The sequence below is a fragment of the Cupressus sempervirens genome, chromosome 11 (genome assembly GCF_028749045.1).
Source record: "Cupressus sempervirens isolate cs-2001-9-10 chromosome 11, ASM2874904v1, whole genome shotgun sequence".
In the NCBI taxonomy this organism is placed as follows: domain Eukaryota; kingdom Viridiplantae; phylum Streptophyta; class Pinopsida; order Cupressales; family Cupressaceae; genus Cupressus; species Cupressus sempervirens.
Window position 1 is genome coordinate 475803386 of NC_143128.1, and position 144179 is coordinate 475947564.

Sequence of the window (144179 nt, forward strand, 5' to 3'; positions counted from 1 at the left end):
TAACATGAGCATGAGGTGGACGTATCCACATTCATTTCATGCTCTCCTAATGCTCATCAAACCTTATAATTAATATCATAAGTCCTATATTGATTCAATTTTTTGAAAACTTGAGGTTCGAGCTTTTTTCTATGTTTGATCTCTATTTTTCCTCCAATAAAATAATTCATCTCATCACCTAGGAATTACATCCCTATTTGTGGCCTTTATAACCTATTATGACATTCACAATCAATCAAAAAATTGGAGTTCAAGATCCTTGCACAAATTGAGCAACCAAGTCTTCAAATCCTTCGAGGCATTATTCCTCTTTTCTATATTGCATTAAGGAAAATAACTATACCGATCATTCAAGGTATTAATTTATGTATACAATTATTTACTTATTTGTTTTGCCTTTGGATTTAAGATACCATTATTGATATATTTTTTAAAAGAACACATTTTATTCACTAACATGATAATAAATTCAATATGTTACTTCCTATAAAGTAAAAAATAATTAGATATGTGTATTGTAAATTTGATCAATAAAATGATTCAATTACTCCCATGGTTTGTACTATACTGTTCTATGCCAACAAATGTTTCTAGATTTCTTGGTGAAATATACTATACTACAACATGGATCCACACATTTCCTATTCAAATCGCAAACAAAATTATAGGGCTTAAATAAGTTTAAATTTTCATGTACATAGAATAATAATTTTTCGCTTTAAGGTTATATAGGTAAAATATTTCAACCCATAGGTGTCAAAATGCTCCACTGAAGACGTGTTTATGTGATTCACACGTTATATCTAAACATGAATAAATAATATTTATATTTATATTAACCAAAAATGAATTATAAGTGTCGTATTTCATGTTACATTTGAAGAATGGAAGTAAACTATTAATAAATACATGATTCACCTACTCAATGCATAATGAAGACATCAAATTACTAGTCAAAGCTTCAAAATCACATGCTATAAATGTTTATTGCTTCATATTTTTTCCTCTTTCATTCAAAATATTTCTTCAATAAAAATATGTTGAAATTCCTCATCTCATAACCAAAAACTTAAAGCTAACAATCATATTTTAAAATAGTATAATGCACTAGTTAACTCATGTATTCCCCATATTATATATTATGTAAATAATGTTATATGATTGGTATTGTAATAAAATGGATTATCAAAGCATTACATTAAACCCTAAATGAAGCAATAAAAATATTATAAAATGAATAAAACCATGTACTTGAAACCAGTGCTATATCTTTCAAAAATGAGCAAATGACAATAAATAAAGCATTCATTTTGGAAATGTACTTGACAATGAATCATTGCATTACTTCTACCATTATACTTTTTTTAAAAAAATCAATACAAATGATAGGCAAGTTGGGATATCCTATGCAATTGGACTAGGGCCCATCTCACTAATATTATTCTTTTGCTTAAATATATGCTCAAACCCATCAACATACTTGTGTAGATAGTCAATTCTCCTAATGCATGAGCTAAATTAGTATTCTCAACACGTCTTGTAACAAATATGTGTACATATATTTTCCAATAAAAGGTAATAATGACAACAGTACATTACAATCATAATACACAAAAAAATCTTGTGATACAATAAGAAAAACTCAATAGGAGAAGAATGAGAATCACAATTAACATGTGCTATAATGTAGAAAGTGAAATAATCAATCAAATTATTGTCATTTACCATTGTCTATATATGTCAACCAAAATAGCACAAAATAAATGGAGTCAAATATGATAATAAGAATAATACAAGGATAAAATTGATTATCATTTAAAATTTTATTTTTATTCTCATTGCCACTAATGGCTCTATTTAAACTATTTCATAACAATAATGCCACACATGTCAAAGATTCATCTACCTCGTCATGAGAAAAATAAGTCCTATTGTCATCACCAAATATAATTTTTTTACACTTTTATGCTATAATTCAAACATTACATGTCATATGTCTCTCAAACTCTCAAAATAGGAACATGAATCCCCATTTTTGGCTTCATCAGATCGCCTCACAAATCTTGGTTAACTCACCTCAACTAAGTAACAATTGTGTTTTTTGGTCTACGAATCAATGCTTGTCACGATTATGTGTATCATAGTTACATTCATTCAATAAGCATTTAACATATGCTCATTGAGTTGTTCACGGTTTTAGGAGACTATATATTTTATTTTCCTTTTAAAATATCAAAATGTTCACTTAAAAGCATTAAAAGATCTCTCTTAAATTGCAATAGAAAATGTGGCAAACAAAACTAGCTATTCAAAAATATGTTGCTTTTGTCTATTTGTCTTCAAGTCTTCTCATTAGAACAAATTTCTATTTCATGTTTCAGATTTTATGCTGATTTTGTGTAATGGTATAAGATTGTTGAACACAATTTCCTTATTTAGCTACCATGCAAATATATTCAATTTTAAAGGAGGCATTGAAAAATTACTAAATAGCTCACTAGATAGTGCAAAATTCATGTTAGTCATAAAAGTAACTCTCAAAATGGAAACTTCTAATCACTATGTTTTCTATGTTCAAGTGACTGCACACTCCAACATGGAACTTGGTTTTGGTCTATTGATCGATACTTGTCAAAGTAGCTTCATAATGCATTTAACACTCTCCATGCTTCTAAACATATTTTGGAGTCTTGTCATCTCCGCTCCTTAGTTGGACTATTAGGGTCATGAGAGTTAGCCTATCATGGGAATCTTCTAGGCTAGTAGTGTTGGATAGAGACTCACATAGGATATTCAGTGGCCGGACATGACATTTCAGGTAGTTTTGGGCCAGTTTGGAGCAATTCCTTGATTTTATGAGATTTCTATAAAATTTAGGAGGATGTGGCAGCTTCCAGATATGTGGCTCATTGGGACCAGTCCATGGTTTCAATTTCAGGACGACTGCATGAGTTCCCTAAGTTTTAGGAGCATCACTAGATTTTAGGGACGAGACTGTTAGTTGACTCATCTTGTTCAGTGTCAATCACAGATAGGTGACATGGTCAATTTTATGATTATCTGGTTGATTTGGGCTTTCAGAGGCATATAGGGAAATATTTTTAATATTTCCTTAGTTGATTATTAAATAAATTATAATAAGGCTATATTTATAGTCATTTTGGAGTAATTAGGGAAAAGTTTAATAGTCTGGGCTTGTATACCTATGTGTGATAGCTCATTGGAAAGGTCTTGAATTATTATAACTTATTTTCTCTACCATGAGGTTATTTGATGCATTGAGTTATGAAAATTTAATAAAATAACATTTTTCCTAAGTCTGGACACCATTTATATGGGAAATGTTATTTTAATTAAAGTGCAAAGTGGGAAATTCCCTTTTAGGGTTTGAACTGCTTTGGAGAGGGGATATAAGGAGATGCAACCCTATTTATTGAGCATCTTTTGAACATTACACTTTTGAAATTTGCCATTGCTCTGGTGGAGCGAATTGGAGGTTTGAGAAGCAAACCCTGGGACTGGAATTGTTGGGATGTAACCCTCAACAAGGATTGGTTGTTGCATTTGTCTAATTAGGCACTTAGATTGTCAGAGCTAGAGATTGATTTCATCATTGCCTGCAGATTTAGTTTGGTAGAGTGGGTTTTAGCTAGGTGGCCAGCTCATTTCAGCTTGCACGAACCTTTGCAGCAGCTCACGTGGGTGTTCTTCGAGGCCTCATTCATCTTGTAGCTGATGCCATTGTTGAGTATTACTAAAAAGAGGTTATAGACAACAAGTTGTATCATCTTGTTTATGGTTGTTAATCTTCCTCAAGTTGGCGTTAATTTAGATTGCGGAAGGCATCAAACTAATGCAAGGATCCATTGTTGAGTTAAAGAAAAATTAGATTGTTTGCCTGTAGGGTATGTACTATTTCAAAATTAAAGTATTAAAGAATTCTTAGCATTTTTCTTATTGTTCTAGCTGGAATTTGTTTACTGTTTTCTATGCAATTATTTGTATTTCCAAAAGACCACAAAAAAAGGTGACTATTAGAGAAAAACAACCAAAAAAAAAAAAAATTGGCACTTATTTGAACAAGGGTTTAAACACTAGTCAAAGATATGTTCTTCAAACAAGATAGTTATTTGCCTTGAGACCGGTTTGAGATCTTTCATTTGCACTCCTACTTTACAACAATATGAACTCAAATGTTTAAAGTCTCTGCCTCGGTTCTTCAATATTTATGTATTGTTCTCGCCCTTCTAAGTACTTAAGCAAAGAACACTAAAGCCAAGAACTTGACACTTTGCATCTTGTTTTAAAACATATTCACTTGGTCTTAGGCTGACCTCTTGCAAATTTGAAAGTCAAATTTTATCCATTTCCCAATGTCATAAGGGAGGACCTACAATGGCGTGTTTAGCAATTAATATAAGAATTTTATTGTTGTGCACTTAAGTAAAATGCAGTAAATACTTTTGCATCCTTCACTTGTTGAGTCTTCTTTTCCTTACAAATATTTACCATGCTGCTTCTACTTTTCTTTTCTTTTATCTCCACAATTTCTCAAAGCTATATATCCATGAAGGGAGGCATCAAACTGTGGGGTTGGTGTACCACTCCCCAACAATTCTATGAACTCCCATGAAAAGCAAATTAGGTTTTACAAAGTTAAATATTGCAATTAGTATCTAATTGCATGTGCTATGTATAAAGCAGCCCAACAAAATTGGCAGAGGTGGTGGGGTTGTGCAGGAACCTTTTATCCCAAGTCACTAACTATAAAAATGTCTCCTTGAAAGGGACAAATGGCTTTTTTTATTTGGAACAATGTACCAAAACAAAAGTCGTTTACTAATTATTCATTCACACAATCACATTTATTGAAACACTTAATTGTATATTTTTAAATTTTGTTGACACAAACTAGAATTTTAGGTGAACTCTAAACATCAATCATAAGAACTCAAAAGGTTTCGTGTCTTGATTTCGTATGAACCTAGGCTCTACAAACAATGGTTTCTAAAATTTGGCAAAGTAATAGAGGGAGACTTGACCTTGTGACCTCATGTTTTACCACAAATTCTCCCAAATCAAGCTAGACCAATCCTTAAGTAATTATATATAAATTATCTTTTAATTTTGTATTTTTTGACAGCTCAAATATTCGGCTAAATAATATTTTAGTTATATTCTGCATGATCATCAAAATCAAATAATATTACGATATGTTAAATGGGAAACATATGTGACAAATGTCTATTTCAAACTTGGCATCTCCCAAGATGACAAACCTCCCCAAAAAATGAGGAGTGAACTATTAGATACACATTGAAAGTACCAATGCACTCGTCTTAGCCCCATCAACATTGCAATTATCAGACTACCATTTCGAGAAAGCTGGTAGTCTCCAAGAATGTCAAAATTCCCAAATGTGTTCGAATTAACAAGAAAAAGGGATATTACATGCATGATGTTTAAACCTCCTCTCCACCTTCACATTTTGCACTCATGTCTACCTTGGAAACCCCCCTTGTTCAAAATTAAAAAATTAATTAAAAAAATTAAAAGGTTCAGCCCAAATTAGACATATCTCAGGATTGGAAGATAATTACCCTCAGTGATTTTGAAACAGATATTTTCATCATTTTCTAGGAATGAATAAATGCATGTAGGTCCGTTTCCTGGACTTCGATCTGTAAAATGGCCAATTTTGTAGCAGAACACGATGATTTGTTTAAATGTCATTTTTGGCAAGCAATGGTACTTATTATTTGCCTTTACTACAGAGCTTCACCTGAGAGATTCAGACTTAGAGCTTTTATGCATCGGGCAGTGCCAAGCCTATTCTTTATTTTGTCATTTCTGCTAAAAATATGATTGCAGGAATTCAAGAAAATGCATATATGACATTTGGAGTTGAATGGTTAAACTTTGAAAAGGGGAACATACTTGTACTATAAATAAAGATTTTTTTAAAACAAAATCAAGTCACTGCCAGTCAAGTCTCTAATTTTAAATTTAGTGTATGAGACCCTTTCTAGAGGCATATGAGAGGAAATTTTTCCACTTACCAGTATACAAATATTAACACAGTACAATAAGGAAAAGTTTTATTTTCCATTTATATGATTAAGAATGGAAAATTATAGCATCAGCCCTTCACATGCTCCATTTCTCTGCATCCATGTAGGTAATTAAAAACACTCAAAATATCTAAATTAATATTTACATTAAATGTGGTGATGTTTTTTCAAATTTTCATTTTTGAAGTGTAGGAATTTCAATTCCTGGTATGATATCAGGTTTCAAGTCAACCATCAGTCGGTAATCTTCCAAGCAAAGAATTTGACCGTTCAGACAATTTGATTACTCTGCCATTCAAATTCACTAGAGACTTCGACCGCTCAGCCAATTTGATTACTGTGCTATTTGAATTCACCTGCAAAAGACAACGGTAGAAATTTCAAGACCTTTTATGAATATTAATGTATCTGGCATTGATAGTCCATTATATACAATATTTATGAGTTTAATCACAGTAGCAGTAATTCTTTACTAGTGATTTTATTTTAAATATTTGAGGAATTTCAATTCCTATTGGTGACACTCGAAAAACCATCATTTGAAACTCTTTCAGGCAAGGACCTCAGACAATTTCATGGATTTGCCATTACAATTCACCCGAAAAAACCAATAGTACAATTTCAAGGCTATAGCATTTCAATTCAACTGCAAAAGACAATAATACAAATTTCATGACCTTTTCTCCAAGTTCCTGATCCCAGTTCTGATACAGGTTTAGGTTTGAGTTCAGGTTCATGGATTTGACAAAAAAACAAATTGCCTGGGATCCAGTTCTGCATATATATTTGGATGGATATTTGGCAGCATTTGAGCTTTTTGCTCCACCTGAAGGACTAGATTGGTGTGGCAAAGAGATTTCGTCAAACAATTGTCTGCCGGAAGTAGGCCTTCAATTGGTTGGCAACCCATTCCCATATCTTGACCTTGGATGAATTGGTGAGAAAAGATTTTCAAGTTCCATTTTTTATGTATTCTTTAAAAAAACATAAGGACAACAGAGAACAACCTACTCCTCTTAGTATGCAAAACATATTTGGTGTTGGTTTCCCCTAGGTTTGTAATGTCCCCAATTTTAGGGTTCTCTTGCAATGCAATTGATTTTGACTTTCTTGATGGGTGCTTGTTTTCAGGTGAGCTCAAATGATGTGGAGGACCCATAAGCATCTTTCAAATGTTATTTCCGGCTTTTGGTTTGGTCTCCAAGAATCTTGGATATGTCGTCTAATTATAGTAGCTGCTTCCATGGTGCTAATCTTTCTAGTTTTTCTCGGTTTGTTCTCTAAGGTCATTGGAGAACACTACTATTTATAGTAAGTGCTTCCATTGGGTTTTCTTGGGCTTGTTCTCTTTGTTTCTCAACGAAGACTGCTATTTATAGTATGAACTCGTGTTTGCATTAGTTGTCACCTTACATAATCAATTTGTTCTAGCAATGTTACTATTTTGGCATAATTAATGATTGCATTAGTGATCTTGATGAACCCTGATAACTGTAGGCTAATGAGTGGGTTACAGAATCATGGAGGTGTTAATGGAGTTAGTTCTTGTTTACACATGTATAAGGAGTGTAACACCCTTTTCTAGGGCATTCAAGACACTTTCTCTTGCACAATTTTTAGCAAGTTGATGATGAGCACCATTAGAGTTAGTTGACATTTTTACAATGTTACACAAGAACACGTCCCTGGAATAATTTCAGCTGTCCCCATCCCGGAAACATCTCAGAGACTTGGGGACTTTGACTTTGATTTCTAGAACAAATTAGACTTTAACTCTCAACGTAACACAAATTTGGCATATGAATTCTGCTGATTCTTATATTTTAAGGTTCTATTATGTACAAGTATATACTTTTTTCATGATTTCATATAAATATTTTAATTTTTCCTTTTGTTATATAGCCATCCCCATTTGCCGCCTCCCCCACGTCCCCAAAATCAGCAAAAAAATTTGTCGTCCCGGAAACTTGGGGGAACATAGCACTTTTAGTATCAATGGAGTTGGTCTGGATGCTCATCTTGGGATTTGATATATCATCTTCTTCATCAGTTCTTAGAGCTGCAGTGCTAGAGATTATTCTGAAAGCTGATTGAGAAGTTGTTGAGAGATCTTTGCAAATATATTAATTTATTTCGTGGTGGTCATACATGCTAGGAGTGTTTTGTTTGGGCAGCAAGGGTTAGAAAACCACATTTGCTGGAATTTTTTGTTGCATATCCATTATTTTCTATTATCAGCAACTAAGTATGTGAGTTTGATGTATGTAATTGGTTTGCACCATTTGGGTATCTCCAGTTTGAATTGTATTGTAATTTTCACACTAATTACATGTCACCAGTGTTAATTTAAGCGGTGATGGTGACAAATCGCCACAACTCTATATGGTTGCAATCTCATGTTGTTTCATATTACTGTATTTATTGAGTTGGCACAAACATCCCCAACACATCCAACAAGTTGTCCATGAGAGCATTTGCATATTGGATTTAATGTGCATGTGTGTAGTCTAAAGCTAACAATTAGCACTAGTTGTATCTTGTTACATTTATTTCAAAGGCCAAAAAAGAGGTAGTAATTCCTTGGGTTCCGGCCTACTCCTTCCCAAGCACATAGGTTCTCTATGTGTTCTGCTCCTATAGAGAATCCAGGCACTTGGGAAGGACCCTGACGAAACCCAAGGAGAACTGGCCCAAAACCAGTAACATGATTGCACTTGTACCAGAATTCAGCAACTTACCCTTTTCTTAATTAGATGGTATCTACCATGATAGTCATAGAATATTTATTAATTTATTTCTTGGTGGTCATACATGCTACAAGCATTTCATTTGGGCAGCAAGGGTTAGGAAACCTCATTTGCTGGAAATTTTTCTTGCATGTCCATTATTTTCTATTATCAGCAACTAGGCATGTGAGTTCCGTGTATGTAATTGGTTTTCACCTAAGTTACCGATGCATCTAGCCTGGAGGGGGATGCAGAGGCAAACTGGTGCACGGATGCGGGAGGATGCGTGGTGGGTGCTGTCAAGAAGCACCATCTTCTCCTGCGGATGTGTGCAGCGTGCTCTGGAAAGCATCCATAGAGCATCTGGGTGCATCCCATAGGCATCCGGTTGTTTTCAGCAAACAGTCACTTAAATGACTTAGAAGAATATGTGTTTTAAATGTTTTTTTAATTTATTTTTTCCTCCTATTTGCCTCACAACCCTAAAACGGCCCTAAAAGAGGCCATTCATTGCCCATTCTTACTAGTTTGTTTGCAGCTGAGCTCTCTTCTCATTTGATCTCCATTATGGCATTCTGAAAGCAAGGTCATTAGTTTTGAAGAGGATCATTCGTAGGGTGTCTATTGAGCTTCCACAAAGGACGATTAAGCATCTAAGGTAAGTATTCGATCCATTTCATGAATTTTTTAGTGATTTTTTTTAGATCTTCATGAATTTTTCAAATTTTAGAAGAAATTTTTCAAATTTTAGAAGAAATTTTTCAAATTTTTTTTTTTAAAGAAATGAAGGAATAAGTGTAGCCATCTTTTTTAAGTATTTTTGTATTTGTATATTTACACTTGTATGTTTCAAATTTTCATGTTCATATTTTTAACTTTTTTTAAACATTTCTAAGTTAATTTTTTCTATTTTCTTATTAGATTCATAGTTTCTATTGCGCAAGAATGGCCACTATTGATAGTCAAAGTTCAACAGCAGGGCAAGAACAAAGTGATAACTTCAATATTGATGTGGCATCTCCATTATGGACACACCACAAGATCATCACAGGTTTCCAAAGGTGGGCCATACATTTGGAGATGCAATATATGTCAAAGTAAACCATTCAACAACTCATATTCTCGGGTCAAAGCTCATTTTATGGGCTCTACTAGTAAAGGAATAGCATTGTGCAAGGGAAGTAAAGATGGAAAAAGGTTGAGTGATGCACAATTAGCCGGATTCATAAAAGAACAAGAGGTTGTTGATCGTTCAGTCAACAAATCAAAAACAAGTTTCTACAAACCTTCACCTACAAAGAGCAAACTGAATGTGCCCATCGATCATGTTGCATCCTCCAAACATCCATTCTTGGAAGTGGGAGAGGAGGAGGATGAAGTAGAAGTTATTACCCACAAAAGAGGTCTGTTGGATCAAGCATTCAAAATAGAGGCAAGAGAGATTGTTGATGAAGCAATTGCACGTTGCCTTTATGCCAATGGTCTTCCTTTCAATTTGGTAAGATTGCCATATTGGAAGAAAATGGTTGTAGCCATCCTTAAAGCACCAGCTGATTACATTAGCCCCGAGCATGAAAAGGTGCGTACTACTCTTTTGGAAAAAGAAAAGATTTCTATGGGCAAAGCTCTTCAACCAATTAGGACATCTTGAAAAACTTCCAGCATAACTATTGTTTTTGATGGATGGAAAGACACAAGAAATCGACTATTGATAAATGTAGTTACAATGTTCCCCAAAGGGGCAATGTTTTTGAGGGCTATTGATCGTGAAGGACAAGTTAAGGATTCACAATTCATTTCTAGAATTCTCGTTGAGGCAATAGAGATGGTGAGTAATGAGAATATGGTCTAAGTGGTCACAGATCATGCCACGAATTGTAGGGGTACAGGTGCTTTGGTTGAGTCGTGATATGACCATATTTTTTAGACACCATGCACCGTACACTCTCTCAACTTGGTCATGCAACAAACTGACACCCAAATAGATTGGGTGAAGCAAATACACCAAGAGGGAGAGGAGATACAAATGTTTGAGACAAACCACATGTCACAATCTATATTCAAAATCATTCTCCAAGTCGGAGTTGTTGAAGGTAGATTTAAAATTGTAATTACTTAGTTTCATTTATTTATTTATTTTGAATAAGTTTTATATTCATGTTCAATATCGAATTTCTTGTTTATAACTTAGTTTTATATTTGATGTCATATTGTCAACTTGCTTATAGGTTGTTGAGACCAGATTTGCATCTCATACTGTTGTTCTGAAACAACTCCTCAAGGTGCAATCAGTATTGGGCCAAATGGTTATTTGGAACCAATGGGCTATATGGAAGGCTTCAAATTCAGAGAGAGTCTTCAAGGTCAGGGGTATGATCTTGGATGGGCATTGGTGGGCTCATGTGCAATTTGTATTGGATTTCACCGAGCCTATCATGACTATGCTACGCTTTGCTGATACAGATGCACCTTGCTTAGGGGATGTGTGTGATGGCATGGACACCATGGTAGAAAAGGTAAAGCTTTCCATGCAAGCACATGAGACTAACCCCATAGAATGTGAAGCCTTGTGCAAAAAGGTGGAGGATATCATTCATCATCGTTGGGAGAGGATGACTACCCATTGCACCTCCATGCATATGCCTTATCTCCAAGGTAGTATAGCCAAGAAATACTTGCTATGTCAGATAGAATTGCACCATATGCGGATGAAGAAGTTGCTACTGGGTGCTATACTACATTTGCAAGACTCTTCCCAAATGATGAAATGCACAAAAAGGTGAGGCAAGAATTTGGCTTATTTGCTTCAGGATCAAAACTTACTCCATATACAATAAAGGACCAATATGACATGGGAGCTATCACATGGTGGTACATGTATGGTCAACCATTCAAGCATCTACAACCTCTTGCAATCAAGATCCTCTCACAAGTTTTCATTTATTTATTTATTTAGCAATTATATTCTACACTTTAGTGTTTAACATTCTCTAATTTTCTTTTCATTTGTATGTTTAATTTAATTTTTTTATGAACACTATTCAAGTTGCAAGTTCTTCTGTTGAACGGAATTGAAGTACATACACCTATATTCATTCAATGAAGCGCAACCGATTGGGCTCAAAGAAAGTTGAGGACTTGGTTTATATAGATACCAACTTGCGTCTTTTGTCACATAAGGAGGATGGATACAAGGAAGGGTCAACCAAGCTTTGGGATGTAGCCCCTGAATCTACAAACTTGGATGCAAAACACTTCAAGATCTTACTGTGATGACGGATGATGATGTTGATAACATCATAGCATGTATATCTAGCACAATTGGAACCATGCATGGTTCAGATGAACTTCCAAGTGTTGCAGAAGGAGGAGATGAAAAGAATGTGGATTTTTTCGAGAATCCTTATGATTCTGAATGACTAGATGTGATTTGTGAATCTTGAGCCTTGACTCTTGATTGATCAACATTGTGATTAAACCATGAACTATGTTTTGATTTTGTAATTCGAATTGCATTTGAATCTTGAACTTGAGTAATTAACTATTTAGACATTACTATTATTTCAATTTGATTATGACAATGATTCAATGAATGGTTTATTTTTGTATATTTAATATTTCTTGTATTTATTTGCATACATTAAATATAGTTGACAACTTTGCATATATATGTACTAATATATATATATATATATATATGGATGCACCCAAAAGCATCCAAAATCCCCCCCCCCTCAAAAAAATTTCCGCACATCCATGCATCAGCACCCCACACGTACATCAGCATTAGAACCAGAATCAGCAACTTAGGTTTTGACCATATGGGTATCTCTAGTTTGACTTGTCTTGTAATTTTCGCACTAATTGCATATAGTGTTTATTTAAGCGGTGATGGTGACAAATTGCCACAAATCTCGATAGTTGCAATCTCATGTTTCATATTACTCTACAAATTGAGTTTTGGCACAAACATCCACAATACATCCAGTTAGTTGTCCATCAGAGCATTTGCATATTGGGTTTAATGTACATTTGTGTAACCTAAAACTAACATTTACCACTCGTTGTATCTTATTTCATTTAATTCAAAGGCAAAAATAAATGGGGTAGTCATTAAAAGGTTCTCCTTGGGTTTTGCCCAAGTCCTTCCCAGGTGCATAGGTTCTCTACGTGCTCATCTCCCATTTAGAATCCGGGCACCTCAGAAGGACCCCAATGAAACCCAAGGAGAACCAACCCAAAACCGGTGTGAAGATCACACTCGTACTAGAATTCAGTAACTTACCCTTTTCTTAATTAGATGGTTTCTAGTATCTACCATGATAGTCATAGAAAATCTATTAATTTATTTCTTGGTGGTCAAACATGCTATGAGCGTTTGGTTTGGGCAGCTAGGGTTACAAAACCTCGTTTGCTGGAATATTTTTTGTTGCATGTCCATTGTTTTCTATTATCAACAATTTGGTATGTGGATTTCATGTATGTAAGTGGTTTTCACCATCTTGGTATCTCTAGTTTGATTTGTATTGTAATTTTCACACTAATTTCATATTATAAGTGTTTATTTAAGCAATGATGGTGACAAATCACCACAAATCTAGATGGCTGCAATTTCATGTTGTTTCATATTACTGTATTGATTGAATTGGCACAAACATCCCCAACACAACTAGTTAGCTGTCCATGAGAGGATTTGCATATCGGGTTTAATGTGCATGCGTGTAGTCTAAAGCTAACATTTAGCACTATGTATCTTGTTTCATTTATTTCAAAGGAAAAAAAATGGGGTAGCCATTACAAGGTTCTCCTTGGGTTCCACCCTGGTCCTTCCTAGGCACATAGGTTCTCTATGTGTTCTGCTCTCATAAAGAATCCAGGCACCTCGGAAGGACCCCGATGAAACCGAAGGAGAACCGGTGGAAAACTGGCACCAAGATTGCACTTGTACCAGAATTTGGCAATTTGATGGTACATATAATGATATTCCATATATATATAAGACAATTAGAAGACACTGATTTCACCATTGTAATTCTCATTCTAAACAAATCTTTGCAAGGGATTTAATATTATTGCACCGGGCCTGCAATACAATTTTACCTCCTACATGTGATTTTTCTATTAATTAGACTTACGACATCATACAACAAACATTTTGTTAAGGAACTCAAATGTCACAAAAATCAAATGCATTTATTTTTCTTCTATGGACAAAATTGGAGGTATGATAATTGTAGTTATATTTTCACCAAATACTTTGCGTTGTAAGTACTGTATGAATTAAGACATTTTGTGGCCTACTTTATGTTGATGATCATTGAATTGTCAATTTAGTAGTCTATTAATTATATTTTGGTTACATTTGGTCTTGACAATTGTCTTCACCAAAGACTCTTTGGTCTAAAAAATAGTCAATCAGAAGTTTGGGGTGGAATATTGATGTGACAAGTCCTTGTACCAAAGAATTGCAAATTACCATAAACTACCCCATTGAATAAAAAGAAGCCCTCTGTATTATCTATGTTTCCTTCATAGTATGCGACTTTATTTCTATAATTAGTATATCATTTTGATTAAAATGTCTTGCAACATTGCCTCTACAAAGTTAGCTAAGGTTAAATGAGCTGTAGAAATCAGTCAAAAATAACTAGTGACAATCCCCAGCAAGCCATGGAAATCCATCTGAATCTTGATTGACATTTTGCATTTACCTACCCATTGATGTTAATTTTGTGACCACTCCAACATGCAAAATAAAATTCTAAGTATCATATCCTCTCTTGTACAAGGAATGTTCAAATGCTAAACAATGTAACAAATGTGTTATCCAATGAAAGTTTACGATGCATGCTAGCAACTTTATGTTAGCTACAACTTTGTTTAATGATGTGAAATGCTGGTTTTTACAAAAGGACTTACACTATTCGTTCAAGGGTGCATCAAATTTTTCTCAAATGACAGATGATTTTGCAGCATGAGACCTAACTATTTCTAGTAAGAGTTTTGAAATAAAATGGAAAAGAGATAGTTAATTTAGGAATCTACTCTACTCCAAACAATGCAAGAGAGTGTTGATGACTAAGTGAAACCAAACCAAACCAAACTTTGTTTTGACAACAAAAAATAGTACATAAAGTTGATGCAATCTTCTAAGGATATGCAAATGATTTTCAATTCACTTCCACACATTAAATCTACAAAACATGTGAAACAGTGAACATGAAGTAATTGAAGTTAAACATTGATTATGGGTTCAAACTACAAACTAACCATGCATTGCAACTTGCAGAAAACAAATTAAAGATGGAATGAACATAAGCATCCAACTATTCAACATAAACAAATTCTAAGTGAGGAATAGAAAATCATTCTAACACCCAAAACAACACAAGTGTTCACCAAGCTTTGATGAAATTCCAATTATTTTGGCAGTATTTCCTCAGCAATTTCACAAAAGTCTCTCCTTACAAATTAAATGAGAAAGGCTTTATATAGGACTCTCAAGTACAACCAACAACTTTGATTGATTCGAGATGAAAGATAGGATTATTCAAAGTAACCCTAATTAGGGTTTTCTAAAACTATAGCCCACAATTATTATATGTTGGCTGATGAAAAATAGAGCATCCTCTATTGATAAATAGGAAAATTCCTTGCCATATGTTTCGCTTATCGTCTTCCTTGATAAAATTTGATACATCTAGACATGGTGATTGATGAAAATGGTTGGATGTCACACCATCTTGCTTGTCTTGAATTTATTCATCACAAAGAAACCTTTACATTTTGAGTAATATCTCTTGATACTCAACATTCCCAAACTTGATTAACTCTTCCGAAACTATCTTTCTTGAACTTCCTTGTAAATTCGATCTTCGTGGTGGTTTCAACCTCTAAGTGATCATCTCACTTGATCCTCATCAAACTACGAGTTGTCTTCACCATGTTTCTTCGTAGGACCCTCACATGATTGTTGGCTTGGACAATTGCACTTGTATTTCCATTTCCACCTTCATTTTCCATGTTTCTTCGTAGGACCCTCACATGATTGTTGGCTTGGACCATTGCACTTATATTTCCATTTCCACTTTTTATCTTAACCTTGACCTTGTTTTGCTTGATAAGTGAAGTTGCCTCTGTTTTGAAACTCCTCATTGAATCCTATGTATTGTACTTGCCTCCATGCTGATTTAGGTTTTGTAATATTCTTTGTGTTAATTCTTGAATTTCCAAAAGGAAATCCAAAGATCATGTAGCATTCTTTGCACGTGAAATGTTTTAGCTCCTTGAAACAATTGATCTTTAGCATCATCCTTCTTCCAAGCCTGATCCTCAAACAGCACCTTTTTATCATCATCTCCACAAATCTAACCTTGCAATGAAAAAGAAGTTACCTATGTTAAGTGCATGAAATGACAAATGGAAGCGAATGAAAGACTTGAGGTCTTTTCATGATTAAACATTCTTTCAAAGAACAAGATTATAATTTTAAATTGAATTTGCACTCGGATGAGAAAATGAATTTTACCCTTCATCTTTATCAAAACTTACACATTTTACCCTTTCTTGCTCAAATGATCTTCTACAAGTTTTAATTTTATTTGAAATTGCTTCAAAACTTTCAGAAAATGCATACCTTGATACTAATTTAATTTACATACCACCCTTTTGTCTGATTGAATTCACTTCTTGCTAGCTAGAGTTGCTAATATTTTCTGATTTTCACAAGGAATTTGCCCAGGTCTGCTACATTTTGCAGTTATTTCTGCTCAAAAATCAGATAATTGACCTCCTCCTTGGGTTTGATTGGCTTAATTATATGCAATTCTTCTTTGGGCTAATATAATCCTTCCTCCTATGTGTGGACAAATTGTCCTAGGTTCTGATTTCTTCTTGTCTGCTCAAATTTTCCCTTATACTGATCTGCTCTGCATATAATTTGTTTTGAATTTTGGTTGAAATGAACACCATCAACTTCTCTATGTAGCCATCATAAGGATTCATGAAGGGGTGTGAACATTTACGACAAGGGGGATGACCTAGCTTATTAATTCATTGATTTTGCATTCTTTAAAAAATCTTTTCTTGGACACCCAAATTGGTTTTGCACCAAGATGGCTTAAGGTAAAAACATGGCCTTCTGCATTTCAATTCCTTCCCAAATGTGTTAATTTCCTCCTTCAGTGGATTGCCTTATATGCATTGGAAATGAGCAAAATTCTACGTGGATTTTTTGCAAATTTAGGTGAAAATCACCTTTATGTTGAGCTCAGAATTCCACATTTAAGGTGGAAATAAAGGTTGAAGTGAACAAAATTTTTGGAAATGCATGATGCAAGGGTGGATTTTGAGAGAGTTTATGTGGAAATCACCCCTGGGATTTCCTGACCTTAAAAATTTTGCATTTTGTTTTCTCAGCTTAGGATTCAAACTTCATTCACTTGAATTTTTATTGATTTTTTATCAGTCAAACCTTATTTTCTTCACCGCTTTTGCCTTTGAATTTCATCCTTATCTCAAAGGTGGATATTCCACTTTTAGGTGGAAATGAAACATTGTCAAGGTCAGAATTTCACCATTTAGGCAGAAATACTAACTTAACGTGGTCAGGGTTTAGCCTTTCTTCTGGAAATTCGTAAGCTTAGGGGCAGAAATTTTTAACTTAGGTGGAAATAGCCTTTGTAGTGTTGGACAGATTTTAGTAGGCATGCTGGAAATGAGAAAAATGCAATCCAACTTCTCGTGTTAAAACTCAAAACTTTCCTTTCACTTACCAATTTGTCAAAAGTCAATTCTTGAAATCCTTTTATTTTCTTCAATTTTAGATTAGAACTTTCTCTCCCTCAAGGCCTCTATCTTCTTGGATTGAGCTTCAACTTAACTCAGCAATTTTTTACCTCTAAGTGTCTTTATCTTCTCAAAGGCGGGATTCCAACAAGGAACTGAAAACTCTCCTAAGAGATTGGAATTCCAGCTAGGATCTCGAAACGAAGTTTTTTCACTCTTCAAAAAAAAACCACTTCCTTGTCCAAAACATCCTCACTTGCATGAAAATTCTCCTTTTCCCCTCTTTGAAATTCAATTTATAAACTAAATTTCATCTCCATTTCAAAGATTTAGTCATTTTAATCCCAAACCACCTTATTCTTGCAACTTTTATTTTCATTTCTTAGACGGGATCTCATTGGGGAGCTGGAAATGGACAACAAAGGGGATGATTGGAATACTGCAAGCAAGCTGAAAGTCGGATGGAAACAGGGGTCAAAATTCCACTTATAAGCTGGCTATGCTGCCCAAGGAGGTCAGATTTCCAGCTAGGAGCTAGAAATCAGAAAAGTTCTCTCCTTTTTACTTGCACTTAGTTGAAAATCTTCCATTTTTCGACTAAGGACTTGGAATTTTTTTCTTGTTCCTCACTTGGCCAATTATATTCGACTTCCACTGGCATTTCAAATTTGAATTTGAAGTTAAATTGCGATGGTTCATTTCCAAATTGCTTCATCTTTCCTGTTCCCTTTCATCTTTACAACCTCTTCATGCTGATTTTCAAAACAAAGCAGCATCCCTCATTCGTAAAACAACTTTCTCTGAAAACTCCTTTGCCAATTCTGACTTCAAAATGGTGATTAGAAGCTCAAGGAATATCATAAAACCCTTTGTATACAACCTCTTTACTAGTTGTTTCTATGTTTCCATCAGATGATGATTGCTTGAAATGATGTTAAATGTGATTTAAATGCTTTCAAATATTTACAAAGATGTCTAGGCAAAGAACCATAATTCAAATGCAAGTGATTTCGTCTTTTGAATGCATATAGATGACGCGCACAACATAAATCTGCACATACAACACCTAGACATTAATACAAACAGTTGGCATGCAAACTAAATATGAGATAGGTAACTCTGATATTTAAAGTCCTTGTGAATGGCAATAGAAATAAGAGACCAAGAATGAAGTAGTAGCTCTATTAATTGATTGCATATCAATTACATGTCAAATCTTCGGCATACAACTCAAATATGAGGTCTGATCCAGAGAGTTCGGGCTATATAAATCTGATCTTCCAGTTGTCTCCAAGGGTCCTCACCCCATATCAGGAACTGCTACTACAAGCATTTCTTTCAGAAAAGATATGGTCTAGAAGTCTGACCAAGGAATTTCAGACTGTAGACAATCTGATCAGCACATTTGATAACCACCAAACCCTATTGCCATTCAACGTGCCACTACTAAGAGCATAAAAGATGGCACGGCTGGGGTTAAACAAAGATTATATGTTGAATTTGACTGATGGTAATCTTTGATCTACTGATGTCACATGAAAAACCTTCCCCAATTCAACACAAATCTTAGATTTGGTCTGATCTGTGTGTGGTCTGCCCTCAGCTGATATATGGATGATTATGCTCCAAAATGAGCCCAGATTTGTTGTATACCCCAAAATATGTCTTTAACTGCCTCTAACCATAGATGTAAAACTCTCACTTGACAAAAAATCACCAAGCCCACAAAAAAAACTCAGGAAAATTTTGGCCAGTTTTTAGAAAACTTGGGAACCTGAATAACAGCTTGTTTAATTAAAAACTATTTTTTTGGCAAAATTTAACTAGAAGATGCATATTATGAGTTAATTAATGAGAACACAAAAGAAAAAAGCAGAGTTTAGATATATATAAATGCGAAGTGGGTATAAGATCACATACTCATGCGGAATGCTAATGGCGAGAACCAAAATAGTAAATAGTTTCTATAAAACTAGAAGTCAGAACATCATAGCCAAATAGACCAAGAGTGAGTTTGAGCAATTTCGACCTGCTGGAAAGTAATGCTTGTCTTAGGAGTCAGCAAGTTCTTGAGCTATGTCTGTCAAGATTCAGGAATATAGAATTGAGACCATGTGATTTCTGAGAAAATGAGTTAGAATCATTAGAAAATCGTTGTTCCAACTTCAAGTTGACCTCAAATAGCTAGGACGGGTTGTGGGAGATAACACTGCCAAAGGCATGCTGAATTCTTAAATTTGGCTAAGCTGAAATTTTTAGAAACCCTCAAAATCTAGAATTTGTATTTTAACTCCTATGAAGCTGAAACATATCTCAAATATCTTGACAGTATTTACACAAATATAACTTAAAGTATAACTTATACATAAATGTTATATTTGTATAAATCCTCTTCCTAGCTCTAGTAAAACTAAGGGCATGGTAGAAGTAGAGGGTCTAGTCCTAGAAGTCTATAATGGACATGACTGTGTGTACTTGCTCAATATGTCTAACTCAGTCTGTGGCTTGTCCTCCATCCTAGATGTAGCCCTGCCTCTAGCTTCTCCTAACACTAGCAATGACTACTAATTCAACTCAATGTTAGTCTTTGTGAAACTGAATTCACTGCCCTCCTCCCTAGCCTGCCTCTCCAAGTCATTGATGTCATCTTCTTCAAAAACCACCTCAAATCCTTAGAGACCAGTTTGCAAGAGTTTGGAGTACAAGGGTATGGAAGACTATTTCCCCCTCTCATCAAAATAGAAGTGAAGATATGAGAAATGAATTTAGTTTGGCCTGTTTTTTGAGTTTAAGTGTCATTATAAAGCTACGACCGAGCTTTTCGCAAGAACTCGGCGAGTACTCAACTAGTTTTACCAAAGACTCAAAGTGTTTTTGGTGCCAGTAAAAGTCTTAAAAACTCGTCAGGCTAGAAAACTTGACCAGTTTTTGCAACTTGGTCAGTACTCTGCCAATAGTACATCTATGTCTCTAACCACTGAAAAATAGCCTCTCAACGGCTTGTATTCAACCTGCCATTAATGCTATGATGAAAATGTGTTGTTATAAGACTTGGTTTCCATCCAATCTCAGATACCCAGGGGATATTGCATTCCCAAGGTCTGATCTGAATAGCCTATGAAAAAATTCTAATTTCTATATCTAAGGTAAGCATTTAAGCCTATTTTTTTCGTCTTCAACAAAAAAATTTCAAGACTTTGATGAATTTTTTGAAGATTTTCTTTTTTGGAAAAAAAAAACAAGTTTAACTGCTCATTATAATTTATTGTATTTTTTGAACTTCTTTTTGCACTTGTGCACATGCATTTATTTATTATTTTCTAATTTAAAATTTGTGTAGCTTCTTATAATAACAAAAAATCAAATTGCAAGAACGAACACTAGTTCAAGTTCAATGGATGTGGAAGCAAACCAAACTTTCAAATTGATAAAGCATCTCCTTTATTGAGACATACCAAAATGATTGAACAACCTCCAAGAGGTGGGGAATATCTTTGGAATAGTAATGAGCGTAGAGCCAACTTTGTGATCTTGTATAATTGAGTGAAAACTTGAAAACTTCACTTTTTGGGCCCTTCTAGGAAAGGGATTAGAATGTGGTGAAGGCCCATAGCTAGATAAGAAGGGGTTGTCAATTGAACAAATCACAAGATACATGAGAGAACAAGAAGTTGATAACATGGTTGAGAGAGAAAAATAGAGCTTATCCTTCTACACAAAAAAAAACAATTACTTTGACCTCAAATTCAAGATTGGCCTCCCAACATCCTTTCTTGTTGTTGGGTGGATATTTTGCAACCAACAGTTTTGTGAAAATCCAGTCACAAAATAGGATGACCAGCCAAAGCACATGAGACAAAGTCTCTTCTACCATAAAGGGAAGGCTCCCCCTTCTCACCATTCCTTGGATCAACTCAAGATAAGCAAGAAGTTGAGAGATTCTGTAAAGGGTGTTACTAATATTCTTTCCTCTTAGCTTTCAGGAAAGAATCCACTTAGCCAAGGAGCGAGTAATCGGCAAGATGAAATATCTAACTACACTTCTATCTAACAGCTAGAAATGGTGATACCAATAAACCAACACCAACTCAAAGGCTGATTGAAAGCATACCAATTTGGCTCTAGGTCCTGTTTTACTCTAAAAAGCCTCTACCATTGGAGCGCAAAGACTTCCAGAAGTAGGGGAATTCTAACTATTTTTCGTGAATTTGAGATGGTAATACAAGCTACAGTCAAAGCTTCTAGTCTATGTATCACCACAATCACTCCCAATCAAAGTTTCGGCACCAATTGCTTCTTAACTCACTATGCTCTATTATTGAACACACAATAATAACATGAATCAAAGACAATAGGCACAAATTATAGTTAAAGCTTCTAATTTGCTCTATCACAATTGCTTCCAGTCAAAGCTTCGAATTCAATTGCTCCTTTTATTCACTTTTCTCCCAAATTCGTACTACATAATCAAAGTTATGCTACACAAGTTTGGCAAAGCTTTCTTGTATACAGAAAAAGATGATTTTTACAATGAGGGGGCACTCCTTTATATAAGCAAAGGAGTTGAGAAAAAGGAGGAAAAAGTCAGAGCAACTCAACCAACTTTGACTCAGTCTAACTACTAAGAGAAATTATTAGATTATACGTCATAAGGACATGTAAATCTTATTACATGTAATTATACATTTTCATGTAATACATCCTCTCCAATCTACAAATATGAAAACTAAATAAGGAAGAAGACAAAAGAGAACTGAAACAATCCTAAGGATTGTTCTGAAGGGCCTTGTACTTGACGATGCAATCTCGGATGATCACATCGGGCATTCTTGTATTTTGTACCACTGCATTCACCTTGATAACTATGGTGTTGCGTCTTTTGATAGCCTCTAACTCTTTTTGATGGTTGTCTATTGTTATTTGAAAACTTGATGTGATCAAGCTTTTTCTCATTCGAGTTGTCATGAATTCTCCTTTGTAGATTGACACATTATGGTGTCTCTGACACTTTGAAGACCTTCTCGACGATGTTCAGATGTAAACTCAGAACAAATTTCCACCAATAGCTTTAACCTTTTTTTTTGAAGCAAAGTGTTTGGTGCATTCTCACACAAACCCAGGTTCCAAAACCGCCATTGGGAAAATGAAGATCAAATGAATTACCACTTCTTTGATTCGAAGCAAGTCTTCTTTATTGGATGTCTTCATTTTTTATAAAAATTCTAGCATATCTTGACTTGCTGCAACATGAAAGTTTCATTGGGATTGAATCCATCATTGGAAGTTATGGATTCTAACTCCATGAGCATATTGGAAAAATGGATCGATCTCTAAAGAATAGTAGATTCAGAGTATTGATTAGATACTCATGGAACATATGCAATGAATTGGATGTGATATGGAAAGTACATGTGGAGGGCTAAAATGGAACCTAGGAAGATGGATGGCATCTAAATGCGTATGGGAAAATGATGAGTTCTTATAAAGATGCCTTGAGAAATGAAGGCTAGGCGCATGGAATGCATGCAAATGATAACTTTTGACTTTAAAAGTGTGGCCTTTAGTCAAAAGTGGGTTCTCTAGATGTTATTACACAGAAAGTGAATTACATGTAAAACGAACATGCATTTAGGTATGGAGAATGAAAATGCGTGTAACTAGAAATGGAGAGTGATATTACATGTAAGTGCAAATGAAGGGTGAGATTACATGTAATTGCAAGTGGAGAATGAGATGCAATATGCCATGTCATGTAATGATGGACATGGAATGAAAAGATGCACTTGCACGAAGAGGTGGAAGGTGGAGTGAAGTGAAACATACTGAAATTATTGGGAAAGAACTTAAATTTCTTCCAAAGAAGAAAAACAAAAAAGAAAACAAACAACCAACGAAAACAAGCACAAAGCAAACACGTGTTGTTGTACAAACTATACTATAGCCAACGGGATTATTTAGTGCTCGAAAAGTTGCGTGACGGTTGAGTCACCCCTTCAGGAGATATATGTACATCGTACAAATTGAACTATGAGGCATCATTGTATTCGTGATTGTGTACTCTTCTTATATGAGTAAAGAAAATTAACAAGAATCGGAATCGTATCGAAATCGGCAAGGCCGAATCAAATCATGAATCAACGATGAATCGCCCATGAATCGGCAAATTTGAAAAAACCCTTTAAATTTAGAGATTTTAACAATTTAAAACTTATTTCATGCACCCTTTATTGAATATAACTTAGACACACTATAACATCATCAAATAGAAGTTAAAACTTAACATACATAGACATAGAAGTTTGTGTTTACTGCATGGGGTAAAGAGTTTTTATAGGACAGCTGCCTTAGTTATTATAAGACAGCTTCACGTCCAACACCTACTCCAAGTGCTTCAAAGCGTATCACCCCTTTTGAAAGGCTTGCTCTGTTGTTCTCTCCACCACAAACACTCCATGCTTGCAGCAACTCCAAGTCTCATCAATTGGTCAGACTTCTCATGACTAATAATCGCAGTGACTGGGGGTGCCCCCAACGGGGTTAAGGGGTTGCGCCCCCGCTACCAAGACCAAATTAGCACTCTGAAACCCACACAAAACTGCATGGAACACAGTATTTTTGTAATTTTCTTTTGATCCCACACTCTTCCTAGCAATCGCTGATGTTTTACTACCTAATTATGACTTTCCCTTCCCTTGGGCATCGTCCATTATGCATTCTGAACATTTTTTATTTGTCGTCATTTTTTTTTTTACTCCTACTTCCTCAATATCTTTCTGCTATACAAATACAACATTTCCTTGTTGAATTACTATGCCACCAAGATGATGCAAGTCAACTTCAAGTCAACTTCCTAGCTGCCGCGACCAATTCACGGCAAAGATTCTGGCGATTAATAATTTTCAAGTCAACTTCCTAGCTGCTACAACCAATTCACGACAAAGATTCTAGCGATTTTTACCTTGAATCGCCTAAATCGGCAATTCACCAAAAAAAACCAGCTCCAACGATTCACGATTCAGGAAAAATCGCCAAGCATAAATCTTATCGCGATTTGGGCGATTTTTAGGTGATTCTGGGAACTATGGAATAAAGTACTATCTCATTATGTGTTATATTCTAGTCTTTGAATGCAATAACTATTCGTTTACCCTATACAGTAAACATTTGGCGACGTTGCCTCTCAAACCTAGTACCAAAGATGTGTTCTGAAGATTAATGTCAAACTTGCCCAATAAAGATCGAAATAAAATAAAATAAAAGGATGATGTGCACACAATACAGGAAGCATTAATTCTCAAGCAACAGGCAAGAGGAAGGCAGAAATTTCAACAACTCACCGATGGGCACCAAAGTGGTGAACGAGCACAGACCAATGGAGTCCATTCACCTAGCCGATTGAGAAGTGTCGAGGATTTGCTCGAAGAGACGCGACAAAGGTTAAATTTGGTTGAAGAGAGAAGGAAGGAGTTCTTAAACTTGTATACACCAAGGGTAGAGAATCCGGATGGAAAAGAAGGAATCCGCACAGCTCGAGGTGTCGAAGGAGCACACGCGTGGGGTGAACTCTTCATCCTCGATACACTAGACGAATGGACACAAGTCGAGGACTGAACAACCTAGCTTATAGAAGAACCCTTCACACCATAGAGTAATACGGTTATCCACAATAACACGGTTGTCCGGAGAAGCAAGGTTGTGCAGAACAGTGCGGGTGTGCAGAACAACACAGGTGCGCAACAAGCAAAGACACAACAAACAAGGCAAAAGTTAACAATGGCATGGCCAAAGGAAAAACTACCAAAATTTAATGGCGAGGGGACGGTCTATCCAATTAGACACTGTAACATGTGAAACGAAATGGACAGCGAATGGTGTAACAAACCAAGATGACAAGATCTGACAGTTTCTAGCTACCATATGAGGTGTAGCAATTGATTTGTTTTCAGACATCGACCAAAAGAAGCTAACTACATGGGCAAACATCAAGAAGGAATTTACAGAAAAATTTGGACTACTCAGAGATGACAATGAGATTGTAGTGGAAATTTACAGTACAAAGCAGGAGAAGAATGAAACAGTCTGTGTATTTGCAAAGAGACTGAAGGAGCTAGTAGGAAAGATGGAAAGCCCACCAACGGACGGGTTGAAGAAAAGATGGTTTGTTGAAGGGCTACAACCAACACTAAGGAAAAACATGAAAATGGTAACTCCAACATCATACATTGATGCATATAACTGTGCAATGAACTTAAAGAGCAAACACAAAACTAGGAAAAAGAAGGACAGATCTTCGGATTCGGAAGACTCATCCTCTGAAAACAGTGATGAGGAATCGAGTAAAAAGGTTCGAGTATTACAGAAAGATATGCTACATATTATGAAAGAATTTTAAAACATGATAAAGTACCTTGGCCAAAACAGAGAAGGGGAACTATGGTGTATAGACTGTACAAGGAGGGCCACACAAAGGGCTCTTGCCCTAAGAACCAATTTTGTGATATCTGCCAAATTACGGGACATTCAACCATACACTCTTTGAGTGTGGTCAGGTGCTTGTCCTCCATGTTGAAAATTGACCAATCGTCCAAGAACAATTTGAAGATTCCTACTAACATCTTGTCGAAGATATTTTTCAAAAAGTGAATGTCAACTTTAAAATATAACATGATATTTTAAATCATGCAGTTGCACCCAAAGAATCCACCTTTGGGCACTAAAATGATCATATCTTTGGATTGCCAACTCCGACTAAGCCCTAAGATAGATCAAATCGAAGGGAAATTTGAAAGCAATAATTTGAGCAAAACCAAATGACCAAAAGATAACAAACACGCACTCAAAAACGAGAAAAATGACATTGAAAGCTTCAAAAATCAAGCATAGGCTCAACAAATAGAAAAACTAAAAAAATTTGACGAGAGCCTTCAATAAAAGGAATCATTATATCAATTGGGGTCTATTGATTGATCAACACTAACCAATTAAATAATGAACTAAACTCAGAGAAATGCGAAACAAAGTTGAAAAGTTTCATACTGTTACCTACATTTTGGTGGTGACAAAATGCAGGACAACATTTGGAAATATCCTTTACACAAGATGAGACAAAAATTCCCACCCACAAACGGAGTCCATTGGACAAGGTACCTAAAATGGTAGAAAATGATATTTCAAAAGAGAAAATTACATGTTGCATCTATGCCAATGGTCTTCCTTTCAATTTGGTGAGATCATCATTTTGGCAGGAAATAGTGTTGACAACCAATAGTGCACCTCCTAGTTTTAAAGTCTTGGGTATGAAATAATGTACACCACCTTATTGGGAAGAGAGAAGAATTTTGTAGAGACATCACTAAAACCAGTTAGAGATTTTTGGGTTGACTCGAGTATTATTTCTGATGGATTGAAAGATTGTGAAAATTGTCCATTAATAAATGTTATTGCAGTACCCCAGGGCAACGTGTTTTTAGGGTGGTTGATTGTGAACGGTGAATCAAAGATGGGGAGTTCATTTGCAAAATCCTCATTGATTGAATCCATAGAGATGGTGGGTCATGAGAATATGGTCCAAGTCATTACAAAATATTGTAGGGCTATAAGTGCTTTGGTTGAGAAAAGATATGAACACATTATTGGATACCATGCATTATACACTCTCTAAACTTGGTGATGTAAACAATTGGCAATAGAGTGGGTGAAAGAAATATACCAAGAAGGTGAGGAGATACAAATGTTAATGACAAACCTGTTTACCGTACTGGCAAAGAAATCAACACATACAGACAATGGAACAGAATAGCCGAATTATATTCGCATATGCCAGACATACATTATGCTTCATAATATCCGTAATCGTAGATGATTGATTTACAATGATCCCAGACGGGATATAAATACTACCACCGAACCTTCCCGAAGGAGTCCGTCGGCCACAACATTACATCCGCTACAAACTATTTACCCGTCGGCTACAAAATACAAAACACCGACGACAATCATTCCGTCGGCTACAGAAACACCGCCGGGACCATCCAGTCGGCTGACAAAACTATCATTCTCATAAGGCATTTTCAAGTCTTTCTTGAGGTTGGAGTTGTCAAAGGTAGATTTAATTTATTTACTTAGTTTTATATGTGCTATGTTCAATATGTATATATTATTCTCTAATATGTTATTTACATATTCTTAATGTGTTATTAACATGATCCTAGGTTGTTGAGACCTGATTCACATCGCCTACATTTGCTATGAGATAACGTTTGAAGGTGCAAAAGGCATTAGTTGCAGTGGATATCAATATCCTAGTGAAGTGTAACAAGTTGGTTGCAAAAAGAGTAAAAGGCTTGGTTTATTTTCAATCTAATTGGTTTACTCTATCACATAAGAAACACCAATACAAGGATGAGAACATGAAGCATTGAGATGTAACACCGAAGCGCACCAACTTCGATGCAACTATTGAAGATCTTGCTAGAATCACTATGGGTGATGATGATAATGAGATACCTACACATGACGTAGCTAGTGCGAGTGTCACTATTTTGGGTTCAAATGAAGTTAACTTGCAGCAGATGCAAATGCAATGGACGATGATTTTTCTCTATATCATTTAGATGATTGATGAAGATAGAAGACACACTATTTTTTATTGTCAATTTGTAATTCTAATAATTTTCATTTGAATCATGAACCTAAACATATATGACATGGCATATGACTTAATTTTTAAATTCTGAACTAACAATTGGTATTTAATATTTATTGTTGGCATTTGACATTGATCAATGAAGTATCATACTATCAAATGATTTAGTTTTACAATTCTGTATATTTCTTCTTTTTTTTGTGTGTATATGGGTGTGTGTGTGTGTGTGTGTCTGTAATATGTACACACACACATACACGTACCCAAACCCATGTACCCAAGGGGGAAAAAAATTGCCCATACCCATGTATCGGGTTCTCGTACACATGGTGACAACTTAGAAAAACATAGATGATACAGCAATGTATTTCTTTTATTGAAAATGATATTCACTAGCAAAAGTACCTAAATGAGTAGATGTGAAGCTACACTAATTTTTTTTATTCAAACAACAAATCTTTCATAGCTGCAAATTTAAAAGTTTAAAATAAAAACTGAAACAATGTGTCTAAGAATTTGTAATCTACGAAACAACTGTCCCATCCAAGATCTAAAGAATGTTTTGCATAATGAAACTCATCAAAACAATTTTGGCGGGAGCGGGGATGGGGGGGGGGTTTGACACTTTTGTATTTGTATTTTTGGGGCTCTTCCAAGATGTTTTCAAGAAATCCAACACTTTTAATGTAGGGGAGTTCCTCAATATAAATCCTAAGCCTTGTAATGCATTATAGTTATGAATATTCTTGTAGTTATGTGTTTCTTATATATTTTTTACTTATTTATTTCATCTGTATTATTTACTTATGCATTTTTAAACCTTATTTTAAGCTTACTTACGTAATGTTTATGTTGAATTTGTCCTTTCAGGAGTGTGGACTTCCACCCTCTTCTATAGAAATTAAATTTTCTTTACTGGGAGAATGAGGTGCTGCTGCCCTCTGTAACAGTTACACTTCTAAGAAGGTGAATTATAATCCTCCCCTCCTTGCATTGCATATGAACGCAACTTCATGGCATTTGTTATGGGGGTGCATTTGTTGAGAGAACTAAAAACATTCTTAATGAATGGAATAGCCATCATTTTGTTCATTTGAATTTATGTCTTTCTTTTAAGCAAGTAGGCAGTTAGAGTTCGTTTAAGTCATTTTGGTCTTGGCTAGATTAGCATAAGCATACTCACAAAAATAAGGATTTCATAGTCCCATAAAAGAGAAATTTCGGAAAAATTGTTCAGATTATTACAATTTTGGATTTTGAGTATCAATGAAGATTTTGAAAGCCCAACATGGTCACCATCTTAAGGGAATTAACTCCAAAATTGCCACTTAGAGGATCAAGCTACATTACTTATTGGTCAAATTTGAATAAGATTAATGCAGTTTGAGTATGTGTCTAAAAGAACAACACCTATTCACAATCTGTAGTATAGAAGAAAAACATGTGTATTTGATTCCTCCAAATCATAGGATCCATACAAGTTTCAAACAAATTATCAAGATATAACATCCCCAATTTTCATAAATTGTCTCAATTAGTTTAGTTAATTAAGTGGTCCAAATTTGTAAATAACATTATTAATGACCTTTAATCTTAGTTACCAATTCGGGATACGAATCCGATTCGGGCACGTGAATCGGATCCGTGGATTCGTGATTTTTTTTTTTCCCCGATTAGGATTCGTGAATATATATATATATATATATATATATATATATATATATATATATATATTACTGATCTTGCCCAAGCCCCAACTAGTAACAGATATATATATATATATATATATATATATATATATATATATATATATATATATATTTATTTATTTCTCTCATTTATTAGTATATATAATGCATAAAAAGGTCATTTTAGCACTAGAAAGCCAAAAAATATATTTAAAAAAGTCATATTAAATAATTTAGACTCACTTGAACCTGTCGATCCTTGAGGATTCACGCTGGATCCTTGAGGATTCGTGTCTGGATTCATGCAGATCTGGGCAGGATCCTTGTTTTACACAGTGGATTCGTCAGGATTCATGGCCCACGAATCCGAACGAATCCACTGTGTAAAACAAGGATCCTGCCCGGATCTGCACGAATCTGGATCCGGATTGGACCCGAATCCGGATCCGGCCTCTAGGGCACGAATCCAGTAACTAAGCCTTTAATTAATCAATAAAGGGGGCCCAGTTAATCAAATAAATAAATAATGTTTGTTGGCCTATTTGTAACTTTCAAGAAACTTCTCGGAAGCCTTTATAAGGCATTGGCTGGCACTATAGGTAGACATGGTGGAGTTTATGTTTCCTTTATATTCCCGAAAGCTAAAGGCTGACGGTGGTTTGTATGAAATTTCAGCGGTGGAAGGTCCTTTGTTTTTAATATTCGTGGTTTCAGTGGTTAGTAGCCACCCTAGTCTGTCGTGGGTGATATCATTCTAATACTTTACAATGAGTCTCAAATCTATGAAGTCTTCATTTGAAGACCAATTTGGTGCAATCTGCAAAATATGTATAAATCTGACATTCACAAATTTGGTTCATGTTTGTGTTTTTTGTCAATATGGTATTCATCTGTATTATACTCCAGCATAATCATACTCGTCATATCAACACATCATCCTGACTACATCATCATCAAACCCATACATACCCTATGCATAAGGTTTGTTCATAGTTCAAAGCTGAAGAATCAATGTATGACTGAGGTATCATTGACCATATGGCCTAGTACGACAATATTGGAGGTCAACCATCGTTTAAAGGTGTTGAGTGTCGGGTGGTAATGTTGGGTGACAGTGTGCCAAGTTAAGGTGGAAGTGTGTTGACTAGTCAAGTGGCAATGTTGATTGGTACAATGGTTGTGCTACTAAGTAGGGTGGAAGATCCATACCGTTGAGGTGTGTTTTTCGGTACATCACAGTGGTATCAATGCTAGTGACTCTACTAACATGTTCGGAGAATCATGGCACCCAGTGATGGACAATGGTAGTCGAATGCAGTACAAAAGATTGGCAAAGAGCTTAGCAATGGTGTTGATATTTCTTTAAGTATATTAAAAGCATGTTTGAGTGAGGTGAACCAGTCACCCTCAGGGATTTATACAGAGGATCCCTGCTCTAATTAAGACCACCTTAAGACAACCCAGTTTGTAGTGACACCATGAAAATGAAATCAATCCATCAACAACATGATGTTTAAATGAGATTTTGAGAATCTCATATCCTCGAGTATTGTTTGATGATGACACTGTGACAAAGATATTGCACTTAATTGTCGACAACTTTCAAAGCGTTGATGACATCAGTTGATCCAAATCTGTGCAAAAATCAAAGTATATAGCCTCCTCTTAGATCTAGGATTGCAAAATTTGATCCACAATATGTTTCATCACTTTTTGGTCACGATAAAGGAGCATTGTGATAATAAGACTTTCTTCGCCATGGAGAGTATTATGATTTCATGTATTGAGGGGATCAAAGTAATATCCCAATGTATTATCTCATCCGGAATATTAAACCCCAAACTCCCAAAATAGTTCCAGAAGTTTAAACAAAGGATTTTATGCAACAAAAACTTCATAATAACCACTAACTAACCAGGAAATACTTAGACTTAAACAACTTAAGATTTGTTATTGCATTATATAATCAGCAAAATAATAACATACCTTATTCTGATCTTTAATACAATAGTAAGTCTAATTGGATAATAAAGATAAGTGAAAGCACAACTGGGACTCCTGGTGTGACGTCTCCAACAGACAATGGGTTTTGGTCCACTGTCTTCAAGCTCAAGGGTTTCTATCTTCAGTCTAGTTGAAAAATGAATGCTTTCCAAATATCTCTCCAAGAGAAAAATGATAAATCACAACCATTAACCAAGCCTACTCAAATCAGCCAAGCTCCTCCCCTTTAATGCTCGACACTGTGATTCTATAATTTCCTTGACTTGTCTCTTCATATTTCTCTCTGCTTGAATCTTTGTATTTCTTCTATGTCTTATTCCATTTTTTATTAATGTCTCCATTTTACAATGAAGTAGCATAATAAATAAACTATTAAATCTGCTGACATTAAAATAAATATCCTATCTAACTCAGAAAGCCATGTGTAATAGCTTGTCGGAATGCTCTTGGTGAGAAGCTCCAAATCCAATACTAAAAACCAGAAATACGAATCCCTTTTGATTTACTATAAATAGTAAGTATCTTGGAACCCTGCTATCATGACTCCAATACACCTGAAGCTGAAAATGTCAATGCCTAAAATCATCTGATCCCTACAAAGTCATAGTTAGCCCCACAAGACCATGGTGAAAAAGCTAGCAATGCATCTAGAAAAAAGGAGACATTATAGTCCTCCCTTCCCAAAGATTTATTTCCCTCAAGCAATTTGCATCTGCTTGTTGTGATCAAAATGTCTGGATCCCATATCACCATCAAGGAAGTTGTTCCACCAAACCGTTGTGCTACTCTAATACAAACCACATGTACAAAATTGTGAAGCCACCCATCAATCCTACATAAGAACATTGCATGAATTAGACTAGTGTAAGGATCCTAAATCACTCCTTGTGCATGATCTGGCAAATCAACCATATTGTTGTCATAAATAGGAAAATCCTCAATCCAACTGAGAACCTCACTCCAACTAAGATCAGAAGCACCACTAGGGTCAAGCAAAGGTAGAAGCTCAACATTATGTTGATCGGCTCTCTGAAATATCAATAACCATTTGACTGATCCTCCTCAGTCCCACAAACAAAAAGGCCATTCACCCCTCTAGTTGTCTACAATGTCCTATTGGTCCATACACAAAATATGTGAAATGTCCAAAATGTCTAACTGCCATAATATTACCCCTCTAGCATGTATCCATGAACAATAATTGCACTGAAGAAGCGAGCTAGCCACACTATTAGATATGGCTTCCTCCTTTAAGGGAAGTGTATCAAACCTATTAAACCTATATAATAACTGGAAGAGAAACTCCTCCACTAGTGGGCTGAATAGAAAACAACATGCATCCCGTACAATGTGACTATAATGTGATGCACTAATTGACTCTTCTGGGAATCTTGAATCAACACTATGATTCCATAACTATATCTCTATACTAGGAGTCATAAAATTCATATCCTTGTGTGAAAAATTCACACCATCGAGTAGATCAAGCTCAACCATCCCATACAAAGTAGACTTTCCCCAAGTGTTATCATCATACCCAACATCTATAATAGTAGAGTAACTATAGAAAATGTATAAATGGGGTTTTGTCCTAGTTGTATGAGAAGAACCAATCAATTGATACTCATTTGCACTGTCCTTTCTCGTTATATGCTCCTTGGCCATGCTATTAGCCAAGTCTCAAATCCAAGGCTGATTTGTAATCATCATTATGTCCCTCTATCAAATGTAACAAGGCCACCACATCTTGATTGCAATCAGTGTTCCATCATCAACTCAAATAGTGGACTCTCAAATATCAAATCAGCATCCAACTCAAAAAGTAAGTTACTATGCTTCATCCAATCAACATTATGTTGGGTCAAAGTATTACCATCATAAAAATAAATATCCTCATGCCTACCCTCAGTTGTTAGTACATGATTAGCTGACCCCAAAGGTGTGTTATCACTCCTGAAGTTATCAACCAAAGGATATGATGGTATAATGCAAGAAGACTCCTTTGAATTCGATCCATAATTGTGTCTTTTTCAGCCTTGTAGCCCCAAAGAATACCATCATCTTCATTCGTGCTAAGCCACCCATATGACCGAGTGTTGTGTTTCTTTTCATGCCCCTGTATAGGCTGAAACAAATTTCCTTTCCTTCCTTCCTCAATCTTGCCCCTTGTTAAGAGAGGTTGCAATTATTGCTCACATTGTTTGATAACATTGTTAACCAAGCTACAAGCATCAGAAGAAGTAACATGTCTTTGTTTCAAATCAGCTAATATGGTAGATAAGAAATCATCATCACTCTCCTCAATGATCAAAGACATAATGGATTCCATGAATGACAAAACATTTCGCTTGTGGTTCCTTTTAATGACCATCAAAAACTAAAAGAACATATGAAGAATTAAGTCTTCACAATCAAGATCTATCATAATCACACAAGCTCTAAGTCTTACCATTGATTCTAAAATTTGGAATACCTTACCAAAAGATAGATTATGGATATCACTCAATCCTTGAAATCTTTCTACGATCAATTGGAATACCTCTCTTCCCTACTGTACAGATCATGTGGCATTCTCATCGTCATAACATGAACTATACACTAAGTAATTGCAAGTCCCACCTCTCTATCATGATGTCTCAACAATATGGTTCAATCAAGGGAATCACAACAAGAAGGATATTCACTGCTTACTTTTAGAACCCAATTGTTCTATCAAGGATAAACAATATTCTATCACTCCCAAATTGCGAAGTAATTCATACTATGATTGAGGCAAACATGCAAGTTTCCTTTCTATGTTGTAGAGTTTTTTTTCAAAAATTCATTCTTTCTTTGTCAATAAATTTTGGTAACTGCCTAAACATGTTTATGAAATTTTGATGCACACTTAAGCAAACTAATACAGATGAAATGGTTACCCTTCTTCTAATGGTTTGATGTTTTTATTCTTCCACAGACTGAATGTTGAGTCCCAAACTTATTAATGCTATCTGATTTAGATCACAACACAAGAGTAGTGCTCAAATTGATTCAATATCAGTTTGAATGATGTGTAGAAACCTCGCTTCAGTCCTAACCCATTAAGAATGCCCCAAACTGTTAAGGGCTTTATGTAATATCCCTTTCCGAATATTTTCACTAAAAACCCTTGATATAAACGTGCAAATTTAAAACCGAATAGAAAGCCAATATTTGATATAAATTCCAGAACTTTAATCGATTTGTAACCAACAGATTTGCACATAAGAAAACTCAAAAAAGTTTGTTTTATTCCTCCAATATTCAAAAGTACATATATAAAACAGGAGTTCACACAAATAACTACCAAATACGTTACTATATTATACAATAATACAATAACACGCAACAATCCAAAACAATCCAATCTTATAAACAGCAATAACAATCAGATTGTCAAATGTAGATAAAACCTGTAAGAAGGCTAGGTTTGCGTCCAACTCCAAAAGCTTCTTCAAGGGTTTGCGTCCTCAAAGAAATAACCAATCACTGTTTCCAACTCCCAAATTAATATTTATTTTTAAATATTATCATCTTCATAACTCCCCATGCAGAGCCTATAGTACCTTTATCACTTTTCCCAATGTGATGCATGCCCTTTTAGGCAATGTGGGATAAAACATCTTTTTTGTCCTTTGGTCACTTAACTGAACATAATACTTTTTAAAATAAAGTGACAAGTTAAAAGAACTTTTAAAGTCACTTAGTCAGTAAACCATATAATCATCAGGCATCAAAATAACTGACCAAATGAACTCAGATAAGCATATGCAATAGATCGTTGGAAAGCTCTCGGCGAGACACTTCCGAACCAACACTGAGACACCAAGAATTCTGAGCTCTGTTTACTTAGTATAAATAGTAAGCATCTAGACAACCTACCAGAAACTGCTTTGATGGGTCTGAAACTAGAAATGCCTAGGCCAAATCTTGAACTTAACCCTATAAAGAGCCCTTTTGCCCCCGAAACCTAGGCGAAATGGGCTGGCAACATAGAATTATAATGTCCCAAAAAAAGGGGAAATTACAAAGCCACCCGTCTCAAAGATTGCTTGCCCTCAAGCAATCCGCTCATACCTACAGAAACTAAATGCCAGGATTCCAGAATCCATACTCGCCTCAAGAAAGAGGTTTTATTCATCAGCCGATGTACCCCAGCATGCATCTTCCCAAACTTAGAATGGTGAAACAATACAATAGGGATCAATGTGCCAAATAACTAAATGTCAGGTACCCAAGTCTCACCATAAAGGGACAGCAACTACCATGTGTTGTTGTCCTGTGTGCCAATACCCTTAGCCAAAATGAATGCCTCATTCCATGAGTGACCCTATGAATTTCTACTGTCAATTGAAGGTGGGAGCTCAAAAATATACCAATATCCACCCCAAGATGATAGCAACCAAACTCTCTACCTAACTCCCTGATAGAAGGCAATACATAGGGATGCAACACGTGGATCCCAAATGAGAACTCGTATGCTGTCTGAGATACCACTGACCCACTCCTGTAATACCTGTACCACTATACCATTGTACCACTTCTATAATATCTGTACCAATGGCAATGACAGATTCGCCCAGTCTGACCCCACCACCATATCACCCTGGTGAAAACAGAATAATCCTTATCTCTGGAACTCTGATGTGTTAGACAGTTGAAACACACTGATCATAATCCTATGACTGTGTAACAACACAGCATAATCTACCAAATGTAAGATACTATTAACACCTGGATCCCCGATCACCTAATCAACATGATCCTGGGTAAAGGAAAGAGTGGTTGGTGAATCACCAACATCATGAATGCTAACACTGTCTTCAATATACTATTGAATAAAAATTGTAGATATCTCATATGAAACGTAGGGTAATGTATGTTCTCCCCACTCATCGCAAATAACTCATTAACCTCTAAAGGCCAAATAGAATCAGTGAATATACTACTAACATACACAAGCAAATCACTAATAGCTGGAATATACCAACAAGAAAAATCACCAATCAACAAGTAGGCTGTGGAAATCTCATCAGAGTTGGGTGATAAATGTCTGGGTAAGCTGAAAAATCCCTCAGAGCATGTTAAGAATAAATTTGAACTTCCTACTCCACCATATGTACCCTCGTTTATGTCAAAGTCTTCATAAAAGGAAGGTTCACCATTAATTGAAATCTTTGAATTATCATCACTTGTTGTATCACTAACCATGTGCTCATGTGAAAATGTACAGCTGCTGTCATAAAAATCTGGATTCCCAGACTCATCAACTTGCTGATCCATAGAATTTTTCTCATCATAGAAAGTCTCAAGCGAGGAACACGTGATTGAATTACAGTGTTCACCTTCACATCTACCCACTTTATGAATTCCTTCAATGATTTGTGTGATTTCTTGTGCCCTTAAACCACGGTTATCTTCTTCATGCATGGCTGCCCCACTCGTTTGATTTTCAGCTTTGTGGATGGAGTGATGTGTTAAGCTTAATTAAAAGCATAGCTCATCTACCTCCCTCTCCTTGTCCTTTCCAAATTTTATTAGTAGATCCCTATCCATTAATAGTTACAAGTAATCATATTTTATCACTTTCAAAGTTCCAAAAATAGTATGTAAAAGAGGACTTGTGACACCACATACGTTTCCATGTCTCTCTTCTATCACAATCTTCCACATGAGATCCTCAATCAATTTGGAAGAATCATCCATCCTCATCAACACTTGGACAAGCTTGTCCTCTTTGACCAAAAACATATCCAATATGTCAAGGAGTGATAATGGTTTTTAACCATCTCCTTCGAACACAAGCGGGTTGTTCTCCATACAATCTTCTGATTTTTCATCACTTAGGGAGACAACATTTTCAGATATGTCCTCTAACTCAACGTGTGCTAGATCATCTATCTTGGCAACATTGTGGTCCATTTGCTCCTCCACAAAATTTGACATAATTTCTAGCCGAGTATCGCCATAAAATTCATCCAAATTAATTTCCATGTCACCAAATAAGATGTTGGTGTTTTCCATGTCTAAATAACATGGGGAGTTGCCAACATTGGCGGTTTGGTCAACTCTTCTTCCTAGGCCATCAATATGCTCATCAGAAGGACTAGTGTAAATAGCTCCATAAGATACTTTTGTCTCCCAATTACCTATTAGTATACTTGTGCCATTATTAGTAATTTGCATATTATCATGCGAAGATTTCTCTTCTTTTTTAGTACTACTATCAAGTTGATTAATGTCTTCCTTTTACAAACTTCTATAACTGTCCTCTGCAAGGAGCTCTTGAGCCAAATCATAGAATTTGTTTCTTATCATATCCGTCTTGTTTTGCAGCTCTAGCTAAAAAGCCACCTAATCAATGAAAGGAAATTCTTTTTGAATCTTTGACAAAAATTTGTTATAATCATCATACAATCTCCTTACTTTAGTTTTACATTCATAAGGATCTTTGACTTGCCCATCATGAGAGTACCTTGCATTCTTATTTTTTTGAAATTATGTTGTAGCCATGTTTTGTGTCTTCAACAACTTCCTGTCTTTCTATACTTGTATTGAAGGACTGATCAAGATCTACTTTGTACTCCTGCTTGTATGAAATAGCTACTGAACTGTCACATGTAGATTTGCACTGAGATATGACCCTATGAAATATAGATGGCACCATTCAACTTCCTGAATCTGCTTCCACCTCAATGCCAATCACTGTAATAAACTTCACAAATTCTGACGAAGAGTTATGATCTGGCTTAAGGTATTTCGCCAAACATTTACCATGAAATCTCAGTCCCTTCAGTAGGTACGCAAACCGTGATGTTGTAGGTAAGTCGAGGCGAGTTTTACCATTGATAAAACCTTCAAACCATCATCAGTCCCTGTACTCCGACCACCTACTACCTTGCTACGTCCTTCTACTGCTATTCCAGCTGAATGAGGAGGCCTTCTCAACCGATAAAGTGAAATAAGATCACTGCCCTATTTACTGCGTATGTAGTGGAGACCATGAACCTTCCTTTGCAAGTGACACGGTGAGAGAGAAATGAAGATTCTTTGTTTGTTGCAGACTGAAAGTCATCTACTTACGTGACCAAGGTGTTTTTACTGTAATTGTTCTTTACTTAAAATAATTAGACTATAAATATTATGACTGTAATATCACTTCTTAACTTCGCAAGGAAATCAGGGTGTGATTAAAGGAATTTTGACAAACTGTTTGCTTTCATCCCAGTCTAGAAAGTCATGTCTTCTCATAATCACAGATATAAAATACTAACAATAAAGGAGGCACCCGATATTTAAGAAATGGTTATGCTAACAATTGATAGTATTAAATCTGTTTGTCACACTATGTTTATTCAATGGCAAAATACGATGAAGGAAACCCGTACACTTCAACTATTATAGCCAACGTTTGCATAAAAAGAATGAGTTGATATCGATGCACCTTTAATGTCCCGCAGTAGTTTTTTGTGCCTCTGCAATAACACCCTACACCTATAGCAGTCGACTGGCAACGTTATGCTGGAATTGAGAAGGGCGGGTGGCTGTGTAGCCACATTCAGACCTTCCTTAATGCCTTCCACGCAATCGCATGCAGTGATTACTTCTTATTATCGGCTAGGAAAGACTCTTGTTATCATTGTGCAAAATAAAACCCAGTCACACGTATTGATATGATATCCCAATGACTGGAACCTTACGGCTAGACTTCCTTCAACTAATCTGCCAATGATCCTGGCGTATCACTTACTGGCAGAGAGACCCGATTCTACTAAACTGCAACAGCTTGTCTTTATCATCAACTTCAAGCTAACTATCATTGGGTTCTGTGAATCCCTTGTCGTGGCTGTATTAAAACATGTCTTCAAAGACCCTTTCAAACTTCTTCAACTGCCTTCACTCTATTGACGATACCTTGCTAGATGCAAGACGTCCTTCACACTAGGTGCAACCCGAGACTCTCTGTGGTCTCATGGCAACTAACACAAGAGGTTCTACTTTGCTACTGAGACAACTATATCTTTTCCGCCTGCACTGGAACTGATACTACTGTCATTCCTTACTCATGTACAGGTGCCAACTAATACTCCTATCACTGAGTCAAAACCTGCTAAGACCAGAACCTATTATATCCTCAAATCAAACTTGGTATTGAATCTGCTATTGGCCGAGTCACTTCAAGCTTCTAGGTATTTTGATTTCACCAAACCATAGTAGCTGAACCAATCATGTGAACACTAGGTTTTCATCTAGCTTCACTCATCTCCAAAAGGTTTGTCATCTTTTGGAGAAACCAGTCAACAAATATTTTGTTTTTCCCACAAGATAGCAAGTCTTGTGGCTCTGATACCATTATAATATCCCTTTCCGGATATTTTCACTAAAAATCCTTGATATAAACGTGCAGATTTAAAACTAAACAGAAAGCCAATATTTGATATAAATTCCAGAACTTTAATCGATTTGTAACCAGCAGATTTGTATACAAGAAAACTCAAAAAAGTTTGTTTTATTCCTCCAATATTCAGAAGTACATATGTAAACGAGGAATTAACACAAATAACCGCCAAATACGTTACTGTATTATACAACAGCAATACAATAACACACAACAATCCAAAACAATCCAATCTTATAAACAGGAATAACAGTCAAATTGGCAAATGTAGAGAAAACCTATAAGAAGGCTAGGTTTGAGTCCGACCTCCAAAAGCTTCTTCAAGGGTTTGCATTCTCAAAGAGATAACCAATCATTGTTTCCAGCTCCCAGATTAATATTTATTTTTAAATATTATCATCTTCATAACTCCCCATGCAGAGCGTGTTGCACCTTTATCAATTTTCCCAATGTGATGCATGCCCTTTTAGGCAATGTGGGATAAAACACTTTTTTTGTCCTTTAGTCACTTAAATTAACATAATACCTTTTTAAAATAAAGTGACAAGTTAAAAGAACTTTTAAAGTCACTTAGTCAGTAAACCATATAATCATCAGGCATCAAAATAATTGACCAAATGAACTCAAATAAGCACGTGCAATAGCTCGTTGGAAAGCTCTCGGCCAGACACTTCCAAACCAACATTGAGATACTAAGAATTCTAAGCTTTGTTTACTTACTAAGAATAGTAAGCATCCAGACAACCTACCAAAACTACTCTGAGGGGTCTGAAACTAGAAATGTCTAGGCCAAATCTCGAACTAAACCCCGTAAAGAGCCTTGTCGCCCCCAAAACCTAGGCGAAATGGGCTGGCAACACAGAATTATAATGTCCCAGAAAAAAGGGGACATTACAGCTTACCAACAATCTTCTGATAGTCTTCTGATGTTATTGAGTATTTCAGCTCATAGGAATTTTGTCAAACTGTTTGCTGACACCTTGTTCACAGTTAGAATGCAGATTTCAGAACTTAAATTACATGTAATATTATCTTAGTATATTTTCCCAAACAACAGATTTTCCAAACTTCTTAAAGAACAGTTGTTTGTGCATAGGTGATTGAACGCATTCAATGATATAGGTTCAAATAATGTCCACATGATTCTTACTACATTTTATATTGATTCCACAATGATCATTCAACAATGTTGGCCACTTCTGCAAGTTTTGTGACTCTTTTAATACCTTCCAAGCCATGTTTAGAATCTGTAATAACATTCTGGGTGCCACTGTAATAAGATGACTTCAACTAGTTTCTTTCTAACTCTTGATTGACAACAATTTTAGCAAACAGCTTGCTTGCAAAGTTTTAGAGAAGTATCTTGTTGACAATTTAATCAATTGCAAGGACAACCATATATTAATTACCAGAAATAAATATTCAAGCATTACAAATCTTTACTAACCAATAACTAACTCGCCCAAACTTCAACTCAAATGCTCAATTTAGTCAACTTCCCAATAACAGATCCATATATCAGACTTTTATTTTCAGAATTTTGTTCTAATACAAAAGCAGTTACAGACTTGGATATATGCATATAGATTTTGAGAATTGTAGTGGCTCCATTCACACTAAAAACACCTCACAGCCTAAGGTGGATGACAAGTTTGGTTGCATGTAGTTATTCCAACGTCCTCTAAAAGCTGCAGGTTCACATCACAAGCACCAACCTCTAAATGTTCCTCACAATTGCAATAACCCTGTAACTTAGTCACTTCCTTCAGGCAAAGCACGGAACAAACCTCGATAATTTTGAAAATCACATCTAGCATATCATTTTTGTATTCAACCCAGATTTAAGAATAATAGTTCCCAAATATTTCAAATTTCACCAATATCAATCTTCTTCTCTGATCCTGACTGTTGTCTCTGACCAAATTCGATTCCTTCAAAGATTCCACTACTTACTACCAAGAAGGTTGTTATGGCATCCAATAGCCAATTCAAAGAAATGGCTCTTGTTCAAACATTGACAACAACTAAATGATCAATTCTATTTGCCCAACAAATGCCAAAGGCGTTTTATGTAATATTCCAAACAAATATTTTCCACACTTCTCCTCTCATAGAAATTGTCAGAATATAAACAGATACTTAATGCAAAATAAACCAGCAAATGAACCAGTAGATACTCACTAAGATACCTCAGAATACGTTATTACATTATACATCAGCAATACAATAACCAGATGTCTAAAACCCAATCTTAAATACAGTTACATAGTCAGATTAGAAAAGTAAGAACGAACTAGTAAGCTCAGTGTTAACTCTGTCTCATTTCTAGTGCAATGATGAATTGAGTCTGTGTCAAATCCACCAGAAATGGTCCAATGGTTTCCATCCTCAAGTTTGAATAGAAAGTTGAAATATCTCTCAATGTTTCTTCAAGAGAAACTCAAAAACCAAATCCAAAATGATAAACCAAGCATAATCCAAGTATGCCCAAAATGAATTAGCTTCATCATTTATGCTCAAAATGGTGACCCTTCAGCATCTCCTATCCTTCTGTCTTTTTCTTCTTTGTCACCTTTAACCCACTTTATAGTATTAAAACTCACCCTTTATAAATTTGGATTAAGCTCCCATAAGCCAAATTTAATATTTTTAATGAATTTGACTTTAAAAAATCCTAATATCCAAAAAGGGGATAGTCGTCCCTCCTCGAGATTGCTTGCCCTCAAGAAATCATAAGTCCATAAACTAATACCAGGATCCCATATCCATCTGCTCGCATTTTTGTGGCTCATACTTGTACCTCTGAAGTCAAGACCTGTCATGTCATGCTACCAAAAATAAGAATGCAACCGATCTACCACTATGATCCCTGGATCCCATGTCTTCTTGAGAGATATTGTTGCTTCTTCTTGTTGTGCTACTCTACACATAAGTATGTTAAGTACCATATAGTGAAGCAACTCAACATAGTCCACATAATACAATGTCCATCCCGTTAACTCCTAGATCCAAAACTAATCTATCAGTTTGATCTTGGGAATAGACTTGCATCCTCCTACAATCTTTTCAATAAATTACCTCACTGTTGTAGCCCTATGATCAAGTCCCAAAACTAGTGCATACACCTGGATCCCAAATCCTACAATCAATCTCATCCTCATCATGTAAATCGGTAGGATCTTCCTAATCCACTTAAAAAGTGGATTATCAAAAGTCAAATCAGCATCCATCTCAAATAAACAATTGTCAACCAACTGAATGTCTTCCATCTCATATTGACATTCTAATGGTGTCATCAATTTCTTGGGGCAGCTATCCAAATCATAAGTTTGTTGAATGCTATCAAGTTCCTTAATTACTTTCTGGAAAAACTCATGCCTTCCTATGATCTCCTATTCCCTAGATTGTTTGGTGGCAAAAATGTGATTTTTTACTTCATGAAGAGTAACCCATGTGACGCAGGCAAAGGGTGAACAACTAGAGCCAAAGGCTCACCCAGCTATCCAAACTACCCTGCAAGAGTTAACACAACGGAAGCAAACACAAGGAACAGCCACCAAAGGAGGAAGAAGAGAGAAATACTTTTAATGATTCATTAAAACATCTTCATACATGCCCAGCTATAAGGCCTTCTCGGTTATGGCCAATTACCAATAGATTCAAATCTAGACAACCAACTTCAAGTTCGCATCTTCTACTCGATCCTCTAAGTTTTGAATACTGACTTCTAACCTCCCACTAAACTCAAACCTAGACCTCTTTAAATACTTGCCAAAATGGCTTACAGAAGATTCTAGAAAGCCACAAGTCGGCTCAAAACAGATATTAACTACCTACTAAAATTAAATGCGAGCCAAGTTGGCCCAAACTGGAACCAGACATAGACAACTCGGCAAATGAAGACCGCGCAGAAAACTGGCACTCAGCACCCACATGAGCTTGGCATCCAAAGGAATCACTTGGCAGCAACTATGAACTTGGCATCCTCCAACGCTTGGCAACCAAAGAAAATCACTTGGTAACCAAAGGCACTCAACAACCAAAGGATTCACTCAACATCCAAAGGAATTCATTCGGCAACCAAAGGAACTCGATAGCAACTAAGAATGACTCGGCATCCAAAGAGTTCACTCGGCAACCACAGGAACTCGGCAATCAAAGGAATGACTCGACATCAACTGAATGCTCAGCATCCACTAAGAACTCAGTAGCAATAGGCAGAAAGAATAAAAGTGCAGGATTACAAGGAAACCCAGGATGCTCCTGCATTAGACAACCAAGGTTGGAGAAAATGATTCTCCTGAATCATGCAAGTGTCACAACCCGAGCTGAATTCAACTCAAATTGACAAATCCATGTAGCATCTTCAATTGGTCTATTCTTCCATTTCACCAAATACTCATAGCAATTTTTTCCTCTTGTACTCTTGCCAACTCTCTAATCCAATATCTATTCAACTTCTTCAAACTGCTTCTTAGGATAATCATCAAGTACAACCATTTCATCATCTGACTCATGATACTTGTATAAATCAGCAACATTGGATATAGGGGATACATCCATGTCATCAGGCAACTAAACTTCATATACATTACCACTGTCAAACTTCTTCAAGATCTTACAAGGTTCAAATTTCTTCCTCTTCAGTTTACTGTATGTACCAACAAGAAATCTAGCTTTCTTCAAATGAACCATTACCTCATCACCAACTTCAAAAATATGGTATCTTCTAGACTAATCAGCATTCTCCTTATACTTTTGATTATTTTGTTCTAGCCTCAACTTCACTTCCTTATGCAAAGACTCCATAAAATCAGCAAATTCTTCTCCTGCAGCACTTCTATTTTCCTCACCAGCAACATCTCTCAAATCTGATACTCTTCTAAGATGCATTCCAGTAACAATCTCAAAAGGTGTCTTCCATGTACTCCTATTCACAGAATTATTATATGCAAATTCAATTGTGCCAATACCATCTCCCAACTACTTGGCTTATTCCCAACTAAACATCTCAGCAAATTAGCCAAGCTTCTATTCACAACCTTTGCCTGTCCATCTGTCTGTGGATGGAATGTAGAACTAAACTTCAGCTCAGTACCCATCTTCTTCCACAAAGTCTTCCAAAAATAACCAACAAACTTACTGTCTCTGTCTGAAATAATACTTCTCGGTAATCCATGCAATCTCACAATCTCTTTAAAGAAAAGTTCAGCAACATTCTCAGCATCTGATGTCTTCTTACATGGTATAAAATGAGCCATCTTAGAAAATCTGTCCACTGCAACAAATATAGAATCATACCCCTTCATTGTCTTAGGCAATCCAAGAACAAAATCCATACTGATGTCAGTCCAAGGTTTCTTAGGAACAATAATAGGTATATACAAACTAGTATTTTGACTCACCCCATTCGCAACTTGACAAACTCCACAACTCTTTACAAATTTCTAAACATCCTTATACATTTGTGGCCAATAATACTTCTCTTTCGGCAAATTCAATGTCTTATTAAGTCCAAAATGTCCAGCTAATCCACCACTATTCTTTTCCTTAATCAGATTCAACCTCATAGAACTTATAGGAGTACATAATTGAATACCTTTGAACAACATACTTTCTTGAATGAAATACTCATCATACTTATGTGATCTGTCAGATTTGATGCTCTGCACTCTGTCCACGCCTCAGAAAAATCAGGATCAGCATCATACAACTCTTTTGTTTCATTAAAACCAAGAAATTCAACCTTCATTTCAGTCAACAAGGAACGTCTTCTACTCAATGCATCAGCAACTTTGTTAGTAACTCCACTCTTATGCTTGATCACAAATGTAAAACTCTGCAAGTACTCAACCCACTTCATATGTCTCTGATTCAATTTATGTTGACTTACCAAGTATTGTAAAGCTTTATGATCAGTATACAGTACAAACTCCTTAGGAATCAAATAATGTCTCCACTTCTTTAATGCTTGAACAATGGTATAAAATTCTTGATCATACACAGAATATTTCCTCTTAGCATCATTCAACTTTTCACTAAAGAAAGCAATGGGTTTATCTTCTTAACTTAATACAGCTCCTAATGCATTACCACTTGCATCACATTCAACTTGAAATACTTTGTTGAAATCAGATAAAGCCAATACAGGTAATTCAGCAACCTTTTGTTTCAAAGTCTCAAAACTCTAATCAGCTCCATGTGTCCACTTGAATTCCTTTTTGTCTCCTCTCATTGTCTCAATCATAGCATTACAGACAGTATTGAAATTCCTTATAAACTTTCTGTAAAAACTAGCCAAACCATGAAATAATCTTACCTCACCCACATTCTCACATGTAGGCCATTCCAAAATTGCTTTAACCTTCTCAGGATCCATCTTCAATCCATCAGCTGAAATCACAAATCCAAAATACACAATCTCCTCTTGCATAAAAGAACACTTTTTCAAATTAATCAGCAACTTTTCCTCTTTCAACCTCTGCAATACTTGTCTAATATGCTCAAGATGTTCTTCCTTAGTTTTACTGAATATCAGAATATCATCCAAATAAACAATCACAAACTTACCCAAAAATCTTTTCAGAACTTCATTCATCAACCTCATGAAAGTACTAGGTGCATTAGTTAAACCAAAAGGCATAACCAACTATTCAAACAAACCATCCTTTGCCTTGAAAGCAGTCTTCCATTCATCACCTTCTCTGATTCTGATCTGATGATAGCCACTCTTCAAATCAATCTTGGTAAAATACTTTGCTCCACTCAAACAATCCATTATGTCATCCATCCTTAATATAGGAAACTTATATTTCACTGTGATTTTGTTAATAGCTCTCGAATTAGTACACATTCTCCATTCTCCATTCTTTTTAGGTGCTAATACAGCAAGTACAGCACATGGACTCAAGCTTTCTCTGATCAAACCTTTCTGCAACAACTCATGCACTTGTCTATTAAGCTCTTCATTCTCTATAGGTGTCAATCTATATGGTGCTTTGTTTGGCAAACTAGCTCCAGGAATCAAATCCATACAATGACTAATGCTTCTTACTGGAGGTAAACCATCAAGAATATCATCAGCAATAATTTCTTTATACTCATTCAGCAATTCAGCAATTTCTTCTAGTACTCGACTTCCAATAGTTTTCGCTATCACTCGGTCACCACTGACTGGTACTCAGTTAATACTGTTTTCTAGCTCACAACTCGGTCCTCTAGGAATTATAGCAAAACAAACTTGGTTCCTTTTCATTTCCTTTTCAAATTGTTTTCCATTCACCATGCAAACTTTCACAGTAGTACAATTCACTTCATCTGGACTTTCAATCAAAGGCAACAATATTTGCTTCTTCCCATTTACCCAAAGAGTATATTGATTCAATCTTCCATCATGTATAGCATATCTATCATATTGCCAAGGTCTACCCAGCAAAATATGACAACAATCCATGGGCATAATATCACACAAAACTTCATCAAAGTAATGTCCAATTTTGAACTTCACAAGGCATTGCTCACTTACCAATATCTTATGCTCATCTTTGATCCATGAACCATGATAAGGTTTCGGATGTTTCAACCTCTACAACTACAACTTGGTAACCAGCTCTTCTGATGCCAGATTTGTAGAACTTCCACTGTCAATGATCACTTTGCAACATTTTCCAGCAATCTTACATCTTGTCTTGAAGAGACTTCTCCTTAAAACAGGTTCCTCGTCACTTCCCTTATTGCATAAGGTTCTTCTCACTATCAGATTTTCTCCAGCCTCAAGTCCACTTGGCGAACCCTCATCATCTCCTTGAATCACAACATTTCTCTTACCTTTCCCACTTTTAGAGGATCTACATTCAAAAGATCTATGTCCCTCTTTACCACATCTAAAACAATTACCATGAAATCCACCTCTAAAATAGGAATTACCTCTTCCTCGGTAAGAATTAGTGCCTCCTCGGTAAGAATTACCATTTTTCCATTCGATCTTGCCTTTGTCATCATTCTTCTATTCAAATTTGCCTTTATCCTACATAGAATTGTCAAATCTGCCACTTTCTCCATAAGATCTACCTCTACCTCTCTGGAATCTACCACCTCTACCTCTTTGTCTTTGTTCATGCTTCTTTGTCGAGATCTCCTCAACTTTCAAGGCATATTGATATGCTTCTTCTACACTTTCCAACTTCACAAAACTTATTTCACCTTGTATTCTAGATCTCAATCCATTAATGTACCTTGCAATTTTCTCAATATCATCATTCACATGTCCAGATCTAATGTTCAATCTATAGAATTCCTAGGTATATTCTTTCACAGTCATGTCCTTTTGTTTCAAATTTTGCATCTTTCTCAACAAGCTAACTTGGTAATCAGCAGGAAGGAATTTGTTTTTAACCTTGTTCAGCATCTTTGGCTAAGTTCTGATCTTCTCCTTTCCTCTTCTTTGTCTATCAGTTTGCAAGTGCTCCCACCATAGTGATGCATGACCTTTCAGCCTAGTGACTACAATTTTCACCTTTCTATTATCAAGAGTGTTTTCATACTCAAAGAATTTCTCCATATCAGAGATCCAATCCAGCAAAGCATTAGTGTCCAATTTTCCATCATAAGAAACAACTTCTACAACAGGCTTTGAATTTTCCCTAGACAACACTCACAACAATATTTCCTCATCTTGATCTTCTTCAGGTTCTGGATTGTGGTTCGATGTTGCTGCTTCATCATCACTTAAATCATCAAGATGTGCTCCTCTTCTCTGGGCTATCTCCACAGCATCTAATCTGGCTGCAATTTGTCTCAACTGATCCAATATAGCATCATCAGCATTTCTTCTACCACGAACCATTTTTACAAATCAGGTTCCTGCAAGATCATAACCCTCTATAAGTTATAGGTCAAATCTGCAGATCTACCACCCCACAACCATATCCAAATCCGTGTTCTACACGATCCAATCTCCACAAGGATGAACCTCAAGCTCTGATACCAACTGACGGCAGGCAAAGGGTGAACAACTAGGGCCAAAGGCTCACCCAACTATCCAAACCACCCTGCAAGAGTTAACACAACGGAAGCAAACACAAGGAACAACCACCAAAGGAGGAAGAAGAGAGAGAAATACTTTTAATGATTCATTAAAACATCTTCATGCATGCCCAGCTATAAGGCCTTCTCGGTTACGGCCAATTACCAATAGATTCAAATCTAGACAACCAACTTCAAGTTTGCATCTTCTACTCGATCCTCTAAGTTCTGACTATTGACGTCTAACCTCCCGCTAAACTCAAACCTAGACCTCTTTAAATACTTGCTAAAATGACTTACAGAAAATTCTAGAAAGCCACAAGTCGGCTCAAAACAGATATTAACTACCTACTAAAATTAAATGTGAGCCAAGTCGGCCCAAATTGGAACCAGACACAGACAACTCGGCAAATGAAGACCACGCAGAAAACTAGCACTCGGCACCCACACAAGCTCGGCATCCAAAGGAATCACTCGGCAGAAACTACGAACTTGGCATCCTCCAACACTCAGCAGCCAAAGAAAATCACTCAGTAGCCAAAGGCACTCGGCAACCATAGGAACTCGGCAATCAAAGGAATGACTCGGCATCAACTGAATACTTGGCATCCACTAAGAACTCGGCAGCAACAAGCAGAAAGAATAAAAGTGCAGGATTACAAGGAAATCCAGGATGCTCCTGCATCACCATGTAGTATACAATGCCTTTTGAGAAACATTAAACTCCCAATTGAACTTATTAGCTACATCTTTTTCCTTCAATTGTTTAGCATATATTTCCACAAACTTCAAGATGTAATCCCTAAATAATTTGATTTAAAAAACTCAAAGGCTACTTTAACCCACTATAATCAGCAACATAAGAATCTCTTCCTATTCCCATTTGCTTCTTTTTCATTCGTACCTTCCTATAAAGATCCTCAATATCATGTGAGTTTCATCATAGCATACTAAGGCTACAACAATCATATCTTTAGTGACTTTCAACTGACTCTTCAAGACATGCTTCTCATCCTTATCATTGTGAGGGACATATTTTGATTGGTTATCCAAAACATCAGCATCCTTGAATACCACCTTTGTTTGGTCCTCTAAATCACTATCATGTATAAGTGAGCTGTTGATATAAGAAGTACATGATTTGTCACACGTCTCAAAGATGTCATCATATGTTTCAAACTCCCTATTTGATTGATTTGCATGCGAAGGCAAGGTTGCTGCAATGTTATTTAACAATTTATGATGACAAAGTTTTATAAACTTCTTTAGAAACATCCATTGTGATTTCACATTGGGTATGACTATCCTTAATGGAATCTTTGTCAAGTTCAATCTCTAAGTCACTAATGTACAGTTTTGAATGTCCCATACCTTTGGTAATAGTTGAATTCATGTCAACACCACTAATTGTGTTACTTTGTGGGGGTAAAATGGTGAAATTCATATCATCTCCATTGCTGATCTGAATTCCTTTTGTTGTCTTGTCATCATCACAATCATCACAAACGTGATTGGGGGACCAAGTTTAAAGGCATGTAAAACAAATATGTTCTATTCTCATCTGATTCTTACCATCATGTAGCTGCCTTAGTTCTTCTTTAGCCTGTTGTTGTTTGTGCTTCTCAATTTTTAGCTCACATTGTTTGAGCACCTTGTTGACCAACTTATAAGCTATTTTTGAAGCATCTTGTTCTTGCCTTGAAATTGCTAACAACATATGCATAATAGGCTGATAATGAGTATCAATCTCATTTACGGTCATAACCATAATCGTCTCCATAACTGCAAAAACATCTACATGGTGCTTTTCCCCAATTATGGCCTAGAAATGTTGAAACATAGACAATAAGATGTACTACCTCCTTCATGATGTCTTCTTCATAAGGTTCTTGTGGTTCTCCTTTATGACCTCCATTAGACAAGAAGCAACTAATAATTTTATCTCTCCATCTGAATGTTTCAGCCACTTGTGTTGATTCAATGTAGTTGTTGCAGGTACAAGAGTAATCTGCAACAAGTCATGGGGTGATTGTCTACAATGGTCAAGCATCCTTCCAATTGGATTAAGGTGATAAGAGAATTTATCTTTGTTTGTGAATCCAAACCCAATTTGCTACCTATTTCATAAAGCACTTTGGCCAAACTGTTATCTGATGCCATTTTTGGAAATTATGAATTTGATGCCACTAAAGTCTGCCCTTTTGACTACAACCCTATCTCACAGGAAATTCATCATGCAGTTCGCATGTAGAATTTCAAGTGTTCCTTCTTATTTCCACTGAATAATGATTCCCCATGTATTAAGACATACAATTTGTATTAACTTCCACAATGTTAGTACTATAATGATTCTCTCAAAACATGAAAGATCATACCTATACTATTGTACAATGGTTCAGAAGTTCCGGAAAGGAATTGGACTTGATTTGCAGATTTCAAATCGAATCATTAATCTCTTGAGGAATTTAGTCGGAGGGACTGACATAATACTTGTTATGCATCAAAGACTTATTCTAATCACCTATATTGAAACTTCACTTATAGGCTACAATACTAACAACATCACTATTACATGCTCTAACTAGTCCTCAACATTGAACAAGGATACCCAACAAGTAGGAAGGTAAAACCCAACAATTCCACTCAAAAAAAATTTGTCTTAGAAATGTGCCTTGACCACAGTCTGAATGATCTCCACAATACAAGGAAATGTTCACAACAGCATAAGGAAAGCCATAAAATGAATCTTGCCCCTATGCCTAACTGAAAGAACCGACATACGTTAATTTTTGTATCTAGATCACTAACAGATACAAGCGATTTATGAGTGTGCAGTATCCTTGCTTCCAAAATAACTATAAGTTGTGACTTGTGTCCTAGTATTAAGAAAAAATATTTGCATTAGGCGTTGTCCTTTAAGAGCTAAGGATGCATTTCCAGTATGATTAAATCACACGACTCACCTTCAATTTGGTAAAGTTTATTCTGAACCTTTAAATGTTTGTTTAGAGCCTTATTAGCATCAACGACAATTTTTCCAGATGTTTTAAAATGAAAGAAAATTTGGTAGTAGATATGACTCTAATTTCACCAATAATATGCTCGGTCATTTGAAATCAAAACTCCCTCCATTAATGCTAGAAATAGAACGTTGCGATTCCCCTTATTTCGGCAAACAAATCTCTGTGTAACTAACACTATTTGTTAATTCATATGTCAGTTATGTATCTCCAACAACCTTATAAACAATGGAAACCTAGAATATTTTATTATTGCTATTTTATCGCAATAGGAGTATTTGTAACAACAGTGACTAATTTCTTTTCTTGTTTCAAAATACCTGTTGATATGAGTTTTTTTCCACTACAACATGCAAAATCAAATACTTAATGTTTCAAGGAGAAACACCAAACACTCAATCCTCTCTTGATATAAGGTCATCTCTCATGCCAATCTTGCATGGTAAGATCATGAAATGACTTCAAGGTTCCTTCTTAATCATGGATCCTCGCTCAATTTTATGTTGTGGAATGTTGGTTATCACAAAGGGACTTACGCTATTCATCCAATGGACATGAACTCTTGCACTTCTAAAGATTTTGCTTCACAACGTGCAATGAAAACATAGTTTGACTTTCCAACTTTTCCACTTCAAATTGAAGTTAACTTCTACTACCAATTCTACCTATAACTAGGAATTAGAAGAATCATTAATGACTTGGACTCTACTAGATGTGATCTCACTAGTGGCTCTACCCACCTAGTGCAAGCTTCTAAGGAATACCAAATGATTTTTACATCAATATCCTCTCTCCAATCCCATCATCAAGATGCAAACCAAAGATTGAACATCAATTGAAGTTAAGTGTTTTCATCAGCTTACCATGCAAGGCTCCTTTACCATCAGCAATAGACTAGTGGTCTGGATTTGTTCAAGTCATACAAGTAAACATTCACAAAAACTTCCATTCAACTAAACTAATTCAACATGAAAAGAAATCTACTCCAAGTGAAAGATTAAGGAAACCATGCAATACTACAAAGAAACATTTAGTAATCCACCATGAAGAACCAAAAATGAATTATCAATTACTTTGACAAGCATTATAGCAATTACTTCATCAAGTCTCTCCCATAGCAAGTCTATTCCAATATCCTACCCTCTACTACCTCCAATCTCTAAGCTAATCCCTAAACTAATAATCCTTTACAAATGTGAAGGTCTTGGCCTTTTATGGTAGTTCAATAAAAAGATCGACAAGATCAAGGGCCAAAATTTCTTTCCACAAACCCTAATTAGGGTTGCCAAATTTACAACCAATTACATGAAGGCACCAATTTTATGGGCCACTAAGAAAATTACAATGATTTGATTGACTGTGCTTGAAACTAAAATGTTTTCCATCCTTCGAAATTTCCTCATGGAGTTGATTTGAGTCGATCGCACCTTCATGAACTTATGAACTTGATCTCTCTCAATTTTCCTTGAATATATCTCATGGAGCTGGATCTTCTTTTCTTTCTTGATTTCCTCTTGATTCCGACTTGAATTTGTGGGTTGATAGCTTGACCACAATTCCTTCCTTCCCACTTGAGTCCTCGAGCTCAAACCATCTTCTTATAGTATCCTCTTGAAGTTTTGAGGCATAAATTATCACCTTGCCCTCTAGCTTGACCATCTTGAATTTAACTTGTAAAACAAAGGGGAAAAGCATTAAGCTTGTGAAGAATTCTGAAAATAGAATCACATCAATAATAAACAAACTTCATCCCAATTTAATGTTAAGAGTATTAACCAGATAACCTACAGGTCTTATAGTACATACCATATGAAGAATTCTGAAAATAGAATCACATCAATAATAAACAAACTTCATCCCAATTTAATGTTAAGAATATTAACCAGATAACCTACAGGTCTTATAGTACATACCATACCTCCTCTTCTTATATTATATCTCTAAACTGGCAATATATTATATATATAACTCTTCCTAGGAGCCAGCGACTTTTTAGGAAGCAATAGTATGATGCTTAACTAAACTAACACATAGTTAGTTAGGTGTTATTAATTTGTCTTCTCTAATCGCCGACTTAGAGGGAGCTTAGTTAGTGCTAGTTTAGGAAGGGTTATGTCCCTTTGAGGGACATACCCTTTAGGAAGGATATATAGGGAGGTTATAGATGTAGATTAAGGACACAGCTACAACAAAGTTTGCCCTCTAAGTATCTATATCTTGCAAATAATATCAGAGATACTTCCTCACAATCAAAAGTCGAATATTCATTATTGGATCTGCATAAAATTAGGAATTAACTCCATCAATATTCAGAATTCTTAAAAGACCATTCTCAGCATTTAAAGACTGAATTAAAAATCTGATTTAGAGATAAGAAATTTGCAGAATCTTTACATCGTATCAAAGCTCTGGTAGTCGAACCTAGGCTCTAAAAAATTCAACCATCAGACTCTATATATATCTAGCAACTATCTTCTATCTTCAATGGCATACACAATCAGACCCGAGGACAAGTTTGATGGGAAAGAGCACTTTGAAGCCTGAAAATTTAGAATCGTGATGATTCTTGAAGAGAATGATGTAAAACAATTCATTGATGGAGCATCCAAACAACCCCTAGTTGAACCTCACAAATCTATCTGGAGCAAAGAAAATAGAAAAGCTATTCAAATCATCTTGGATGGAGTAAAAAATGATATTGTACCTATGCTTACAAAACATCAAACTGCCTTTGATATGATGAATGCATTACGAAATGCCTATGAAGTAAACAATGCAACTAGGGTTCTTGTACTAAAAAGGCAACTGAATCACATTCAAATAAAGAACGAAGAATCGATAAATTCTTACTTCCTAAGAGTTGTTGGCATTAGAGATGAACTATCAAGCATAGGAACCATCATTAGTGACACAGAATTAACACTTATGGCTATAGATGGATTGTCAGATTCATGGGAAACATTTGTACAAGGAATAAGTGTCAGAGATAAGCTTCCGCACTTTAACAGACTCAAGAATGATTGTCTTCAAGAGGAATCTAGAAAACTAAAGAAAGGAAGTGAACCAAAAGTAGAAGATGAAGAACTTCATGTTCTTAATATAAACTCCTATAAGGGCAAGAAGAGGCATTTCAAGAAGAAAAATGAAAATTAAAAGAATGGAAAACTCAAGAAATATCTATCTAAAAGTGTTTCAAATATGAAAAATTTGGACACTCTAGCTCTAATTGTCCTAAAAATTCCAAACAACAAGCAAATTGTACAAATGTCATTAGAGAAGAAAATACTTATGATCCTAAGAACCGTGTGCTGTATTCCTCTCTATCAAATGAAATTTCAAATAAAGCATGGGTAATTGATAGTGGATCTTCTAAACATATAACGGGATACAAAGAAACTCTAGATTCTTTATCAGAGAAGGTTAAAGGTGAAGTTACCATTGGTGATAACTCAGCACACTCCGTTGAAAGGATTGGAAATTGTACTTTGAAACTAAAATCAGGAAATACTCTTCTTCTTAAAGGTGTACTCTATGTACCAGGAATTAAAAGAAACCTAATCTCAATTACAGCACTTGAAGATGATGGGCACAATGTTGCATTCATAGATGGAAAAGTATTAACTTGGGCTAAGAACTTCTCTATCAAGAAAGCAAAGTTAATTAGTCAAAGAAAAGGATATTTGTATGAATTGAGTACAAAACCTAGTCATTCTATTCAAGCCCTACTTCACGAAGCTACAGATACAAATGAAATATGGCACAGAAGATTAGGGCATCTAAATTGCAAAACTTTATCAACTATGGAGAAGATGGTTACTGGATTACCTAAACTAAATAAAGACCACTCAAGTATTTGCAAAAGGTGTGCTCTAGGTAAGAACACCAGAAGTCCCTTTCATGATAGTACTAGGAAAACAAATAATGTACTAGAATTAATTCATTCTTATTTATGTGGACCCATGTTTGTTCCTTCTCTTGGAAGATTCTAGCATTATATCTTGTTCATAGATGACTTCTCTAGGAAAACATGGATTTAAATTTTTAAATGCAAGGAATCAGAAGAAATCCTACAAAGGTTTAAAAAATTCAAAACATTAATTGAAAACTTTTCAGGGCATAAAATTAAAACCCTCAGAACTAATAACGGAGGAGAATATACCTCAAATTTGTTTAAAAGGTTTTGTAAAGAATCAAGGATTAAGAGGGAGTTCACTATTCTTTATAATCCAAAGCAAAATGGGGTAGTAGAGAGAAAGAATAGAACAATTATAGAAGCTTCTAGAGTTATGATTTTTAATCAAAATCTAGAATATTATCTTTGGGCAAAAGCCTCTTGTACTGCTGTATTTATTCAAAACAAAAGTCCTCACTCCTATCTTAAAGATAAAACTCCTGAAGAAGTATTTACTAAAGTAAAACCCAATATAAGTCATCTTAAAATTTTTGGGTGTCCTATATATATCCATGTTCCAAAAGAAAAGAGAACCAAGTTAGAACCCTTTGGGAGGAAAGGTATTTCTGTAGGGTATAGTGAAACATCTAAGGCATATAGAATTTTCATACTTAGACAGAAAAATATTGAACTTAGCAGAGATTTAATTTTTGAAGAAGATTTTGCATTCAAAAGAGCCATAAGTTCTGATGAACCTTCTTCTTTATCTAGTTCTGAAAAAAATAGTGAATCTAAGTCCCAGAGGGAAAACTTAGGAGAAATAGATGATGAAATTCAAAATATTAACCTTGAAGAAAATTCAAAGAAAAGACCACTTTGGGCCATTAAAACAGTTGAAGCAGCTCAAGACTTTGTTGCACATTCCGGAACAGTCAAAGAAAGCAAAAGACCTAAAACATTCTCTGGTTATACAACAAACATGAGTGATTTATCCAAAACAGAGTCAACCAATCTTTCTAATGCTATTAAATATACAGCTTGGAAAGAAGCTATGACAGAAGAATACCAATCTATTATGAAAAATGATGTTTGGGAAATTGTTCCAAGACCTAAAGGAAAATTTGTTGTTTCTTCCAAATGGATATTTAAAATAAAGCATGTTGTTGATAGTAGTATTGAGAAGTATAAAGCCAGATTTGTAGCCAAAGGATTTTCTCGGAAAGAAGGGATTGATTATGAAGAAACCTTTGCTCCTATTGCCAGATATACCTCTGTAAGAGCAACCTTAGCAATTGCCGCATCAAAGGGATGGAAGGTGTATCAGATGGATGTAAAAACAACATTCCTAAATGGAAAGATTTCAAAAAAAGTATATTTGGAGCAACTGGAAGGATTTGAAACTCATGATCCTAACGCATTTGTTTGCAGGCTCAAGAAAGCTCTTTATGGGCTTAAATAGGCTCCCAGGGCCTGGTATGAAAGAATTGATAAGTATCTCACAAACTTAGGATTCTCCAAGAATGAAGTTGATCCAAATTTATATTATAAAAGAAATAAAGATGATATGGTAATTTTAATACTGCATGTCGATGATTTACTAATAACAGGTGATGATCATCTCATAGATCAGTGCAAGAAAGATCTAACTAAAGAGTTCGAAATGAAAGATTTGGGACTCCATTACTTCCTAAGACTGGAAGTACGACAGAATTCTGACAGTATCATACTTAATCAAGGAAAGTATACATCAGACATTTTGAAGAGATTTGGAATGTGGAATTGCAAACCTATGTCTTCTCCAATGAAAAAAACTAATCTACATAAACTTAGGGAAGCCGCAACAGAATCACCTTCCATAGATTCTACTCTCTACAGAGTCACAGACAGATGATTGGGTCCCTTATGTACTCAATAAATATGAGGCCATATATTTGCTATGCAGTTAATGCCTTAAGTCAGTTTATGTGTGAACCGAAGGAGATTCACCTAGTTGCGGTTAAACACATAATGAGATACCTACAAGGCACTCTTAATTTTGGACTCAAAGATGAGAAAGTTGCTTTAGACTTGCACGGATTTACCAACTCAAATTGGGGTGGAAGTGTTGGACAAAAAAAGTACTTCAAGATGTTGTTTCAGTTTAGGATCAACTATGATATCTTGGATTTGCAGAAAGCAGTCTTCAGTAGCTCAGAGCTCCACAGAAGCCGAATACATTGCAGCAGCAATGGCCTCTCGAGAAGCAGTCTGGCTAAGGAAGTTACTTGTGGGATTATTTGGGCAAGCCATGAATCCTACGATTATTCATTGTGATAATCAAAGTTTCATCAAGCTCTCAGTGAATCCAGTTTTCCATGACAAGTCCAAGCATATTGAAATTTCTTACCATTATGTAAGAGATATGGTAGATAGGAATTCTGTAAAATTGGAATACATTTGCACTGCAGATCAGACAGTAGACATACTCACCAAACCTCTATCTAGAGTGAAGATAGAACATTTTAGGAGAAGACTTGGTATGGTTGAGTTGTAATCTATTTGCACTCTTTTGATTATTAATAAAATTATTTTAATTTGTCAGGCTATTGACTGTTATGGGCTCCACCATATGTATTCATTATTTAAAAAGGTGACGATCTCTGAAATAATGAACACTTGTATAATAGGCATTATGAGAGATGACGATCTCTTAGATAATGTTCTAAACAATAGATTTTACTGTAAGATCTAGATGAGTTTTAGATCATATTGTGATATTGACATTGCTATGTTCATGGGTCACAAATTGGATAAAAGAAGAATCTTAGCATTCTTCAAGTTTATCCTGTATTCTAGTAGATCTTAAAACTCAGGATCTTGTTGTGATATAGAAATACCAGTTTCTATGAAATCACACCTTGGATAAATGAAGTGATTACTCTTCAGATGTATCTTGTATAATATCACTAGTAGCAGTGATTTGTCATATCACAGGTTTAGTAATATGTCTTTGTATCATGTGTTCTATCATAACACATACTAAGAAGAAATAGACAGATATAGAGTATTAATTCTTGCTTATTCATCTGTATTGGTGTTGCTAGATATAATATCTCTCTATAGGATTATCAAATTAAGAGGAAGTGTTAAGAATATTAACCAGATAACCTACAGGTCTGATAGTACAGACCGTACTTCCTCTTCTTATTATATATCTCTAAACTGGCAATATATTATACATATAACTCTTCCTAGGATCCAATCACTTTTCAGGAAGCAATAGTATGATGTTTAACTAAACGAACACATAGTTAGTTAGGTGTAATTAATTTGTCTTCTCTAATCGCCGATATAGAGGGAGTTTAGTTAGTGCTAGTTTAGGAAGGAATATGTCCCTTTCAAGGGCATACCCTTTAGGAAGGATATATAGGGAGGTTATAGATGCAGATTAAGGACACACAACTACAATAAAGTCTGCCCTCTAAGTATCTATATCCAACAAATAATATCAGAGATACTTCCTCGCAATCAAAAGTCAAATATTCATTATTGGATCTGCATAGAATTAGGAATTAACTCCATCAATATTTAGAATTCTTAGAAGACCATTCTCACCATTTAAAGACTGGATTAAAAGTCTGATTCAGAGATAAAAGAATTTGTAGAATCTTTACATTTTACGAGTCAAGACCAACCATTTTTCAAAGTCAAGGCAGATTTTAATATCATCATAATCCAAAATCATCTATTATTGTTATTTTTTATATTTTACTTCTAACTTTCATCACTTTCTCTCTCAATTTTTCTTGAAGAGATGTAGCATGGCTTTGGCAATTAAATAAGGATGATAGTTGGCTGGGGGAAAATCCTGAGAGATGGAAAATTTCTACAGGAGTAAAATTTTCGAAGATGGGAAATTTCCCCAAGACATGGTGTTCTTAAAATTTCCACATTTGAACATTCCTTGGCGATTCCTTGCTCTATTCTTGTTCATAGTGTTGCCCTCATGCCATAAATCCATCTTCTACTACCTTAGGGGGTGGTAAAACTTGGGAGAATCGATGTGAGGAAATTTTTCAAGATGGAAAATTTCCTTAGAAGGGAAATTTTCGAGAGATGGAAATTTCCCCAGGAGGTAAATCCTTTAGAAAATTATCAATTTCTTCCTCTCATCATTCTAATATTGCAATGCTTAATTTTCCACTGAATAAAGGCCTCCTAAAGTGCTTGCAATTCATTTTTCCCAAAGGGAGTCTTGAGATTTTTGGGAGAATGAGGAGGTAGCAAAATTTCCAAAGATAGGAAAATTTCCCCAGGAGGGAAATTTCTTCATGACCTAGTTCTCTCACAAACTTCGTCAAACACTCAAACCCTTCTCTCCCAAACTAAAAATCTACTCTCCACTTGGACCTAGGCTACAAAAATTCCTCTAAGTGGCATCAAAATGTTCGCATAAATGTCGGGCACAAATCGCTTCCCAACAAGCCAAAATTGCTGAAACTCGCCCCAGACATAGAGACTTGAAAAATGTTGCCAACCAAAACCGCCTAAGATAAAGACTCCTACTTGCTAAAACGAAAAGAGGGGGTACCCATTTGCAATGGGTCGATGGTGTGAAAACTATACAACAATACCCATAACATTACTTAGCACCAAACAAATGGTTCTCATACAATAAAATTCAACTACTAATTGTTGAGTCTTTCCAATCTTCAGAACTATGTGATGTTAGTAAAGTCTACGACACTTTGGAAATTAAAAAAACCACAAAAACCCAATGTTGGTATCAATATCCATGGAATGTATGAATGAAGAAGTTACAAACTCATAAATTTTGCTTTCTTCCTTTATTGAGATCGATGTTGTGATTCTCGACAGACTCATTGTAATCGCTCTACTTCTAAGAATCAATTTATGCCAACTATTCCTTAGTTACTGACTATGAACTATGCCATTGGAGTTTTGTTTGAGTGAATAATGAAATGTTGACCATAGCAGAGGCATTACTTGTCATCAGTAAATATTGTGTAACCGACAAGGTGTGTGTCAAGATGTATCCCATTGGTATATGCCCTTCGAGAAGGTTCTTGTTATGTAGCCGACATGTTGTATGTAGCCAACGGACCCCTTCGGGAAGGTTCTTCGGAAAGTACATATTCACCCTTCAGGATTATTGTAAATCATCTTATCAAACATAATGTAATGTCTCTAGCATATGCGAATAATACAAGGAGTTCTGTTGTTCTCATATATTGTTAGTATGCATTAATTTCTTTACCGAAAACGGTAAACATTTGGCGTCGTTGCCTAATGGACCTGGAACAAAGGCGGAGGAATGAAGACTAAATGCCGAATCAGCTGAACAAGAATAAGAATAAGCTGAAGGAAAAGGACGAAATATGCATCGCATAGGAAAATTTAATTTTGGCACAACAGGCCGAATGTAGACAGGTTCCAGCAAATTACTGATAGACACTGTAGCACTGAAGAATTGTTGGAGGAAACTCGACAGCGGCTAGATTTGGTGGAAGAAGCAAGGGAGGAGTTTTTGAACCTGCATACGTCGAGGGAAGAGAATCCAAACAGAAGGGGATTGACTCGAACGGCTCAGAGCGTCGAGGGAGCACGAGCATGGAGTGAACTCTTTGTTCGAGATACACTTCCGGAACGGACAGCTTCAGTTGATGAAAACCCTTCTTCACCAAATAGCATGATTGTCCAAAGCAACGTGGGTGTTGAGAACAACACGGGTGTACAGAACAGCGCGGGAGTACAGAGCAGCGCGAGAGTGCAAAACAGTGCAGGTACGCAACAAACCACTCAACCTCGAATAGTGATGGCAGGACCAAAGGAAAAGTTGCCAAAATTTGATGGTGATGGAGCAACTGATCCAGTCTAACATTATAAAACATGCGAAACAATTTGGAGGGCAAATGGCGTAACAGATACAAACGACTGGGTTCAACAATTTTCGGCAACCCTAAGGGGGGTAGCAATCGATTGGTATGCCGATATGGATCCGCAAAAATAAACCAGTTGGGATGATGTTAAAAAAGAATTTACCACTGAATTTCAATTGCTACGTAATGACAATGAGATCGTAGCCGAGATATACAACACAAAATAGGGGAAGAATGAAATAGTCCGAGTATACACTAGGAAATTGAAGGACTTAATAAATAAAATGGAAAATAAACCAGCAGATGGGTTGCAAAAAAAGATGGTTCATTGAAGGCCTACACTCGAAATTGCGGAAGAAGATGAAGATTGTGCCGCCATTGTCATACACTAAAGTATACAATCAAGCAATGAACTTAGAAAATGAACAGAAGACGAAAAAAAAAAATAGAATAGCTCATCGGATTCAGATGATGACACGCCTTCGGAAGAAGATAGCAATGACAATGAAGGCAGCAACAAAAAGGTCTGAGCCCTCCAAAAGGATATGATCTGGGTGATGAAAGAATTTATGAACATGCAGAATGAGACCAAGGGAAATGAGCTATGGTGCACCAAGTCCAAGAAAGAAGGCCATACAAAGGGATCCTGTCCGAAGGACCAATTTTGCAAGATTTGTCAGATCATGGGACATTTCACAAAGGAATTCCTATTCAATCTAAAAACACTAGGTCCTCAGCAAGTGTTCCTAACACAAGAGGCTTCCACGTCAGGAGGGAACGGGAACACTAGTACAGAAGGTGCCACGTCGAGAGGGTACAGAAATAATCGGTGAGGGCAAAACAACAACAATGCAAACAATAACAATAACAATGGTAACCAAAGTCGAATTCAGTACAATGCGAACGGGCGGCCGATCGTTCAATGTCGTGCATGCAATTTGTGGGACCACTTTGCCCGAGACTGTACAACGGCAAGCGGACCAAAATTATTGTGCAGATGGTGCGGACCCGATGATCATGAAGATGCCAAGTGCCCGAAGTTGGGAGTAAATTTGATCACCATCGAGATGGATGAAGAGTAGGTTCTGACCATCACACGGAAGCAAGCAGAAATGTACCCCGACGCAACGGAAGAAAAAAAGAGATTGAAGGAAATGTGGGCCAAACTTCAGAAAGCAACGCAAGCGGAGAAAGCAGACCTAAAGGACACTGTCAGTACCTCAGCAAGGAATTGCGCAGAACAGAACATCGTACGACAGATATTACAAACCGAGATCCCAGTCAAAATCCATGATTTGCTGCTCACTATGCCTCAACTCCGTACAGCACTCACGAACATTGCTCCAACTGCTAAGTTACCAGAGCAAGGAAGGGAGAAAGGTGGCGCAAGTGCAGAAGATCCAATGTTGTTAGCCCTCTCATCTGGACGGCATCCGGCAGTCATCGAAATGGGAATTCTCGAGACTATTTTGACAGACACGATTGTGGACAGAGGGTTCGGTGTCAATGTGTTACCAGAGGACACTTGAAAAAGGTTGGGACAGCCGACACTGTGGCCACCTGCGTTCCAATTATTAATGGCAGACTAGCACGGGATCAAACCGTTGGGAGTCCTGATGGCACATCCGGTGACTATTGGAACACAACCGTTTTTGCTTGACTTTGTCATCATCCCGCTAAAGAGGAGAGGATATGATGCCATTTTGAGTCGAGGATGGCTCATACAAGCGAAGGTTAAGCATGACTGGAAGAAGAATACCCTATCAATGGAGCGCGGAGATAAAAGATTCATAATTGACCTGCACACACAAATGGTAGGTGAGGAGGCAACATCGTCGAATTTCGAAGGCAAAGGTGGAGAGGATAACAAGGGGAAGAAGAGAATGGAACCTAATGAAGAGGGAGTATTGAGACTAGGTGGGTCAAATGAGGATGACCTAGACTCGTTGAACAGCCTTTTCCACTGGCAAATGGAGGATTACAAGCTCTTTCCGAGCTGTAATATGTTAAGGGTCGACGAAGGTAAGAAAGAAAAGAGAAATGAATGTCTGAAGGAATACAGAGAAGCGGAAGAAGGAAAGGCGGTTGGGACTAAAGCTAAAGGGAAGAACATATAGTACGAACCCACAAAAAGGAATAATTCCACCATACGGTGAACAATAAGCAGACCGCGCAAAAAGAAAATGTTACAACAAACCACGAATATGGTAAAAAGGTGCCGACAACAAGGAAAACACATTGTACGGTTTGCACAGGAAACAAAGAGGAAGGGTTTAATAAAAGTTGCAATAGTAGGGAGTGAAGAATCTAAAATCAAGAATACAATTATTGATGGCAAGGGATGGCAGCCGACAAAATTGCACGCACAATGGGCCACGGAGGTGACGCAAAATAGAAGCAAAGTGTGGCAGGATAAACACATGAGACTGACAAGTTTCAACCGGGACAGTTGGTGCTAAAGTATGACAGACAAAATGAAATCAAACCAAGCAAGTTTAAAGTCAAGTGGGTCGGGCCATATCAGATCCAGGAAGTGGGTGATAATAGCGCAATAAAATTATGGATGCTCGACAAGAAGGAATTAGCTGATGCAGTGAATGGGTCGAAAGTCTAATATGAAAGAAATAACGCACCTCCGTGGACGAACAATTGAGAAAAGAACGACTGTAAATACTGTATATATGTAAATACTGCACATATGTAAGATAAGTAAAGGTAGATAAAAGACAGAGTTAAACATAATTTTGGAGTGCCACTGCAAAGTAATAAAGTAATAACGTGTGAAGAAGTATTAAAGTGAAGAAGTATGAAGAAACACAGCCTACTGTACGGCCATTTAGAAAAATGGGAATGATGACCTAAATACCGTACGGCTATTCAAGAGTAATTCACTGAGATATTAAAGCCTCCGTACGACCAGAGGAAGGCAAAAGGATACAACTAGGCAACCATACATTCTAAAGAAAAGAACAACAGGATACTATGGACCATACTGTGACACCGTACGCCCAGTAGGGAGCAGCGTATGGGAAAAACATTTCATAAGTGATGGACTCATATAAAGACCGTACAGATGGAGGTGTATTAAAAGCATATTAAAGACAGCTGTACGGAGTTAAAAAGCTAAGATTGAATGGCGAGATAGGGAAATTGAAGCTAAAAAAGACCATACGGCCTCAAGAAAGTCAAAATAACAAAGTCTGAACACCGTACGCAGAAGCTGGCCACCATACGGAAATTGGAGACAAGAGGACCGCGTGAAAGGAAGGCCATACGGCGCATGATAGGAAAAGGTTTGGAATTGACTGTACGACAAGGGCGTACGGCTAAAGCAAGAGGGAACATGAGCCGTACAGTGCACAAAACAAGGATAAGTTATGAAAAATGAATGTCGTACAATGACTATCGAGGAGAGAATACAAAACCGTACGGTATGAGGAGATAGAATTATTTCATAGTAACAAAGAAAACCATACAGCACATTTGGAAAAGAATTGAAGAAAGGAAAAGTCCATACAACAGTGGAGAAGAAAAACTAGCCATACGGCCACTACAGTAAGCAAACAGGAGACAAATGGAACTCCGTACGGAGTTAGGTTGTGCTATAACAAAAGGGATTAAAGAAGCTGCACTGACAGAGGTACAGTAATAACGGAGGCCATACCAGAGCATTCAAGAGGAAGGAGCCGTATTCTTCAAGAAATAGGAGTCGTAAAAATAAAAATAAAAAAGATGACAGATCGAAACAGTTCGGAATGAGTAACACATGATGTCAAAGGGAGGGAAAACATAAGCAGTTGCCAGAAAGAGTGTGGAATCAAAAGAAAATCACAAAAATGGTGTGTTCCATGCAATTTTCTATGGGTTTCAGAGTGCTAATTTGGCCTTGGTGGCAGGGGCACTACCCCTCGACCCCGCCCTGAGCACGCCTGGGGCGCTGCCCCTCGACCCCGCTAGACCCCCAGTCATTGCGGTTATCAATTGTGGGAAGTATGACCAATTGATGAGACCTAAAGCTATTGGAGGCATGGAGTATCAGAGTGTTGTAGCAGCAGTAGAGAAAGTAGATGGAGGAGTGCAGGTGACAGACCCTCTACCACTAGCAGAGGAGAAGGATAAGGATGTTCATTCGTGCCTTGCTGACATCCCAAAGCGAAGCAAGTCCCTGGCAGAGTTGGTGCTTATAGAGAGAAGTCGAGCAAAGGCTGGGCAGGAAGCTCGGGAGACGGCAGAAAAGGCTCGAGAGGAGATAGCCGACTGACTTGTCACCCAGCAGATTGCATGGGAAGCGGAGCAGACAGCCCTGTTAGCACGACTTGAGGAAAGTGCACGAGGGAAGCAGCAAGCAGAACAGCAACTAGCAGCAGCGGAACAACATTTGACAGCAGCACTACAGGAGGACTCAGTGAAGAAAGCTTATGATCAGAAAGAAGTTGAATGCCAAGAGGTCACTTTGATGCTGAAAGAAGTAGTGGAGAACTCTTAAATCAGAGCTGATTTGAAGGTCCAAACAAATCAAGTGTATCAGCTTCGATGCAACCGGTCTTCACAGTCTAAGACACAGCCTTCTGGTTCATGATGTCTTTTTATAATGTCTATGTTGTTTTTATGAATAAATGTAATTAGTTGTTTGAGTTTTGTTGTGTTGTCGTTCGGAGACGACTTTTCTTTTTGGGGGGGTATTATATTGTCAGTAAATATTGTGTAGCCGACAGGGTGTGTGTCAGGATGCATCCCATTGGTATATGCCCTTCGGGAAGGTTCTTGTTATGTAGCAGACATGTTGTATGTAGCGGACGGACCCCTTTGGGAAGGTTCTTCGGAAAGTATATATTCACCCTTCGAGATCATTATAAATCATCTTATCAAGCATAATGTAATGTCTCTAGCATATGCGAATAATACAAGGAGTTCTGTTGTTCTCATCTATTGTTTGTATGCGTTAATTTCTTTACCTAGCACGGTACACATTACTTTGTCAAAAAAACATTTGTTAGTCACAATACATAGTGGTCATTATTTTATGGGCATTATGTAACTGGATTCTTGCAAAAATATACTCCCGACCCTCCTTTAATACTAATATTTGTTCAACACAGTTGTCAATACTGAGTGAATACACGCCTCAATCTAGAGGAATGGCAATAGGAGATATCTTGAAGAAGAGACCCATCAGTTCGTATACTTTTGCTTATTAGCTACGTAAAAATATTCAAAAACTCCAATAATATTAAAGCCTATCCACCGTCACGAGAAAATCGATGCCACTAGAAACAATATTTTGCAACCATATTCACCTCATACTTGAGCCTCTAACTATATTTCCAAAACTTCCTTCCTTTCACTTCTCAACGTGTTTTTCTAAAGCGACATTAGAAACAATTAAGTTCTTGGAAAATATTTATTCCAATACCCAGTCGATTCAAAATGTTTTTCGTGTATACTTAAAAATTTCAAAGTTGAATGAAATATATTTCATAACCAATGACTTATGGCAATAAGTCTTCTGATGCTCAACAATAATTAGTAGATGGGTTATTTCCAAACTACAAATTGTTACTGATGTCTTCTCTAATGAACTTTTGGTAGCCAAGTCTATCAAAATTTAGCTAAACTTGGATAATATAGACCCTACATAGAGGCTGCACAAATATTCTTGTTGCAATTAGCTGGCTTACTTTCAACTTATGATCACCAAAAGATATGATTTTGTTCATTGTCAATGCCCACAAGAAATTATATGCTCAGCGCAAGCTTGGTCAGAGGAAAATATCTTGTCAACAATATGTGTCCAAATGCAAACTCACGGAACGATTCCACTGCTCCCAACAAACAACATTAACAAGCATCAAATATTTGCCTTGGTTCCAATGTTTCACACAGCTTCACAACCTTAATATGATATTTTCCCAAAGCTTCGTTTAATATTCTTTAGGGTAAATAAACACTTCATTTTTCAACAATGCATTCAAAATAATAATGACTATTTCCTTGGATACCTTCCAATAAAATTGAGAAGCTAGGGAAATCAAATATTTATAGGACTATGATTCCGCCATGGAAAAGTTTAGCATCCGAAAACATTCACGCCACAACTAATTTTTTTTTTAATTCTCAAATCTTCAAATTTGGCTAGTGCACTTTTGTTGCTCATAAAACCTCACAAAACTGAATACATGCTCTGATAAAACCTTTTGATTAAACAACCTGTAAAAAAAATTTATTTTTACACAAACCCCATAGGATGGCAATATCAATGTTCTGATACCACTGTACAGCTTAACTGATATTTAATGCAACCAACAAATGAACCACTAGATGCTCATTAAAATACCTTAGGATACATTATTGCAATATACATCAGCAATACAATAACCAAATATCTAAAATCCAATCTTAAATACAGTTACATAGTCAGATTGGGAAACTCAGAAAGAACCTGTAGGTTCGGCATAAACTCCATCTTGAATCCACTGCAATGATGAATTGGGTCTACATCCAACGCACCAGAAATGGCCTGAAGGTTTTTGCAAGTTCGAATAGAAAGCTGAAAGCTCTCCCATGTTTCTCCAAGAGAAACTCAAAAATCAAATCCAAAATGATAAACCAAGCATAACCCAAGCATACCCAAAATGAATTAGTTTCCTCCTTTATGTTCAAAATAGTGACCCTTCAGTTTCCTTTTCGTCTTTTTCTTTTTATCACCTTTACACCACTTTAATATTTATAGGTTAAAAATTGACCCATTATGAATTTGTATTAATCTCCCATAAGCCGAATTTAGTATTTTATGTATTTGACTTCAGAAAATCCTAATATCCCAAAAAGGGAGCATTCCATTTTATAACTGCAGGAGGATAAGAATGATTTTTTTCCTTTCACAAAGGCAAGGGTAGTGTTGAAGATCAGCAACAGGCTATTGAAAGGACTTTCTCTACACCAAGTACAAATACAAATTGAATCCAATCACCAAACCCAATAAGCTTTAGCTCCATGTTCTCCAAACTCTAGTATGCGCAAATCCTGTACAAAGAAGTATACATGCAACTCCTATAGGTTGTTTACACAAAAGTGAGTCTTTTTCTAGACACCGGATATACCTTCAGACAAGCCTCACAATAGAAAAAATTAATGGTAGAAACCCTTGACTCTTGTGGCCATACGAATAGTCATTTCTTTTGCACACAAATAATAAGTTCTCAGCATTTTGAGATGAGAGTGGCTCAACAAAGGTTGAAGTGCTTCTACAGAATAGAAATATAAAAATAACACTGAGAAAGAATTGTCAGATATATTCAAGCTAAGAAAACAAGATATTTGAGGTTTTGTAACAAATATTTACAGCAATTAATATGTGCAATAAAAAATTTCAATGGCTTGATGAAAACCCTTTTTATTTGGCCAAAAAGAAGTCACGACAAGTATATGTTCACCAAAGCTTGGCTAAAAAAATAGATCTCCTGATAATTATAAGTTGTACCTTTTTTCAAGAATTCACGACATATAAATAAGCTTCTAGATACTTCACAACAAATGTGTTCCTTATATTTTTATATTCATCCTTTTCCATGGCCATTATATTTGGTGAAGATTTAATCTCATCAAACCATTTTAAAAAAATAGAATATCAACCAAGACCCACTAGAAATGTTACTATATGACACAATGACACCAACGCCAACTTAATACATCGCAACTGAGGGCTATGGCACATTAATCTTATTTCTCCCAGTAACACCCAAGAAACATTAATCCAACTGAAAATCCGTGTAACAAATATGTGGGTTTATGCATGTGAGTACCATAGTCTTCAAACACACAAGAAATATTTTATAATAGTTTTAATATATAGCAAACCTTTAATATCTGCATATCTCAACCAAAAATAATTCCCAGTAATAAATTAAATATATCTCTGATAAAACTTCATGTACATATATCTTGAAGAAACTTTATAGGCTGGCGGAAAAAACAACTCTAATGCCACTGTAATTTCTCGTCCGGGATATTAAAACCCAAACTCCCAAAATATTTCCGAAGTTTAAATAGAAGATCTTATGCAACAAAAACTTCAAAATAACCATTTAGTAACTACAAAATACTCATATTTAAACAACTTCAGATTTGTTATTGCATTGTCAATCCAATAATACAATATCATAACTTAATCCAATCTTAAATTCAACAGTAACAATCATATTGGCTAATAAAGATAAGTGAAAGCACAAGTGAGACACCTGGTGTGATGTCTCCAACGGACAATGGGTTTCCATCCACTATCTTTTGCCTCGAGGGTTTCTATCCATAGGCTGGCTGAAAATTGAATGCTTCCCAAATATCTCTCCAAGAGAGAAAATGGTAAACCAAAACCATAAACCAAGCATGCTCAAATGAACCAAGCTCCTCCCCTTTAAGGCCCAACGTTGTGACTTCAATTTCCTTGACTTGTCTCTTCATATTTCTCTCTGCTTGACTTTTTATATTTCTTGTATGTCTTATTCTACTTTTAATTAATGTCTCCACATAATAATAAAGTGAAATATTAAATAGTGTAGATTATTAAACCTTTTGGCATTAAAAAAAATAACCAATTGAATTTAGAAAGCCATGTGTAATAGCTTGTTGGAATGCTCTCGGTGAGAAGCGCCAAGTCTGATACTAAAGAACCAAAAATACGGATCCTTGTTGACTTACCACAAATAGTAACTATCTTGAAACCCTTCTATCATGACTCCAATCTGCCTGAAACTGAAGAAGCCTATGTCTAAATTCACACTAATCCCCACAAAGTCCTGGGTAGCCCCATGGGACCATAGTGAAAAGGATAACAACTCATCATAAAATAATGACCTAGAAAAGAGGGGACATTACACCCAACCTATCATGACTATGCTATGGGCTATTCATAATCAACAATGCATCTCTTTTGTTGTGGCATGTAGATTGGTCAATAATTTATTCAAGCATCGTGAAGAAAAATTTAAGTCTCAATTGCACAAGGCTAAGGAGTTTGGTACAGCAATAAGAGTGATGAGGAAGATGAAGAGTCACATGAGGATATGCAAGACTTTGCTACTACGCCTCCAAGTTGAGGAAACCTAAGCCTACGTGACAACAAAGTTGAAGAAGGTGCTTGAATGGAGCCTGCCAAGCTAACATTGATGAGTCAATTGCATGTAAATGCATACACTATTAACAATCCTTTCCATTGGCAAGCAGTACTGGTTTGTTGAGTACGGAGTTCTTCCTTTTATAGAACATGTGACAGACCTAATCATTTCTTTTCAAAAGAGTGGCATCCATATGGGAAAAACAAGTTGCAGATGAGTTTAGAGATTCCCACCCATCATTTTCGGCATGTGATTGATTGGCATGATGGCATAACAACTTGGGATTCAGGCATCCTCGTATTTGATGATTGGCTTCATTGGGATTTCGACAATTCTGCGCATGACAACGATTATATCAAAGTGGAGGAGCAGATGCTTATGAACATGCAAGAGCTTTAGGGAGGTGGCATTCGTGATCACAGTGGAACATAGAGATTTTTGGTGTTATGGCTTTCAACACCCACACTTGATTTGGGATCCTGGAGCTTTGCAATTGGCAAACTATTTGATGATGGATTGTTAATCAATTAAGTGGTCCAAATTTTAATAAATATTATTAAGGACCTTTAATTCATTAATAAAAGGGAATCAATTCATTAAATAATAAATAAATAATGTTTGTCAGCCTATTTGTAACTTTTGAGAAACTTCTTGGAGGCATTTGTAAGGCATTGGCGAGCACCATAGGTAGGCATTGAGGAGTTTACGTATTCTTCATATTTCTAGAAACTGAAGGCTAAAGGTGATTTTTATGCAGTTTCAGACATGGAAGATCCTCCCTATTTTGTATGCACAATTTCGGAGGTTAGTGACCACCGTAGTTTTTTATTGGAGATATCATTCCAATATTTCACATTGAGCCTCAAATCTATAAAGTCTCCTTTTGAAGACCAATTTGGTGTAAACAGCAATATATATAAAAAATACGACATTCACATCTTTGGTGCATATTTGTGTATTCTGCATCATTTTCGAGTTCATCTGTGTTATACTTCGGCATAATAATACTCACTATATAAAGACACCATCTCGACTACATACTTCCTCGTAAAACCCATACATACCCTATGTGCAAGGTTTTATTCTTTTTCAAAGTTGAAGCATCAACGTACGATTGAGATCTCACTGATTGTAAGGCCTAGTACGGCAATACTAGAGGCCAACCATATCAAAGGGTGTCAAGTGGCAGTATCAAGTGGTGGTGTCAAATGCTAGTGTATGGTGGCAATGTGTCGACTAGAACAGTGGTAGTGTGCTGACTAGTATGGTGGCAGTGTTGACTGGTATGGTGGTAGTGCACTACTAAGTAGGGTGGAAGGTCTGTACCATTGAGGTATGTCATTTGGTACATCACACAAGAGCAATAGGGACATTTAAATTCAGGTTGAACTAGAACTAGTAAAATTAAAATAGCATACAGCCTATACTTCAAATTTTATTATGGCCAAATATGCTTTGGATCTTATGCACATAAACTATTGAAGTCTATAGAAAAGTTTCTCATATTGCAAACACCATCTTTGTCTCTGATTAAGGTTAAAGTAATTATTTCTTTTGACACTATTTTCTCTTTGTTGGCAAGCAGTGATAAAGGCAATAGCTACAACCAAGAAATACAGTCCAAAAAGGAGAAACATGTCAATGTGTGTGAGTTGTACACTGAATATACCCTTCTTATAGGATCAGATACTGATAGATAATAATAAATATAAATTAGAAGAGCTTAGGCTTAAAATGATATGGTTTACCATCTATAAGAGAGATATATCTAAGGGGTAAAATTAGTCACCATCCTAAAATGGCTAAACAAAAGGCAGTTATCAAACCACGAGATCATTCCAATGCTCTAGCCTATTTAAAAGATATTCAATACTCTTATTAATGGAAACTTATTAGCCATATCATGAACCTTGAAACTTGATGCACATCTCTAAATCTGGAAAAAGGTATCATGAGCCCAAATCGATGTAGATACCCTGTTTAGATACTGCCATAAGAATAACAATTTCTCCATTTAATGACTAAGTTCTTATTGTGGTCAATAACATACTAACCAAACCAATAGTTATTAATTAATCAATAATCAATACAATGTGGATGATGTATGTAAATCCAGAACTCCTGTAGGTGAAAGTCTTGAGAGTAAAATATTTGGATTGCCAAGATAATTCTCGCATTCTAACAATTAGGAATCCTCCCAGAGGTTCTGCAATATGGAATTTCATATTGAAATGCAGACCTCTAATCACAAACCATTTTACTTGATGAATTGGGAATGAATAAAAGGACAAGTTTTGGGGGGATGCTTGAGGTGGACATTAGGCTCTAGGGATTGTTGCAGAGCTACAAGAGGTAAAGACCTTTTTTGAGCAACACTGGGGAACCAAAGTGTGTGACTATTTAGAATTGTGTAAGGCCCCTTTGGGAGAAGAGAGCAAATGGAAGAAGTTGGATGGTCTAGAGATCCTGGATCAGCAAAAAAAAACTATGCAAAGGATTTTTAACAACAGAGTTATCATTAAAACTATGAAAGATGATAAGCTTATATAGTGTGCTGCTAAAAGTGCCATCTGCGTAGTCAAAATAGGCTATCAGATACTTGAAATTTAACGACAGAGTATCATTAAAACTATGAAAGATGATAAGCTTATATGGTGTGCTGCTAAAAGTGGCATCTACTTAGTCAAAATAGGATATCAGATACTTGAAATGGATTTAGCAAATGAAAATTGGCCAATTACATTGTTTTGGGAGAAGGAGTGTTTACCAAACGATAGATCCTTTGCTTGGCTTGCAACCAAGGGTAGAATTTTGACTGATGATATGAGAAAGAAATTTGGTGTTCAAGGCCCCTCCAAATGCAGTCTACGTGAAGAGGCTAAGGAAGATGCTAATCATCTCCTCCTTAATTGCCGGGTGGCCATAAAGGCTTGGAAAATTGTGTAAGCCAACTAAGTTGGCAGTGTCCTCTTCCAAGAACCTTGAAGGACCTATTCTACTGTTGGCCTTCTAGAATGCCAAGATCAGTCTTTTCTCGCATTTAGAAAATATGTCTGTCAATTATCATTTGGGAGTTATGGATGGTTGAAACCAAATGATGGCTGGGTCAAAGTGAATTTTGATGGTGCCTTGGTTGTCAATGAAGGCCCATCAGGTATTGGCTTCACTTTTCATGATCAGCAGGGTAACATAGTGGCCTTTGGGCTATGAGATTGACAACTGGCTCTAACAATGTAGCGGAAGGTAGGCTCTATCAACTATAAAGACTGGATTAGCTCTAGGCTTTAAGAAAATTCATTTGGAAGGTGACTCTTTCATGATTAGTAGGAAGAATGAAAATGATAAATTGTAGAATGACACCTCCAACCCATAGTTACTGCAATTAGAGAAGCCTTAAATAATTTAAAAGACTTCAAGGTTTCTCATGTTTGTTGTTAAAGAAAATTTCAAGTGAACAAGCTTTCAAAAAATGGACTTTGTCCTTTGACAAGAAATTTGAAGACTTCAGACCAAATGGTCACCTAATGAATAACAAGCATGTGAGGTTTTAACTCAACCCTAATTCAAGAAATGGTAAAATGTAGTTATAAGGTGGTCAGATGACATCACTCAACCCAAGATGATAGGTGCAATTGAAGTGTGATATCTTTTAAGGATCCTAATTCTATCTTTTTTATTTGTGGTAGAGAAACATTTTAAGCAATCATGGTAATAAGTAGAAGGAATGTCTTGTCAGTGCACAAAGGCGAGAGACAAAATAACATCTCGTTATTAATCTGGACTTTCTTGTGCCAGGCCTTTATTAAGTGGCATCGACATGGCTTTAAAGGAAGTTTTATTCCAAATTGGTGTGACTGGTTTAGTGTGGAGGTTTTAACAAAGGATGGAGGCAATTTTCTCTGAGTCAACTTTGTTGTAACAGAAAGGTTTTCCCAAACTGGTGAAGAAGAAATGGCTGAGGAGTCTTCTAAAGATCAAGTCAAAAGAGCAATTGATGTAGTCATTCGTGTTTTAGAAAGGAAGTTCCAAGAACACTGTTGGTGCTGGAGAATGAACATAAAAATAATGTTAATGGTTTTAGCTTGGCGTTTGCAAGTAGGGAGAGGACATCAACACGGTGAAATGGCTTATCACATCTCTGTTCAAAGTTGAGATTTTACTTGGATTAGAACATATTCTTGAATGGGCGGTCTCAGGTGTAGGCACTGACAGTTTTGAATGTTATGAGAATGAGAGGGATGCAAAAGTGTTTGGCATTGTTCCCTTTGTTAGGTGGGTTGGTTAAAATGATAAGGAAAATTGCATGGATGAACACTGGGCAGCATGGCTGAAGCTGAAAGCAGAGGTTCAGAAGCATAAGGAAGGAATCCCTGGAAACTTCCTGCTGGGTGAGAAGCAGCCTCCAAGTTAGAGCTCCATGCCAGGTTTGTGGACTGCATGTGAAAGGCTAGCGAAGAACCAGGACAACCAAATGTTTTGATCAATAGCAAAGAACCAGGACAACCAAATGTTTTGATCAACATTTTGTGAATGATGGTTTAAATTATCAGTAGGCGTTTCTAAATTTTGATAAAGATGATGTTATTGTTATAGATATGTTTACTTGTATACTGGGTCGAAGGTGTGCAAATGTCCAAATATCAATGTTTTGTTATCAGAAGATATGTATAGGGTCTATTAGGTGAACTTATATGAGACAAATGTTGTAGAAAGTGCTAGTTGTAGAGGAGTTATTCATTACTCCATTTTGTTAACCTTATATAATTAATCCTTTATATATTTATGAAATATACAAATATATTACTAATCAGAAAAAATTAATCAATGCAATTCATTAACAGCATATTATGAACATATATATATGGATCAAAGTTTTGAACAATATTAATCAATATTGTATCAACTAAATCAACAATCGCTATTTATTTAAATTAATAAGTAATATGTGCCTCCTAATATTAATTCCTATTAATATTTTTAAATACCCTATATTAATAATTAATGGCTTCTATATTATTTCCTAAATAATTAATAATTAATACTAAATCTCCCATATTGTTTCCTATTAATATTAATATTAATATTATACTTACAAATTGTCACCCATGAAATGAGGGTAAAAAGAGTAATGCTCAGTCATTTAAGGATATATATGGCTTGGGAAAAAGACATAAGGGCATAGTGTTTTGAAAAAAAAGTACGTAAATAGAAATGAACAAGCAAGAAATAAATACCAACAGAAGAGGTGGAAAGGATATCCATGTCACAATTTTAGGAAGGAACCATATTATAATCAAAGGCTAAATTAAAGGAAAGCCAAAATTACAGGGAGAGTAGCTTTAAGAAAGTTAACTCTTCTTTTAACAAAGGTTAGTAACTTTACTTTTTTTTACGTTATTTTTCTTAAGCTTTATGAATAAGATATAATTAATAAGACACCTATTTTTTGGAAATGTAATGTTTCGTTCCTGTGCTGTATGTTTCGTAGTATCAAAGACTTTAAAGTAAGTCTCAGAAACAATGAAACGCAAACAAAATGATGACCATACGTAGAAGGTGTGTTGGTCGTACGATGATGATGGGATTGACCATACGCTGGAAATCAGGGAGAATGCATGGTCATACAGTGAAGGGTGGAGTTGTTCGTACGGTGAGGAGGGATGTTTGTCGTACATTTACTGGGTATTATGTGTGCGGGTGACACAAGCAACTCACGAATCGGAAATCAATGAGATTGAATATGCTCCATATAACATAAATCATATAGATGCCAAAAATTCACCAATAGAGAGATATGCCAAGGAAAAATAGGGTATGCAAATTATCGCTGAAACATAGAACATATAACAGCAAACCAAGATGGTGCTCCAAATGTGCAAGATCTGAAGAAAAGCAATACACCAACGAAATAGGGTGAGGATTGAATCCCACCAAAACTGGAATAGCCAAGTAGGGAAGATTCTCCACTTCCGAAATGGCGAACAATACGAAATTCCAACACAAATTGCAATACAAAGAAAATAATCCAAATTGCCTGCCAACTACTACCTACATGTCGTGTCTAAATACCTTTCGGAGAAACTCCCGAGGGTTTACAAAGATAGCCGACGGCAACACCTATGGAAACAATTAAAATAAAATGGGTTCGAGATATATTATATCAATTGGAACCACAAATACATATATTATTAACTTGGGCCCCGTATTAATTAATTAAAGTAACTAATTAATAGTCTTTTAATTATATTGTTTAAATTTTGGACCAATTAATTAATTAATTAATTTAATTATTACATTAAAATTTGGAGACATGACAAATCCTCGCTGCCCAAAGTTTGCTTGCCCTCAAGCAATCTATCATCAGATGAAACGCCAACAACTCCAGGGTCCCAAATCAAACACGCAAGCGAGATAAGTGAAATGACATCAATCCTCCACAGCACCACATTGCCATCAAACTTTCCCTGCGCCACTCAAATATAAATATTGTCATGTCCTCAGTCACCAGGATCCCAAAGCAAACACACAAGCGAAATGAGTCAATTGTCATCAAACCTCCCTCGCACCACATTGTCATTAAGCATCCATTGCGCCACTCTAATATAAACATTGTCGTAGCCTTCAACAGGATCCCAATGACACAAATTGATGAAATCTTTCATGTCATTATGTTCAAAAATCTCTTTGGGTATGGTCATGCACACAGACGCCAATGCTGGCACAAACTTAGCCACTAACACAATCACAACGACCACTATTATATTCCTAACAGACAAAACCTTGAGGAAGAGAGCTTTGGTGGTGAGAATGTCGACGAAGGGGGGCTCAGCCTGAGTATCTTAGCGACAGGAGTTTCGGCAAAGGGTGTCGTGATGATGGGAGCCTCAGCAAAGAGTACCTCAATGAAGGGAACCTCGATGGAGAATAATTCAGTGAAGGAAACCCCGACCATGAGCACCTCGGCGAAGGGAGCTTTGGCAGAGAAAGCCCCAACAGAGACTACCTCGCAACCAACAAAATTTTAGTTGCAGATAAAACCTCGGTGGCACAAAGAAACCTCGACTGAAGCCTCGACAGCGAGAAATGTCTCAATGGCGACAAACGTAGCTACTGCGATGGACGCAACCACAATGATGGACACACAATGATGATAGAGATGGCCATGACGGCGTCAACGGACACAACTACGACGATGGATACAAACTCAACAACCAACACAGACTTGACATCAGTGATGGAAATGACGATGCTAACAGACACGATAGTGATGGCCATGATGATGGACTCAACAATAAACAGGCTGGCCGTGACGACAACAAACACAATGAAGATGACGAACATGGCAACAACAACGTGACGAACATGACAATGGACTCAAAAACAGGCATGGCAGTGGTGACGACAATGGACACAATGACGATGATGGATATGGTGACAATGACAACAGACACAATGAGGGTGACAAACACAACGAAGGGCATGGTTACGATGAGAAAAACAAACAACTATGGTGACAAACACGGTGACAATGACAACAAACACAACTATGGTGATGAATACAAGCATAATGACAGACATATATCCTCAACGATGGACATGACCACAATGATGGACATAGCTTCGTGATAGACACATAGCATCGACAACAAACATGACCTCGGCGATGGACAAAGCCTCGGTAACGAACGCAACCTCGATGACAGATTGAGCCTCAGTAACAGACAAAGCTTCTATGACGGACACAACCTCAACAACTGATAGCGCTTCCACAATAGATAGTGCCTCGGTGACAAGAATAACTTCAATGATGGGCACAACTTGATCCGTCCATGTCTTCACAATATCCATGCAAGCAACATCTTCATTTTTTTGGTGTTCTCCCCATGTTGGTGTAGTAGAAAGATTTAGTAAATCCTCCTAGAGCAGCCTTGTAATCATGCACTCATTCTCCTCATGTAATGCATCACCCTTATCATTGTCATCTATTTTCTCCCACTTGTGCAAATGAGATATTAGTTTTTCTTCACAATGCTTGAAAACATTACTGACCAATCTTTACGCTACTATAGAGGGGATACATTCTAGATTACAAACAGCCCATAACATAGATGTAATGGGTTGGGATATTTCATCCATCTCTTCAACACACGAAATCATAAGACTCTCCATAACAACTGAAATCTTTGTATCATGATCTTCCTTGATGGTGACCAAGAAGTGATAAAACATATCATGGACCAAATTTTCCAATTCAAGATCTAAGAGGAGGTTACTTACTTTGACATTTGTACAATTCTCCAATGTTGTAGATCTCCTACCAAAAGGGTCACTACTAAAGTCATCAAGAGTCTGAAAGCTATCAACTATTAAAAGCAATATCTCTATCATGGTGTTATCATCATACGGTGCTTTAGGAATCGAAATTCTCAAGACCTCATTGAGACACGCTGCAACTACCAACCTTTTTTCCTTGTCATGATGTCTCAAAAGCTTGGGTTGACTTAAGGCATCCTTAATCAGCGAGAGGATTCTCTATATAAATCTTGAAAGTAATTGGTCCACCTTACACAAACATACTTCCAATATATCTATATATCTAATGGAAGATCAACACCCTCGCTGAGCTCTTTGCCAATCTTTTGTAGTTCCTCCAACCACCACTCTCCATCATTGTCCAATTCCATAGTGTGATCCAAATACCAAAATCTCTTAATCATCCCAACAGACTGGCAAGATCACTGGCTCTAATACCACTGTAATTTTTCGTTCCTATGTTGTATGTTTCGTAGTATCAAAGACTCGGAAGCAAGTCTCAAAAACCATGAAACACAAACAAAATGATGACTGTACATATGAGGTATGTTGGTTGTACGGTGATGCTAGGGTTAACCGTACAGTGGAAATTAGGGAGAATGTATGGCCGTACGGTGAAGGGTGGAGCTGTCCATACGGTGATGAGGGATGTTTTTCATACAATTACTGGGTATTATGTGCGTGGGCGACACAAGCAACTAACAAATCGGAAATCAATGAGATTGAGTACGCTCCAAATAGCATAAATCATAGAGATGCCAAACATTCAGCAATAGAGAGATACGCCAAGGAAAACTAGTGTATGCAAATTATCACCGAAACATAGAATATATATCGACAGACCAAGAGGACACTCCAAATGTGTCAGATCTGAAGCAAAGTAATACACCAACGGAATAGGGTGAGGGTTGAGTCCCATTGAAACCAGAATAGCCAAGTAGGGAAGATCTTCCACTTTTGAAATAGCGAACAATACAAAATTCCAATAGGAATTGCAGAACAAAAAAAATAATTCAAATTGTCTGACAACTACTACCTACATGCAGTAGTTAAATACCCTTTGGAAGAACTCCCGAGGGTTTACAAAGATAGTCGATTGCAACACCTACAGAAACAATTAAAATAAAAATGGGTCTAAGATATACTAAATCAATCGAAACCACAAATACAAATATTAGTAACTTGGGCCCCATATTAATTAATTAAAGTAACTAATTAAAGGTCCTTTTCGTATATTGTTTAAATTTTGAGACTAATTAATTAATTTAATTCAATTAAATTGCTAAATTAAAATTTGGGGACATGACAAGAAATGCCAACAAAGTTATAAAAGATTTAAGTATTAGTAGGTAATAAAGTTTATCGCATAAGTTGGATAAAATATATAAATATTTATTAGAAAATAAATTTATAAATAGTAGAATATGATGTGGAACTATATATGTGTGTATTTATAATTATAGGTTCCATCATGCATGATCATATATGAAAAACATATACATGGCATTGATATTATATATATATATATAGAGAGAGAGAGAGAGAGAGAGACTTGGAACGTATATCAAGTTCATACTTAGTTTTAGCATCAAGATTAGTACCTATATGGATGAAGGAACAATATATTTTGTGATGATGTCCATACTGATGTCCACTTTTACAAAAAAAATGATTGTTTGAAACTGATTACACGTTAATCAAATATCACATTCATGTGAACATATTCAAATAAAGCTTTTAAGAAACATATAGACCATTCATATGAAAGATATCAAACCATCTAAAGGAAAGACTCGAGAGAGAGATTACACACACACACATTTATGTATATTACAACCTACTACATCTATGAAACATTTATAATTATAATTTACTTATACTTGTTTAAATATTTTATGAATGTATATATTTCATAATGCAAATGAATTAGAATGTGTATGATAATCTTGGGACTTGATAGATGGTGTTTTGTAGGGGAAGGCAGAGTAAATCTAGAGAATGTACTCGTGTCAAGTGCCCCATGACAAGTAAATCCACACTCTCCCTAGGGTTGAGTTTAGTAAAGAAGTAAGAAATTGAAACTTAAACATATTAAATGCTAAATGTATTACGAACTTGGATGCGTACTTAGAAGCATTACATCCAACATATATTTGTGGTTTGAAGATAATAATATATACTAACTAAATTCTTTGATCACTCATTAACACAACCAATGGATAGGGAGTTTACATAGAAGAAGGAATAATTCAATCACTCTGGGGCAAAAGAGTCCCAATACAAGTGAGAAACATGAGGGAGCCTTAGGTAGATTGTTTCCGTACTCGACCAGCAGTAATTCTACCATCTGGAGTAGGGTCAGTGATTCAAAGAGCATCAAAGAATTGGAGCTTAAGCAAGTATTATAATTCAATTATTGTTTCTAAATATGATGATAGAGTTAGAGTTGTCTCAATTTGAAATAAACATAATCCAAACCCTAATTGGGGATTTTGCGAGAAAATTAAGTAAGACCATATCAGGGGTCATTACAAAAGGACATAAACCTTGCGAAAGATGTTATAAGTGATCTGTGTGATCATGTTAGTATACATTTTCAAAAGAAAACAAAAGAGCAAGTATTATCAACATCACAGATTTGACGCAATATCAGCCATGGATCGGAATTTTAGGCACCTCCACTAGAGCTGAGGCTGAATTATTAAGAGTGTGCCTGAAGCTTGGAAACACCCCCTCCTAATTTTTCATCAAGAGAAAAATACAACCATGCATCGATACTTGAGGATAAATGATCAAACTTATACATGGAAAAATAAAACAAAACAGACAATGAAAGAGAAGAAACTCAAGTACACATTGTGAAAGCAAAAAAAGAAGTATGCACATCCAGAAAAAGGTGGCATGCAGGATATATCAAACATCATCAGTCATGAAGCAAAAGAAAATTAAATTTTCAAGTTGTGCAATGCAACCAATTTAAGGTAATGAAAGTTCAGATTAAAAAAGACTCCTGACCTGTGGTACCTGATCTTGCAGGTCACTAATTTTGTCTTCCATGGTGCGGATTTCTTCTTCAAGCATTTTTATTTGATTCTCATAACAGGTTATTGTTTCTCTTGCCTTTTTTAAATCAGACTCCAAATTCTGAAATGATGGTGGAAAGTTTTCCCTACTGCACAAATGAGCAGTATTAGCATTTGAGAATAACAAAGCAGAATTTAAATATACAAATTAAGAAAAACATACTTCAAATTTCTTCCCCACATTGCTATTGTCTCATAGAAAGAATTGGAATGAACAGAAGTAAACGTACATAAGAACTACATCCATAAAGCTCTCATAGAAAAAATAACAGAGAAAAGACAACCAAAATGAAATAATAAGCATGCATAAAACCTAGCCCGTACATCTCACCTCTAGCCAAAGGAATTATTTGCATTTTTGTGAAGTTCTGAATAATAGATGTTGCATACAGAAGAAAGCCATATAGCTAAGAGAATAACAAAATTAAAAATAAATTCCTATATAGGCACATGAATGAAATCTAATACTGATGGATACAGCTAACTATAAGTTATTTGGTTTCCAATGTCCAACTCATACATGAAAAACAACTCTCCAATCTGTTGGCTAAAAATTTTGCAAGTCACTAGAACTACAACTTAGAGAACAGGAACTATTGGCAGCAATGTAGTGAGATAAATTTCTCATCTCAATAATAGGGGAGGTTCCCTTCTTACCATAGATGGCTACAATAGAAACCTAACTGGAATTGATGAATGGGTAGTTCTCTGAATCAATTCCTCTTTTTTTCAAAAAATGATTTTACTCTAAAAATAGTGATTTGTGAATTAACAAAAGGTATCTATTGCTACGATAATACCAGTGGCTTAGAAATTGAAATAAGAACAACTTTAAGACAGCAGTTACAACTTCAATTATGTGATTGAGAATAAGAACTCATAGTCTCTTAAGATCAACCCTTTTTGAATAAAAGCTGAATATCTAATAAGGTACAAAGTATCTTATCAACTATCCAATTTGAAAAGATATACTAAGAATTAAAACCAAAATTCTTTAACTTTTCCTAATTGCAGCCACTACTAAACTAAAATAATCTTGTTTCCTAAAGCTCAAAGTCTTCAAGAACAAAATCAAATGCTTGAATGCTTCACAAAGATGATTTAAAAAATTGAACAAGAATAAATTGATCGATGCCACATACGAAAACAATGATCAACTTCAAGCCTAACAATGCAAAGTTTGGGAAAACTTGCTTCTTTATTCAATTCAGAAATTTGTATCAAGAAACACACATTTTTCAAGTTACAAGCCTAGCCTTCTCGATAAAGAAAAAAATGATTATTTACAATGAGCTTTCTCCTTTATATAGAAAAAAGGAAAGAGAAAGGTGGAGGGAAAAGGAGAAATCCTCAACCACCTTGACTTATTCCCTAACTAAGTAAATTGACTTATTCAAAGTTGCATACCTTATGCGATTGAAACTTGACTACATGAGTTGATTGTTTCGAGACATTTTATCCTATACTTACAACATAATTGCTCTTTACATGTAATCTTTGTCATTCTACTTCAAAGCATATGAAAATTTTGAAATGTTCACAGAGTCTCAACTAGTTTCAAAAACTTTTGCAGTGAATCATGCACAATTTCAGTATCTATTTCACCGGTGTATTCTACAACCATGATGATCTTTCGGTATGTACTTACTGCTTCCGAAATTTCTTTGTTGGAATCTTCCTTTTTGCTCTGCAAATCATCTAGTGAACATTTCCAGCTTGCAAATGCATTCATCACACTAATATTGAAATCATTCGCTTCAAGCTGAAAGCAAATTGCTTCAGTGAACTCTATAAGGATATCTTCTTCTTTCTTGAGTTCATTGTTTTCAGTGATAACTTCACATGACATCTTTTTGTAACATTTTTTGATCATGTCTTCTTGATTATTTATCTTGATCACTGCCTCCTTTGCTTCTTTTACAAGTTGTTGCAAGACTTGTTCTTTGTTAGTCATCGCGTGCATGTAATCATGATATATTTCACCAGATGAGATCACTCCATACTCTCACAAGACCCCCAAATCAATCTCCATCATGGTGTTGCAGGCACCAATGTCTCCATCCAACAACTCTAACTGATGTTTAAGGGATTCTTGAATATCACTTAATTTGGCAATAGTTTCCTTTCCTTTTTTCAGCAAGATCTTGAATGATCTGAACACCTTGTGATCCAATACTGATGGCCCATTCATCTACAATCTGTGCCTTCCTCTTTATTTTCTCTATGCACTTGGAAGAAACATGTTCAACACTTAAAAGAAGATTTATTTATCTTTTCAATGGTTTCCAAAAGATGAGCATTCTCTCTCTTCAGTCTAGTTTTCTTCTCATAACTTGTCATTTATCTAGGCTAACAACTCAAGTGCATCCTGAGCATCTTGTGGACAACTCAAACAAGTTTTCTTCCCAAGCTTGATTCTAGAGAGCTTGTAATCAGCAGCTTGCATTTCTTCCATTGGTTTTTCAACAAGAGGTTCAACAACTTCTGCATACTTGATGTTGTCATCCACTACACCTCGAGAAACCTTTTTAGCTTTCTTGTTCTTTGAAGCCTTTGGTCTAACAACTTACATGACAAACTCCTCTGATGGGATTTCTTCCTTCTTCCTCTCTGCGTAATGGTGCTCAACAATTGGGGAAGGCTAAAATTAGATGTGCTAGCTGAAGTAGTAGTCACCATGGCCCATACTGGATCATCTTGCATAACAGTAGTGACTATGGTAGGAGTCTCAATTTGAATGCCCATAGGTGCAGGACTACTATGTGTAACCTCAGTCATGATTTGATCGAACTGAGATTATGTTACATCAATCAATGTCATGGACTGAGCTGAAGCAGCGGGGATTGACATAGAATATGCATCAAACACATTCTCATAGTTATATAGATCACCTTCTGTTTCTAGTACAGTTGTTATCGAGGACATGGGTTGTGCTAGGGTCACAATTACAAAGTTTTCAAGAGGTGGATGTTCACTGGAGAATAAATCCACTGCCATGCACAAAGGTGAATCAGAAGATTCATCTGATGTAGGTGTTGAGTCTGCAAGAGTTGCAGTTGTGTAAACCTCTATAAAAGGTGGAACTAAGATTGTGAGTTACTTTGCTTGAACTGTATCATCATCACTGGAATCAATCTGGATTGCTCAAGAATCAATTTCTTTTACCTCAAGTATCCTACTAGTGGTCTTTCCTCCTTTGGTTGTGAGCTATGGTAAACACTAAGTAGGAGGCTCGTCTGCTGAAGATGAAGTTCCATCCTTTCCTTTAACCCTTATTTCTATTATCATACCAATCGGACCAGTAAAATCAAAATCTTTTCTAGGTTTGATTTTGATGCACTTGAGGCTTCTCTTCTTCAACCAAATATTGGTATTAGCAAGGATAGGCTGAAAACAATACCAGATAGAGGTGTTCTCCTTGACCATGCTGGAGGAAGGAGAGGAAACTTTTCTATCCAATGCCAAATATAGTCAAGATCTACAATATGATCATCATCTTCAACCCCATCCAGGTTGATGCAAAGTTGAAGTCTACTATTGTTTCAATGTCAACCGACTACAATCCAAGTGTCGAATGTCCACCTCGGTATGCACATTGATCTAGAAATCTTCAAGGCGGTATAATATATGAATTGCTTCCTCATATTATCATTTAGTCCTCTCCAATCAAAACAACTCCTTGCCATGAACTTCTTTAAAGTGAATCTTTGAAGCTCAAACTCCACATTCTTAGCTTTTGGTACAGTGTCTAGAATAACTACCAATCTTCAAAGGATTTCTTGAAGAAATTCCTACTCCTGGCCTATGCAAGTTAGACTAATAAGCTTGTACCTCCATGAGTTTTTTGGCTAGATCCATGAGTACAATCATGTATGTAGGGTATCTAGGTAGAGTGTAAGGCTCTCCTTTGAAACATCCAACTCACAAATATGTGAAGTTAGGAAACTCCAAGAATATGCAACCATACTAATTGATTTTATTCCATGCCTTATCAAAAACACTCTTGTTTGGGAGTTCTTTATATCAAACAAGCACATGTAATGCCCAAAGAAGGCATCTTGTACTATGTGATAATGTATTCAGCTTTGCTTGAGAGGCAATTGATCATAATACTCCCAAACATGCACCAAAGATCTATCACCTTTGGTTGATAGACCTGAAAAAGAACCGAAGGCAGCAGCAATATACACTATGTAAGAATTCATATTGAATACTCTCACACTCACCAATTGTTCGCAGATTGAATCACTTATTAGTTCTGCCCAGAAGACATTCTTTTTTGCTCTTATGGTGAGGTGAATGTACTTGTACATCCAAGGTTCGAAAAAAATTGAATCCTTGAGTCCAGCTAGGCAGTTAAGTGACATGATCAGATCATTAACCTCCTCCTTGATATCACAACAATGCACACCCTTTGGCCATCTAAAAAGATTCGGCCTCTTAGTGATCAACCAATTAACATTAATATACCTAGAATATTCAGCCATGTCACTATTCCATCTTTCCAATACTTTGTGTTTGGTAATGTTGGTTATCACTAGAGTATGAGGAACATGAAATATGCGGTCAATAGTCTCTAGATCAAAACTAATGATCATGATACCATCTTGATCTATGATAGTTCAGGAAGCCACATGAAAGTGTTTGGTGCATGCAAGAATGAAGAGTTCATAAGTTGCCAAAGGAAAAGTAGATAACAAGTGTATATGACTCCTCTTGATCCAAGTCATATTCTCGGTGACTTTAACATTAACCCTTGTGAGGAAATCTTCAAAGTTTGTATGTGATATATCAGTATCTTGAACCTCTTCAATGTAAGAAGTCACTGGAGATGTTTGGATGGAGTTGTCGTATTGATCATACTAATACTTCATCTTCTTTTTGTCTTTGTTTTTCGTTGGTGCAATCTCCTTTGACATCTCAGAATGTTGTGTTTGTGTTTGTGTAACTACATGAAAATCCCATAGTGTAAGAACATAATCATATTAGGGGTCCATATCAAGCTTTGCTGTGCAAAAACATGGATTTTTGGCAGGGTATGGATGGGAAGAATAGATGAAATGGTTGTGAACAACTGACGAACAAATGGGTCAAGCTTACAATGGCTCAAATATGATTAGAAAAGCCAAAAAAGGGTTTTTTTGGGTGCATTACATATGCAGACAGAGAGCTTAATGTGCAAATGAGGAGTAAAGTATAGTGAAATGGAAGTGTAGCATGCTTTAATAGGTGCAAGTCATGCTATTTATCCAACAAGCATGTGGGAAATTCTTTTTCAAACATAGGGAAGCCATATGGAGGTTTGTGGAATGCATATTGGTGGGAGTTACGATTGCATTCTCACGAAGGGAAATGGAGAATGTGTCTTTCCTTCGAATGGGAGTTTACCTCAACTGCATATGGAAGTAATTGAAACCTTGTAGATGCAACTTAGACAAGTAGACAGAAGAAAAAGGAGAAACATATTTTAAAAACAAAACTATGCAAATCTGAAAATGAAAATTGAAAGATTTGCAACAAGTCTTTCAACAAGAACAAAATGCCTTAAGAAAAATAATGGATAAACATACCTCTCTTCACCAACCACAAAAGAAAAAGTCTTTTTTCAAATCTTTGGCAAATCTGAAAATAAATCCCAAGGGATTTTGGATTAAGATTTGTTTATCATCACTGTTAATTCCAAAATTTGCACACAAATGCTAACATCCTGAAACTTCAACAATTTTGGAACAACATGGGGTCAATCAAAGGTTGTGGGTAACCTATAACCTGACTGAAACTTCGGGTTCTAGGTTGGTTCCTATATGATTGACTATGATGATTTCACCTATCTAAAGAAAATTGTAAAACTTGGATGGAAAAGCGGTGAAGAAAGGACATAAAATGAAAAGCTTTAAAATGTAGAAACATAAGGTGATACACCAATTAATATGACTGTAACAAACATCTTTCCAAGCACAAATTGACAACTTGTAGCATCCTAAACAGATACAATTCCTGACAATGCACTTCACACATAAGTATTTCAAAGGAAATTTGGAATCTAAAAATATTAAAAGGAATTAATCACAATTAATATCTTCTAAACACCTTATACAATCCCTGACCTGTGCAAAAGATTTCAAAATATAGAAGATGCAGAATAAGATGTGATTTTAAGGTTTCTAACAAGAAACACAAGAAAATGACATCAATCACTATCAAGGCATATAAGTACAACTCCAAAAATAGATCCAAAATAAGTTGTATAAACTGTCACAGTCTCTGAAAATACATGCTACAAATCTGATATAGTAGGATGATAAACAGAATGCCTGAAAATGACAAAGGCTTCCCTTCCAAAAACTGAACCCCCTCTCCAAATGAAAGAGAAGTATATATCAACATCAAGACTCAATTGCCTCTCCTCCAAAATAGGGACTGAGGGTCGGATATCAGAAAAAACCTCTCCAAAAAGGACTCTAGGAACTAGAGAAACATGCCACATGGCCTCCAAACCATGCCTCTACTAAGTCTCCATGATGACCACTCAATGATAACTCAAAAATCTCCAAAAATAACACAAAAGTCATCCCTAAGACTGAAAGTCTCAAAATGATAACTAGGACACTTGGCAATCATAAAGAACCAGCACTACAAAGTTACAAATTCAAACTAGACTACAAGTCCTCAAATTTAGCATTAAGAACTCCACCTATCCCTTGCAACACTCAGTCAATCAAAAGAGTCATTAACACCTATCAAATTTAAACTCCCTCTTAACCATTATTTATTGCATTTTAATTTATTACTAAATAATTGATTTATAGATCATCAATTACTTAGTAGCTCATGTGTGTCTAATGTGTGTACCCTATTGTAAAGTCGCTAAATCCTTACCAAGGTAGTTAGAGGTCATACTTGGCTATCAAACAAATGGAATAGAATAGTGCCCCATTCCTTAAATCCTGTTAAGCAATGCTTTATCCCCTTCATCTGCTCCTCCAACTACTAGTGCAACATTTCCACAATAATAACAAGTTCTCCCATTTAAATCGATATTAGAACATTTCACAAAATAATTGTAGCAACGGTTAACTACCATTTTCCATAAACATGATAACTAATAACCAATTCCATTATAACAGTCACTTCCACATGAAATAAATGGTTAATTATAACTTCCCTTTTCACATGATCAAGAAAGTGACAGTTTTAACTAATCATCTCAACGGCTATAACTTATTCAAATTAAATCAAAATTTTGGGATGTGACATACCATCCCCCATATGTTTTCATTGTCCCCGACGAATTTGATAATTAAAAATTCAAAGCAGTATTTATGCAAATACATAATGTTTTCATCATCGCAAAAAAAAAAAAAAGATCAGGCTCCAATCTTGGAGAAAAGATGAGGGTATTTCTGAAAATGTCATCATAGTCCTCCCAAGTAGCATTGTGCTCTACATACTGGTCCTACTGGACCATGCATTGAGTTATGTCATGATTTCGTAAGCGAAGCTTACGCACCTCGACTATTCTAAGTGGTTCTATTTCCACCACCCCTGGGTCTTGTACCTACAATAGGTTCCAATCAGTTATATGCTCATGATGAGTGATGCATTTCTTAAGGTATGACACATGAAAGACATCATGCATCCTGGCAAGAGCTGGAGGTAGAGCGGTTCTGTAGGCTACCTGGTTCACAACTTCCAACACCTTAAAAGGTCCCACATATCTTGAGGCCAACTTGGCATTCTAACTGAACTTGATGGTACTCTTTTGGGGTTTTACTTTTAATAGCACCTTTTCTCCTACTGAGAATTCCCTAGGTATCCTTTTTGCATGTACATAACTTTTTTTGTCTATCATTTGCTTCTTTCAATATTTGATGAATTTGAATTACCTGTTCTTCCATTTCTTTCAGCATTTCTGGTCCAATGACAATTCTATCCTCGACACAGTTCCAACTTATGGGGGTTCTGCATTTGCGATCATATAGGGCCTCAAAGGGTGTCATCTCAATGATGGATTGATAGGAATTATTATAAGCAAATTCCACCAAGGGTAGATACATTTCTCACCGGTATTGTCAATCCATACAATAAACTCTTAGATCTTCCAAAACCTGATTTACCCTCTTAGAAGATCTTCCAAAACCTGATTTACCCTCTCTGTCTGGCCATCAGTCTTGGGATGATAAGCCGAACTAATATTTAACTTAGTCCCTAAAGCCAAGAATAGTGTTTGCCAAAATCTGGAGGTTATTCTGGCATCCCTGTCTAAGATAATCTTCTATAGGACCCCATGAAGTCTGAAAATCTCTCATGAATTTGTGAGCAATTTCTGGTGCTCCATCGGTTAGGTTATTAAGTATGAAGTGAGCCACCTTGGTTAGTTTGTCTACCACTACTAAAATGGTATTGTGTTTGCTTCGAGTCATGGGTAGTCCTTGTATGAAATCCATGGCAATTATCTGTCACTTTCATTCTGGTACTTCATTTGGCTATAAGAGGCTAGCCAGATTAGCGGTGTTCTACCTTGACTCTGGTATTCTAGACATCCTACCACATAATTTGTTATTTCTCCTTTCATCCCTTTCCAAAAATATAGTGGTTTTATATCTGCCATCATTTTGGTCACTTCGAGGTGTCCTGAATAGGGGGCTAAGTGGAATTATTCTAAAATCATTCTTCGGATTTCCAATGCTTTGGGAATGTACATCTTACCACCATACCTCAATAATCCATCTTCCATTCTGAAGTCCTTGTATCTGGGGTCCTGTCAATCCCTGAGAAGTGCATGATTGATCTCTACATAGAATTCATCCTACTTTAAATGTTGTAGTACTTGATCCCTTAATCTAATATTTATGACAGCCATACGAAAATATGCCTCCGTCAGCTCAAGGCATGTGCTACCTTATTCTCTTTACCTTTAATGTAACTAATGTCAAAGTTGTAATCTGATAGAAATTTTAACCATCTCCTCTGTCTGGCCTTAAGGTTGGGTTGAGTAAAGATGTACTTTAGGCCATGGTGATCTAATCGAAGTTCAGAAGGCTTCCCTATCAAGTAGTGCCTCCACATTTGGAGGGCATGCACAATGGCAACTAGTTCCAGATCATGAGAAGCATAGTTTTGTTCATAGTTCTTTACCTTTCTTGACTCATATGCAACAACTTTCTCTTCTTGCATCAGTACACCTCATAATCCCTCCTTGGATGCATCGGTTATAACCACAAACTCCTCTTGGGGGTCCGGTACTCTTTGTATAGGTGCAGTAGTTAACTTCTCCTTCAAGTACTCAAAGGTTGTCTGACGTTTCTTGGTCCAAACAAACTTTTTCCCCTTCTTCTACAGTAAAGTGATCGAGTAAGCTATCTTGGAAAAATCTCTAATAAACTTCCTACAGAATCCTACTAACCCCATGAAGCTTTTGACTTCTGTCACATTCTTAGGTATGGGTCATTCCCTGATTGCTTTGATTTTTGAAAGATCTACAACTATCCCTTTAGCTGATATAATATGTCCTAGATACTGGATCTCCTTTTGATAAAAGGCACACTTAGACAACTTACCGTATAGCTTATGTTCTCTCAACCTCTACAGAAATTTTTCTAGATGTTCTTGATGTTCTTTTTCGTTTCTTGAGTAGATCAAAATATCATCTATAAAGACCAATACAAACTTATCCGAACACTCTTGAAAAATACTATTCATCGGGTTCATGACGATTGTCGGGGCGATAGTTAACCCGAAGGGTAATACCGTAAACTCATAATGCCCGTATCTAGTCCTAAACACAATCTTGTGGATATCTTCATCCTTGATGCAAAGTTGATGGTATCCTAACCTTAAGTCAAGTTTTCAGAATACTATAGCACCTTTCATTTGATCAAACATATCATCGATTCTAGGAAGTGGGTATCAATTCTTGATGGTGATCTTATTAAGCATCCTATAGTCTATACACAGTCTCATAGTTTCATCCTTCCTGACGAACAATATAGGGGCTCCCCAAGGTGAAACACTAGGTCGAATAAGTTTTTTATCTAACATATCCTACAACCGCAATTGTAATTCCATCAATTCAATGGTGGTCATCCGACAAGGAGCTCGAGATATAGGTTCTGCCCCAGGTACTAAATCAATTGCAAAATCAAAACCTCTAGATGGAGGTAGTCCTGGAAGTTCTTCTAGAAACACATCCTAAAACTTCTTGAGGTATGGATACTTCTCCTCGAAGGATTCCCTCAATTTTTCTCTAATTTCTCCATCTTCAAAGATGTAGTCATCACCATAAGTGGCATCTATAGGTTCTCTCAAGTCTTCAATCTTAATTGCAAAAATCTCACAGCCTTTTCTTCCACATTTCTTCTTGAGTTGCATGGCAAATATCTGGCGTGGTTTGATTTCATGCAAAACTTCCTTGATGCTTACAAGGTTGCCTTGGTCATCCAAACATTCTACAGTTTTGGCAAGACAATCAACCTTGGCCTTGTGCTCACTAAGCCAATTAATGCCTATGATGATGTCATAGGAGCCAAGAGGTGCTACATACAGGTCTAGTTCTGTAGAAAATCTTGGAAAGTCAACCCGTGCCTCAAACAGACACTGGTTTGCATACTCGATCGTCCATGGTTTTGCCATGTAACTAGACCTCTTTGGAAATCTACTCAATAGTTTTGGAGATATAAAACTTTTTGAGGCTCCGATATCAATTAATATAGAAACAAGGTTTTCGTAGATCTTACCAAGAATTTCAATTGGCCTAGTTGTTGTTCTGTCTACCGATTGTCTAGAGCTGCGTGAACCCTATGCTAGTAGACAGGTTGTTGTGGTGGTACTGGTGGTCGAGGTGATTGGTTGATGTTTGTCTTACTAGAACATTTGTTAGGATAGTGATCCCCTCCACAATTGTAGCATCATATTGTTGGCCCCTTCCATTTCCCTTGCCATTCTTATTTGTATTGGGGTTACTTTTGAAATCCTTGTCACCATTTCCTCTTGCTTCTAGTTTGTTTGGCTTGTAGTCCTTAAATTGTTTCTTGTGGGATCAAGTATTTACCCCTTCTAAATTCCAACTCATTTTCCTTTTGTTATCTTGAATAGAATCATCTCTTTTGATTTTATGTTCCTATCAAACAGCCTTTTCTAGGCCTTCTTCCATGGTTCAAAAAGTGAGAACATCAACTACCCCATCGATCGTATTATTTAGTCCCATGATAAATTTTCTCACTTTCATATTTCGATCTTGCTAATACAGAGGTACATACTTCAGCAGACGGGTGAATTTCTCCCAATACTTTGTACAGACATATCCCCTTGCCTAAGGTTTCGGAAGTCTAATAGCTTTTGGTTGTAGAAAGTTTGGGGTAACCAACGATTTTTAAAGATGGTCACAAACTTCCCCCAGGTAATTTCAATTGTTTTAATATTCAATTCAACCTTGTTGTTTCCCCACCAAGTAGCAGCTTCTCGTGAAAAATGGTATATTCCCCAAACTGCCTTTGAGGAATCTGAGAAATTTCTAATCTCAAAATATTGTTCTATTTCCGTTAACCAGGCCTCTGCATCCTCTCTGGATTCGGAACTAGAGAAATGGGGTGGTTTGATCTTTTTAATGTTTGCGGATAAGTCCCTAACTATTTCAAGTTTCTTTTGTTTCTCATTTTGGGTGAGGCTTGAGTGTTTCATTGTGCTCAAACATTTCAAGTTCTATTTTGGGAGGGGCGAGGATCGCATTTCCTCTTGACTTTGCCCAATTTGGGCTACCAATTCGTTCATCCTCTTCTCCATATTGTCTAACTTCGTTTGTGTGTCATGCAAAACATGAAGTAGTAGATCAATGGGAGGGAGTGAATTGTTCCCATGGACCACTTCGTGGTCTGCGACATTCCCGTTGTTGTTCATGTTTCTTAATTATTTTGTCCTGAAAGTAATTACAAGTTCTTTACGTCAAATTTTCTAGTTTATACACATTTATACAAAAACAAAAATAATTGAGAAGAGAAGGAGGAATAGCACAAGAATAGACAAAATTTTGACTACTTTATTTATTCAACACTAAACTTTTCAGCTAAATTTACAAAAGCCTTTATTTACAAAATTCCCTCTACTAAGGGTGTTACATTAGATTATAGATTCAATTACTCTGAAATTTTATTTTTGACTTCTTCATTTTCAATTTCGATTTTATACATATCTTGCACCATCCAAAATCTATGGAAGGCGTAAGAGGGTTAGCCTGGCAGGCATTCCAAACTTGAATTAGTTTGTTTCTACAAGTTGCCTTCCTAGCAGGAGTCCATCTGACCCTTTCCTTTCTCATTCGTTGCAGAGCCTGTTTTAAAGTTTCGTTGTCCTGAGGCATGAAAGAATAAGAATAATCATAGTTTGACATATTCTTAATCAAGAATGGAAAGATGGGATGTCCCACCTTCTAGCGAGGAGTTTTTCGTGTATACATCCTGTTACATTTAAATCTAAGAAAATCTCAGGTTTACTAATCTTGCTAGGTGATGCGCTCAAGGTTCAGTGTTGAGCCCTATGCTCTGATACCATATGTAACATATCGAATTTCTAGACTGAAAGATGGATGCTTAATTCTGAAATTCGTAACTAGAACCAAATAACCAAAATAATGTAAAACACTTAGCAAAAGAAAAACACATAACCATGTCAGCAAAGTAAACATCTTTTACACCTTACAATCCATTTCATGTGAAAATAACTGAATTAATATTCCAAACTGAAACAACTAATTAACTTATTTCTATAACAATTCAAGAGAAACTAAATCATTTCCATATATTCCATGAATTATGTAATAATTACAAGAAATGAACTTGCAAGATAGAATTCAGAAAGAAACATACAGAATCTAGAGCAGAGGTATCTGAAGACGTTGTGCAAGCCTCGACTTTCTGGTAAGAAAAGAAGCATTGACATAGGCTTAACCTCCCAACCACGGACCTTATTAATCCCCACACAATTTAATGACAAGAAAGGCCCTCCCTACCCCAGGGGTTAGGCTTGGGGCACTATCAATCCAACCATCCGAGCATACCAATTTTTTGAATGTTTGCTCAGTAATAGGCGGACATGCCTGATTAACTGGCACCATAGTTCCAAGAATCACGGCGATTCATGCGATTCACGCGATTCGGCGATTCGATTCAAGCCAAACGACTTTTTGTGAATCGGTGAATCGAATCAGCGATAAAGGGTTTATGAAATAAGTTACTCACTAAATTTCAAGGGTTTTTTAAATTTTCCGATTCATGGCCGATTCGATTCCGATTCATGGCCGATTCACGATTTGATTCGGCCTTGCTGATTTCGATCCGATTCCGATTCTTGTTACTTTGACTGGCACCACTGACATCATGTGATCAAATAGAAGGCAAGCATGCCTCTAAATGACCTTGGCCAAAGATTTAGATGGGTTTATAATACTCGATCACCACCACTTGACTTGACAACAAGGTATATAAATTGGACAAACATGAGCTTACTTGGGAAATCTATAGAAGTTTATTATAAAACTATCATGTTATCACCTCTTCACCCACTTTCATTGGCCTTTCCAGCCAGGGTGAGTCCTTGGTGTTGTTCAACTTTGTTAATCATGGAATTCTCTCTATTGGCGGGCACAATGCTAGTAACAACTAATGTAAAGATGTACTTCAAATCAAGCATCGTGTCGTTTTTATGATTTAGAACCATACTTTTTCAAACGAAAGACAAAATCACAAATGTATCACAAAAAGGCAAAGAATTGTTCTTTAAGAAAATCTCTCATACAGTATATCGGCCCCAATACGTTATAGACAGTTGCATTGATCTTGAATAAAAATAAAAAGGGTCAACAGAACATAAGCCGAGTGTATAGACAATGAACATACAGCTAATGCATAATTAATAAGAGTCGAATGCATGATTTATCCATCAAGAAATATTTGCATCAATTAAGAGATATGAAGAAAAGAAAGTATAAACACCAACATATCCTGAACAAATGTTTTGTGGGATTAAAGGAGCCTCTGCCAAGCGGCTCAAGCCGACTTGACTGTGAATGAAGTGTGATTACTATTTGGAGAAGCCAGTGTTGAATCAAAGATATTATGCTCGGTGCATAGATAGAACAATGAGAGCAGAGATAAAGAGAAACGTGTCGTCTCCATCAGACATGAAATGTTTTAAATATTCTTTAGGCTCAAGTGAGTCGTGGCTCAAGGTGGCAGTTTCAATCAAGACCATCGGTTTCAAGTTCATCAATTAAAAAGAAAAGGTGGCGCCAACTATACATGGTCGCCTCTCATGGAGAATTATAAGTTGATTTAATAAAGAATTCCATTGAAAAACATACACGCACACACATATATATTATTTTTAAATGATTCCATCATGCTATTATTTTATCTAAAGTCGCACTCATTAAAATACATATAACTACATACATGTGTAGTTCGGAGAATATGGTTTATTATAACATCATATCCTCTTGATGTATGCATGTATATATGTATATAAATATATTAATATGTAAGAACTATAGATATTACTTTAATATCCTGGTGGTATCATATAATATATATAGGTGATGATTAAAGAAACATCAGAAAACAACAAAGGTAATGGTTCTGAGCATGAATTTTGATTATGATTAGATATATATTTTATATGTTTGTCCAAGTAGCTCATGTGTGTCCAATGTGTGTACCCTATTGTTAAGTCACTAGATCCTTACCAAGGTAGTTCGTGGTCATACCTAGCGATCAAACAAATGGACTAGAATAGTGCCCCATTCCTTAAATCCCATTTAGCTAGATGAGTGGGAACCACACCTACTACAATATATTCCATATGAGATGTTTATCTTCCTAGTTCAGCAACATAGTCTGAGATTGTTGACCACACCTGTTGCAATATACTCCATATGAGATGTTTATGTTCCTAGATGAGTGGGAACCACACCTGTTGCAATATATTCCAATGATCATCTTAACATGCTTCATCTGTGCTCTTAGGTTCAACTTGAGAAATCAGACATAAATCCTAATTAACTCTGTTTCTTGTCATCACACCTTTGTCTTTGCTTCCAATTATCTTCTTTGGAGGGTGATTCTTTGTCATGTTTTTGTTAGAGGTACAAGTTGCTAAATCAACTCTTATCTCATCTCTTGGTTCACATCTTTGTTCTCCTCTTTGCTCAACAGTGTGTACATCATTTTGCAAATCATTGTTAGTCTCAAAGAAAACTTCTACATTCTGTCTAACAATTCCAGTATTATCTTCTTCTTCATCTGAATTGTAATCTTACATCTTTTCCTTAGTTTCGAACTTTTCATCAATCTTTACATTTGCACATTCAACTATTGTCTTAGTTCTATGATTAAAACATTTGCATGGCTTGTTTTTCAATGAATAGCCAAGAAACATACCTTCATCACTTTTTGGATCAAACTTACCAATATCATCATCTCTCTTAATGTAAAACTTGCTCCCAAATATTCTGAAATACTTAATTAATGGTGAATGACCAAAACATAATTCATAAGGTGTCTTGTTCATACCTTTTCTGATCTGTACTCTGTTAATAGTGTATACTGTTGTATTGACTGCTTCTCTCCAAAATATCTTAGAAACATCATTCCCAAACAACATTGTTCTTGCTGCCCCTGCTACTGATCTATTTATTCTTTCTGCAATCCCATTCTGTTCAGGTGTCCTAGGTGAAGATAACTCTCTTGATTCCATTCTCTTTATAAAACATGTTAAACTCTCTAGAGGTGAATTCTTCTCCTCTTCCTAATCTCAAATATTTTATCTTTACACCAAATTCATTCTCAACTCTATTCTTAAATATCTTAAACTTCTCAAATGCTTCAGACTTCTCTTTAAGAAATAGTACCCACGTCATTCTAGTGAAATCATCAACAAAAATCATGAAATACCTTTCACCATAGAATCCTCTTATTCTAGAGGGACCACTCAGATCTATGTGAACGATCTCCAACTTCTCTGTGGTTGTGAACTTCTTGCTAGGAAATGATACCTTCTTCTACTTAGCTATAATACATTCTTTGCAAACAACATTAGTAGGCTTTATTATCTTAGGCAAGTCTCTAAATACAAACGTGCTACTAACTTTCACAATATTATACAAGTCTATATGACAAAATCTCCTATTCCATAAGCAACTATTATCCACTTTTCCAACCAAACATGTCATTTCAATGGGATTCAACTGAAATACATTATTGTTGTGAGGTTTTCACACCATCACCCCAAACAAAAATTTGGGGACCCCCTTTTTTTGGTTACCTTGGCAAATTTTTCGGAGTTGTCTAGAGGTTTTCGATTTGAAAATTTTACACCTTGGGCGCCTTCGAGCCAGGAGGGATTTGATGTGATTTGCTTTTTCACCTGGTGTTAACTTGATAATCCGGAACATGTAATTTTATACTTAGGCCAAACAAATTTCAAAAACAACATTTTTCGATGGTTAGAACAATATTTGGTAGGATTAATTTGCAAATTTTTGGACTTAGACGGATTTTTAAAAATTTGAAATAATTGTATAAACTTGAACATTTTCAAAATGAATTTTAGATTTAATTGTTTTGGAAAATCTTCAATTTTTTGGTGAAAAGGGACATTTTTTGATAGTGAAATTGAAATTGGAAAATCGATTTTGACTACCAGAAAAATGATTTATTTTGGTTAAAAATTTGAAATTGTATTGCAAAATCAAAATTGAATTAAATTGCAAAATCGCATTAATTTGGTTGAAATATTGCCTAGAAGATTTATTTTTAAATGTTAAAGGAAATTGGTAAATTGAAATTGAAAATCGATTTTAGCTTTGCTAAATTCAATTTTAATAATATTTTAATTGCCAAAACGTTATTAAATGAAAATTTTGACATCTCCTAGGCTTACCTTGTTTTTATTTTGCAATTTTTGATCAAAACTGGCAATTAAATGGGCTAATTTCACTATGGGCTAAGTAATTTTAACATGGCATTTAAATCTGGGCCATTAATAAAGGAGCTAATTTAATTTTGCTTTCCTCCAAGCAAGTCGGCCTAGTTGGAGAGACAACAAAGTTTGGTATAAGAAAGGCTCCCCCCCCTCCTATTTCCTCATTCTTTCTTCCTCCTCCTCCTTGGGTGAGTGATTTTCTTCTAAAGGCAATTTCTAGCTTGGGCGATTTCTTCTTGGAGCAGATATTCTCTTTTTTTGGCGGCATTTTCTCCTTCTTGCTTGGGCAAATTTCTGCCCTAAGCTAGAGCGATTTTGTTAAGGCAGATTTTTCCATTTTCTTGGTAGCAAATTTCAGAACTAAGTGATTTTATAAGGTGAAGAGGCTATATGGTCCAAGGTCTGATTTTTTTTGGCATGTGTGAGCGATTTCAAAGAAGTCAAAATTCTGATTTTTTTGCTAGGGCATCATTATTTGCAAGGAAGGTTGAAATTTTCGAAATCTGATCCAAACTTGAAGAGGATCCGATTATTGGTAAAGGCAGATTTAAGGTAAAATTCTATTCATTTTTAGAGGTGAAGATTGGTTTTAAAGGCGGATTCTATTCCTTCTTCTTACTTGGTTCGTTTCCCTTATTTTCTTCTTGCACTCATCATCCACTACTTCGTCATTCTATTGATAGGCTGAAGTTGGGAGATATAAGTGTAAAATTCATGATAGGACACTTGGAGAGGCAGAAATAAGCTAGACCAACCTAAGATTGAAGTTGGGAAATATAAGTGTAGTCCATCCTAAGGTAACGAAGAGGCAGAAATAAGTGGTAGTCCCACCCCTAGGTTGAAGGTTGGAAATTGATAAGTGTAGAGATAGGACTTGGAGAAGTAGAAATAAGCTAGATTCCATCAATAGAAAGAAGGTTGAAGATTGATATGTCTAGTCCATATCATTTAGAATGAAGGGGCAGAAATAGGTGTTTAGGATGGTAGATGTTAGTGTAAGCAAGAACCTAAAGGGAACAAATACCAAAAAAGACAAAGAAGACATGATGCCTAAGAACACCTTCTTCTCAAAAGTAAGGCGCATAAGTGACACCGATATCGGTACAGTGAACATGATATAGTTGAAAGACAGATTGAAGAAAGGACAATCCCCCATAGCAAAGAAGATCTACAAGAGCGGAATTGTACATGCGGCAGCTTTCCCTCCTATCTTGCCTTGTCCAGAATTGGTAATGGAGTGTGCATCCCGGTTTGATATTGTTACTAAGTCCATCATTTTTTATTAAGGGAAGAGAATGTTGGCCAACATCGGCAGACAAGTGGTCGAAGAAGCATTTAATATTCCACAGTATAAAAGCATGACAATAGTAATGATGGACCAAGCAGCTAAGTTATTTCAAGATAATCAAGAGGCTTACTTCATTCACCTAAAGCAAAATTGGTTACACAAAGGCAAGAAGGGAGTTACCGAGTCGTCAAGGCTCATCAAGTCAGATTTCAAATCAGAGTACAGCAATCTCATTGTGCTTCTCAGTCGAATCATGGGTGTGGCTTAAGGTATGCAATTCGAGAACTGGATGTATTTCTTTATTGATGAAATTGAAAATGGGAAGAGAAGCTCTGATTGGGCTAGAATCATAAGTGAAAATTTAGAGTTGCAACTGAGGACAGTACAAAATCAAAAACAATTCTATATGGGGTCCTATCTTTTCTATCTGATTGCAAGACTATATGAAAATCTTGGACTTAAGGCCTTAGGAGTGACTGGCAATGGGTCGGGGCAATGTTTGGTGCATGAGTGCTATCTACAGCTTCATTTGCACAACACCAAAGATTATAAGATGTTTTATGACGCCTTTGCCATGAAGACAGTAAGGATATTACAAGGGAAACCTGCTAATAGGCTCTCATTAGAAGCGGAAGCAAAAGTTAAATGGAAGTTGGTTCATCGAATTTCCGCAATTCACATATATTAGAGTAGCAGGAAGTATAGTTTGTCCCAAAAGACTTCCAAGGTACCCACCCGACAAGGTAGTTTTGATGGGGTTGGCTAGGCAACTTGAGCATTACGACAAAATGATGAAACTTAAAGGTAAGATAGGGATTACCTTCTCATTTGGAATAGCCAATGATACTTACCCCAATCTTGTCGCCTTTGCAGCTATGGAGAAAGAGTTAAAATGGTATCATCTAGGATGGTATAGAGCAAGACAAGGATTTGATCCTAATGGTCTTATCAAGGCATCTCACGGAAATACATTCAAACATATTCCTACTATACAAGATTTTTGGGCCAATGCACAAGATGACTACTTTAGTCTCGTGGACGTCATTAAAATCTATCATATCATATCATATCATATCATATCATGTGAGGAAGCTAGCTTTCTCAAGGTTGTCAGTGAGCATGATAAGGGCAATCAGATGGAGAAGCCTTGGTATTCCCAATCAACTGGAAGATGATGAAAATGTGTTGAGGAGAGATTATGATACAGTGGATGGAATGGAGTTGAATCCAGTGGATTGGGATGATCATCAGGATCCTTCCTTAGAGGCAGTTACAAGGACAGTTGATCTACACACTGAGTCATGGTACAATGGGAAGTTAAGGCAATTACGAAATCATAAGGTATGCCTTACTTATGAGAAGATGAAACCAGAGGAAGGTCCAACGGAGTCAGTCAGACAAAAAGGTGAAGGCAGTAGCCAGCAACAAAGAGTAGCTAAGAGCAAAAAGAGAAGTTTGGAGGTTGAGAAAATTAAAGAACATTAGGAACCTCCAATAAAGAGACGAAATGCAGCACCGTCAAGGGAGAGCATAATTGAGGCTAGAGACCAAACGGATAATTTAAGTGGACAAGAGGAGAACGTCAATGAGACAGAATTTGGATCAAGATTGGATGAGTTCGGGAAGGTTGACATCAAGAAGAAACATTTAGACACCCCTACCTCCCTCAATGCCTTTATCAGATATGCGAAAGAATATGAGAAGGATCATGAGAAAACACTGCAAGCAGTAAGCAACATGATGAATTCAATTGAGCTCAAGATGAAGCACACACTTTGCCCTCCCATGAAGGAAGTCAATGACAAGTTAGCCAAGTTCATCACTTTGGCTAAAACAATGAAAGAAAAGGGTAGAACTATATTAGAAGATCATTTGATGTAAGCCCGAGTGGCAAATTCACCTTCTTCTTGGGTAGGACAAGTGTCTGATTTTGATTGGCTACTATTTTGGTGTCTTCTCATTGGTTGCCACTTTTCCTTTTTTTCATTGGTCCATTGATGAGGTGGCATCTTCTCATTGGTCAATGGGGTGGTAACCCTAATTAAAGTTTCTAAGATCCAATCTATATCGTTGATTTTGCCTCTTAATCTCTACTATTGGTTGTAATTTTGACCTCTATATAAGGCCATTTGCTCTCATTTGTAAAGGGTTGAAGAAAATTGTTGCTAAGATAATACCAAAATCACTTCTTTTTATCATTGTTGTGACTTGCATGGTGATTTAAGAACATTTGGTGTTATTGCATGGTTTCTACTTCCAATAGTTAAAATTAGATTCTTTTGAAGTTGCTAAAGTAGATTTCATTTCAAGAAGTTGTTAAGTAAGAGTAAGAGTAGACGGACAATTGCATGGTGATATTAGTGGATGTTTGATAGGGATCTATAAACTAGGCCACTAGCATCCTAGCAGCTTGTTAGGAAGCCTTGCATGGTAAACTAGTCTTTTCCCTTGAATCATTGCATCTATGGAGGTAAAGCCGCTGGTAAACTTTCATCAGATTTAATCCCCGTCCATTTTCTCATCTTTCCATTCATAGGAGTAGGAATAGAGCAGCAAGTAGTTTAATAATTGGAGTTCATTCTTAAAAAGTTAGAAAAGGAGAAGCATCATTGGCAAACACACCCTCCATCATCACCACCATCAACATCATTTGGCGCTCATATTTTACAAAGCTAGATTCATCACCATCACACCAAAAGTCCAAGTTATCCTTGAATGAACAACATAAGGCCGCCTACCTGATTACCAACAAATTACATTGATATAACCGAGTTAGTATCCACAAGTGTAAGCAACATTGGAGTTTTTCTCATGTCTTCATGAGTATTAACTTTTCACGAGGAATTGAGTGTTTGATATTCTATATCAAGTATTCAATTGCTATATGTTATGTAGAGGTACAAAACTGACATCAACAATTACCTCTGGACCTAGTCCGGTTCCAATCATCTTACCATCTTTATCCTTGATTGTGCAAGTCTTTTCTGTGAATTGCAATTGATACCCTTTGTCCACCAATTGTCCAACACTCAACAAATTATGCTTTAATCCATCAACAAAATAAACATCATCAATATTAGTCTTTCCATCTAAAGTAATGGATCCTATTCTTGCAATGTGACAAGTTGCATTATTACCAACTCTAACAATACCTCCATCATAGTTCCTGAGTTTAACAAGAATAGGATCCATTAGCATACCAACTCTGACTTTTTTCATCAGATTCCTCTTCTTCATTAGCATACAAACAATTCCTAGGTCTTCTAGGATTAAACTTTCCCTTATACTTTTCCTCTCTTTTAGGACATTTAGATGCATAATGATCAAACTCATTACAAGTCCAACATTTAAAGATATTCTTACCATCTTTTTCTCTTTGCACAAGAAGGGCTTCGAGACAAACTTGGTTGAACATTTAAGGCACTGAAAGCTGTCTCCACTCTTGTTAGTTCTCCCGATTGTCTTAGACCTACTTTTGTTGCTTCCTATCTTCCAAGCAACTTTTCCCTGGTAAACTCCTTAGTACAGGGTATAACTAGTTGAATCATCTGAGCTACTTGCTTGAATGGTGGTGTCAAAGTCTTCATGATCTTCCACACAACTTCATCTTCTTCCTTGGTTCCACCATATGACCTGATTCCTGCAACAATCTCTAATATCCTACCAGTATAGCTTCTTATAGATTCATCTTCCATCGTGTTAGCGTCTTGAAATGCACATATCCAATTCTGCAATCTTACTCTTTTTGTATGTTTATCACCTTCAAAAATAGATTCCAATGTTTTCTAAATCTTATGAGATGTTTCTAGTGATTTTACCTGACTGTATTCATTCTCCGGAAGAGCTGATGGTAAAGCTTCTCTGGCTCTCATGTTACACATGAATAGATCTCTCTACTTCATTGCATTCTTCAAGTTTCTCTTCTTTGACAATTTTCTTATTGCTTTTAGTCAAAAGCCATAGCTCGGGCCCATACATAGCAGATGAGTCTTCATCTTCTCCTTCCAATTGTCACAGTTGGCCCCATCAAATCTAGGACCACTCCCTTCTAAAAAGATTTGCCATTGATCTCCCAAAGTTTTTAAGCTTTCCTTCAAGGACATGAAGCTCTGATACCAATTGTTAGAATATATAGTCCACCAATATAATTGAGAGTGGGGGGTGAATCAGTTATCCAACTAATATCACAATTATCAACCTTATTAAACTTTAACCACATGAGCAACATAATCAGAAACCACAACAAGATATTCATGAACAATAACACCAAATATGTTAATTAGGGAAAACCTTTGATCAGAGGGAAAACCTTGGTGGGGATGATACCCACAAGATGATATACTAATATAAATATCCCTTGTTAGAGGATGGACCTTGTTAGGAGTCTATAACAACATTTTGTGCATATCAGTCCCTGTTAAGAGACTTTGAATCCCTGTTAGGAGATTTCAACCCTGTTAGGAGTTGTAGAAGACAGATGGACTCACTGTCCAAACAGCTTCAGTGCAAGACCAATGAACCCACTATCCAAATGAACTTTGTATTATTCCATGCAAAATAATATAAATGAATAGTATTTCTCCTTCCTCTTTCTGTCCTGTCAACCGGACTTCTATTCCTTTTGATCTTGTAACCAGATCACAAATCTCGAGTCCAATAATCCCTTGGATCACTTAGACGCATTCACCAAACACTCTGCTTCTTTTCGCAATTCGCATAGAAGATACACACAATATTCCTTTTCAAGCAAGGAAAACATCTTTCCTTTATACTGTATCTTCAAAATAATTCCTTGAGTCTACCTTGAGGCTTTCCCAATTAATTATAATAAGATAATTAATTGATTCATCATTACAATAACACTGTCGGCTCACAGTCTATGCAACTTCTCACACGTGCGATACTAGGGCTTGCGCATTCTCTGATGTCATCATCAGATTGTCTTATGTCACTGGCTGACCGTGCATCTCCAAATTATATTTTTGTTAGAAGATATAATACAAATATTAGTAACCGCTTCTCACGTACTCTCTGTACTACTTTCTATAGATCAAACATATCTTCCATACATCTTCAACTCAAGTACTGCGCATTAAACCTTAACATCAAGACAATGTACCAAACATGTCCATGAACATGCATCACCAGACAATCAAAACATTGTCCGTACAACTAAGATCTCTAACTGCTGCTCTGTTAGTCTTCACAGACATTGCTATGTTGACATCAATGACAAACACAGTTATGAATGCAACATATTAATACTCTCCAATGCTTAGGATACTCCTCCAAAGGAATACCATCAGCATTCATGCTAACAAGGTTGACTTAGGATCCAAGAATTTCATTGCTTAAAGAGTTGCGGTTGGCCATTTTGTTTCACCATGTTATAGGATATGATTTTAGGATGGGCTACAAAGCTACTTGCAGATTCATATGGGCTCCTAGTACTGATTGCTTGAGGACAAGAAATCTCGGGGAGGGAGGACTTGTAATGTCCCCTTTTAAGGACATTAGAAATACTAAAATCCAATTCATAAAATAAGAATTTTGGCTTAAGGCAGCTTAATGCAGACTTATAAAATGGTCAAATTAATATTATAAAAGGGGTTAAAGGTGACACAAAAGTTTAAGACGAAAAGACAAAACACAGTTGAAGAGTCGTTGTTGAGCATTAAAAGAGGGAGTCTCATTCATTATCAGCATGCTTGGTTTATGATTCAGATTTCAGTTTTCCTCTTGGAGAGTTATTTTGAAAGCTTCAACTTTCATCCATCCTGAGGATGAAAACCCTTATGTCGGGAGTCAGTGGATGCAACCCCATTGTCTGTGGAGACGTCACATCAGGTGTCTCATGTGTGCTTATAGGTTCTTTTCTATATTTCCAATATGACTATATTTCTAAATTTAAGATTGGAATTGATATTTAGTTATTGTATTGCTGATGTATAATACAATAATATATTTTGAGGCATTTTATGAGAATCTACTAACTTATATTGTTGGTTTACATTGCATTATTCATCTGTTTATGTTCTGAAAATTATTTTGAGATACAAATCTGGCAAAATATCCATTAGGGATATTACAAAGTGAAAACAATTTTGAGGTTTAACTTGGCGATGACCTTTTTCATTAATGTGGATAGTGATATGACTGATGGTATTCATAGAGAATTAGAAGATGGAGGTCCCTACAACTCATCTATTGTTTTGTCATCGAGTTCTTATGATATGGCAGTTGCCTACTTACTGATCTTATTGATTGGTGATTTTATCTTTTGCATGCTCTAGCTATCCATGGTTTCTACTCTTGGTCTGTTGTTATATTTTTAGATTCGGCTCTGCTTTTGAAAGATAGTGAATTACAAATTGATTTCCTCTTGAGGCACATACCTCATGAGATGATTTCCCTTCCACTACAAAGGTAAAATGATAACATGTGTATCATTTCTATTCCTGATTCATGCACTTTCATGGTTTTGGTCAGGTGATCTGTTTGTTCAATTGGTCGATCCATGATAGGTTGTTGGACACCCCTTACTCCCATATGATTGTTTTGATAGGATGGTTTGGGATCCAAGTATTAATCAGATGTATGCATAGCATTTCGAGGATTTTATTGTGATACTACATAGTTTGAGATTTGATGCAATTTTGATTAAAGTCGCACAACCTACTGACACATTGGGACTTTATGAATTGACATGGTATAAAGGGATTATAGTGATAGATGGGGTGCATTCCTATTTATGGTACTACAGCATGACAAGTCATGAATTCAAAGTTACTAGTATGAGCCACAGTGATGCTAGAAAATAGATGAGGAGTCCTGGTGTTGGTTATGGACTCATGATTACTTGAGGACAAGCAATCTCGAGGAGGGGGGACTATAATGTCCCCTTTTATGGGACATTGAGAAAAGTAAGACCAAACACATATAACATTAAATTTGGTTTTTGAGAGCTTAATGTAGAACTAAAAGGGGGTTAATTTCATATTATTAAAGGCAATTAAAAGGTGACAAAGGGGGCATAAGATGAAAGAGAGGAGAAGGGAGTTGAAGAGTTACTATTTGAGCATTGAAAGAGAAAGTTTCATTCATTTTCATCTATGCTTAGAGTTGGAGTTGTTTTCATATCTCTCTTTGAGAAAACGAAAGCTTGGGTTTCAGTTCTCATTCATTTCACCTATGCTTAGATTTGGAGTTGTTTTCATATCTATCTTTGAGAAAAGGAAAGCTTGGGTTTCAGTTCTCAAAACCTGAGGACAAAAACCTTCACGGTCTTCTCACCGGATCAAACGCCAACCTGGTTCAACACTGGTGGTGATTCACATTGGAGTTACAAGTTCTTCTCAATGTATTGCCGATTTGACTGTGTTTTTTTTGTAAGATTGGATTTCTTTGCATGTTATTGTATTGCTGGTTTATAATACAATAACAAATCTAAAGTTGTATTAAACTAACTATTTTAATGAGCATCTACTAGTTTGTAATGCAATGACAAACTCCAAGATATTTTCCATGAGTATTTTACAAGTTCATTGCTGGTTTATTCTGTTGGTTTTATTTATAAAAGATATATGTTATTTTCTGAAAATTATTTGCGAGTAAATTTGGTACAATATCCATCTGGGATATTACAGGACATCAATTCGTGTAAAGTTCTCATTTGTATCAAGTTGGATCGGAGAAGGAATAGTTTCTGATTACATATCAAAGCATAAAATTGTAATTTTCATCAATCGTTGGCTTCCTAGAGCTGGCCATACAACCTAGACTTTCACCAACAAAATATAGTTTGGGCATGGGAGATTGTTACAACAGAGATTAGACACTAAGCCATCATTTGGAAGCAGAATTTTCTATTCCGAGGTAAGTACAACAACATGTCTTGAAGATAAGTACAATGTTATATATAAGAGTGTCGATTGTTTGAGTGCGAAAGCTTAACAACTATTGGCCAACTGCCAACCCCTCAACAACAACTAACTACTAATTATCTCAACAGCAAAGAGAAACACAAAATCAACCTTATCAATGACAATTTTTTCGCTACATTATCAAATTCCTTGTTGAAGACCAGATACTAACTCTGGTACAATTTTGATACGAATTCCACCTAGATATTGCTTGAATTCTGACAAGATTCCATACAAAGATCTAGATTCCCTATGGATTCTGTAGTGAATCCAAATTCCTATCTAGAATCCGAACGGAATCTGAGGGAATTCAGGGATGTGGGTGCCCAAAATAGGCCCCATATTGCAACCTTTTCTTTTTCTTTAAGTTAAGAGGCCCCTATCCCCTAATTCGACCCATAAGGCACGCCTAAAAGGCATTTGATGCTCATTCATTCATCTCTAAAGAAATTTTTACCATTTTGGTTTTCTCCTACAGCTGTAGCTTTTTCTTCGAAAGTGAATGCTAAAGAGGACAAGGACCTGCATCAAAGGTTGGAATCATTCAGGAAGGCTGATTTAGTAGACAAAGTTAAATGAATCTTCATTTTATGTTTTTAATGAAGCTATCAAGATTTTCGGGATTTTTCAAAAAGGATTCAAGTTTTATATAAAGTTTTTTAACTTTAAATGCTTTTTAATGTGTTGTACGCATATTAAGGGATTATAATACTGATTTTTTCCTAAGTTACCGATTCGGTTGCAGATTTCAAAGCGGATGCAGATGTAGGATTTTTGTTTTGTAATTTCAGTCTTGTATTCTTACCTTCAAGATCAAAAGATGATCTACACTGTTTCTTTCAAGTATTTTGTTTAGATGCAAAACCCCTAGAAAGTTATTTGTACAAGGTACATTACCTACAATCTATTTACTTGTTTCAAATTTTAGGCATAGATTAATTTTTTTTAAATCCTACCCTATAATTTGAAGAGAGAATTTCCTTTCACTATTCGTCACAAAAATGGCAACTTAAAATGCTCTCAAACTTGAAAAGGTTTGCAAAATGCATTTCCATATAAGCTCAACTAGGAAGCATGTGGATGCTCCTAGGTGCCTAGTTGGTGTCATCCGAATGCCATTCACAAGCACCCAAATGCGTATGGATGCCTGAAACAGGCATCTATCTGCATTCAAGTGCCTGTGAGTGGCACCCACAGTGCACCCATCCACCTCCAGCACCAATTTGTATCCGCTTCCGCATCCAGCCTCTAAGAGGTCGAATTGGTAACTTAGATTTTTTCCAATTAATTTTTTTCCATTTTATATTCATTATTCAGAGTTTGATAGAATAGGTGGAAGTGGAAGTGGAAGCTCTAGTTCAATTGTCCGGGTAAACCCTTTTAAAATTGATGCAGGTTGACCAATTTGGCATTACCCAACAATGATTAAAGCAATGTATGGTGGTAGGTGTTATCTTTGGCAATGTAACCATTGCAATATAGAGTGTTCTAGCTCATACTATCAAGTGAAACCTCACTTCATTCCCAACACTGGAAAAGGAATGAAAGCTTGTAAGGGAAAAGATGGGAATGGGCTGCCAACTCATTTGATACTGCAATATGCAAGAGAACAAGACGAAGCTAATAGTACAAACAACAAAGGAAAGATAGTGATTGCTCCAACCCATTCCAAATAAGCTCAAGGAGACCTCTTGGTGGCTTGGTAAAATCTATTGGCTCCTTTCTTGCCATCACCACCACCTTCTAAGCCAGAAAATGTCTATGGAAAAAAGACCATTGGATGTGGCCTTCAAAAATGAAATGAGTGTTGTTTCAAATCAAAGTATTGCTCATTGTTTATATGCAAATGGGCTTCCATTCAAACTTGTTTAATCACCTTATTGGCGGGAAATGGTGGGTAACCTTTACAAGGCATCTGCTCATTGCGATATATGAAAAGGTGATGGTGGAGACACAACCAAAGACCAAAATGGACACACAGGAAAAGGGAAAATATTATTATCAATGAAAAATGCCCTATGGGCTTACAACAATATGATTCTGGAGAAAGAAATCCTCCACACAGTACCTTCTCTCTAACTCCACTAAGTGTTGCCTTTACAATGCCAGAAATGTTCTTAAATAAGCCCCAAATGGTTTAGGGTTAGGAATACATTCTAGAGTATGCCAATTGGCATCCACCACCAAAATGGAAGGTTCTAGAAATCACGTTAGAAGTCAATGTAAAATTAGAAGAATCCAAAAACGGTAGTGGAACTTCCGAGAGGCATAAATTTTGAACCGTAGCTCCGATTGACGAACCGTTTACATTTTCGAAAAGCGCTCTACAGCCCTATGGACTAGCTTCACTCGTCCCCCATATTTCGGCCCTGTATGAGGCCGTTTAGTGCCCCATATCTGACTTTGAAGCGCTCTTAGGAGGTCTCTAGGAATCGAAAAATTGCAATAACTTTCTAACCGTGAAGCCTTTTGACTTGATTCTTTTTCTGGAGTGTTCTAAATTACAAATATAACCATCCCTCCAATTTACACCCTCTAACTCACCATAATTATGGCTCAATTACATAGTCCTATTTTTTCGATATTTACACGTATCCCGAGGTGCTTAAAAACTCTAACCCAGAACACTAATAGTGAAACTGTGAGAGTTGGAACCTTTATTTGACCCAAATGGGTATCCAGAAATGAAAACACATTAAACAAAAACTACTTCTAAGCATATTTTTGGGTGATACACGATTGCCCTTACACCACTGGATGCTCTTGCATCAGGTGAGTACCACCATATTGTCAAAGGAGAGAGCCTCGAAAGAGACACAATTGGAAGTGATCAATGATGCATGGGTAGAAATAAGTTTGTGCATGGTCTCCAATGAATGGAAAGATTGCAATAATAAACCTTCAATCAATGTTATAGCAATATTACCTAAAGGGGCAATGTTCTTGAAGGCAATATATTGCGAGGGGCAAGTGAAAGATGGAAGGGGGTTACAAATGTTGTCCAAGTCATAACAAACAATGCTAAAAAGTTTAGGGCAGTCGGGATTATAGAGGAGGCCACATATAATCACATTTTGTGGACACTATGTACAATAAACTCACTCATTTTGATCACGTAAAAGATTGGCAGTCAAATTTAATGGGTTTATACATCTTACATGGAGGCTGAGAAGATACAAATGTTTGTGACTAATCATCACATGACACAAGCCATATTCAAGACCTTCTCTTCATTGGAGTTGTTGAAGGTAATTTAAGTTTGTTTTAATCTTTTAGTTTCTAGTTTTAAATTTTATAGATGAACTTGATAGATGACATGTATGTTTTATGCCATCATAGATTGTCGAAACACAATTTGCATCTCACACAATCATCTTAAGATGACTTGTGAAGGTACAAGAGTCCTTGAGTGCTATGGCTATCAAGACTTTGTGGAGTGTACGAAGGCAATCAAACAAAGAAAAAGCCCAAAAAGTAAAAGCATTTCACCCTTGATTATGAATGATGGGAACATGCGAAATATGTTTTAGAATTTGCTAAGCCCATCATGACCATTATTAGATATTTTCACATTGATTGCTCATGTTTCCGTGAAATTTTATGATAACATGGACACCATGATGGAGGCAAATAAAAACAATAATAGTGGGCAAGGAACATACAGATGTTTTCAAATAAGCAAAAAACAAATTGTTGACCGTTGGAACAAGATGACCACCCCCTTACATCTCTTGGTGTATGCTTTGTCACCAAGGTTTTTTAGCCAAGAGATGGTGTCATAATGAAACAAGGTAGCATCATCTAGAGATGCAGAGGTTACTGCTGGTAACAAGGCTGCATTTTCAAAGATGTATCATGATGATGATGATGAAACTCAAAACATTGGCTTCACCGAGTTTTGTCAATTTGCATCTACCAAATATCATGACATATTGAAAATAAATAATCAATGTAAATGTTGTTTGCTAACTCAAAAGGTTGCAAGTTTTCCTTCAGCTAAGCATAATTGAAGTACATACTCCTTCATCCACTCAGTCAAGCGCAATTGCATGGGTACCAAAAAAGCAAAGGATATGGTCTTCATACATTGCAACCTTTACCTATTGTCACATAAGAAAAAGGCCTACAGTGAGGGTGCGACAAAGAATTGGGATCTAGTCCCTGAGTGTTCTGATTTAGAGGCCACAATTGCACACTCCTTGAGTGTTCTGAATCCTGATCTAGAGGCTACAGTTGCAAAAGTTACCTAGGTCTATGTAGATGAACAAGAGGCAACTGTTTCACATGACATGGACATGGTGAGTGCCATAACTGTTGGTTCAAATGAGGTTGAAGGAGAACCAAATGTTGACCTTGATTCCTATGAACATGGAATTGGATATTATGTTTTAGATATGAAATATGGCTTGTGATTTAAATTTTCAGCATCCAATGACATTTAGAGACTTTTGCGAAGTATGAATATGATATAATCTTATATTGACAATATGGATTTGTCATTTTATGAGAATCGCACTTCTAACTGCTTCTTATTCTTGAACATGGAATTGGATATTATGTTTTAGATATGAACATGGAATTGGATATTATGTTTTAGATATGAAATATGGCTTGTGATTTAAATTTTCAGCATCCAATGACATTTAGAGACTTTTGCAAAGTATGAATATGATATAATCTTATATTGACAATATGGATTTGTCATTTTATGAGAATCGCACTTCTAACTGCTTCTTATTCTTGTTCTTATTAGAGACATGATGAACATGGAATTGGATATTATGTTTTAGATATGAAATATGGCTTGTGATTTAAATTTTCAGCATCCAATGACATTTAGAGACTTTTGCAAAGTATGAATATGATATAATCTTATATTGACAATATGGATTTGTCATTTTATGAGAATCGCACTTCTAACTGCTTCTTATTCTTGTTCTTATTATTATTATTATTATTATATGTTAGAACTTTGAAGTTTTGAACCAATGATGAATGAAAATTGACATGTTACATGTATGAATCTATAAATATACATATATACATATATATTTTTCGAAAATGTCTGTATATATACCCACGGTACCAGAATCTAGCCCAAATATATTTTTGCCGAATCCAAGTCCAAACCAGAATCAAGATCAGCTACTTAGATTTTTAGAAACCACATCAGTAAAGATAAACATAACATGAAAGTTGTAAGAGTTGAAAAAATCTAAATTGATCTCTTACCAAATTTGAAATGGATTGAGCATTTCTTCGAGTTATATCTAAAAGAGATCCTTTCAAGCTTGGAAGAAATAGTAAATTAGTTCCTCATTATTACGGTACTCTTGAAAACTAATTTAGCATACAAAATTATTTCAACTCCTCAATGATATAAATTCCATAATGTTTTTCATGTCAGAAGTATGTCTATTTATAATTCTGAATGTATAATTGGTTCAAATTGTATAATCTTTGAGCCTAACTGTGAATTTTATTGAATGCAAGGAAACTCAATTGTGAAATTACATAATAAAGTGACCGATACAAAATCAAATATATTTTTTGTGAATATATATATATATATATATATATATATATATATGCTTGCTTTGACTAAGCATTATTGGTTGTAAACGAAAAGACAGAAACAACCCATGCTACTGGGGCCAACAGCATATTTATAGGGAGAGAAATATTGTGAAGAGTGAATTAATATCCCTTTTTATTTTGTCATGGGAAGAGTGGAACTATTAAATCAAAAAAACATTTGTAGTTGAAATATGCAAATTAAAATATTTGAAAATATGTTTGTTGTTCTGGATCAACTCATATGGAGACTTAAATATAACCTAGTAAACCAAGATATTTGGCATTAAAGAAATTTCTTGGTTGACAGGAAGACAGGCAGTGGGTATCAAGATAGACATATTGTTTTACTCTTGGAATCTGGCCATAGCCTTTGATCACCAAAACAAATGAAGACCCAAAATCCAAGGAATAATCAGATATGTACTCATCCTTTTGTAACAATTTAATGTTTTGAATAAAAAGACCAAATATTGCTTTGTTATTCTGGAACTGTAACATATATTAACTCATAGTTGATTTACTGCCTTTTATTCATGTTGTAATAATCGATAATAAAAGTAATTTTTATTCTTGTAAATGGGTCCATCACAATACTCCCAGATTCAAGTTCCTTAAATTGATGTCTGGGTTGGTAATCCTTATGATGACAGTTGTAAATATATATTATCTGATGGTGAGCATTATATATATCACAAGTTTCATCTTCACTAGATGTTACGTGTAGTCCCAATCAAAATGAAAGAGGAATATGTAAATAAATAGAGAATAACCAACATTATATACAAACGTTTAACAGAAAATAGGATGCAAGTGCCAAAGCATCTTGCTTAAGGAATTAAGCCATATAGTAAGTCAGGAAGTTTAGTATGAGGAACAGCCTTATGCCAACACCAAGATATCCAGATTGTATCTTTTTTTACATCTGTCATAGGTAAACTCTGCATCCTGGCTAAAAAGTTCATAAGCATATTTGGTCAGATGCTCCTGCAAACATGCCCAATAGGTGGGAAGGTTTCCTTATAGCTAAAACCACCCCAGGGCCTAAACCCAACCCCAATAGCAGTTTAATAATGGACTAAGAGTGACAAAAAGCAAATATTGTTTTTGCTAAACCCAGTCCATGTAAGCTCTTTATGCAAGTCCTATACCAAAAGAAAATCATTGATCATATCCTTAAAAAAATGAGAAAATAATTTATCACATTAAATTCATTATATCATCAGTATAAATGTCCTTTTGCCATATGAAATGGCATTCAAGACTTTCACAACCATGGTCTACAAATTTTGAATCTTGATCCCTTGCATGCATACAAAAGAGTCAGGGACCCACTGGGTGGAGTTGAAACTGAATTTTATACCATCATTGTTGAATTAACACCAAAACTCAAATCAATCAATTTAAGTAGATGCCTCAGCAAATTACTATATTTAAAAAGCTTAGAAATTTCAATTTTCATTTTATATAGAATTTACCTGTCCCGCTCACTTGGACAGCGGTTCATTTCATCATTGAACTTCCGTTCATATTCCACTTTGTTAAAGATAACATTATAAATAACTTTTCCATTCCGAGCCCAAAAATAATAAAAGACAGCTGAAGCTACCGATAGAGACAAAAAGCTTCGGCCAATCACTAGTTTGTAGGCATCAGTTTGCATTGTGACTAGAGATAAAAGCAAAAGAAACAATGACATAACACCACCATTTCTTATCAACCTGCATTACAAGACAAGTTTAAAATCAACACAGAACTAAGATAACATTTGTCTGAAATTAACTACAAATGTTAACAATCTTTAATCCCCATACATTTACAGGAAGATGAAAACAAAATGCAATTTCTTCATATTATATCTCTTCTAGAAAAAATGCAAGTAACAACCAACCTGAACTCATTGTACTGTGCCATGGCTCTCCGCAGCATGAAAGAGAGTACAAGAAAGATCAGGAAGTAGAGAACTAGCAATGACAACAAGGCAATTGACCAAGATCTATGAGTAAAACTGCAATTTCCTTTGACTTCATGAAGGAGATGCCTTTCTGGGGGATCTGGTTGCTTTTCTGCTGAAAATAACCTGCAACAAGTTTTATGTTCAGAAATTTCCAACATTTTTCCTTAAATAACAACTTAAATTCCTTTTAAGGGCTGAAAACGACAGATTCAACAGAGAAAGACAACAGAATTCTTCAAACAAAAGAATATGTTTATCTCTTGTATTTTATCTGCAAGTATGCATATGAGACCCAAATGTGCAGGAAATGTTTGTTTAATCAATTGGATGGACTCTCTCCCATACTTGTCAGGCATTAGTTATGCATAACTATTAATAGCATATATCTCTGTTCGTGTATGAAGTATCAAAGGCTTGCGAATGTTTGTGAGTTTCAAACATATCACAAAACTGAAAACTACAGCAGAAACATCATAATTCTTTAATGTGAGCAAACTGTCTGACAAATTATATTGCTAAGTGTTAAAGTAGAAGTGTTAAAAAATTGGTTGTGATTTGGGGTAGCATATTACAAGACATTTCAACTTCAGTGTGAAAGATCTCACACAATGCATAGGGGTCACACTCTCACTATATTGGAGGGAAATTGGTCAAGAGTATTTGGCATGTCACTCAACCGACAGGATGGGAGCTTTTCTTTTTAAATAACCGTTAGACAACTTGCATTGAGGTGCCAATTGTTGGATGACAAATACTGAAAACATAATCAACTTGTATCTTAAATATTATCCACATGTTTAAAATTTAAAAATTTATAGAAGAAATATCATAACCACATAAACCTTTGCACAAATTTGAGTAAGTATTTGGCAACTCACTTTATCGGCTGCTTCACAGATGCACATATGCAAACGATGATTGTTGGCAAAAGTAGGCATACAAGTTTCACCAGATTAGACTTTACACTTTTTGTGCGCTTTTTCAAGTTGAAGATAGTATATAGAACAATCAGTCGCACATTCAAGCAATTGAGCCATAAAGAGAATCCAAAGCAGGCTTGAAGCCAAAAAGTCCATAGAGTACAAAGTCCCCAGATCGAACCATGTTTTCGCTCTGGATTATTGACAACAATTGTCGCTGCCACCCATATCAATCCTCCCACAGAACTCAGCACAGTTAAGTACACACTCTTGGTCTTGATGGGTCTATAATGCCTGTAGCAGAGCAACACAATGTTCCCCAAAATGAATGGAATGCAAGCTGTGACTATCACAGCAGTTACAAAGTAGTCCCAAAAATCCCATTGCTGTTTGTTTTTCATTCTTGGAATTGCATGAATAAAATTAACTTGAATCATCTTCCCCATTTAGTGAACAAGTATGGTCTTCCATGTAGGTATGCCTCAATGGGGTAAAAGCCCTTGTACGAGAATTATGTATTTTGTCCTGAGCACAAATGAGAGGGGGGCTATAATAAGATCAGCCTAACTATTTGCTGGTTCGGAAACCACATCCTGCCTTCTGGCTTTAGCCAGTCTCGCAGATAAATTTGACGTCATTATAAAAAAGATTCGTGTCCATCTCATGAATTAGGCAAATTTCCCTAACACCAAGCCTAAGTATATTATCTCCACAGATCAATTGAGATTACAGAAAACAGAAGATAGTAATCTTTAATATCGGAATCAGATTCCAAGCTCAAAAGATGCTTTCTAGATTTGTCCAGTCTCACTTACGAGTACATCATTCTTATCAAAACTGTAGTATGTCGAGCAAAGACCTCGGTATCAAATTTAAGCATGTCTGACCTAAGCAGTGATAGATGGACATCAGAAATGATTCTGATAAGGAACCCAAACACTGCCTTCTAGCTTTATTTGGCCTCCTTAATGTATGCACCGGCGTTACAAAACTGTTACCCTCACCACATGTAGACCTGCACACTCACCGTCAGAATCTGAAGTGAGTTACTAAAGGTATCAAATTTGGGAAGATTGAAGAAAGTGTGTTTCTATAAGAGTTGAATCGCAAACGTTTGTGCAGAAATAAAACTTGCAGCTCAACAATGTGCTAATTGCACTTGTCTACTTAAAGTTCATTGAAATAAAATTGATTTTCAAGAAATAGGTGGTGCATTGAAGTAGGTTTCTGTAACAATCATACGAAAATAGAACGTATGTCTCTAATTGGCCGATAAACCATCACCGCAACTCATTTTTACCTCCAATTTCTCTAAGGAAAAAATACAAATGCCCAAAAAACAAATAGTCAGTCAGTCCGCTTATCTCATACCTCTCGCCTTCTCAGTTGTGGGTGTTCTCCAAACAATCTTTACATTGCTTCACCAAGTCCTTCTGCAATATCTACCAGGCCATAATCATCAACAGGGTCTTCTTGCAAATGAATTTTGAAATCTTGACTGTGCTTGGAACAATAAGAGACGGTTGGATGGAGTAGGCTTTCAACAACCCTGACTTTGACTTGAATTTATGCAGGGTATTGAGTCAGCAGCAGCGCGTTTTCACCCTTCTAATTTGAATCTACATAGAAGGTTCTCACAATTTTTCATTTACAAGACATTATATGAAGTACTTGAGACATTCAATGACATGAGTTGGTGCAGTCTGTCAGCAATTTTACGTCTCCCTATTCATGTCGTGTTTGACTGAGTCGAATTCGATTCAGTCTTGTGTGTGAGGGGTTAATATTGTCAAGTTGACAATGCCAATTCTCATTGATATGATATGATATGATAGATTTTAATGACGTCTACGAGACTAAAGTAGTCTATGGGACTCATGCAATCACCCTCCCGAGTCACGAGCCAAACTAGTCAGTTGCAAAGTTTTGGTTAACTTGTCTCTTCTTCTCTGAATTTTGATAATCAAATCCACTATTCTCTTCACTTGATCTTCCTCGAATAAATAGTTGAAGTCCTTGTTCTGCAGAATTTTTGTATAATCAGATTTGATGTCGTTGTAAGCCAGGCATTTCTTGACAAAGTGTTGCTCTGTCTCAACTGTTCCCGTATTGCGGAATAAACATGTTCTGTCTACCCACTCTTCCTTTGGAACTTGCCATCTACCAGTTTCACATCGCAGCTGATGTGAACTAGTTCTAATTTGTGCCATCAACATTTTTGCTTTCCAGTTAATATGTGCCCTTATATAGGCCTTTTCATCATGACTAGAAGTGGGATTAAATTCTTTAATGTAATAAGATTTTTTCCGCCCTGTGTGTCTTGTCCACAGAATATTGCGAAATTTTTCATTGACAAACTTCTTTATTTCTTTAATATTATCCGGGCAAGTTTGGATGTTGATATCTCATTTTTGCATCTATTTGTCATTTTGTTTCATCCATGTGCTTTTCCGCCTCACAAGTTTTTCCTCTATTACCAACTTGGGCCAACGATGTGTTTCCAGACCTTGGGTTTTCTTTAAATAGCTTAGCATTCGGATCAATGCGACGACTTCTAATGGAAAGGAACCCACCTCCACCAAAAGGATTTCATACGGAACTGTGGTCTTGACTTTAAGATTGCATGTGATGAAGTGTTTTTGAATTCTTTCTACTTGCCGCCATTTCTGTTTGAACATACTACCGCCCCACACTTCACATCCGTATAGAATAATCGGAGTGACCAGCAAACCAAACAGAATTTTCATGGTCGTCCAATCCCATAATTCTGCGTTCCTGCACTTGTTTTGTAAAGAGTATAACGCCTTCCAGCCCCCTTGGATCCTTTTCAATCTGCAAGTATCCCAGTTGAGTTTGTTATGAAAATCGATGCCCAAGTATTTGTACTCTTCCACAATCTCAAGGGGGTTATTTTCAAACAGAAACTTGTCTTGTATGCCCCTATTCTTCTTTAGTGAGAAGATCATAATTTTGGTTTTGCTAGTGTTAACTTGCATTCCTACCTCATGACAAAAAATCTCTAGTGCTTTCAAGTGCTCTTTCAAACCTTTAGCTGTTCTAGCAAGAATTATGAGATCATCTGCATATAAGAGCAATCTTATCACGAAGTGGGTCAGCTGCACCCCCTCACCATTGGTCTTGTTTATCCACTCTTCTAACTTGTCAATATAGAGCCCGAATAATGTTGGAGAAAGCGGACACCCTTGCTTAACCTCGATGTTGCTGTCAAAATCTTCTGATATCCCTTATGTCATTCTGATTTTAGCTTTGACCTACTCATATAATCTGTAAACCGCTGACCTAAGTTCTTTAGGGACTTCCAGCTCTACCATTCTATCCCATAGTTTATTACGTGGCACTGTGTCGAAAGCTTTTTTAAAGTCCACGAAACAACAAAAAGCCTCATTCTCCGGAGTGTCCCAAAATTTCTCTATCAAATGTCTGAGAGTGATGTCGTGATCTGTAGTAGAGTGTTTCGGTCTAAAGCCTGCTTGCCCTTTTGCACGTTTGCCTTCTGTTTCAGCCCAGTTGCTGATTTTTTGTTCTACCAAGCTGTCAAATAACTTGCCAAATAGTGGATTGATCATGATGGTTCGGTAATTAGAAGGATTGTTTATATCTCCACTTTTGTGGAGTGGGATCACCACACTTGTAGTCCATTTTACAGGGAAACCTTCTCTATTGACACTGTTGAAAATCTTAGTGATGTGTGGTGTGAGGATTTCAGCACCCCATTTTAAGTATTCCGCTTGTAGCCCATCTATATCTTGCGATTTACCAGCAGCTAACCTCCTTATGCCTTGAATAATATCATTTTCGCTGAATAACTCCCTTGTAGTCTCTGTTTCCATGGTACTACGTTCTCTTAGATCACATTCGTAGAGAGTCTTGGCATATTCCAACCATTTGGTTCCTGTTATGTTATTCTCTATCTGAGTTTTTCTCTGCTGAAGCTCTTTCCAAAATTTTATGGGGTTGTTTTTACCAAGATTAATCAATTCTATTCTTCTCTTGTTCACATACTCTTCTTTCTTCTTTTTAATCAATTGATCATACTCTTTTCTACTTTCTTTGTTCATGTTCTTTTTCCAATTCCTTTTTGCCATTTTGCACTCCTCATCAAACCAAGGATTGGCCGGAAAAGTGTTCTTGGCTTCTTTTGTGGCCCTAGATCTTTTACACTCCTCCAATGCTTTAATGATAGTAAGAACAAGATTATCCTTGTCCATGAAATGTTATTTTTCAGACTCAAGATGGTTTCCCAGAACCCTAGACTGCCGAAAAAGAGAGTCTTGAAAAGTATCATGGTTTTCTTGTGTCATTAAAACTTTGCCAGTTGGAATCATCTTCCTCTTCTGTAAAGGTTTTGGGACAATATGTTGATCTTTAAAGTGAGTGGCCACCCTTATCAAGATGGGGTTATGATCAGATTTTAACTCTATGGGGCAATCTTCTATCTCAAAGTTAATTATCTTTGCGACATAGTCTTGCGAGCATATAACATAATCAACAACACTTTGTCCATTGTATCTTTTGCATGTGATTCCACCTGATTTAGGCCACTTTTCCATACCATTGCATATAACCATGTTGTATAGGCAGCATAAGCATAGTAATTCAACACCAAAATGATTAATCTTTCCCATGCTATCCTGTGAAGATCTTTCCCATTTTTGTGTCCCTTCTTCTTCGAGCCAAATTGGATCTCTGCTTTCATTGTAACTCTCTTTAAGATTGAGAGTTTGGTTGTTTGTTGTTCTAGCATTGAAATCCCCTATTATCATTATTTCCCCTAAAGAGCTAAAGGCTACTATGTCTTTTTTTAGTGCAACGAACGAGTCTTCTCGATCCAATCTATGTTTTTTATATATTTTTGAGCCTTTTGGAGCGAAGTAACATATAACCACCCTTGTAGAAATCTGATTCTCTGTTATTTTTATCCAAATATACTACTTGTTTACATCTTCTTTCTCTAAGTTTACAAATCTGCTCCAAGTTTCTTTTATTAGAATGGTGATGCCTCCATGCCCCTTACCATTATCTATCTTTTCATTCCACAGCGATACCTTCTTATACCCTTCAAAATCTGGAACCCTACATCCATCATGTTCATGAGTCTCGGTAAGCATAATGATGTCATTATCTTTAGCTATCGGCCCTAACCCAGGTCCTCTTCTCCAAGGATAACCTCTACAGTTCCAGCTAACTATAGTTAAATGTTCCTGGGTGGGCCCGAGTTCCTATTTATTGCGTGTGATTTTGTTGCTGATTTGGGCTTTGCCATTTTGTAGCCACACCCACTTGCCTTTTCCTCTTGATGTTTTCACTTTTTCCCATTCCTTCCTCCTTTCTTCTTGTTGAGTTACGGTGAGGTCATCATCAAAATATATGTGTGTGCCTCTAAGAAACTTCCTCTTGCTGAAAATGTTATTTTTATCTCCTATATTCCTCATTGTCACTCTAACATGTCTATCTTTCCCTCCTCTAATCCATTTTTCGATTCTTTGAGCTTGTATGGTTGTTCCATGCCAGTCTAATTGGTCTTTAAAGAAGTCTTTAACTAAATCCATTGTTTTCTCATGTTCTCCATAGTCTCGTAGCCCTTTGACAACGATATTTGTTGCTTTCTCATTTCTTTCTTTTTCCTCTATAATCTGTCTCTGAACTTGTTTTTCTATGTTGTCAATAGGAGTGTTTGCTAGCCCCTTTACTATGTTAGCCCATGATCTAACTTCTTCGATCTGTTCTCTAAGTTGATTCTCTTTTATTTTCATATTGGCCATGGCATCTTGTATATTTTTCATTTGCGAGTTTTTGTCTGCTTCCGTAGCCTCTCCTTCTCCCGTAGTACTTGCTGCTGTCCTCTTTTCCCCTACTTCTTTCTTTAACAATATTAATTCATACTCTCCTTTTTCCATATTAAATTGCAATTTTTGAATTTGTTCTCTAAGTGACTTGACCTCCGCTGCCAGCTTCTAGTTATCCTCAGTAACTCTTTTCATTGTGATACTTTCTATTTGGCTCCTCTCTTCAAGTGCCCACACCCTTTCCTTCATAGCTACTAAATCGTTCACAAAGATGTCCGGGTAACACGTCATAGGTGTCCTTGTGGGGCTGTAATTATTCGGTAGCCCATCCTCCACTGTGTCTATCACCTGAGAATTATTTGGCTTCCCTTTACCGTTAATATCTCTGATATTATCAAACTGCTTAATTGTTTTAGAGATTTCAGTCGGCCTCAGACTTTGTTCTCCCTCCCTTGCGTTGTCTGGGGTTTGTGGAATTGGTTTCAGAAGTAAAGCTGCTAACTTCCCTCTTTTTGCATTTTTAAAATTTCTTATCTTTCTCTGCCTAATTATTCTTTTATATTGTTTGGCATTCACATAGATGTAGTTTCCTCCTGTGGGTGGTCCGCTGGCTTGTGATAAGCTCAGAGTGTTTGTGGGTAAATTATCATTTGTCCCTCCAAGATTGAATGAACTCGTGTGTCCGGCTGAGGGTCCTGGAAGAATGAGGAAGCTCCCTTGATTCCACTTGATGATGCTGTTGTGCATTAAACTATCCATGTATGTCAGGACCAAGCCACTATTTCCAAAGATGTCATTGTGTTTCGTAGCTTCTTCCAAACTAGTTTGTTGTTCTGCTATTACGGGTGCCCTGACTATCCGATTCTCTACCACCCTGTTACTATCAGATCCTGTGTTATGCAAGGTGGACCCATCAAGTTCTAACTGTTCCTCTCTTATCTTAGATTGATCAGTCAATGATACTTTTACAAGTATCTTCTCTGCAGATGTTTCTGTGATTTTTCCGTTTGTTCCATCCATGAGGACCATATCGTTCCCACTGGTGCCTTGTTTATATTTTTTTAATGGTGTTTTACCGTTGTAAATTTACCAATGCTAGGAGAAGTAACAAAGGAAGCCTGAACAGGTGCAAAATTATATGCAAGAAAAAGGGAAAAGGCGTACCTGGGATCTGCCTGTCCGCCTATTGGAGGCACATAATGTTGTCTTCAAATGGAACTGAGCTGGAGCCCACTGAAAGAGAGGGACACCATATCAAGAAAAATCATCATCTGGAAGCCCGCCAATATCAAAGCCTTTAGTACTAGATGGTCCCACCGGTTGCTAAGACTGCCAACCAAACCCTTAAATCTGCCCCTGCACTGAACCCATGCCTTGTGGACCCCGTACTGATTCTGGTCTACTATTGGGTAAGATCAATATCATCGAGTCGTCCTCCAACCAACCGCATGGGAAGGGGGAATTTGACGTTTTGATCAATAAGCCAAAACCAACATTGACCCGTAATTTGTCGCAGTTATGGGTTCATTTTGTTAGGAAAACTACATGTCAATGCCAATGTCATTTGGTTGTCGATTCATTTCGACTCTGTTTATTGGTACATTTGTGGAATAGTACATTTGCGAAGATTAGTTAAAATGATTCAATATAATTTTATATTTTATATTTGTAAGTGGTATTAAATTTGTTTTATGATTTATTTGTAAGTTGTATATTGTGCTTAATAATTTATTTGTTTATGTTTTTGATAAATAATTTATTTATTTATGTTTTTGATATATAAATTTTGCATTTGGTTTAGTAGTATTTCTATATCAATGTTTTGGATCACACTGCATGATTTATTATCATGATGCAAGAGAGCAACAAGGAATATATCATGTAGTGCAATCTAGAACGTTGATGTAAAAAATACTACACAATCAAATTCAAAACTATATATCAAATTTAGATGGATTGTGGAAATCTGATAGCTTTGTTTGTTTACTTTTATTTTTTATTGCATTTAACCTTATTTTATTTATATTTATATCATTTCGAATGTATTAATTATTATGTGACATTTATGTTTATATATGCAATCTCTATCTTAACATTAGTATTTGTTATATTGTGGCAACCTTCAAATTAATACTTTCTTATCTTGAGTTAATTTTGAGTGTCTTTGGATTGGTCTCGAGTAATGCATTGTAATACCTCTCAACATGTTTTGATATGTTGGCTTAAAGTTTGGGGATCTTATAGGAACTTTTACGTTCTAGTTTTGTATATAAAAATATGACTATGCCTAAGGTGTTTGCCTAATTCATTCTATTTCAACCATAATAACTTTTCATTCTAGTTTTGGCGATGATAAATGTTTTCGAGTATGTTCCTTCAAGTATATTTATCTCTTCTTGTGTGCTTGTGATATTTTAGGTCCTTGATGTTATGTGGTTACACGATAGATCTATATGTTTACTATATGAAGTGCTCCTTATCAATATTTAGGATTACCTAGATAAATTAGTTATAATGACTTAAGGGTTGATTATGATACCTTGATGTTTATGCCTTAATTAATATATGAATGTTGTTTGATATGGTTTCATAATCTCCTTGATGGTTAGGTTCTTTAAACGTAATGATTCTAATTTATCTTGCCATGACTATTGTTTTGTAATTCCATGTGTGATTAACATTATCTATACATTCAGTTATGAGACTAGCCCTATTTATGTGACAAACTATGATCTAATATTTGTTCTATATCTAATTTACAAATGTTTATGCATAAATGATGTTATATGCACACATGTTTGCTTATTATGTCTTTGCATGACTAGGGATGAAGTTGTAGTCACTCACCTGGTGAGATCTAAATAATATCTTGATCCTAACATATGTTTGAACATATCTTCCTTATGTCTATGTGTATATGCTCATGTATACTTATTCGATGATGTTGTCTTGTAGGTAAGGGGCATCGACTTCACCTAGCCTCACAAATCTGAGTGTACCCTCAAATCCTTAATGTTTTTTGTTGCGAGGATATTACCAAAGTCCTCACAAACATCTCCCTTTGTCGTAGGATTTATGAGTAGTTGGTTTAGCTCACTTGATTGGGGTGTAACTACGATATTGCCTTTGGTGTCTTGTTCTAATAAGTCAAGTTATGTGGTTTTATGTTGACATTCTTCGTTGATGAATTCCATGATACTTGACTGACTTGTGTTGACTTTTTTCATTCATTTACTATCCTCTTAACTTTTTCTACCTTAGGGTGAAGATGTGTATGATATATTATTGGCTTTGATTTAAGACCCTTGTATGTTTGTTAAATAAGGATATGATATAAACTTTGTGTGGTGATTAATAGTTATATAAGCATTAATGTTTGTTAATACACTTGGTTGTTATTTAAATAAATATGAATACTTAAATAAATGTGATGTAGGTAAATATATGTAATATAAATTTGGATTACCTAAGTATACATATTATATGGGTGCACACATGTAACGCCCTTCCTAGGAACCTATGAGAGAATAACCTAGCCAGACTAAAAGCTGACATGATAATTTTTTTCTAAACCTTAGACATAATTAATATTATATGAATACAAAATCAAGATATATTATAACTTTATTAACTCATTATTAAATAAGATTCTTGCAATCCATCTAGCTTCTTAAAGGTTCCCAAGATGACGATACATCAAGAACCCTAATTATGTTACTAAGTTTTCAAACCAAAATCAACACCTTAAGATTTAATTTTATTTATATCATATAAGATGAGAGGGTAAGAGAATATATAACTTAACATACACAACAAATCACTCCATTCTTGAGTATCACTTACTTTGTATTTTGACCACTATGTCCAACACTTGTACCTATACACAAATCTCAACAACTAGGTAAAAATATTAGATACATGAATATAAATAGACACTTTATTGATATCTTAGCTATATGAATCATTATTGAAATTATGTAAGACATGTACATTCATATAAAGGACAAACCCTAAGAGACTAGACCTAAGCCTTGAGGGCTCATCATTGATGGCCTTGCCTAGTTCATGTTCAGATACTTTATAGTTTGACCATTGACTTTTGGACCATTTTGACATGCTAGTTCTTAATAAAGATGGTACAAGTAAATCATATAATATTAATTCCTAAGAAGGTACTATGCAACCCTTTCTAGGCTAGAGTCCCTAACTAGTCTCCTCATTAAGTGCCACCCACTTAGGTCACATAAGGATGATACCAAGAAAATTTTTTTAAAAAAAAAAATAAATAAATAAATAAATAAATAAATATATATATATATATATATATATATATATATATATATATATATATATATATATATATATATATATAGCTAATACCTACCTAAATAAGTAATGAATGACTTTATTTATTTATATATATATCAATTGTCGGTAGCTAATACCTACCTAAATAAGTAATGACTTTATTTATTTTTAACATTTTTATTTATGTGAAAGGCCAACCCTTTTAAATAGGTTAAAAATAAATAAATAAATGTTGTGTATTAGCATATACACAATAACCAATACTAAGTGATGCCTATCACATTCCATTAGTGATTGTACAAAGTAGGGATGAGAGCATAGAAGGTTCCTTTTTTTGAGATAACACAATAAAAAAACCTTGTCTTCATATAATGTATTTGGTTTCACATGTTCCTACTTGGTGGTCAGGGCCTAGAGAGGTGATCATGAGGAGTGATGGGAATAGATGGTCTTTTACTATTTTACCCTTGTTTATATGCCTTCACCAATACAACCTCAACAAATCAATCCTTCTACCTTTCATAGTAGGGTGTTAAACTCACTCATGCTACCTTATGATCCTTCATCAAGTGCTCAAAGTCTCAAGACTAGGAAGATCACAAGTTGATCACATGCCTTGTTTGCACATACATCTTTTGGTCTCTTCTAGGTTGGTTAGCAACATGAGGTTTGAGTTCCAACCCTTGAATTATGGTTCTAATCTCCCTGGTACTCTATCTTAGGGTCAAAAAATTCCATATTATGCAAGAATCAAATATCCAATCTTGCTTTTACACATAGTTTCATTATTATGTACAATTAGGTTGTCCTAATAGGAAAATCGATTGTCATTTTGTCTCCAAAGTACCTGACAGTATTAATACCATTTTTGGATATTTAAATGATATCCCAAAATTAGACTCTAACTCTCTAATTGGACCATACTTCCTTTATAATCTCCTATTGGGCCTAAAGACCTAATTCACTTGCATCCCTTGCAACTTTGCACAAAACTTTACCTGGACAATATAGTGATGTTATCAACATGCTAGAATAGATATAATATGTCATTTATCATCTTCTCGATTCACCCAAACATCAGTCTTAATAATTAGGATATCCTCCTAAAGCTCAATGCCTAATATCTTAAATTGGTCTACCACATTCAGGATGTCAGGCCTAAGGTTTGATCCCTAAAAACATTGCTTAATGAGACCACTCTACAAATCATAAATTCTTAAAGAAAATTAATACACCTATCATTCCCCTAAGTTTAAGGATTTTCCACCCATGGGTGATAGCTTGAAATCCATGCCCCTTCTCAAACCTTTAGAGAGTTAGGTTTATAAGCACTCGAGAAAGATATAATTGCCAAATTTGCCTATGAATAGTTACAAACTTAAACTCAAAAGAATTGTAAATATTATTTAGTCTAGTTTATTACTAGTCTAATTGTACACATTTTCAACTAGAAACGCATGGGAATAGTAGAGTAAAATCCATGTTTTCAACTGATTCAGTCACCAAAAAATATTACATACAACACCTCATCTTATAGGTCATATAACATCATATTACAACCATCCCCAATGGTCTCAACTACCATTTGAATCAAAATTCCAATGGTGTGTTAATGTGCAAGAAATGTGGCAAAAGTTACAAAGTTGCTTGACAACTTCTTAGCAAGTTTTGCAAGTTTTTGCATGTGTACCTAAACATTGACCTACGATTCTTGTTGATATAAAATTGTTTTGAAGTAAAGAACCTATAATGGAATAATCAATATTTGGTCAATGATGTCAAACCTACTACTTGTTGGTGAGACAATTGCTTTTTGGTCTAAAAGCTATCATTTAGTTGATCAATGAAGAGGATTTGAAACGAGGAGATAATAACAACACCTAGAGAAAGGTTGAGTTATTTGGTATGCAAAATAAGTACTAAGACTAAGTAATACATTGATACTATACTGTATTGTTTATCTACTTAAATTCTAAAATGAACGATTACACAAGTTGAGACTGGAAGAAAATCAAGTAACAAAAGTGTCTGCCAAGCAATTACTGCAAGCCGAGCAAAAATTAGTAGAAGTCAAGTGAAAAACAAGAGGTGTCAAGCAAAGATGAAAAATAGTGCAAGCCGAGTAACTGTTAGTACATGTAGACTAAATTTTAGTTGGTTTCAAGCATCAATAACCTTTAGTGTTTGCCGAGTGAAGTAGAGTTGGTCAAGTGACATAATAGTATAGATGTCGAGTGATAGCAAATAGTGTTAAATAAAAGATTTGACAAATCTAAGCTAACTATTCTGTTTTCTTGAATTATGTGAAGCACGTGGAAAATAACTATGATGAACTAGTGGCATAGAATTCAAGGTAAATCATTTTGTGGTGAATACAAGGAAGATTGTAGAGGACGTTTCTAGAGGAACCAAATCTAATAATGGGTAGATTCATTGAATCCTACCAACCCTAAAATGGATGATTGCAGTTAAGTGACAAAAGATCTAAATTCTCTATTTATAGAGATAGTTGGTCAGAAGCAAAAGGTTTCCATGTGCAAGAACCTAAGGAAGACAAGGAATCTAGGGTATTGCTTTATTCAGTGGTCAAATAGAGGTGACTTCAATTGGCATGCAAAGCAAGAAGGCTTAAGAGAATAAATGCTTGAAGGGTGAACAATCTATCAAAGATGAAGGATATGAATGCCAAGTAGAATGGAGGACTAAAATAGATATCTATAATATGCAAGTTAGTTGTGATTTGTTAGCAGATCAAGCCTTATTGTTACTTTCTAATCATTATATTAGTCTAGGGTAAATCCTTTGGATTAAGGTTGACCTAAAAATTATTTGTAAATCCTTTAACCAATTGACATTCTAATGGAATGGTCTAAAGTCCTTTAACAAGGCTCACTCCTAATAGGGTGATTGAAATCCTTTAACCGAGTCATATTTAACAGTGTGTATTGTAACCTTTAAAAAGGTTGGCCTTTCACATGACATCACTTTAGAAGAGTGAGAATTGGAAGCATGTTACTGGTGGTTTTTCCCAAATTGGGTTTCCATGTAAAATCCTTGTGTCAAATTGTGTGAATGTTCTTATGTTGTTTCATGCTTACATTTCTACAAAGTTTTTTTGACATAAGATAGTAACCTACAAAGTTTAAGTATTGTACGATCTAATGAATGCATGCATATTGAAGTTTTTATGGATATGGATCTACTAAGCATTAAGAAAAGTTATTTATGCATCTGAACCTTGGATAACCGATTCATCCCCCTCTCAATTATTCTAAAGAATTCTAACAATTGGTATCAAATCCATAGTGCTTGAGAGGATCAGTTTGAAAGTACGAAAAGCAAAAGATCAGAGATGTCTAAAAGAGAGGTATCGAAGCTTAAAAAGGAAAACTTTCCTACATGGAAAATTCTAATGAAGCTACACCTATGAGGTCTTGGTGATCATGCATAATCTACCATCACCATGGAGCATGTTGATCCTATTAGAGCCATAACTACTGATGATCTGAAAAAAGAAGAAAGAACACAATTAGACAATGTTGGAGATTTCCTTTGCCCTAAGATACTCTAAGTTTGATGACATCAAGGATTGTGACAGTGCAAAGAAGATGTGGGATGCTTTACACACAATTTATGGAGAAGATAAAAATGTTTTGAGAGCCAAATCTAAAAGTCTAAGAGGTAAGTTCGATGACATGAGCATGTAAGAAGGCGAGAACATTGTTCAATATTGATCTACAATAAAATATGTTGTTAATGCTATTAGAGGAGCTAATGGTATCATTGATGATACTACTATAATGAGAAAAGTATTGAGAACACTTATGTCCATCTATTCTATTAAAGTTTCTGCCATATAAGAACTACGATATATACCTAGTACTAATTCGTCCCTTGCAGGTTTGGTAGGTTGGTTCATTGCCTTTGAACTCTCTAATTTTGATAATTTCAAAATTGAAAATGTTGAATCTACTTTCAAAGATAAATTATCATTAAAGGAATGTAAAGAGAAAAAGAAAAAGGTGAAATATGTTTCTAGTGATAGTGATATAGATGAGGAGGATGTAGAACAACTTGAAGCATTGCTGACAAGGAAATTTCAAAGAGGCGAAGGAAAATTCAAAGGTAAGCTACCTAACATGTGTTAATTGCAATGAGGTTGGTCATATTGTTGCTAGATGTCCAAAGAAGAAGAACAATAGAAGTGGAGAAAAATACAAGAGAAAAAGAGATGAGGACGAAAAAGATTATAAAGATAAAGGAAATAAGTCTTACTACATTACTAAGGAGGAAACCAAACATGGATCTGACGACCATGACGATGAAGTGGTGAATGTTGCAATGAATGATGATTCTGATGAGGATGAGGCAAATGAACTAGTATCTTATGTGAACAAGAGTGATAGATGGATCTTAACAGTGGGTGTTCACATCACATGACTAGAGATAAAACTAAGTTCATTACCCTTGATTATTATGATTGAAATCATGTAAGGTTTGGTAATGATACACCCTATTTGATAACAGGAAAATGGATCAATCAAATTCATAGAAAAGATCATGTGTGATGTATAAGGACTTAACTATAACTTGTTGAGTGTGTCGCCACTAAATAGTTTAGGTTGCAAAGTTGAGTTTGAAAACAAGATAGCAAAGATCTATGACATTTATGGGAAACTAATTGGGAAAGGTGACTAGACTAAAGGTAATCTATTTTATCTTGATATGAATCATGCTACTTGTCTTGTTGTAGAATTTGATGATGTGTGGCTGTGGTACAATAGATTATGTAATGTTAACTTTGATACCTTAGTCAGTATCAATAACATGAAAATAGTCAGACATTTGCCTAAATTGAAGAAACCTAGCAATATGATTTGCAAACAATGTCACTTAGGCAAGATGACAAAATCTAGTTTTAAAAGTAAGACTCACACCTCAAAAGAAAATATGGAGTTAGTTCGTATTGATTTGTGTGGATCAATTGATGTGGAAAGCTACAAAGATGACAAGTACATTATCGTATTTGTTGATGATTATTCTAGGATGATGACAGTTATGTTTATAAAATAAAAATATGATGCTTTTAACATGTAAGTGATACTTAGCTAGAGTTAAAAAGGAGATAGGCAAAAGCTTGAAATGTCTGAGATCTAATATAGGTGGAGAATTCACATCAAATGAGTTTGAGATGTTCTATAATGATAGAGGAATCAAGAGACAACCTTCTACACCCAAAAACCCTCCACAAAATGAGATTGCTAAAAGGAGGAACAAATTTGTAATGGACTGTGCTAGAACACTCATGATGAAGAAGAATGTTTCTTTGAAATACTAGAGAGAAGTTGTAAGTACATCTGTCTATACCATGAACTATGTACAAGTCAATAATGGTACTCATTCAACACCTTTTGAATTATGGTATGGATACTCACCCAATGTAAAATATTTTAAAGTATTTGGAAGCAAGTGCTACATTCTTAAGGATTTCAAGAATTATAAATTAGATGTTAAAAGTGAAGAAGGTATATTCCTTGGTTATTCCACAAGAATTAAAGCTCACAAGTCTTTGAATACTAACACTAACAAAGTTGTGGAAAGTGCAAATGTGTAGTTTAATGAATATACAGAGGTACATGAAGTTAAACCTATGAAGGAACCTTAAGCGCACAAATCCTTGATATACTTTTATGAAGGTATGCATGCTGATGAAGATTTTGTAAACTGAGTTGAAAATCAATAGCAAGTTTTAGTGATTGTCAAGTCACATAAAATGAATGTCGAGTTGCACTCAGAACTGAGTTGCCTTCAAGAGCCAAGTTGCATACAAAAGCTGAGATACATTCTGATTCTGAGATAAGAGTACATGAAAGGAATGTAGATCTACCTGATATAGAAGTACATAGTGATTTTGAAGTTGACAAACCTATTGAAGAAAGAAGAGCATAACCAAGATTGTCAAAGTATATCAAAAGATATCACCCTACTACATAAATTATTGGAGATAAAGAAGCTAGACCAATGACAAGGAATAGGCTGAGAAGCGATACATTTTTGTTGAGCATGCATGAGCCTAAGAGAGTGAAAGATGCAATGAAGAGTAAAGTAAAGCCATGAAAGAAGATATTGATCAGATTGAGAAGAACAAAATATAAACTCTAGTACCCAAACCAGAGGACAAGAATGTGATTGGAACCAAGTGGATGTACAGAAACAAGTTAGACAAAAATGGTGAAGTCATAAGAAATAAGGCAAGATTATTTTGCAAGGGGTATGCACAAGAAAAAGGAATAGACTATGGAGAAACATTTGCCCCAGTTGTAAGATTGGAAGGAGTAAGAACTCTGCTTCCTTCCTTTGCGTACAAAGGTTTCAAAGTTTATCAAATGGATGTGAAGTCAACATTTACGAATGGTATATTAGAAGAAGAGTTTATATAGAACAACTTGAAGCATTTGTTGATCTAAACAACAAGAACATGGTATGTAGACTACACAAAGATTTGTATGGTTTAAAGCAAGCCCCAAGAGCATGGTATGAAAGTCTTCACAATTATCCTGTGAAGATTTTTTTTGAGAAGACTGATGATAACAACAATTTGTACTTGAAGACATAAGGAGGTAAAGGTATTTTAGTTGCTGAAATTTTTGTTGATGATATCATATTTGCAGGTCAAGATGCATTATGCAAGGCATTTGCAAATGAAATGAATGAAGAATTTGAGATGTCTATGTTTGGAGAGATCAAAGTTCTTTGTTGGTTTGCAAGTATATCATAAGAAATATGGTATATACATCACTCAGTCTAAATATGTGAAGGAAATATTGAATTTTTTTGGTTTAAAGGATTCAAGTTTAGTTAGCACACCTATGGTGACATGACATAAATTGTCAAAGAATGATGATTCTGCTAATATGAATCAAACATTGTATAGGTCTATGATTGGGAAGTTGAAATATGTAGTACATGGAAGACCTGACATTGCATTAGCTATTGGGATTGTTACAAGATTTTCTGCAAATCCTAAGGAGAATCATTTGATGGTTGTTAAGAGAATTATGAGGTATCTTAAAGGAATGGAAGACTATGGTCTATACTACAAGAAAAATGAAAAATTTGAGTTAAGAGCCTATACAGATGTTGATTGGGCTAGAAACATTGATGACAGAAAGAGTACAAGTAGTGGAGCATTTTTCTTAGGGAAGAGATTGCTCAGCTGGACTAGTAAGAAACAAAATTGTATATTTCAATCTATTGTTGAAGCGAAATATGTGGTTGTTGTAGTAAATTATACAAATGCGGCATGGATCAAATAGCTACTCAAAGGTATGAAGGAGGAAATCACCAAACTTGTGGTACTTTATTGTGATAATACAAGTGCTATAAACATATCAAAGAACCTTGTGATGCACACAAGACTATGCACATTGCAATCAAGTATCACTAATTGAGAGAGTTAGTTCAAGACAAAGAAGTGAGGATGGAATATGTGAATACAAAAGGACAGATAGATTATATATTCACAAAATCTTTACCTAAGGATACACATGAATGTCTTAGAGGTAAACTAAGGGTGATGCCCCTTTCCAAAGCTACTTAAGAAGCATAAGTAGTTTCCTACATCAATTGAGTTGAATGTTGTATCTTAAAACTTGATGCAGTGGATATTACTTTAGGAGCTACCTAAAGTAATAAAGGAGTTGAATTAGAGGACTTACAATCACGTACAAGGTGAAAGAGGGAGAATCTGGAATTGATTATATTTGCATGTACAAAAATGACAAGTCTTTGGCATTATTGTCAAAGAGGGAGATATAAGTACACAGGGATACAAGTATTGAGGGAGATAAGTGGAGATAAGTACTTAAATATCAAAAAGAGGGAGAGATACTCCAAAGAGGGAGATAAAGAATTGAAGGAGATTGAGAAAGCTTACATTACCTTATATAGAGGAAGGACATATACTGATAGAGGGAGAAATTTCAAAGATATTAGTTTCTTTTTGGTATTGTTGTTGGTATTGATTTGTCATCAATGCCAAAGAGGGAGATCATTGATATAAGATTGTTTTGAAGTGAAGAACCTATAATGGAACAATCATTATTTTGTCAATGATGTCAAACCTGCTACCTACTGGTGAGACAATTGATTTTTAGTTTGAAAGCTATCATTTAGGGTTTGTTTGGTTGTTGGAATATGATTTTAGAATTGGCATCCAGAATCCTTGATTTGGGATTCTAGAACTTGAAATCCAGGTTTCGATTTTGGGAATTTGATTTGGGCCTGTTTGGTTCACCAAGAATTTAATATGAGAATACACATTTCCTCCGTTTGGTTGCACATTTATGGAATTGGAATACCGACATGAACAAGTTTTTTTTAAAAGATGAATGAAATGTATTTTTACTACATCATTTTAGCGTAATTAAAATATACCTTACACATTATATGATTTTAAAGCCATTATATTTATTGTCATTAAAATTGTGCTAGACATGGAAAATATTTACTCCACCAAAATAAAACTACATTAATTTATAAATTATTGTGATATTACTCAAAAATCATCAAATATTTGTATACAAAATAAACATATCAAAGTAATTCATAAAACATATAATAAAGTTCTATCTTTATTTAATCGTTGTCGCATAAGGTTCCAATATACAAGGTTGAGTAAGAGGCCAAAAGGCAACGTAAACCATGTAATAAAGTTTTATATGTATTAAGTTCATTGTTAAATAAGGCTCCAAAATACAAGGCCAAATAAGAGGCCAATAATTACACATAGAAGGCAACATAAAATGATTGTTTCAGTCTCTCGTGCCTTAAACATTTTACACATTTCATCATATATTTTATCTTTTATCATTGAACCAATGTTAGCCCTAGCCACATCTCGTGTCTTACACATTTTCCATTGATTTTTTTCATTATGATTAGTTATAGAGTCAAACCACCTAAAATGTCCACAACTTTTGTTCCCCTACAACACAAAATATACATTAGTTCATACTACAGAGATCGTTAGTTTGAAACATACAATACATAACAAGTCATAATTAATAACCTTTTTACTCTTAGGACAACACCAAAACTTGTACCTAGGATTTTTGCTCGTGTACGACACTTTTAATATGCATTCCCTAGCACCACATGGGCAATTATAAATGGGCATAACTTTCAAAGCCATGAATCCTATATCAAAAAACAATGCACCATGTCTTAATTGGTGTAGAGGCCACACAAGCATATAAACATTCAAAAAATCAATTGCAAGGAGGATTTATGTTGTTATTATGTACTAAAGTATAAATATTATGTAATAAATAATAATATAAAATGTTTATCAAGTGGCTAAGATGACCTTAACTTGTTTCAACTTTACTTGGTAGCAAAGATAAACTTGTGTTGGTCTTAGATTAGTGGACTCTTCACAGTCGGCATTCATTGCTTTCAAGACTTCAAAAGAAAACATTGTGGATAATGTATACTACATTCATAGCTGGAGTATGCTCATTGTTGAATGGGCAAACAATTTGCAATTTGAAATATCAATAATAGAGTCTTCCCTTGCTTCCTATAGATGTATTCAACAAATTATATTTTATTCTTTTTTAACACAAACTCCAAACCTCCAAAGCACATTTTATGGTTGTTTTGATCCAACCACTGATTATACATTTTTCGAGCTTAACGAGTGAGATTGAAATTTTAGGAAACAAAGAACATAGATGCACAATAGCCTGAAAGTTGCAATAACTTCAACTATGGAAAACTTCATGAAGTCCAATATAGTGAAATTCAAATAGAACACCAACCTTCCACATGATTTTAAGATGAATTTGATCTATGGTTGTGTTGAACCAACTACTGGTTATATTTTGCCTATAGATTTCACAATTTGAAGGAAGAAATTGAAATTTTAGAAAACAAAGAACATAGATGAACAATAGCTTGAGATGAAATTGATCTAGCTCAAACTGTGACATATTTCATGGAAACTCAATACATAGAAAATTTAAACATGACACCCTTCTTCCAAATGATTTCTAGATAAATTGCATTAGATTAGATTGAAGTCTGTGAGTACCACTCTTCCACATGACTTGAAGATGAATTTGATTTGATTGTATTCAAAATTGTGAGTTATTGTTTACATTAAAAGATCAAACGAATCTTAGATCAAACTTGTGAAATAAATCTGATGGGCTGAAAACTTAATGCCACATGCACATGTGGGGACAAAAAATCACAATACAAGAAAGGCCCTAAATCACTTGCATAGCCTTAAAGCTCTTGGCAGTGCCGAGAATGGTGGGTGTTGTAAACAATCATAAATAGTGATAAACAACTTTAGATCAATCATCATATAATTCATGATATATTTATGACTAATCTACGTCTGACTAATTGCATTCACATATAAAGATAACAAATGAAAAACTTAATAATGTAATATCAAGTGAATAAGACTATATTCAGATCATTATAACTTAATAATGTCAACATAAATTAATGTTCTATATGATCTATCTAAAGTTTTCGATAAATAGATGCCAAAATTCTAAAAATCCTTGGTCATAGCCATCAAACGGGATGTGAACCAAAAAAATTTAGTAACATGCAATAGTTATAAAACCAACCTCAATAGTCTATGAACAACAATAAAGGTACTAAATCCATAAAAACTTTTTTCTAATGTATACAGCTCTCCTCTTCATTCATTATCAAGAACCCTTTGGCTTTATTAGGATCAGCCACAAAGGTGTCAAATGTTGCAATCAAATCACTAATACTAAGTTCATTGGTGGCTTTTAGTGCAACATAGACATCTTGTAAATCTTTTAGCTTACGCTCTTTAGCCAATTCAATAAATTGAGGCTTAAGTAGGGTCTCATTTAGCTTATCAATTAAATGAGACATCCCATCCATGGAACTAGTCATACTTGCCTTCTTCCTCTTTGGTCTCTTGCTTGATGATGCTTCATGAACATGTTTTCCACTTGTCGCACTACACTGATTGGACATAGGAATATTCATATCTTCATCATCCAAATAAATAGCAACCTGAATAGGTGTACAAATGTCCTCATAAAAATCATTAGGACCAATACTCTCATCCATATGGTGCCCTTCTTCTGTGTCTTGTGTTATTGTAGCTATGGTACCCTCAACCATGTCATTTCCCACAATTAGAGCTAATTCATTGTATTATTGAAATGATTGCCTCTTAAAAAAGTTTGCACTTTTAAATTCTTTCCTCTGCATGTTGTCATAAAATTTGGATTACTCATGACTATCATTGATATCTTAATAAGTTTTTAAATGAAAATGATACATTTAAATGGCCATGTTACCTTAAGCAGCTCTTCCCACACATTGTCATCAGCATCCATCAATTGTGTTGACTCATTCTATGCAAATCCACTTGTACTTTTTAGCTCTTTCATTATCCTATATCTTGTTTTCCAAGTTTTCAGCTTGTTCTTGAAATTCTCCCTAGACAAATTCATGTTCATCTCTACACTGAACTTTCGTTCAATGGTTGTCCACGCTTCTTTTCTAAATCCTCCCTCACCTTTCTTACCTAGAGTGACTTGTTCATGCAGCAAGTCTAAAAACTTCCTCTCCATGCATGGTTTCTAAAACACCTTTTTTGAAAAAGGTGTATCAACGACTTGAGCATCATTGTCCATGCTCATTAGGAGCACTGTGTATGACATCAAGACTCTGTTTAAACAAAAAATCTATCAACCAAACAACTTATATACACAATATCTAATATAGGAGCGAGAGCATTTTTATATACTAATCAATCAGTAACTGACATTTCTATCAAGAGGGCAATGTTAAAAACAACTAAAAATTAAACAAATTGAAAATTAGAAATGGCCTAGTCAGCTCCATAAACATATTTTCTTTTCTAATTTGCTAGAAATGGTTGTCACATTCAAACACTTTGATTATACTGAAACACCTTCAGATTAATATGGTTTACTCATTATCAGGCTTGTCTTATAAAAATATCACAGTTGGTACATCCTGTTGCTACTTGTACAGTTCAATTCAAGAAGAGGGCATTGTACAATTCAATTCAAAGACAAAGGCATCTAGTACCTATTGAAGACACAGTCCAAAAATGGAGCACACAGTCCAAAAATGATAGTCCCAATCACCGCCCATATGAGGTAGAAATTAGTTCAAAGGAGCACATAGTCCAAAAGTCTCAAATGGATAGAGATGGAATCATAGAAGATCAACCACTCTTTTATGTCGAAAACATCTCCAATCTCAAGAAATGAGAACACGTCACCCATGAACTTCAAGGAGATTTGGACAAATGGAAGATCATATGTTTTATTTTTATCATTTATCATGACACATGAAGTATGTGTCAGCAAGTTCTTGTAACGGACAATAGTCTGTCAAAGATCTTGCAATAACTATGAAAGCTAAAGTCTAGCTATCAACATTAAATTTGGCATCACATCCTCTCATTATTATTATTTAATAATGTTTTCTAATTTGATAGAATGGAAAAAATTATAAGGATATAGGTAAATGGGAGGGATGTAAGTTAGGAATACAGTTATCAAAACTAAATTATGCCTCTGGAAAAGCTTATCAATTGTACATGTAAAAGGAGCCCGGGGTTCCGATTTGTATATGCTTCTTGCTAGCAATCTTGTGACTACTAGGGAAGTAGAATATAGTTTTACCTCTCCACCCATATGAGGCAAAAATTAGTTCAAAGGAACCAGTAAACTACATCTCTTACCTTATTTGATCCAACTCATTCATGGTTGACTATGGAAATAGAGTTATAAACAAACTCATATATGTAAACACATAGTTTAACCCTCTGCACTCAATAACTAGTAATTCACATAACAGAATTGAATGTATAAATGCAATTCAGGTACACCGTTATCCATAATGGCCATAACAGCTAATCAAGTGCATTATTATTTATTATTGCACATAGGCAGATTGAATGCATAAAATGTTCAGCTTCCATATCGATTCATGGATGCAATTTCAACTATTCCATAAAAATCTAAAGTTTGATTTCTCATATCAAATTACTTATATCAAATATGCATGGATGATTATATACAAATTCATGTATGTTGAGATGGGTGTGAAGAGTGCCAAATGTATTGGTTCATAATATACTTACAAGGACAAAAGACCTAACTGTAGGTTCCTTTAATAAGTCTGTCAATTTGATAGTAAAAACAATAAATCCTTGCATTCAACCCCATCATACTTTTCATTGGGAGAGATAAATATTCTTGGGAGTTCATGAAGTTCACGTGACATTTTATTATGGTATGCTATGTTATAATTATATTTGTTACTTTCTACAAGGCTCTTCAGCTCATGTTTGAATCGTGTCTCCTTATAAAGACAATTTCAAATGTGGACATGTAGGATATAAATAGGAAAAATAGTGGAAAAGGCTAGAATGAATACAAGAAGCAGCAAAAAAATCAATGGAGGATACAACAACAAACAATGCATTATCTTTCTCATAATCTACACAACTTCTTTTTCTACACACCCACCAAATCATGTTTTGAACTTCCCTTGCTATGCTCATCAAACAATCCTCCATTTGCTCACTATGGCCCATTTACTTTATAAACTGTATAACTTCATAGCATCATCAATATAACTTCATTGCAACATCAATAAGCAATAAATAACCATATCATAATAAGAGAGATTCAAATTTAGTTTGTGTAAGAGCATCTTGTTTCTATCACCTCCAAGATGTATTCAGGCAGGGATATGTACAAAAAGATGGAAGTAATGTGTAAGATCAAACACAAAAGAAGGTCACTTGCATTAAACAAACAATTGCATCAAGTCAAGATGGTAAAGGGAGAAACAATCATAACTATCTCCATGAAGAGTTTAGACTACTAATGTAGACCAAAACAACATTACATAGCATTCAAAAAAAGTAGAGCTTTCCATATGACATTAAGTACAATATATTTGAGCTTTCCATGTGGCATTAAGTACAAACATGCCATATTAAGATCAAGTTCTATAATTATCCTACATCCTTTTGGCTATATTATCTCTAAACTTTCCCCAATCATCTCTATCATGCTGAGTCATCCCATATGTCTCAAGTATTGGTACATTTATCCCCTCCCAATCATCTTCCTCTTCAACATTAACTTTAGAAGGAATGTTGACCTTTATGGTAATGAAGTTGTGTAGTATGCAACATGCCAAAACAATCTTAATTTGGGTCATGATTTGATATGATGTCGCATGTCTTGGGATAGGAAAGTGTTGCTTCAAAATGCCAAATGTACATTCAATTACATTCTTGAGTGATGAGTGGTGGTGGTTAAACAACTCTTGTGGGTTGTTTATTGGGTTTACCCTCGAGAACTCTTTTAGGTGGTAATGTGTGCAGTGATATGGTGCGAGAAATCTAGGTACATTGGGATATCTAGCATCAACCAAATAATGTTTTCCTACATAAAATAAAAATCGATTAATATAACTTCTTAACAATTGTCATATGTAGCAGTATATGAAAATACTTGACATACCAAAGGGAACTACCAACTAATTAGATCTTGATAGGGCTAAAGCTAGGACACGACTATCTATAGCTGATCCTTCCCATTCAGCAAGGACATATTGAAACTTATAATCAAATGAAAACACACCCATAACATTTTGAGACAAGTTTCCTTTTCTATCGTGATATGGAGCTTGAGTGTTGACATTGACTGTGACTAGAATACGAGTTCCATCAATTGCTCCCACACAATCCTATAGTAAGAAAACTTATAATGAAAGGGATAGACTTAAAGAATTTATAGTCAAGGAAACAAAAGTGTACCAATAGGATATGTACCTTGAAGTATAGATCAAAACGATCCTTCCCACTAATTTCTGGAGGAGTGTTTGGACCAGGTGGTAAGAGATAAATGCTATGGAGTGTGAAGATTACCATCAAAACCCTATGGAAATATCAACTTATTGTCTCTCGCGAGTGACCAAAGTTATGAGCAATCTTATGATTCCTTAGATTATGGCCAAGAGTATGGAAAAACATCACCAACTATTCTTCTAGTGTTAAGTTCAGTGTATTTTTTATGGTTCCTTTTTCCCTAAGAATATCAGCTAGAAGAAAGAAGGCTCATTTACTTATTCGAATTTGATCATGGAAGTTAGTTTCATTCGAATAGATAATACACTTATAAAAGGGAATCTCGTCTCTTTTGCGCTTACATATTGCTCTTCTACCTTCTTGTGCGGTCGTTGCTATAGATGTAACAAAGGCTGCAAGACCAGCAACAATAAAACAAATGACTCTTCTCTTCTTAGAAATATGTCCTAGAATGTGTTTATCTTTCATTAGATCCATCAACAACCTAAAACCAATATAGAGACACATTCATTAGATCCATAGAATTTGTAAAATACAAAAATCCTATGATCAACAACTTTATGAGAGTTAACATCAGAATTCAATCACAAATATAATCAAACATGGATTTCAAAATATGGTTTTCAAACTCCCCTAGCCAATTCCAATTGATTTTAACATGCTTTGGAAATGTATGATATTAAATTGAGCACAAATTCTACAATATTTTCCCTGTTGTTAATAGAGAAATTTGTATAATGGTTTTAACTTGCTAAGTGCAAGACTAAGAAAGTTGCATATCACCTATGAAATAATTGCCTTGTAGGAAACCTATGCATATCTATCTATTACTACTACAAGGCAGCACATGGCAGTTGGGGCAGGCAATTAAGAGATATAGATTTATTACAATTTTATAACACAATGCTACTACATTTTTTTTTTTACTAAACAATTAAAAAATGATCATGCCATGTGTGTTAATGTTAGTGATCACCTTATTTTAGAGTTTCACTTTACATAAAGCATACATGCCACCTGATTGTTTGAGTCCTATATTTTTACTTTTTAAGCATACATACCATGATGATTGGCACATATTATAGATTACACTATTGTTGGATGAGTGCAGCGTAACAACCCATCTTTAGAAATTATAATAACCCATCTTTAGGTATCAACTCCTCTCACTACTTTCTTGCCCAATCTAGCCATTTAAGCTCTCTATTAAACTCCCATGCCCAGTCTGCCATTGCCAATAGGTCAACCTGATCTAGATCAATCATCTTGTGTCAAATTACCAGTCATAGAAGTTGTGCATTTGATATGTCATATAAAAGTAAAACTACTACTTAAATGTTCAAAGTTTCAATAAACTTGACAGAATACCAAGAGATTGCTTTCATAGCTCGATGCTGAGAGCCAACCAAAACAAATTACCCACTTTCAAATGCAAAAATTTGTTGAATTGATCAAAACTCACAAGCAATCCCTTTGGCATGGTCTTTAGTTGGACAATCCAATATTCTAATGGTTAAGCCACTAGCCATTGATACTACAACAACATCATCATTAATAGGAGTGTCATTATAGAATGTAGTAGAAATTGCTTATGTGTAAGAGACTCCTCAATCTTTGGGTACAAGAAGATAAACTAGAACATCACCATCAATATTGAAATAAAGACAGAGGTAAAAGTTGAAAAGAAAGAAGAAACTCTACATAAAACTAAGAGACTGAAAGAAATGGCACATGGACCTAGACCCAAGAAGGAAAAGACAATAATGAAGAGTAAAGGAAAGAAAGATCAAGAAGAAGAAGAAGAGGCATCAATAGATGAATAAATTCAAGTAAGTGAGCAGCAAGAAG

At 35.7% G+C, this 144179-nt stretch overlaps 1 protein-coding gene across 2 annotated transcripts; it reads right to left on the reverse strand.

The window, feature by feature from the left end:
• Positions 1 to 5912: 5912 nt before the first annotated feature.
• LOC149530440 (uncharacterized) lies at positions 5913 to 119047 on the reverse strand. 2 transcript variants are annotated; one of them, XM_089809599.1, is made up of 6 exons: positions 118662 to 119047; positions 117249 to 118305; positions 116305 to 116493; positions 115892 to 116134; positions 82591 to 82747; positions 5913 to 6427 (listed from the first exon to the last, which is right to left on the reverse strand). In XM_089809599.1, exons 2-6 carry the CDS (start codon positions 117734 to 117736, stop codon positions 6299 to 6301), a joined length of 1206 nt encoding a protein of 401 aa, XP_089665725.1. In that variant the 5' UTR covers positions 117737 to 118305; positions 118662 to 119047; the 3' UTR covers positions 5913 to 6298. The 2 variants fall into 2 exon arrangements, with proteins under 2 accessions (XP_089665725.1, XP_089665726.1); XM_089809600.1 differs by having other exon boundaries at positions 82600 to 82747; positions 118662 to 119040.
• Between the last annotated feature and the right edge of the window lie 25132 nt (positions 119048 to 144179).

What these genes read in the sequence shown, in the direction of transcription:
- LOC149530440 (XM_089809599.1), bottom strand. Translation starts at nt 117,736, where the DNA reads ATGGGGAAGATGATTCAAGTTAATTTTATTCATGCAATTCCAAGAATG. An exon ending in GCACAGTACAATGAGTTCAG is followed by an intron (nt 116,135 to 116,304) that starts GTTGGTTGTTAC and finishes CTTGTAATGCAG; the next exon opens with GTTGATAAGAAATGGTGGTG. An exon ending in TGTCCAAGTGAGCGGGACAG is followed by an intron (nt 82,748 to 115,891) that starts GTAAATTCTATA and finishes TCATTTGTGCAG; the next exon opens with TAGGGAAAACTTTCCACCAT.